Source organism: Medicago sativa, chromosome 3, assembly GCF_051527215.1.
Source record: "Medicago sativa cultivar Bolivia chromosome 3, Bolivia_mono, whole genome shotgun sequence".
NCBI classification, from domain to species: Eukaryota; Viridiplantae; Streptophyta; class Magnoliopsida; order Fabales; family Fabaceae; genus Medicago; species Medicago sativa.
This window is the reverse complement of record NC_140751.1, coordinates 24,680,793-24,824,971: the sequence shown is the minus strand read 5'-3', so window position 1 is coordinate 24,824,971 and position 144,179 is coordinate 24,680,793. Positions and strand designations below refer to the sequence as shown.

General features: G+C 33.3%; 8 protein-coding genes, 1 non-coding gene and 3 pseudogenes across 12 annotated transcripts; 6 read left to right on the top strand and 6 right to left on the bottom strand.

Moving 5' to 3' along the window:
• Positions 1 to 250: 250 nt before the first annotated feature.
• LOC146936600 (small nucleolar RNA R71) lies at positions 251 to 357 on the bottom strand. Its single transcript, XR_015033617.1, has one exon. It is a non-coding gene; the product is annotated as a small nucleolar RNA R71 (small nucleolar RNA).
• Positions 358 to 9,745: 9,388 nt separating this feature from the next.
• LOC146936599 (uncharacterized) lies at positions 9,746 to 11,036 on the bottom strand. Its single transcript, XM_085749249.1, has 2 exons — positions 10,721 to 11,036; positions 9,746 to 10,614 (listed from the first exon to the last, which is right to left on the bottom strand). Exons 1-2 carry the CDS (start codon positions 11,034 to 11,036, stop codon positions 9,746 to 9,748), a joined length of 1,185 nt encoding a protein of 394 aa, XP_085605375.1.
• Positions 11,037 to 22,746: 11,710 nt separating this feature from the next.
• LOC146936598 (uncharacterized) lies at positions 22,747 to 24,625 on the top strand (annotated as a pseudogene).
• A 7,828-nt stretch (positions 24,626 to 32,453) lies between these two features.
• On the bottom strand, positions 32,454 to 34,097 carry LOC146936597 (F-box protein At2g17036-like). Its single transcript, XM_085749248.1, has 2 exons — positions 34,071 to 34,097; positions 32,454 to 33,404 (listed from the first exon to the last, which is right to left on the bottom strand). Exons 1-2 carry the CDS (start codon positions 34,095 to 34,097, stop codon positions 32,454 to 32,456), a joined length of 978 nt encoding a protein of 325 aa, XP_085605374.1.
• A 1,987-nt stretch (positions 34,098 to 36,084) lies between these two features.
• LOC146936596 (F-box protein SKIP23-like) lies at positions 36,085 to 38,643 on the top strand. 3 transcript variants are annotated; one of them, XM_085751339.1, is made up of 3 exons: positions 36,085 to 36,157; positions 36,680 to 37,905; positions 38,280 to 38,643. In XM_085751339.1, exon 2 carries the CDS (start codon positions 36,694 to 36,696, stop codon positions 37,891 to 37,893), a length of 1,200 nt encoding a protein of 399 aa, XP_085607465.1. In that variant the 5' UTR covers positions 36,085 to 36,157; positions 36,680 to 36,693; the 3' UTR covers positions 37,894 to 37,905; positions 38,280 to 38,643. The 3 variants fall into 3 exon arrangements, with proteins under 3 accessions (XP_085607465.1, XP_085607467.1, XP_085607466.1); XM_085751341.1 differs by having other exon boundaries at positions 36,087 to 36,157; positions 38,064 to 38,352; XM_085751340.1 differs by having other exon boundaries at positions 36,138 to 36,157; positions 36,689 to 37,905.
• A 3,330-nt stretch (positions 38,644 to 41,973) lies between these two features.
• Positions 41,974 to 47,693, top strand: LOC146936595 (F-box protein SKIP23-like; annotated as a pseudogene).
• A 7,776-nt stretch (positions 47,694 to 55,469) lies between these two features.
• Positions 55,470 to 108,194, top strand: LOC146936593 (F-box protein SKIP23-like). Its single transcript, XM_085751338.1, has 6 exons — positions 55,470 to 55,701; positions 55,735 to 56,299; positions 88,653 to 88,663; positions 90,810 to 90,827; positions 104,010 to 104,358; positions 108,013 to 108,194. Exons 1-5 carry the CDS (start codon positions 55,511 to 55,513, stop codon positions 104,311 to 104,313), a joined length of 1,089 nt encoding a protein of 362 aa, XP_085607464.1. The 5' UTR covers positions 55,470 to 55,510; the 3' UTR covers positions 104,314 to 104,358; positions 108,013 to 108,194.
• Positions 96,520 to 97,611, bottom strand: LOC146936594 (F-box protein SKIP23-like). Its single transcript, XM_085751337.1, has one exon. It carries the CDS (start codon positions 97,609 to 97,611, stop codon positions 96,520 to 96,522), a length of 1,092 nt encoding a protein of 363 aa, XP_085607463.1.
• A 1,590-nt stretch (positions 108,195 to 109,784) lies between the features above and the next one.
• LOC146936592 (F-box protein SKIP23-like) lies at positions 109,785 to 111,065 on the bottom strand (annotated as a pseudogene).
• A 926-nt stretch (positions 111,066 to 111,991) lies between these two features.
• Positions 111,992 to 114,754, top strand: LOC146936591 (F-box protein SKIP23-like). The gene is made up of 3 exons (XM_085751336.1): positions 111,992 to 112,158; positions 112,803 to 114,037; positions 114,354 to 114,754. The coding sequence occupies exon 2, from the start codon at positions 112,817 to 112,819 to the stop codon at positions 114,023 to 114,025; it is 1,209 nt and encodes a 402-aa protein (XP_085607462.1). The 5' UTR covers positions 111,992 to 112,158; positions 112,803 to 112,816; the 3' UTR covers positions 114,026 to 114,037; positions 114,354 to 114,754.
• A 2,522-nt stretch (positions 114,755 to 117,276) lies between these two features.
• On the top strand, positions 117,277 to 121,054 carry LOC146936590 (F-box protein SKIP23-like). The gene is made up of 2 exons (XM_085751335.1): positions 117,277 to 119,575; positions 120,839 to 121,054. The coding sequence occupies exon 1, from the start codon at positions 118,461 to 118,463 to the stop codon at positions 119,559 to 119,561; it is 1,101 nt and encodes a 366-aa protein (XP_085607461.1). The 5' UTR covers positions 117,277 to 118,460; the 3' UTR covers positions 119,562 to 119,575; positions 120,839 to 121,054.
• A 2,892-nt stretch (positions 121,055 to 123,946) lies between these two features.
• On the bottom strand, positions 123,947 to 126,945 carry LOC146936589 (F-box protein SKIP23-like). 2 transcript variants are annotated; one of them, XM_085751333.1, is made up of 2 exons: positions 125,691 to 126,945; positions 123,947 to 124,176 (listed from the first exon to the last, which is right to left on the bottom strand). In XM_085751333.1, exon 1 carries the CDS (start codon positions 126,398 to 126,400, stop codon positions 125,705 to 125,707), a length of 696 nt encoding a protein of 231 aa, XP_085607459.1. In that variant the 5' UTR covers positions 126,401 to 126,945; the 3' UTR covers positions 123,947 to 124,176; positions 125,691 to 125,704. The 2 variants fall into 2 exon arrangements, with proteins under 2 accessions (XP_085607459.1, XP_085607460.1); XM_085751334.1 differs by having other exon boundaries at positions 125,709 to 126,945.
• Positions 126,946 to 144,179: the final 17,234 nt, after the last annotated feature.

Below are 144,179 nucleotides of genomic sequence, written 5' to 3'. Positions count from 1 at the left end.
TAACTTGGTGCAGCAAAACCAATTCTCGGGATCCCCCACTGAGGATCCCAATCTTCACATCTCTGTTTTCCTACGAATTAGTGGAACCATGAAGGAGAACCAAGAAGCCGTAAGACTTCATCTCTTTCCCTTTTCCTTAAGGGATAGAGCTAGCGCTTGGTTCCATTCCCTCGAAGTCGGTTCCATTACTTCATGGGATCAGATGAGGCAAGCATTCCTTGCCCGTTTCTTTCCACCATCTAAAACCGCTAAACTTAGAGACCAAATCACGCGGTTTAACCAAAAAGATGGGGAATCTCTCTATGATGCGTGGGAGCGTTTCAAAGAAATGCTAAGACTTTGTCCCCACCATGGCCTAGAGAAGTGGCTTATAGTCCACACTTTTTACAATGGCTTGTCTTATACCACTAAGATGTCTGTTGATGCAGCTGCAGGTGGAGCACTTATGAACAAGAACTACACGGAGGCGTATGCCCTAATTGAAGACATGGCTCAGAATCATTACAAATGGACCGACGAGAGAGCCATCTCTAGTTCTTCACCCTCCAAAAAGGAGGCAGGTATACACGAAGTCTCTAACTATGATCACCTTGCTTCTAAAATTGATACACTAACTGAAAAACTTGAAAAATTCAATGTTAGTGCTATCAACTCTGCATCTACTTCTTCTTGTGAAATATGTGGTATAGCTGGTCATGCTGGTGTTGATTGCCAACTAGGTAGTGCTATTAATGGTGTTGAGCAAATGAATTATGCTCAATACAACCAAGGGATGCGACAAAATCAAAATTTTTATAAAAACCAAAATCCCTATGGACAAGTAGCACCACCCGGTTATGCAAACAACCAAAGATTCACTCAAAAATCCAATTTGGAAATTTTGTTGGAAAACTCTATTGCCAACCAAAACAAACAACTTCAAGAACTCAAAAACCAAACTGGATTTCTGAATGATTCTCTTTCCAAGCTCAATACCAAGGTTGATTCTATTGCTACTCACTCTAAAATGCTTGAAACTCAAATCGCTCAAATAGCCCAACAAGTGGCTACATCTTCCCAAACACCGGGAGTCTTTCCTGGTCAAACCGAAGCCAACCCCAAAGCCCAAGTTAATGTCATATCTTTTAGGGGTAGTAAGTTAGGCGAAACTTTTGCCAAGGTTAAAAACATTGGGAAAGAAAATGTCAAGCCCTTAGGTGATAAAGTTGTGATAGAAGAAGCTAAACCACTTGAAGAAAACAAAACTCCATCCCCCTTAAATCCCGAAAAGCTTAAATTAGAGGGTAAATTTGAAAAATTTGTTAACATACTTAGGAAGATTTGCATTAAACTTCCCTTTGCTGAAGCTTTGTCTAGGATGCCTCTTTATGCCAAGTTTTTAAAGGAAATTTTTTCAAAGAAAAGGGCTATAGAGCATAATGAGACAATAGCCTTGGCTAAGGAAACTAGTGCAAACATCCAAGAAGCACCCCCTAAGCTTAGAGATCCAGGTAGCTTTGCCATACCATGTGAAATTGGGAAAGAAACCATAAACAAAGCCTTATGTGACTTAGGAGCTAGTGTTAGTTTGCTGCCTTTGTCTCTTCTTAAAAGGATAGGGATAGGAGAATTGAAACCTACCGAAATGGAACTGAAGATAGCTGATCGTTCTACCATGAAACTTGTAGGATTTGTCGAGGACATACCTGTTAAGATAGAGGGGATATACATCCCCACTGATTTTGTAGTCGTTGACATTGAAGAGGACGATGACGTCCCTATAATCCTAGGTAGACCCTTCCTTGCAACTGCGGGAGCTCTCATTGATGTGAAACTTGGTAGGATAGTCTTTCAAGTGAGTGATAAAATGGTAGGATACGAGTTGGAAAACGTTATGAAAGGTCCCGCTCTTTACTCTTGTTGCATGCTTAACGATCATGTTGTGAAAGAACGTTTTATAGCGTCATCTACACAATATGATATCTTTGATCCATTCTAAGGACTCTTTCTAACCGTCAAGCTAATGACATTAAAAGAGCGCTTCGTGGGAGGCAACCCACGCATTTAATTGCTTTTGTTTTGTTTGTTTTTCTTTGTTCTAGGATGTTTTGTAGGTAATTGTCCGAGTAAGATTCAAGAAAATGAAAATTTTTGAAGCCCCCTGGACCAGAAGGTTGGCACGGCCCGTGCTAAGACTGGCACGGCCGTGCCAGATTTTTTAAGCAAAACTGAAGGTTCAAAGTCAGAATGATGGCACGGCCCGTGCCAATAGGTGGCACGGCCGTGCCCGACTTCTAGCACCCTATAACATCAAATTTTTCTTCCTTCTTCCTCATTCACAAACCACAACCCTCTTTCATCTTTCAAACTTCTCTCTAAACCTCCATAACCTTCAAACCTTCAAACCACCATATCTCCCTCAATTCTTAACCAAATCACTCCATTCTTTCACCAATCAACCACAAACTTCACCCAAAACAAAAACCACCAATCAAAAACATCTTTCATCCATCCAAACCCACAATTCACAAAAACCCTAATCCTTCAAAACCTAACCCAAACACCACAAAACCTTAACCAATCTCCATATCCAAACCAACAAAACTTCCTTAAACATCAACCCCAACCCTAAACCAATCCTTTCCACCAAAAATTTTCCCAAACCCTAAACCTTCAAAACCAATTCTACCAAAGGTCAATGGCTTCAAGAAGAAGTGGTAAAGAACCAGCAAGCTCTCAAGGAGGACCTCCCCCAAAGAAGCAAGCCCAAGTGAAGAATCATGGGATCCAGTTCAAAAACAACAAGCAAAGGGACAGGTATAAAAATCTTATCTCTAAACATCTGCACCCTTCTCGTTATCCTGATTCCCATACTTTAGATATGCTAGAGCTGCTTGATGATGTTTCTAGGTTGATAGGAAAGTTAGGTTGGACTGAATTGCTGAAACCTATGAGGGGTTATGAAAATTTCACTTATGAATTCTTGAGCTCAATAGATTTTACTAAAGATAAGATGAATTTTGATAACCCTAACCATAGAGTTGTTTTCCGGTTAATGAATATTGATTATGACATGTGACTTCAGCACTTTTGTGATGCCTTAGGCTTTGCAAATGAGGGATATATTCATGATCATTGGGATCCCAGCCTTAAACCGGATAACTATGACCCAGCTGCCTTTTGGAAACAAATCACCGGTCTTAACAAATACGTCCCTAGGGCGAACAAAGCAAGCAATATTCACAACCCCGTACTTAGGTACCTTCAGAGGGTAATGGCTTGCACTATTTGGGGTAGAACCGAGCTAGGAAACACTAGAACCGATGAGTTGTTCATGCTATGGGCAATGCTCCACAACCACCCCGTCAATACCTGTTTTTATTTGATTGATCACCTAGACTTTGTCGGTACTAGACCGGCCGGTAGAGGAGACATAGTGGTGGGTGGCATCATTACATATATAGCTAGGTGTTTTGGAGTGGGTGAAGATGAGGGGATCAAACCAATTGAGGGAAATAATAGGCTTAACATAGAAACCCTTATTGCTATGAATTTCATCAAACATCGTCCACCCCTCCATTACCAACTTAAGCTAAATGTGCCAATCATGTTTTTATTGCCTAACCCATCTCGGACTACCACCGAGGTGGAAGAAAATTGGTTGTATGTTAATGATGTGCAGGTTCTTGGTGATGATGAGGGAGAAGGTGCTAACTTGCACCGTGATGAAGGAGAAGGTGCTAACTTGCACCATGAAGAGGGGCACCATGGCCATGAAACCGGTGAGCTTCATGAAAATCAACAATGGACATGGATTCACAATGAAATCGAGAGGATGAGCACCGAGCAACAAAGGCAAGGTGTTGAGATCTCCGGCCTTCGCAATGAAGTTCAAAGGGGCAACCGTGTCAATGATGAAAATAATGAAATGCTCCGTCGGATGATGCAACACCTCCAACTTCAAGGTCCTCCTTACGGACCTCAATAAACAAATGTGAGCTTTCCTCTTCCTCTCTTCCCTTCTTCTTCTCCCTATCTCTCTCATTCTTCTACTCATCTCCTTCTTTCATCTTCTTCTTCCTCTTCTTCTTCTTCTTTTAATTTCTTTTTCTTTTGAATCATTGAGGACAATGCTTCCCCTAAGTGTGGGGGGGGCCTAATAAAGTGTCTAGAGTCGTAGTGTTCCCAAACTCCCTTGAACTTTATTCTTTTGTTTTGTTTTTATAGCAAGAGGCATGACTAGTAGCTTGTTTTTAATGTAAATATGGCATGAAAATTTTTGTTTTGTCTCTTCTTTAGGTTGCTTCTTGTACATGAAAATAGTTTCTTGTGTTTCTTATGTTCTTGCTATACCCATATCATGTTTTATTGTGAAAATTCTCCAATGAGAAAAGCACCCGGTTGCAATCCTTGAGTAAATGTATGAATAGGTATTTTAAGGAACACGTTCTATCTTTAGTGTTAACTTAGACCCTTTAAAGTCTTAAGAGTAAAAGTAGTATAAGTTTGTGTGGGAAAATTAATCAAATTGTTCTTAATTGTTATATTCTTATTAATTTGTTAATGTTAAATGGGGCGGGAGAATGGCACCAACATGTGGGGGAAAGGACAATCCCTAACTTCCTAATTGTGGTGGTGACTCCTTAATTTGAACCTAAAGTAAAACAAATTCATCAATGCTAGGGGGAAAGGACAATTACATCCAAAAAGACTTCCTACGCGGAGATGAAACAAACAATAATTTTGCAGCACTACTTAGGGTGATTTTGAATCTAGGGGGAAAGGACAATTACATCCGAGAAGACTCCCTACGAGGATAGATAGCCCCTAAGCACCTGCAGCCCCTTGTGCTTAATTGATTATATCTAATTTAATGTTTAACTCAAAATTCCCATCACTCTTTTATGAAATGAAGAAAAGACTTTTCTCGGTTACTTTAGCACTAAGGATAGAACCTATTCCTCATAATATCTGTCTTATACAGGAGCAAGAAAAGGGTTGGACTGCACACACACACTCACTTGAGACTTGATGTTGGGTAGAATAGATTCATGAGAAGTATTTGAAATTGTAACTAGTGTACTTGAGGCAAGGCCTTTCTCTAGAGACTTATGTTCTTAATATTGCCATAAATCAATCCTTGTTGCTGCTATGTTTGCTGCCTTTTGCTTGAGGACAAGCAAAGATTCAAGTGTGGGGGAGTTTGATGAGTCATAGATAGTATAATTTATTGCCTTATTTAGTTTAGTTTTATTTTAGATTTGATTTAGTTTTATTGCATTTTATTTTATATTAGAATATTTTACTTCAAATTATGTTTTATTTTATTTTAGGAATAAATATATGGTGGAAGGTGTCTTGGAGCAAAAGAAAGAGGACTGGAGCAAATACAGCGCAAGAATACGAAGATACGGGACAAAAATATGTTCCCACCAAGTCAGAAGCTTGGCACGGCCAGTGCCAACATGTGGCACGGCCGTGCCACCTCCCAGAGCCTCTTTTGCTGCTTTTTCTTCGGCCCCAAGTTACCCTGTTGCAGCTTTACTGTTTTACCCTTTTAGTTGCTTAGTTTCTAAGTCGATTGTAAAGCTATAAATAGAGTAGCTCTCCACCATAAACAAGGACGTTTTTACTTTGTTTATTTCAATTGCTATTTCAATAAAGTCTTTATTTCCTTTTACTTCCTTTGCAATTTACTTTTATCGCATTCTCTCTTCTTCCCCCATGTCTACGATGAACATGAGTGAGTAGACTTCTTTGTCTTGGGATCGTTGGATAAGTCTAATGACGTAATCCGGATCAAGCCAAGTCTTAAACCTTAATTAATTGTTACCCTAATTCCTAATCTAAATTCACCGTTTTAACATGAATTAATTATTATCAAACTGTGGAAGCGAACGCGGAGGGTTTGATAATGGTTAATTCATCATCACAGATATCAATTCATAAAGCGAACGCGGAGCTTTGATATCCGATCAAGTGAATTTAGACAAGGTTTGCGAAACATGAGAATAGTCTAGCAAACCTTGGGACACATAAAGTTTCGATCTTCAAGGGTCCCAAAGGCAATCACCCATGAGAATAGGTGTGGTTGTTGGAGGGATACACTCACTGACTTCGAGAGGAGCTGTGATATGCTAAAGAGAAACTTGTCCTTAGTAATTAGGATTAACGTTTAATTATAAGTTTAAGGCTTGCTTGTGAAAAGATTCGTTATTATGATGAACCAATGATCCCGAGGCTTTTTATTATCATTGTTATTTACTTTCAAAAACTGCACTCTCCAACTTCTTAATTCTTTCTCCTCTAATCAATATCTAAAAGTTAATTAGATTGACCAACTCCCTAGCGGAACGATACTCTTACTTACTACTATTACTTCGATAGGCCGTGCACTTGCGGTTTGGCCCTATCAAATTTCACCCCATCACCCAAAGTCTCTGGCGGGTCGGTATCCACCGCAGCCTCCTCCATTCCACCATCATTTTTGGCATTCACATCCTTCCTCTTCAACTTCCTTTGAATAACACCCCCCTGATCAGTAGTTGTACTCCCAACGACCTCCTTTTTGGCCTTAAGATCGGCCAAGTATGTTGGAACAAAATGTGTTTAACAATGAACCTTTGAGAGTTTTGATGATAACAAGGTATTAAAAGTTGTCTATTGGACTAGCTAATATTTGTTCAAGTGTACATGACCATATACAAAAACTTACATCTTAAATAGGTTCTGGATGAACAAAAGAGAGCTAAGAAATCAACAAAAAAGAAAGCTTAAAGCGTCTGAAGAGAAGTGCTCCTGAAGTAAAAAGTGCTCCTGAAGACAAAACGCTCCTGAAGTGATGACATCATCAAAAGCAAGTTCATCAAAAGCAACCTCATCAGAAGCTGAAGATCACCAGAAGCTGCAGTTCATCAGGAGATGCAAGACTTAAAGCTTCAAAGGTTGTTCAATGGATTTAAACTCGTATAAGCATTGCAGAAGACGGGAAATGTAAAGCAACGGTCATTTTGAGTGGATTTGAAGGCATTGGATGTTTATCTTCAAAAAGCGTTGACAAAGTACAATTGTACGAAGTGTACAACCACTACCTCCACTACTCTGCTTTGTCTCTGCTACAAGACAAGAAAACAGCTCTGAAATACAACTCTGCCTGCAACGATGTTCCTACACAATGGGAATGGATTTGAAATTGATCCTTCATAGGACAACAACCATATCAGGCAAAAGATCATTGGTGATTGATCAAAGCTTCAAACGACTCTTTTTGATGCGCTGGCAATTTCACAACGTCTCTTTCACACCTCTATATAAAGGAGCGAAGACTCAGAGATTGGTAATGCTGAACATAAGACTTAACTACAATTTATAGTGCCAAAACTCTGCTGAAATTGTTCTGCATTCAAAGTTCACTTAGAATTTCTGTTTCAAAGTTCATATCTTAGAAATTCTAGAGTCTTAAGAGTCTGTATCTGATTTGTATTGTGAACACCACTGATTGTATATCAAGTGTTCAACCTCAAACATTTTTCTTTGTAATTCTATTTGATTAGAAGTCTCTTGCAGTTGTGGTTGAGCAATAGAAGTCTCTTGATTAACGACGTTTATCGTTGAACCGTGCATATCAAGTTAGTGACAAGGGCACCTGTCAGCGTAGTGTTCTCGGCCGTTTCTGTAGGTTGTAGGGGACCTTGCAGAGGCCTATCTTCGAGAGGGATATCCTTATGAGGGAGTAATTGTATGGCATCCTCTCGAGGTGTACCCACAGGAGAAGTTGAAGATGTCATTCCGTCCTGTTGATGGACACGAACTTCACTTCATATCCATGAGCTGGCACCGTTGGCAGTCATGCTAGTTTTTTTAGAAAGCTTTGGTTTTTAGTAGTTTTAATAACGGGGAGAGCTTATGTTCCCACAGACGGCGCCACTGGTCGTACCTGATTAGAAGGTGACTTCCGGTGCTTTGAATGCGGTGGTTTGAATGGTGGTCGAATGCGTCAAGAATGCTTCTTGGAACGGTGGGGGGGGGGGGGGGGGGGACCTCCAGGCACTTCGACGCTCAAGTCAGCAGAGATCAGAGAATGAGGGTTTAAAGGGAGAGTAGATTCTACCTTTAGGACTGCTAGGAGTCCCTTATATATAGAGGTGGGCGGCTACAGAACCGTTGTAATGGCATATGTGTGTCTGGCGGTTACGAAATCGTGGGAGGTGTACCGTCGGAGAGAGATTCACTGGAACGTGCGAAGAGATGTTGCAGTTCGTTTGAACTGGTCTCAATTGCTCCGTGCACACACCTCGCGAGGAAGGGGTGTGTTGCGAGTAATGTTGCCAAATGTGGTATTTGGGCTTGGATTGTATTGGGCCTAAGTAAATGGGCCTTGGGTGTTTTCGACCGGTCCAGAACATAAACCATTTGCAATTTCTTAACATAAAAATCCTAGCAGCGCGGCGATGGTAATATATTAGGTATCAGATAATTTCTTCATTTATATTCCAAAGCAGTGTTTTAAATCGCCGATTGCATTTTTCTATGGGTTTATGAACTTGATGTTGTTGGTGATTTATCAAGCTTGAAAGCAAAGAAATATTCCTAGAGGAGGAAAATTAACCTTTGGAATCTGAGATGTCGTTGTATCACACAACTACAACATTTGAAATTTCTTAACACCAAAACCATATGAGATTGGCGACGATAAGAAATTAGGTATGAAATCATTTCTTCATCTATATTTCAAGTATGTTTTAAATTGCCAATTTTAGTTTTTTTATTAGTTTATGAAATTGAATTTGTTGTTGAGTTCTATACTGTTAAAGCAAAGAAATTTTCCAAAAGGAGGAAAACCAACCATTCGGGTCTAAGATCTCGATGCATCACACAATTACACCATTTTCAATTTTTTTAACACCACAACTTTAGGAGTATGACAATAGTAAGAAATTAGGTATGAGACACTTTATTCATATATATTTCAAATCAGTGTTTTAAATTTCTAATTACACGTTTTTCTATTGGTTTATGCAACTGAGTTTATTATCGAGTGCTAGAGCGTGAAATCAAAGAAATATTTCTAGAGTAGAAAAAATTTCTTCTTGAAAATTGTAACGCAAAGAGATTTTTATTGCAATTAATATATTAATTTTTTTCTCTTAACCATATGCTAATTAAGATGTCATAATGAATACATTATAATATCCAAATCTTGTTTGAAGATAACACATGTAATGAATTTTCAAATAATATCATATTTACATTAGTTTACTAAAACTTTATATATATATATATATATATATATATATATATATATATATATATGAGTCAGGATCCATTGACATTAGGTGTGTAAGTCAAAAGACTTACACCAAATCTTAGCCATTAAATCTAAGTAATCCAATGGCTTACAACATTCCATAGGTTTAAACTAGAAAAGAAAATAGAAGAGAAGCACATGATCTCCTCCCTTTTCATTCTGATGAAATAAATCCTCGGAACTCCTAACACACCATCAACATACAACCTAGCAATTTGGTAAATTAACAGTTCTGATAAAAATACAAAATACCATTTGTTAATCAGAGAAATCATGAATATTTGGTTTTCTATTTTACTTTTCTCACTTGGTTGTTCATTTGGTTGTACCCAAGTAACAAAAAAAAACCCAATTTAGGATCCCATGCCCTAGGATAAAGTTTTAGTTGAAATTCAATTACGACATTGTTATCTCTAAATATACTAACCAAATTGTTTTTTTTTTTTTAGAGAAAATTGCTTATAGCATTTCATTAGTAATCAAAGTTTCAATACAATTGGGTATATGAAAATAAATAGTGGGACTAGTGAGAAATGTGGCTTCCCATGCGAGAGTGTGAGCCACCACATTAGCTTGTCGCCGAACAAACTCCACCCGAGAGTTGGTAAACTTGGACGAGAGAAAAGTCCGGGAAGCCGTGACGATGTTGCCAAATTCAGTTATGTCTTCCCGACCCGAGTAAAGAGCGTCTTTTGTGGTTTTGGAGTCGACTTCAAAATCAATATTATCTAAGTGCATATCACTTGCCCATTGAAGCGCATGGTAAAGGCCTAAAGCTTCACCTATGTCAACTGGATATACACTAATAAAGGTGACTGATCTAGCCAAAACAAAGACTCCATCTTCGTCACGAATGCAAATGCCTATGCCTGTTTTGTTACGTTGACAGGAGAACGCCGAATCAACGTTGCATTTCATACGGCCATGCTCGGGAGGCTGCCACCGTGGCTGGACAGCAGCTGGAACAGCACTAGCAGAAGCGGTAACAGCTGCTGGTTGGAAAACAGCAGGAACAACAGCTGTTACGGCAGAGATATCAGTGCTACCAGTTGTTGGTTGTGTGCCTACAGTAGCAACAGACAAGCTTGCAGCAGTAAGGCTATTTGCTAGATGCCAGTCGTCAATCAAGGACCGCGCTCTTTCCACCACTATTGCACAAGTTTCCCTGACGTCTTCCCACACCTTTAAGTTCCTATGCTTCCAAAGACTCCAAAATATTGCAGCCAGCCATTGAGAAAGTGTGGCAGATAAAGAATGTAACAATGCAAAAATTGCCTCAATGGCCGAGGGTGACGATGCCAACGCACCTTGAATCTCATGCCACAAACCTGCCATAGACCATACTTGAACTACAAAAGAGCACTCAAAAAAATACATGAGATAAATCCTCATGATTAGAGTCACAACTTACGCACTGAGTGGGACATTGAACACCTTTATCCAATAACCGAACTGGTAAACAGCCCCGACACATACGCCAAATCAGATTTTTAACTTTCGGGGGAGTTTTAAGCTTCCAAATGCCAGTCCAATATCCCGGTTTGTGAAGGTGGGACAAATCTACTAAATCATTGACACACAGTTGGTAAGCACTACGCACCGAATAATGCCCGTTCTTCTCAGCCTTCCAAAGTAATGTGTCATGATGAACCTGCTCAAAGAGAGGGGTGTTAAGAATTTTAGCAGCCAAGTCCTCACTAAAGACTTGTCGGACAACAGGTTTGTTCCACCGTTTAAAGTAAGGATCCATAAGGCTATTCACGGATGCATGACTCACATAATTAGCTCCTGATATGTTACTTGGAATGGTTTCCCCATTAAGCAGCCACGGCTCATTTAAAATGGGAATATGATTTCTGTGACCAATGCTCCAACACGCTCCTCCACGAACTATGAAGCGAGCCCGGAGAATGCTATGCCGCACATAGCTCGGATTATGGCCAATAGTAGCTGTGAGGTAGGAATTATTAGGGAAATATCGCGCCTTGAATATTGAGACACAAGGGAATCTGGTTCCGTCTGAAACTTCCAACCTTGCTTGCCCAACATAACTAAATTAAAAGCCGACAAGTCCTTAAAACCCATGCCTCCTTGAGTTTTATGCGTCGACAACTTCTCCCAACTTAGCCAATTGATGCCACGATGTGAAGTACGACCGTGACCCCACCAAAAAGAGTTCATCATTTTTTCAATGGAATTAATTAAATTAGAGGGCAGCTGGAATATACTCATAACGTAAGACGGAATAGCTTGCAAAACGGACTTTATCATAACTTCGCGTCCTGCCTTCGACAAACATTTGCTACTCCACGAATTAATTCTTTGCCACACCATGTCTTTAATGTATGCAAAAGTTGCATTGCGATCCCTACCAATCATAGAAGGCAAGCCTAAATATTTACCGGTCCCAAGAACCGCACGGACACCTAAAATATGCGTAATAGCATTCTTTCGAATTTCCGCAACATTCCGACTATAAAAAATTTTATATTTTGGAAAACTGATAGATTGACCCGACGCCGCTCCATACTTTAGCAAGATGTCCTTCATTCTCGGAGCTTGCTCCTCTTCCGCTCTAAAAAATAGAAAACAATCATCGGCAAAAAGGAGATTGGAGACCGGTGGGGCACCTCTACAAACACTAGTACCAAGAATGTGGTTCTGAACCTCATCATCACTGATAAGGGAAGACAAACCTTCCGTACAAATAATAAACAGATAAAGGGATAGTGGATCCCCTTGTCGGAAACCATGACCCGGTATAATGGGACCGATTGTTTCACCATTAACAAGAACAGAATAGTCCACAGATTCAACACATAAATTCATCCATTGTATCCATTTGGGATCAAACCCCATTTTAACCATAACTTGATGGAGATAGTCCCAATCCATGCGATCGTACGCCTTACTAATATCTAGCTTAAGCGCTACATAACCATCATTTCCTCGAGTCTTGGTTTTCATAAAATGAAGTACTTCAATAGCAACCATGGCATTGTCAAGAATGGGGCGACCTGGAACAAAAGCCGACTGGGAGTCGGAAATACAATGAGGTAGCACAACTTTCAATCTATTAGCAAGGACTTTCGAAATGAGTTTGTAAAGAACATTATAGAGAGCAGTGGGACGCCGATCTTTCATGCAATTCTGAACAGTACCTTTGGGGATTAGAGCAATGTTTGTCATGTTGAGATCAGCTGGAAAATGCCCTGTGTCAAGCCAAGCACAACAATTGTTATAGATATCGTCGCTGCAAAGGTTCCAAAAGTGTTGATAAAAACCGGGGCTGTAGCCGTCAGGGCCCGGACATTTATCCGGGTGCATAGAAAACATAGCGACCCGGAATTCCTCCTTAGTGAAAGGAGCCGTGAGCCTATCATTGTCATGGACAGAAATGGCATGCCGAATCACCTCAAGTACAAGAGCAGAATCACTAGTGTGTTGCTGAAACAAATCAAGAAAATAGGTTTTGGCTATATCTCTCATGCCTTGATCATTTGTAACCTTATTACATGCGCCATCCTCAAGAGAAGAAATTTTATTCACCTTCTTACGTGTAGATGCAGCTGCATGAAAAAATTTAGTGTTGCGGTCTCCGTCGCGGTACCAATGAGCCTTTGCTCGTTAACGCCAATATGCATCATCTTGAGCCAATAATCTATTCATTCTTTTCCTCACCTCAAGTAATTGATTCTGACTATCACCAGCACCATTTAACCGAATATTGTGCATCTCTCTACGACACTCTTCAATGTCAATTTTCAGCTTGCGGCAGTGATTCTTACCCCACGATTTGAAGTCAGCTGAACATGATGCTAGTCTTAGCATGATGCTCTCATGTGCATACATATGCCATGAATCTGTTACAACCTCTTTAAATCTAGGTTCTATATGCCACGCGTTCTCATAACGAAAATTACGACAACAGATATTAGACCTTGGTATAGGACAGCAATTCAAAAGAATAGGATAATGGTCGGATGCGGGTGCCACAAGATTTTCAAGCGTATCATTCGGAAATAAATTGAACCATGCATTATTAGCAAGTGCCCTGTCAAGCCTTTCTTCAACAGCTCTAGGCGTACCAAGACTTTTGAACTAGGTGAAGGGATAACCTTCAACTGGCACGTCGGATAAACCTGCATCCAAAACAGCCTTTCGAAAACCATTAATTAGCCATTGAGGCCTAGAGGTGCGCCCCCTCTTCTCACAAGGGTCCATAATGTCTTTAAAATCACCAAAAATGCACCAAGGGCCTATTGGGTTACCCGTAGTAATCGGTGAGCCTCCAAAGACCAATAACAGAGTCAAAAAATTCAACAGTGATGTGATTATTAGAATAATTTACAAGATGACAAATTAGAGGATTACGCAAAAATACTAACCAAATTGTTTAAAATCATTATTTCGGTTACCTGATATAATGTTTCAAGACTGATTTTATTTTTCTCGTCGACATAACGATGATCTTGTGTGATCAGATGCAAATTGTATTTTTTTTTAGAGAATTGATTCTCTCCATTGTCAAATCTTAGATCTTTTGCTCCCATATTTTGGACCATACCATTTATTAATTTTAATGGATAATATTTGGTGTAAGTCTTTCAACTTACACCTGGTGTCAACGGATCCTACCTCTATATATATCAAATATGTTTGCATATTTTGATAACAGAATCACTTATTAATGATAAGATATTGTTGGGTTACGAGTGGATCTCGGGGGATCACTCTGATTGGGTTCAGAGAAACCACATAAGTTAATTGGACACCACACTTCAACTCAAAACCTTAAGGAATTGAGTTTATGGGTCCTCTCACTTAAAAAGTCATAAATCTCTAACTTTCTAAGGAATATGGAACATCTAACTCATACATTCCATACAACAATCTCCCAGATCAAGTGTGAGTCCACCAGTTCATCATGCCCATCCCTCAACAAAAAGCAATTTTATCCAAAAACAATTACACTTGTACCGTCTTTGATACTGGTACCATTTGTCGAACCTCAACTTTGATGCCATTGTTCGGTCATGAGGGGAGTCCGGTGGATCACCCATATTAGGAATATAGCAACCACACAAGTGAGTTGGACACCACACTTTAACCCTAAACCTTAAAGTATTTTGTTTAATGGTTCTCTCACTTATAAAGTGCTCAACCTTCACTTTTATAAGTAATGTGGGACTTCTAACTCACACTTGCTACACAACAAATATAAGTATGTAAGAATGAATTATTTGAAATATGAATATTAAATAAAGTACTGGAAATTCCGTATGGATGTAATATGAAAAGTGTTTGATTAATATATCTTTTTAAGTACTCTTGTATTTTGAATGATTTTTAATGCTTTAGAAGATTCTGAAAAAGTTTAATATGGTGAAATAATTGAATTGATTAAGGTACATAATGATATGTTCAGTCTATATGGAAATAACATACATGGTTCATTGAAACAAGCATTGGGCTATGCTCAATATTCACAAACAATATGATTGTCCATTATGATGCATCAAATCTATAATGTTGGGCAAGGTACTATATATTGCTAATTGGGTGGCACATCAAGAACTTTGATAAAGATGAAAAATGTATGATTTCCATCTGAACAATGCTAAACTATTTTATTATATTGTTACTTACTTGATAATACTAGTCATATTCTTTCTAGCATAAGTTCAAACATGTTTTATTAATAATCAATAACACAACAAATATCATAAGTTTATCTTTTGAACAAAAGTTTGTTATCATCAAACCATAGATTAGACTCAAATATAATATAGAGCAATTAATATTTTAGTTCCTCTATTATATTCTCAACAAGACCAACTGTCTAGAAACCAAATAATATTATGTTAATATATTGTATTCCTCTTATGTATTCTCAACAAATATCAAATTTAATTCTGTAAAAAAAAAACACAAATATCAAATTTAAGTTGAAGTTTTGAAGCGGTTTTCTGGTAATTCTATGGTTATTAATCATCCCACATCATTAAGTCATATGACACATTATTTAAAATATGTTACATCACCATTTTTTAGTCAACAAATATGAGAAAGGGACCAATTCCGTGAATTAGTGAAAATATGGGACCAAAAGTGTAATGAAGTCTTTAATTTTGTTTTATATATAAAACGTTAGTGTAAAAAATGATACACCGTTAGCAAATCGCAGTCAACCATATATGTAACTTTAGAAGTAATTATAATAAAGTAAAACATTTATAATGTTCCAAAAATTATAATTGATCGTACTCCTTCCGTTCCTAAATACATGTCGAAGTCAACCACTTTTCACATGCCAATGAACAACTTAGACCATTTTTTTATAAGGCAAGGGCACACTGACATAGAAAGGGAATGGAAGACACTCCAACGAAGTTGGGATGTCTTACAGATTCCAGTCCTTGCCAGGTGCTCATATATATTATTAACAACTTAGACCATTAATATCTTTAATTATCTATCATAAAAATTTATATTTTTTTATATTTTAAAAATATTCATTGAGACAAATCAAACAATATCTTATATATTAACATTTGTCTGTATATATTAGTAAATAAAGTATGGTCAAAATATATCATGTGAACAATGCACATGATCAAACAACAACGTGTATTTAAGAATAGAGGGAGTATTAGTTTTCTATTCCCCAATTTTCATATCTCTTTTATCTTTATAGAATACACTTTTTCCTATTTTTAATTTGATATTTGAATTGTTTGTTAAGTGATGAATTATTTTTATTTCTTTCATAAATTCATGTATAGTTTTTTGTTAAATTTTCAGATCATGTTACTTTAAAATAATGACAAATTTTTATGGTAGTAAATTTTATAAGTATTTGAAAATATGTTTTAATGGATGTTAGTGTAAAACTAATTTAAACCATTTTAATAAAAAAATGTGAGCAAGTATACATAGTCAAAACAAGTAGTATAATAAAATCGTTAACACGATAATTGTCGATGTCACCTTCAATATTACTAAAATATCTACTACCATAACAATTAATTTATTTTAAAGAAAGAAATCCGAATTTTAAAAAATATTCATACTTGAATTTCATATTAAAAGAAGATTTTTTATGATTTAACCAACTTTTGAAAATCACATTAAAAATGGGATGATTTGTTTTCTAGAAGGATCAGACAGATTTGTGAATTGTTGAAAAAGAGAACTAATACAATGAACAATGACTATTTGCTTACTCAGCAAAAATTGTTTTCCATTTGCATACCCTTTCCATAGAGGTTAATTTAGAGTTTATCTTTTTGGGTTAGAATTAGTATAAAAAGGACCCCTAACTCCCCTAATTAGATGCACAATTTCAAAGTTAGAACAAACTACTTTTGAAATTGTTTGGTTTTCTGCTGTTGTATATGTTTCTGCATTCAGGTATAATTTCAATGTTTTTTGTTTTTGCTTAATTTTTTTATTTATTATTTATATGAATTGTTTTTTCTATTTTGAGTTTGAATAATTTCAATTTAGATTGCTTTTGTTTGTTTTGTTTGATTGAACGTGTAATTGATGAGTTAGTTTAAGTGGATTTAAGTTTTTTTTTTGACAAAGTTTTTTTATTCTTTATGTTTGATTTGAGCTTTTGTTTTTCATCACTTTTTTAAGGATTATTTTGTTGTTTGAAGTGATATCGAAACTCACAGATGGTTTTGAATATTTTTTTTTTCTTCTTCGGGTGTTAAAGATGATTGTTGGATTACTTGGGTGCCAACATAGTTGGGATATCACTAATTTTTAATGATGCATTTATACTTTAAATTTTTTCTTAAAAAAAATTCGAAGAGGGGTGTGAATATATTTAATTATTTATTTAAATTTGAGAAAAATATTGATACAATCACTTTAGTTGGAATTGGGGAATGGTGCATGCAAGACCTTGTTGGTTTTCAATTTTGATTAAGTCAAGTACTATTTTTATTTTTATTTTTAAAAAGTTATGATCTTTTATATTGTTAAATTCTTTTGCCATAAGCATATCTGCCTACAAGGAGAGCATGTGCAATATCTCCTGTGTTGAGCATGCATCATTTTTTGTTACTATTGTCAATTTAGCATAATTTGTTTATTGTGTTTAATATTTTTTCCCTATTTTCATCATGTTTTAGTTATGTTTTTTATTATTTAGCTTCACAATTTAGTAAATATCAATTTGGTTTTTATGCCTAATCCTTTCATGGATGCCAGATGGTGAAAATGATGGTGGATTTCAGGAGAATCCATACTAGTTTTTCGCAGAGGTTGCTTTAGGTTATACTCATATATGGGCAAGTTTGAAACTTTTTTTGCACAACTCTTTTTGTGAGTGAGTGAGAAATGGATCAAGCTTTATCAGTTTTAAGAAAATTTATGAAGTGCTTATTTTGAAGGCTTTTTAAGGACCTAAGGAAGATTTGTAGAAATATATTTGTTTTGTTGGAATCTTGATTCCATCAAAGGCCACTACAATATACTTTATGACTATGAGTTTACTTGTATTGTCTTATGTAGAACTATATTACATAAATATGTCTACATTTGGCATACATGTGAATTTCTAGTACATTCAACATTATGATGCTAAAGCAACCTTTAAACTCTGCTTTAATGTTATATTCCATTATGTTATGTTTGTACTGTTGAAATAATTTACCTTTACATTTTTTTTGCAAATTACTTGTTTTGTCCTCGAGGGAATGCTCTTATTGACTAACTCTATATCTTTATTATTGTATCAACATTATATTAATATGATGAGCACATGGTCATTTCTACTATGTCAATATTCTTAAATGTTTGAAATATACAGGGACTGCCAAATATTCTTGTTGCTCAAGGTCTAGAGTTTTAGTTGATTCTTGCACCGGAGCTTGTATATTTGAGCGTGAGTATATAGATAGTCATCTAATAGATAAAAATGGAAGAAAAACCCTCAAAATCATTGGATGGAGTTGCATTCAATAAAAAGCGAAAGAGAGCCACTCAATGTGTTCAACATCTAACTGGAGTTTCGGCACCAACAAGTGTAGTTGTTAAACAAATGAGGTTGGCTGGAGATGTACACAAACCAAATGCCTCTGATCCTGGTATTTCCAAGTCATTGATAAAGTATTATTTGAACTATAAGAAAAGTGGGATGCTCAAACGTTTACTGTTCTACAAGAACAATGAATGGTTGGATTATCTGGAGGATGTTGTTGACTTGGTTAAGAAGGATTTCAAAATTAAGAAGGCAGTTGTAGAGGTAGAGTTAGATGGTCAAAAAGTTTTGCTAGATTTTTTGCATATGTATCATGTGTATTTAAAAACAGGTTTACAACAACCCATTGCCTGGATTGATGAGGAAGAGAACTACTTTTTCCCTAAAGTTTGTGGTGCTGCTTGTGCAATGGTTCATTCATGGTTACTCAGTCTGCATAGTTCTCTTTTTCAAGGCATTCAACTACCTAAGTTTGTGAAGTATGGATCTTTACAACCTATGAATTTTATATTTTTTTCATTTAATTTGATTAATAAGATGATTAAATTGTTAATCACAATTTCATTTTATTTGTTATGCAGCATTTTAACTGGTTGGGGCAAACACAGTAAAGTGCTGGGAGATGGAACTTTGAAAAAGGCTATTGAAGCACTCCTAAATGGCATGGGGTCACCCTTCAGAATTTATGAGAAAAATTTGGGAAGATTGGTGTCTCCTGAAGAAGTACTGACTGCTTGGCTGAGACAACATGGAGTTTTCACCTTGCTTGTTCTGTATGATGTCCCAAATCATTCTCAACCAGCTGCTCCATTACATGATTATCCTGCTCTTCAAAATTAGATAGATACAAGCTGCGTAGCACTGATACTTCAGATTGAATGTGTCTGGTGTCTGACATGTGTCGGTGTCCGACACGGGGCACCGACACATGTGATTACTTTCATTATTTTTATTTTTTAATTCATTATTAGTGTCGGAGCGTAAGGTTTGTTGTCTGTGCTGATGTCTCATAGGACCCCAATCTTGTATTTATTTCTTGGTTCAAATCCAATTCTTTAATTCAATGTCTTGTATTTCTTTATTTTCCAGTGTCTTGTATTGCTCCGTTGTAGGTGCAATAAAAAAAGAATGAATAATACTAGTTTGCTCCATGGATCCTTGTTCTTCTTTCCTCAATCTCATTATTTTATTGCAATACTTGATTTATAAGATAAAGTCCCCTAATTATAATGACAAAAAAATTAAATCATTATTTTATTTTGTGATGCAATTAGTCATGATTCAATCGAACCATGACTAACCATACACCAAAAAAAATTAAAAAAATTAAATAATAAGAACGAGATGAAGCATGCGACTACGGTTCCATCTGGTTCAATAATACTAACGAGCTGACCGGTTCTTGGATGTAAATTTCAATATGTTAGTTGCAGGATGTTCTCTCATTTCAAATGGTGAAATTCTGCTATCTCATTGATCAATGATTGCTCAGACAAGAGGATAACATAGTAAATGAATTTGGCTATCACGCACTAGAACAACTTCTTTTTTTTTACCTTTGAATATATCTTCTACTATACAAAATATATTAAAAAATACAAAAGAAGAAGATTGGCCTAACAGTAGCTTTGGACCTATAATTGGAAGAAAAAATGCCACAAATTTGTAGTTTAAATTTGGTTTTCTACAATGATGATTCATCTTAAAAAGATGTTTTATTCTTAGTAACATAGAATATGTCCTTGTGAATGTTATATTCAATCAATGATTTGGGTGTTAATATATTGTCTTGTATATACATTCTATTGTATTTTATGTTATATTGATCATTTTAATTTAACTCACTTGTTTAAGTTTCATGATATCCATTTCATCTCAACTTTTTGAAGTTTCAGTTTTAATATTGATGTTAAAGTGTTTTTAAATTTGAAATTGAAATAGAATCGTGTTGTCATAGTTTGTATATAAAAATGTTCAGCTAAAAGTAATGCTTGCTTTTGGAGAGAACCAGCGTGTAATTTAACTTTAATTTTTTATTTTATTTTTGGAATTTTAATTTGAAAATAATTTCTTAAGGAAATTATTTATATCACCATTATCACAATGACTGTTGAGAAAGACAATTATATATAGTATATATTCACTAAGTTATTTCCCAATTAGGATTATGATTGCTGAATTGGGAGCGATAACTGTGGATCAATACGTATTCATATATAGTATATGCTTTAAAAATATTAATGAAAATTTTGGTAACTATATCTGTATCCTACTCAGCTTTGAAATTATTCATTTCATGTCGAGAAAGACAAGTGCAATAAACTAATTACTATATTATTCGATAATTAGAAATACGATAAGTGAATCAATAGTATATATATAAAGTAAGGTTTTTTTATGCCACATGTCACTTCCATATTCATTCTCAATATTCTTATTATTTTTTCTATTTTTAAATACCAATATTTCATTTAACATAAATATATCAACAAACTTTTGATCTTATGCACTCAGTATTTTTTTTAATTTTTATTGAATTTCTAATATTTTATGTAGTAGAAATATCTCAACTAACTACACAGCAATCAATAGTATATATATCAAGTAAGGTTTTTTATGTCACATGTCACTTCCACATTCCTTCTCAATATTTTTATTATTTTTTCTATTTTTAAAAACCAATATTTTATTTAACATAAATATCTCAACAAACTTTTGATCTTATGCACTCAGTATTTTTTTTATACGTGTTAATATTTTTACTAAATCCCGTTAATTTTATGTGTATGTGCATCTATAAATTTACGAGTATTTAGAACATGGTTTATTTTATTATATTCGTGTGTATTTATTAAGATATTTGTCACATACCAATCTGGGATAAATTTTATTTGCAGATATCATACATAGAATTTTTTTTTTCTTCTTGAATATGTCTAACCCGGGCAACGCCGGGTAAATACACTAGTTGAATGTATAAATTAGCGAATAAAATAATCGCAAATGTTAAGGAAAATATATTTGAAAACATATAAAAGTTAGTGGTCATGACCTGATATTATATAACTGAACTTCCTTCGATATTTTTTTCCTATGCCTTAGAGGCCAATTCTATAAAAGGATCTTCGTAGTATTTCTATTTTAATTTAATTTTTTATATACTTACAGTATTAAAATAATTTTTATCATAACTTATTATTTTCCTGTCATCAAAAATTTTTTAATTAGTTTTTTTCATTGTAATCCTAAAATAAAGGACTATTTATTTCATGTTGATAAAGACAATAATATCAAAATATTTACCACACCTTTTTACTAATTAGGATTATAAATGGTTATTTGATGCGTTAATTGGGGCTTTATTTATTTAGTTTGCTCTGATTTATTCACAACTTTTATTCCAAATTTCTTTTAAATAATTATGTATATTTATTAATAAAATGATTGTCCTTTTTTTTCATTTTTAAAAATGAAAAAAGAAACATTTCATTAGTTACCATAAAAGTTATTTTATAAACTCATAGAAAGACAGACATGGGTCGTCAATAAGTTTTTTTTTGTCAAATAGTCTAGCGGTTAGAGAAATTTACCTTTAAGGTGAATACGTGGGGTGTTTAGGGTTCGAACATCCGCGCCCTGCATATATTTATTCGTTTTGGAACTTGAAATATAGACACTCTTATAAGAAAATCTATAGAAATAGTGGACACTACGACTAGGAGAAAGGTTAATTTATGTTCCTGCAATAAACCAAGTGGGTGGGTGTCTGGGTGAGAAGACAAAAGAATTAGATAGTTCATGTTTTAAGTTTTGGTACGCTGAAAAAATTAGATCGAAAAATGGGGTAGACATTATTATGGATAAAGAGTGGAAGAAAGATATTATGGATGTAAAATAATGGATAGAAGATCAAATCATAGCCCTAAAAGGGGGATTTAGATCCATTATTTTAGAAGGCTTAATTCAGGGTATACCATTAGGAGAAATATCTTTCTAGAAGGGGGGTCTAAATGGGCATGTAGGGAGTAGTTCAAGTAATTTTAAGGGATTGCATGGGGGTATGGCTTTGGACAGATAAATGTGGAGGGTAAATCCAACCTAGATTTTATGTATGCTTTTGATCTTACTATTGCAAATAGGTGCTTTAGGAAAAGAGATGAGCATTTTAACACATACAAGTGTGGTGCGACATGTTCTTGGATAGATTTCTTTCTTATTAAGAAATCAGACTGAAAGATTTGTTTGAACTATAAAGTTATACCTGGAGAGAGCTTGACTATCCAACATAAAGTATTAGTTATGGAAGTAAAAGTTTATGGGAGAGGGAAGAGAATAGGCCACAGTGTGGCTCCATGGATCAAGTGGTGGCATTTAAAATCGAAAAAACAAATATCTTTCCAAGACAAGATCTTTTATAAGGAGTTTTTGGCACCTATAAGGAAGTGCAGATGATATGTGGGACAATATGGAACATGGGATTGGACTTCGGGAGAATCAAGAGGTTTTAGACCTAGGGGTAAATAATCTTAGTGGTGGAACGGAAGTGTTCAAAGTAATGTGAGAATCAAAAGAGAATGTTTTAAAGATACTGAAACTTGATAGAATTTTAAGAGAACTAAGAAAGAGACCAAGAAGACGGTGAGCAATGCAAGAACATAAGCTTTTGGCGGGTTATACTAGTAATTAGGTACCAAATACGGAGAAAAATATGTATATGGGATTGCTAAGAGACGAAAAAGAAAGGAAAATGATTTGGATCAAGTGAATTGTATTAAAGATGATATGAATCTTACAATCATTTTTGCCTCCGGTAACTTATGTGCGGATAAACATTCTAACAACGGACTCTCTATTCAGGCTACAAGTTTGGAGGGATTCTCTTTCCATGTTTATTTAGGGAAGCCTTTTTTCAGAACCCTTTAACATTACCTAATTATTGCTTCCCTTAGTCTTTGTTTATTTTTTTTTTCTTCCATTTTTTGGAATTATTTAGGTTTGGTTTTATGCCCAATCTTGTGTGTGTGTGTGTGTGTGTGTGTGTGTGTGTGTGTGTGTGTGTGTGTGTGTGTGTGTGTGTGTGTGTGTGTGAGTGGTAAAGGATATATTTTGGATGGAGCCTGGTGCCTCCCCGATTTTTTGATTTCTAGAGATGTCGAGTTAGCCACAAAGATCCTCAAAATCACTCTGCCTGTGTCTGATGTCCCCGATAGCCTAAATTGGAACGCAACAACTGATGGGATTTTGACAAGCAAACTTGCTTATTCTTTTCTTGCTGGAAATGGTCCGAAAGTTCCTTGGCACAAGCTTGTCTAGAATGTGTACACCCCTCCCACCAGGGCTTTCATTTCTTGGAGATTCTTACACAACAAGCTCCCCACTGATGATAACTTGAGAAAAAGAGGTTGCTATGTAGTGTCTATTTGTTGCTTCTGCAGAATCCAGGCCGAATCTTCCCATCATATTTTTTTAGATTGCCCAATTACTTCCCAACTTTGGGTTTGGCTTAGGAGAGGCACTGGTCAACAGATTGACTGCTCCAGCATATGCTTACTTTGCTTTTGGGTAATGTTGGTACAGGTAGCAAAATGGTTCAGCAGGTCTTGAATTCTGCTGTGCTCCACACAATCTGGAGCATATGGATAGAACGGAATCAAAGGTGTTTCTCTGATGTGCAGAGGTCTATGACTTCTTTGTTCAACATCATTCTGGTTGAGGTGCACCTTAGTTTTACTCTAGCTATTTCTAAAGGAGATTCCGATATGGTTGACTATAAGGTGTCTAGACTCTTTAATCTTCCTCTAAAGACTAAAAGGGTTAGTATTGCTAAGATTGTGACGTGGTCTCCTCCCTCTGGTGGGTTGGTTAAGATAAATTGTGATGGCTCCTTCTTTGGACAAAATCCCTGTGGTGCTATTGGTTTTGTGATAAGGGATTCCTCTAACTTTTTGGGTGATATGGCTTGTAATGTTGGTCAGGCTTCTTCCCTTGAAGCTGAGTTTTGTCCCTTCATGTCAGCCATTGAAAAGGCCAAAGAGCTTCAACTGACTAGTCTTTGGATGGAAACTGACTTTGTGGCAGTGGTCACAGCTTTCCATAAAGACTCTAGTATTCCCTGGAAAATGTGTAATAGATGGTATAACTGCATGATGTTCTGTAAGCAGATTGGATGTACTTGCACTCATATTCTTAGAGAAGGTAACATGGCCGCTAATGTGCTTGCTAAGAATGGTCAGGGACTGTCTATGTTCTCTTATCAGTGGTGGACATCCCCTCCCCTTTTTATCTCTTCTTTTCTATTACGAGATAGTCTATGTTTACCTTACTCTCGCATTAATATGGACTGATTGTATGTGGTTCAGGCATCTCCTGGCTTTTTATTTCATTTACCTTTATCAAAAAAAAAAGGATATGATTTTCTTGAGGGTGCCGACCTAGTCGGGATGTCTAAGTTTCTCTTTGATGTTTTCCTCACTTTTGCCTTGTCTACGAAAAAAAGAATAATTAGGAAAAAATAATATATATTTTTAATAAAATTTATTGCAAAAAATATTTTTTATATCTGAGAATTTTGAAAGTGACTCTTATATATAAATATTCTTTTGATCTGAAATAAAATAAAAGTATATGGCTAGATATAATTGTCTTAAAAAAATTAAATACCTATTTTTCAAAAGTAATTACTTATGACAAATCATACAATCTAGAAAAAAATATGACTAGATACATGTTTAAAAATATTATAAATAAAATCTGAACTAATTTATTTATATTAATTACTCTAACTACGCCTATCTAAGAAACCAAAGATAAGACTGAAATTCTTCATTTCTTCATTATAAGGTCATACAATGTTTATATAGGTAAATGCACACCCACAATAAGACAAATGCATCCTAGCATACTCAATAGTACTCCCTATATTAGATCCTTCTAGATCAAGGTGAGTCATCTTTGCTTCTAGAACTAGGTGAGTCAAAGAGTGAGTGAGTGCTCATTATTTTAATTATCCTATCAATTTATGATTAAGAAATTGTTCAGATGTTCTCTCCTTTACCAATATAAACCATTGAAGAATATATATTTTATGAACAACATGGACACCACAAGGAACTCAATTCTTAATTTGGTGTTATTGTTGGCTTTCCTCATCTTTACATCAGGTCTAAAACAAATGAGTGAAATTTCTATAAATCTATACATGATTTTTTACTTCAATCATTTTATCATTTGTATTTTATTTTTGTACATTGCATAAATATTTGTTCTTATATTCACCTATTGTTTGTGTATGCAGATGTATGCTTGAAATCAGTAGACGGAGTGATGGATTGTAGTTGTTGTTCACAAAGCAATTACAAAATTTGTCCCAAAAAAAGTGGGTGTTGTAGGCATCCTAGTGAATGTTATCAATTTTGTGAAGGTGAACCCACCTGTTATCAGAATCAATGCACTTGTTTGTAAAATAAAAAATAAATAAAATAAAGGTTATTATGTATTCCAAAATTATCTTATAAGTTATATAAAACTATTTCAAGATCTACATATGCTTAGTGGTGGGGTTTTCCCCTTATACATTCAATTTACATACATAGATTAAAAATAAGTATCTGTTTTATGTATGGATGCTTTTATAATATCTTTTTCTTCAGTGATTTGTTGAAATCAATATTTTTTTGTAACTAAAGGTATCCTCCGTACACAACTGTGTAAAATATTTTCGTAGAAACTTACCTCCAGTCAAAGAATATCTATGACTTATGTCACACTATATTGGTTGTCATATCATTCAAGACATTTACCTATAAAAATAATCTTTCAAAACATTTAATGATAATTATGAGTATATTTTATAATAATCCCATCTAATAATTTAAAATTATATATATTTGACTTTAGTCTCTGTTTATGAGAATTTTTTCATTTTTTTCTCTGGTCTAACTTTTTTCTAATTCTCTTCTCCCTAAAGAAGTTTTTGTTTTATTTGTCTAACTTCAAAAATTGCTCTTTAGCACCCAGAAACTACCAAAATATCCACTTCCAATGATAATTAAGTGATGTTAGCTAAATGAACCAATGACGGCTAACTGGTGTTGTGTTCTAGTTTGCACCTGAATAGCAACAACACCTCTCATCATAGTTCTCCAAAACACAATTCCAACCTTTTTCCAATTATAGTACAAAACACAATTAAGTAAGCCTAACACGCCATTCTCCCTAAGTATGTTGTATTATTATGATGTGGAATTTTATTTAATTCATGGAAATTTATGAAAATGTTGGAATTTAAGTGTCTTACATAGTATAAGGATTTAGTAGTCGCTTTGAGAAAACTCAAGAATGGAGACAACATATTTTCTATTCTACCTAATGAGATATAGAGGTTATCATATCAAATTCCTTAATATGAGAGTGGTGAAGAAAAGGAATGTGTTCTAAGATGTTGTTTTGAGCTTGATCATACTCCTCTGTAAATTGAAACATGTCAGTTGACAAGGCAGTAGGATGAAGTTAAAAAAATATATTAAAACACATTCCTTTCGTCACTATTCATCTTATATGAAGACATTTGATATGAGAATCTATATAGGTCATTAGGTAGAATACAAAATATGTTGTCTCCACTCTTTTGAGTTTTTCTCAAATAGACTAGTAAATCCTTACACTAAGTAAGATACTTCAATGCCAACATTTTCATAAACTTCAATAAATTAAACTTAAATCCAACAACATAATAATACAACATTATAACACAAGATCCTCTAAAAAAACATAATCATACAACATAATAAAACACAACATAATAGATCATAGTTCAGACAACCTGACATCTTCATCTGGCTCCTCCATGCAAGCCCTGGTTTCTTAGTAGGTTCTGGGACGAATCAAATTTTTATGAATATCTTCAAAATATCTGACCAAGAAGATAAAGGACTATACTAAGAAGATAAAGGAGATTAAGGAATGAAGAATGCAAGTTACTTTCTTCTGTGGAACATTCTTGGTTTTAGAATTACTGTTTATTTTTCTGTTACATTCTGTTACTAAGGGAGCTTTTGCTTCTGTAGCATTGGAAAGGAACACTCACTATTGTGCAGGAAAGTCGAATTGCGTTCAGCAACACAAGGAAAGTCGAATTGCTTCCGAAGGCATGCAAGTTATTTTACTAATTAAACATTGAAATGCTCTTTTAGTATCTACCTAGTTTTCTTTTTTCTTTTGCCCTGTCTCTTACTTTTGTATTTTCTATATTAGAGTTTCTTTCATCATTTAGTAGAGGTTTGAACCTGGTAATAATCTCCTCACAGCTTATTTTCCACCACATATTACCTCTTATTTATATCTGTCAAAATCTAAAAATATTTTACAAGAGTGGCAAAGTTTAAGGATGTTTTCAACTATTGTTGCTTGTAAAGCTGGACTGATATGAGAGTGCAGGTTCTTTTACTGTTCATGGTTTCATCTTGTTGGTCTTATCTCCTCAGCTACAGATTTTATTATTTCATGGTGGTTATATGGATATAGTTTGAGATCGAGTAACTGTTTGATGAGGAAATGCAAATTTTGAAATGATTCATTCACGAAAAAATAAACAAATTTTGAAAGGGTTTAATACCCAATCTCCCATTATCTCTTGATTATGAAAGGGTTTAATGCAAATTTCTGCAATTAATTTGAAATGGAGGACATCATCCTAACTTGTTAAGAGCATATCCTCATTGGTAGGGTCTTTACCATTCAAGACCCGGTACCTAATAGGTACCCCAATGCGGAATAAAAAATTGGGGGTCTCTTATCTTAAGTCGACCCCACACCACTTTTTAATAAAATAATCATTATTTGAATTGCTTTTGTTGCTTTTCATTAATAAATAGTTATTGGTGGGACCCATTTAGACATTTTGAGAGAGGATTTCCATTGGAGTGGTTGAGTACCTATTAGATTACTAGGAAAATGCTAGATATCAAGAATGGATTTTCTTGATGAATTCAAGAATGACATGGCAGAATAATCACCCTTAGATTTTAATCTTATTTATTAAAGTTTCATAAAAAAAAATACATAACACTCACCACCCCATGATTTCCGGCCAGGCTGAGATTTTATTGGCTAACATTAATTTCGGGACAATTTCTTGATAAATAGCATTGCTCTAGGTACTGTTATTAAAAAATAATAAAAAAGTGATGTGTCCATGTGGGACCCGTTTAAGACCTCAGATGTGAGGGTATCTATTGTGGATGCTCTAAGGAAATAAATTTTTGTATTGAAAATATAAATTATTAAACGTTTATAACATTGAATACACAAGTTCCAGGATAATATTTCTTTTGACATTTTGATCTCGAGGACAATCATTTTCAAAGGGAAAAATACAACATAGAGTCACTTACAAAATCCTTAGTAACTATATTCTACTTTCTCCTATAAATAAATAATAGAAATTGTTCCACTCTGGACTAACACAAAGTGTTGCAGTTTATTAGCTAGCTAATAAGATTTGTTCACCCTTGGATGAAACCTGGAATAAGGTTAAAATACAAATGAAAACTCATAGCAATAAAAAGTAACATGGCATTATTTAAAGGATTTGAGGATGAACATAACACTTTTATAGAACTCACATTGCATATTTGTCAACCTTTGCACTGCAGATGAAACCAAACAACATAAACAAATGTGTAATTTTAAACTCCCTTCTCCTCACTTACTGCGAAAGAAATAAGTATTATCGGTTAGAAATGAAATCAAATGTGGAAGGCAAAAGTGAATGAAAAAAGAAAAACATAGCTTGATTCAACCTCATGTTCGAGACTGTTATCAACTGAAAAAGGAAAAAAAATTAGTAAAGTCCAGCTTAAAAGTATTCCTTTGAAAACAGACAGAAATCAATGCTAAGAAAACTTTCAGATGTTGAAGCAAAGAAATCCGTGGAACACCCATATATATTTTTTTTGCCTCAAAATATCCATCCTTATTCTTGTCTCACCCATGTCAAAATAACAAATAGAGACGAAAGAGGTGAAAGATAGACCCCTCACGAAACAACATATTATTTATTATAAATTAGTAGTAGTAATAGCACGAATGGTAGAGAACTGCAAACCGCTTGCAAATGGCAATGGGGAAAAACTGAGAAAATGATCAGAAGAGAGAATGTTCTATCAGTTTTGGCATTGTCTAGGAGTTTTAATATCAGATGTAGTTTTGATTTACAATTTTTCTCCCTGTTATTTCTCCAAGAAGTTGTCCACTCAATGAAATCTTCTAGACGGGAGGTAAGAGCGGCTGTATCGATATCAAACAATTGGTCTTGTCAAACCATACGACAAAATAGAACGAGCTTTGCAAAGTGTCTTGATCTAGGTAAAAGTAAACTTATCGTAGTTATTGCATCAAGTATCTATGGAGACGATTTTTTTGTGACGATTTTAGTGACGAATTTAGTGACGAAGTTGAACTCGTCAAACAATCATTTGGTTTTACCTACGTAACTTTGATTGTAGATATAGAGCTTAGTTAGAATTTTCAACTTTTTTTAACCTACAACTATTTTATGTGACTATAAGATATGGATTTCAAGGGTTTTCGTGCGCGTGGTAGTCATTCCCTTCACCCGCGGCGGAAAGTGGGACGACAAAAAGCTCAGACTTGAGTCCAACAAATTCGTGCACACGATGATCTAATTTGTGTACGTGCAAAAAGTGAATGTTCAATACCTGATTAACTACCTTCTTGTGTACTCGGAACTCGATGACTCGATTCTAGTTTTATACAAGTGCACGAACTATCTGTGTATAAATTCATGCCAAACTTTATGTTTTAGGTAGATGAACATTGAAACCGGGGGAGATATGCAGAAGTTAGGAATGATGGCAAACACTGAAACCATAAAGTGACAAAGAACTTCCCATGGAATAGCAGTTAAAAGAAAAGATTCACAAAACACGAAAGGCTAGGAGATAAAGGGGAAATTCTAATATGCTGAAAAATGACTATTATTTAATACATTAAAATAAAATATAATCTAAATATTATAAACAGAATTTGAAACATTATTAAAAATTGCATAAAATGTGTAAGTTCCAAAAGGTCTATAAGGACTTAACTAATAGCACTGACATCATTCATGTGTATAACAGGACCATCCAAATCTTCACGATTGACCGAGTTATAATGTTCCAACTTATGTCTAAAAACCATACAAGAAACCAAAAACAGAAAAGTTCTTTAATGTCTATGGGCAACATCGTCTGCAGTATTTTTACGCAATATTAAGAAATAATAAAGACACAGATTTTTCAAACTATAAGAAAGGTAGAAACATGCAGTCCCACTATACATAACCTATGCTGTCATTAGTAATTCAAACTATACTGAAATTGCAAAGAGTTCACCATAAATTGAAATCTTCACTTATCAATATTAACTAGTGTAGTTCTACTAAATTCAAATGAATGAACTGTGTCCAAAAACCTCATTCTTCTTAATTTACAACCTTACTGTTTATCTTAATTGCAAATGTAAACCTATATATTTGCATGATCTTAGATTTCTAATGAAAGGGTTAAAAATTAAGTTGATATGCAGAAGAAATACGAACAGTTTCACGACATCAATTCTTATTTTCTTGAAAATTTAAAACCATGGACAGCAAAAGTAAGAGTTGCACTCTCAGATGAGATAAGCTTACAAGCAGCAATGGTTGAAAAATCCTAAAACTCTGCCACCTTTCTTGTAAAATATTTTTAGACTCGACTAGGCATATCAGCAAACAGGAAATGAAAAAGATAAAGCCAATGCAAACACCAACAACAACACCAAACTGTGCATAAAAAACTGCAGCACAGATGCACCTGACAGACTGCAAAGCAGATCTGAAACCTAAGAAAAAACCAATTGAAACATGCCGAAAGATCCCCTCAAACAGGAGAACACACGCACAACAGCGGAGACGGACTGCGGATGCTCTAACCAGCCCCTGAAACAACTCCCAACAAGCTGAAATCACAGCATTCTCAGTTTGCAAAGCTGTCTATACTCTATACAGCTTAGCTAGCTTACTCTTGTTAGACCAAAAGACACATATAGCAGATTATAACTGATAAGGATATCTCTAATGGATCATAAGTTCATAACAAATCTACGCATGTCTATAAGCTTTAATACTTCTAAAATAATGCACTTCTAACTCGATCATCAAATTTTGAATAACAACGTACACAAAGATACTAGCAGAGTACATAAAGATCTGTTTTCAATCTTTTTTATATAAATCAAACATTGCTTCTAATTAAGCATCTTCTGAGTTGTGAACACCCCTTAGCTAGTCAAAAGTCAATCACTCTTAGCCTGTTGTAAACCAACCCCTTGCAGGAAATATGCTTCATTCAAATCTGCAAGCACCCTGCACCAAAAACAAGACCTCTATATCATTTAAAGAAATGTGTTTTCATTTTTTTCATTTTAAAAACAAAAGTACAAAACAAATCAGCTTGAAATTTACAAATACAATTAAACAAGAATTTTGATAACAGACAACACCTATCAATCAAGAAGACATGAGTCTAGCTCAATAATGATGCATAAAGTCTGCAAAGTCAAAGAACCATAACTCATATTTCTCTTTTCAGGTCTTAGAAAGTTTGCTCCCTCAACAATTAAATGCTAAATCAAGATCATAATATGAGATACAAGTGTAACTGATCAAGATCAACCTTAAGTATACTAAATTGAGATACAAGTGTAACTGATCAACTAAGTTTTGACTTTATAGACCATAATATGATAATAATGTATTTGGTCAAAACATCAAATCAAAATAGCATAACTAACCTTGAATAAACACAACTTGCTTAAAGATAAGAATTGAAAAATCCACCAGAAGTCCAGAACGCTCATCTTCTCATTCAATACGTAATTAGGGGTTAGCTGCTAAACATATAGTCTGCAAATGTTACAAAAAAATAAAATGATCAAGCTCATCAACAAAACGCATGAAACATATTTAGATTTCTGAAAAGTTAAAAGCGCAGATACTTATTTACAAAGAACATATTTGCTACAAAAGCGATATTTGATCCAACAACAATTCAATATTTCTCTTTCTAACAATATATACTAAGCACACAACAAAGCAATATGACGATTGTCAATGCAAGATAACATACTCGGTTAATGACTGTGGCTTTTGACGATCCACTCCGGAGGCGGCCAGAACAAGTTGTAATATTCAGGATAATCAGACAAAGGCCAAAGCTGACCATGTTGACCCATGAAAAAAATAGTCATTATATGCTCCATATCCGTATGATCGTAGAAGAAGACATCATCGATAAAGATTATACAATTCCCCTCGGAAACACACAAATCCGAGGCTGAAGCAGAAAAGGAATATTCTAACCCTATGAACAAAACCCTATCTCCTAAATTCTTGATCTTCACCCACTTCCTCTCCTTCTCATCAAGTCTGAAAACATCAACTGTTAAACCATGATCACTAATGTCCACTAACAGCAGATCGCCCTCGCTCTCCACTGAGAATCTCATGTTCCCATGATCAACCAAAGGCTCAGCTACTAACTCAACATTTTGGTTCTCTTCAGGTCCAATTGTAATTGTCTTGCCAGTTCCATCAACAGCCGCGTAAATCTTCTGTTTAAACACGCAGATGTAATCAACATAATTTGAGAAGTCTTCTGGGAACAAGAAAAGTTTTTCATCTATGCAACGGACAAGTAACATAAAGGGAGGAGAATATTTCTTCTTGGTGAGAGCGAGAGGTTTCTTCCCATTGCAAGTGAGAACAACGACAGCTTCAGGAAGTATGAAATCAGATGAAGAGGGTTTCGAATCTTCTTCGACAAGGAACTGACATCCCAAATGGAAGACGGAGAGTTTGTTGAAATCGAGCACGTGGAATGGGAAATCAAAAGAGAGAAGTTCAAATTGGGAGAGTTTGGGTACTCCATTAGAGGTTTGGGTAGTTTTGATCAACCAAGGACGAAGATTAATTCGGGTTTGTCGTTCTTGTTCTTGTGTTGGTTTGATGAGGAAGAAACTACTTTTGGAGAGGTGACAGAAGGAAATAGGAATGCCTTCATTCTTGTTGTTGTATTCTAGAGTCTGTTGTATTCATTTTCTTCATCACACTACCTTAACTATATCAGTTATATTTCAAAAAGATATATAGTAAAAAAAAATATATATATTAAAAGAAATAAAATGGAAAAATCACTAAAAGAAAATATAGGATATGCTACCAAAATTGCACTACGGATTGTGTTCCTAGTAAAACTCAATTAAATCTTTTTTTTTTTTTTGTGGTGGTCGGGGTTCGAACCCCGGACCTCTGTCAGACATGTATTTTTTTTTTAATTTAAAATTTGGTTTATAATCAATCATACATGTAGGAAAACTATATATCGGCCGGCCTCCGGCGACGGAGCCACCGTGCCGAGCTTCAAGACTCAAATTTTTTTAAAATTTTTGACAGAAAAGATTCCCCTCCTTCTCCTGCTTCTTTTTTTAAAACGTTTTTTAAGAGAAAGCAGATGTAACATACTATATCTAAGAGAGGAGATTATAACGAAAAAGGTTCCCACCTTTGATGTTTCTTTCGATTCTGTTTATGTAAAGAAAGTTGTTGTTGACACATTGCATAAGGCTGTGCCACACGAGTAATTTACCTAAATACCCCCTCGGCAGTTAACTGCCGAATTTTGAAGAAACTGGCTGCAGTTAACTGCCGAGGTTTTCCTCGGTAGTTAACTGCCGAGGATCTTCTGCTACAAGTCTGGCAGAAGCCCTCTCATCCATTATTCATCTCATCTTCCAATTTTTTTTCTCAAATCTCTCTCACAAATCTCTCTAAAAAACCCAACCAAATTTATTCAACAAAATCACAAGTAAGTAATTATAATGCTATTAACTTAAATTTTAGTTGTTATAAATGTTTTTATTTTTTAGTTTTTGAGTAGATTTATTTTATTTTAATTTTTGAGTAGATTTACATAGTATAATTCATTTTTAGAGTAAATGTTAGTTGATTAATTTAGTTAAAATGTTTGTATGATGTTTATGTTATAGTTTAAAATTTATTGGTTATATTTTAATTTGGTGTTTTAAATTAATTTTTTTATTTTAGTTTTTAATTAGATTTACATGTTATAAATCATTTTTAGATTAGATGTTAGTTGATTAATTTAGTTAAAATGTTTGCATGATGATTATGTTATAGTTTAAAATTTTAGGGTTATTTTTTAATTTGGTGTTTTATATTTATTTTTTTTATTTTAGTAAGACTATATGATTTATTTTAAGAGTAAATATAAGTTGAATAATTTTGTTATATTTTACATTTTTTTTTAGACAATTACATTTTATGGTTATTTTTATGATTTTTAGAGTCTATGTATAATTTTGCACATCAAGTGTTTGATGAAATGTTTGAATGAGTTTTTCATTGATTATTTTAAATTTCTATGTGTGTAGATTTGAAGCAATGGTCGGGTGGATTTACGTTCATGCAGAATTCAACGGAGGAGAACCTCAGAGGTTGAAGGTTCGGTGCCTTGATGTAACGTTAAGAGGTCTCAAGGATCAACTGAATGAATTCAACCAAGGAGTCAACCCCAGAGACACAAGGAGGGTGCAAAACGTCCGGTATAAACGTCCGACACTCGACGAGGGGAGGGTATCATTCACTTGGGTGGAGTTAAAGAACGACGAAAACGTGACGAGCATGTTTTGGGAGCACAGCATGTTCCAGTGGATCTCATTAACCATTTTTAAGTTCTCTAGAACAAATTTATTTTTAAGTTCTCTAGAACAATTTATTAGAATAAGTCAAGGTTCCTATTGAATCTCAATTAATTGAAAAAGGGTTAATACATCATTTGGTCCCTTGACTTATTTTTTGTTTTCAATTTGGTCCCTTGACTATAAAGTGCCTCAATTTTGATGATAGAAATTTATAAAGTATTTTGTTAAAGTTAAATTTAGAGAATTTCAAATGATACCTAAAAGTTAAGAATTTCAAATTTCTTCATTGTTATAATTTTTCAAATTTTACATTTTGATCCTCAAATTTTCCAAAAATTTCAAATTGACCTCTCAATTTTTTCAAAAATTATAATTTGACCCCTCAATTTTTTTGAAATTTACAAATTAACCCCTAATTTTAATTTTCAAATTTGGCGCTAAAAAATTTAAATTTATAGAAGTGGCCTAAAAATGATGACAATGATATTTTTTATTACTTCATCCAAACAAAAGTATTGAGAAATAAAAGTAATTTAATTGAAGCATTTAAATTGCTTAGAATTTTAAATTTTTTTAAAAAATTTCAATTGCTTCATCTAAACACACTCTTAGTTTTTAACATTGATTTGACATTATCAAGGAACAAATTGATCGATAAGATAAATAATGTATGGATCGATTTGATAGTGAGTGACATAATTCATGGACCAACTTCATTTTTAATGAATAATCTAGGGATCGATTTGACAGTGAAACAATTTGTATTGGTTTTTTTTTTAAAAGTAAAAAAAAGGATATTCAAAAAAAAATTCCGATCAAATTCGTTAATGTACACGTGAAAGCTGACTTGGAACTCCACGTCAACGCCTAACAAGACACATCAACATTGTTAACGCAATACTTGACGGATGGACTAAATTGATTGACATTTATAAAATTCAGGAACGCATAGACTATTTCAAAGAATTGAGGGGTAAAATTGACCGATGAGTACAAATTAGAGGACCAAAATGTCTATTCCCTCCGTCTCTATTCTTCTTTGTCTAGCGTTTCACCTTCTTCTCTACTCTTCTGACAAGAAACAAAGCCGAGTCTCTCTTGTCTTCCACTCTCAGGTAAGTCCATTGATTCTCTACTTTCTTAATTCTCATTCAATCTACAATTGATTGTTTTAGGGTTTTAGAATTGAGAATTGGGATTTTTTTTTTTAGGGTTTCAGAATAGGGGATTGACTATTGAGAATTGTTAATTGTAAAATATGAATGCATTATGCTTATGCATCGAAATAATTTGTAGCCTTTGTTTGTTTTGTTTCATTAATAATATAAGTTGTTAAAAATTGCTTGTTTATGATAATTGATTATTGTTAAAAATTGCTCTACGATTCAGTTGTTTGAAGTTCTGTTTAATAGACCCTTCTGTTATTTTTGGAAATGTTTTTTGTTTGTTGCAATTGCATCATGAAGATGATGATATATGCACCTCATTGTTAAGCTTCTGCAGTTTTTGCAATTTTCACTTTTGTCCCTGTATTATTCATTTTTTATTTCAATTTTTATGTTTTTTTGTTTGCATTATTTCATATAAACCAACATGCACTTCTTAATTTGTGCTAATCATTGTTATATTATTATTAGGAGCGTCAGTTTCCATGGTGGAGGAGGCAGACTGGTCTCAACTTCCAAAGGATCTACTCACTCTCATATCGCAACGAATCGACACTGAAATTGATCTCATTCGCTTTCGATCAATTTGTTCCAACTGGCGTTCTTCCTCCATCCCAAATCACAATGACATTTTACCCTTCAAATTCCCACTCCTCAAAAATGAAGATGATTCCATCAAATACAGCGACAACGAGATCATTGATTCCATCAACAACACCAACTCTCCATTCTGCCACCTTTCCAAACGCAGTATCTTCCTCGTCAAACCACCACCATCGCAACTAGAGGAGGATCAAACCCTAATTCCTTGTCGTCCTTGGTTGATTAGATTTACCCAAAACTCACATGGCAAAACCAAACTCTTTCACCCACTCATCAAATATCCCCGACGACATCAAAAACAAACCCTTCGTGTGCTTGACTTCAACAAACTTTCTGTTATTCATTTAGGAACCGATTTCATCGTTGACGAAGACGACTTCACATACCAAAAGCAACGCGGTACCTACATGCATCCTGAAACGGTCCTTGCTGTCACGTGCCATGGGAAAAACCCTCTCGTACTCGGCACATTGAGTTATTGTTCCCATCAGCCGCTGCTTTTCCGTGACCGCGATGAGCATTGGGAACTGATTTCCAACATGTCATCTGTCTATGGAGACACCTGCGTCTTTAAAGGGCAGCTGTACGTGGTCCACCAGTCCGGCCAGACTGTTACAATTGGACCGGACTCGAGCGTCGAGTTAGCAGCTCAACGGTTGGGTTTTGATTGTCCTGGGTGGAATAAAATGCTAGTGGAGAGTGAGGGTAGGTTATTGTTATTGGCTATTGATGAGTCATCTAATTTTCTTAGTATTGATTTTTTTGAACTTGATGAGAAGGAGAAGAAGTGGGTGAGGTTGATGGATTTTGATGAGAAGGAGAAGAAGTGGGTGAAGTTGAGGAATTTCGGGGATAGGGTTTTTTTCTTGGGGCGTGGATGTTCGTTTTCTGCTTCTGCTTCAGATCTATGTATTCCAAAAGGAAATTGTGCAATCTTCATTGATGAATCCGTTCTCTGTATTGACAATATGATACGTGGCAACTGTGTTTTTCACTTGGAACAAGACCGGCTTTCGCGTGTGTCTAAATATCCTGAATATCTCAACTTGTTCTTGCCACCGGAGTGGATCCTCAAAATCTGAACTCTTGACAGAGTATGTTATCTTCTATTGAAAAGTTTCTAATTTGATAGTGATTCATAGTGCATTATTGTGTTTAGTTTATGTTTAGATTGGATAAACCTTCTGACTATTGCTTAGAAAAATTTGAGATGTGACATTGACTATAAGTATCTACACTTCTGATTTTTCAGGAACTCAAATCATTTTTTATAATTGCAGCTAGCTTTTTCAGAAATCCGAATGTATTTGATGAATTTTATTTTTAGGGGTAGCTTATGTGATAAAATGTATAGATATATGAATATGTAGTATATCACCATGACAAGTTGTTGTTGTTATGAAGTTTCTAAACTAGATGTAACAATGTTGTTGGGTTTGATTATCTTCTTTCACTGTTACATTTGCAGACTATATGTTTACCAACAAACTCCTAATTACATATTCATATCAAAAGAGTCTGGAAAATGAGGCTTATTTGGATTGCTGGATAGGGTTATAGATTTTTCAACTCTCTTATGTAAGAAAGTTGTTGGTTATTCAGGGTTTGTTATGCTATGTTAATTTGAGTTGATGTTGACCTCTTGCATTATTACGATGTTGTAAAGTTGAAACTTAATCGATTAGTTGAACATATATCTCAACTTAGTTTACCTAAGGTTGATCTTTGTTATGTTATTTTGTTGTTGACCACCTGCATTGTTATGGTGCTGTGAAGTTCAAACTCAATTCATCAGTTACACTTAAGTATCAATTAAGTTTACTTAATGTTGATCTTGGCTTGTGATTTTACAAGTTCTTCAATTCTATCAAATGACTTAAAACTGTGCGACTTGTTCTACGAATATGGGATAAAATCCATTTCCTTGGTCAGTGATTTTCAGTTGCAACTATACATGTTTTATATATTGAAGAGCTATAATTTCTAATTGATTATTGTTACTCATCATTTTCTTGACTTTTCTCAGCACATTTAATAGTTTCTTCTGTACTTGCTGACATAAAACAAAGCTGAATTTCTTTGTCTTGTCCATTATTCTTGCTTTGTTAGTATATGGTTTCTGGATTTTATTCATTGTTATGTACTTATGTTGTTACTGCTGATGCTTATCTTATAATTTTCATTAATTTCTTGGAGTAAACTCTATGGTTCGTTCTGTGATGGAACTCAGATTCAGGCACAGAGAAAAAGGATATGAAAAGGGAAATGTAATTGTATTAACAAAAGCAGGGGACAATTACAAGGAGATATGGTAAAATGTAAATTAACAGAGATAACAAACTGATAGCAAGCTACCAATTCCCTAAGCACAAAGGCTTCCACAATTATAGTGAATGCAGAGACTAACAGAAAGATTAGCTAGCTGAACTTTCTCTCCTCTAACCACCTATATATTCCCTCCGTCCCTATATGTAAGCACCCACCCTTTTATTAGAGGAAAAGGGTGCTTACATATAGGGACGGAGGGAGTATAATGCTAAGTCTTGTGCCTTCCATACATCCCATATGCATCATTCCATCCACGTCACTCCTCTTAAACCCTTTCCCACGTTTTATTTCATAAACCCTCCATGTCTTGGGCTTGGGGCCATATTCAAGGCCCGCTTGCTCTTTACCATTTCTATCATTCTGTTATATGAACCATACTTGAAGAAGAGGTTCTTGGAGTATTGTAATGCTTATAGATGAAAACATAAATTGTTTTTGCTTATGTTTGATCTCGACGTAGCACATTTTTTCTCGCATCCCACTACAAACAAAACGTGAAAATTAGAAAACCAAATGCGCTCCACCGTAAATGCAAACCGACACATATATTTTGGTGTATGTTTCTAGCTAAGATACATTTTAATATGTTGGTGCAAAGAAGTGTTCCTGGTTATCCTTGTTTTTAGCTATCAATTCTTAATTTTACTATACCTATCTGATTGCAGTAATTTTTAATGGCTGGAAGCTAGATCTCATGTATTTTGTAATCTATTCTAATAATAGGACGAGCAAAGAGCCTTAACATGTGCTATTGCTGTCACTGCATGAATTAATAAGAATAATATGCTTCTCAATCTGTATTCAGAAGTAAAGTTATAATCAAAAGCTTTACATGCACGGAACTGAGTGTTTTAAGTTGAAGTAGTCTCCTTTGTATCTGTCTTAGTTTCCTTAATTGACCATTTTCAATAGTGTGTTTAGTTCATAGTCAAATGGTGATGCAGAAATCATTGTACAGAAAAAAAGTACTTTAAGATACAAAGTAGGCTAGCTCTGCGTAATAACTTTACCAAATAGCCTACTTGCCAAAATTGAGTATACAAATCTTCAAAGTCTAGTATTCATCTTCCTTTGATGTGTTTGGATAAAACAAGCACTTGCTAGAAACAATTCTTCCATGTCTATGTGATCTGAGAATCTCTATTTTATTACTTAATTTGCTCGCTATGCAATCCCTTGTCTCCATATGAATGATTCAATTATTGCAAAGTTCTTGTATTTGTTAGAACTAGTTTACATTAAAATTTGCAGTTTTTTTTAATTACTGTCAAGCTGGTTGGCTTTAAATTTGTTTGTTATGAATGAAATGAGTTGGATTGTTTAATCTTTTATGGCTGTTATGGGTCTTGGAGCTTGACAACATGGTGACAACATGGATTGTTTAACCATTTGTGGTGTGCCAAAGGTTTTGCTCACACGTTGGCTAGCTACTATCAATAATATCCATGCTCAATGATAGTTGGCATTCCATACAACACATGTTGAAAAATCAAATAAACAGTTCATGAGCATGCTTTTCAAATAATTAGGTTCTTTTATTATATTCTAATCTTGTTGGTGCATGATTGATAAAACCATCCATTCACGAAAAAATTAACAATTTTTTTTGAAAGGGTTTACACACCCAACTCCTCATTATATGAACTCTTGATACTCTACTCATTATGAGAGCTCAACTAATAATTCTGCAATACCCGATAATTTGAAATGGAGGGAATATATCATTTTTATGTGTGTCTAAATATTTTAATATGGGGTTATGCACTAAATATTTCGAGTTGAAATCATCTCTATATATATAAATAAATGATAATTTTTATAAATGGAGATTGTCATTATGAAAGAGATAGACACAAAATAGGTATGGGCACAAGCACGAGTGATTTGGAATGCATGTCATGTATTGAGCCTAGAGATGGCAAAAAGGGCCAACCAGTCCCATCCCGCCCCGCCCCGTCAATAACCCGTCTAAAAATAGGGTTGGAAATCTCACCCCCGCCCCGTTTTATGGCGGACCGGCGGGTTGACCTGTCAATGGTTTTTTTTTAAATATTAATTAAAATCTTCACATAAACAATGTAAAAATATATAAATTTAAAGCCAATTTTAAAAATTCTAATTATATATCTAATGGCTCCACTAAAAATATGAAAATAATTATTCAAACATATAAATTACATCTTCTAAAGTTCTATAATAAATCAGTAAGACATCGAAAATAAAATCTCCAGGAGTTATCAATTATCTAATTGTTCCAAATACAAGGCTATAATCATAAAACAAAAGAGATAAAATTAATTGAATTTTTTCCCCCACTATATGGAGGTGAAAACTTGAAAATTGATTGTGACTTGTAAATGTGTAAATAAAAAGAAGTAAAAAAAAAGTTTCTTTTTGACATATCAACCCAACGGGTCAACCCGCCCCGCCCCGTCACCACCCCACTTTTTAGCGGGTTAGGCGGAGTGGCACCCTACTTGCGGCGGGTTCAAAATCTCAACCCACTCCGCTAAAAATGGCGGGTTAAACGGGCCAACCCGTCGGGTCCAACCGATTTTGTTATCTCACCCTATCAATAGGAAGAATAAAAAGAGATAAAAGAAGTTACTTTTTATAAGTTACAGACCAATTGCTTTGTATATCTTCCGGTCATTATTATAAGTAAAAATATATACATCTTTTATTGAATGAACTTAAATTATAATAATTGTGAAGAAAGATTAATCAATTGCTAATCCTTGTTGCTTTGAGCCGTGTGTAGATGGAGTTAGGAAAACTTTCTTTAATTGTGGTTATATTTTCAAAGCAAATATTGATTTCAACATTGGTTTTTTCATCAGAAATAGATCATTTACGATTTACAGTATGTGTTTGTCCCAAAAAACAAAAATGTATCTCCTAAGTTGATAAACTAACTGCAAAGCTGTGCACCCCCAAACAAACCCTAGCATCCATGGCTGTAGATTGGTCTGACCTTCCTTCAGAACTTGTTCAACTAATATCACAAAAACTCGACACTGAACTTTGCCTCCTTCACTTTCGTTCTGTATGTTCCACATGGCGTTCTTCTTCAATCCCTAACCACAGACACAAAAACCCTTTACCCTTAAACCTTCCATCGTTCCCACAACCCAACCCACTCTTCAATATTTTAAACAGCAGATATACTACCAGCCACCTCATCAAACACACTTTCTTTCTAATCAAACCACAACACCAACCATCTCTCAACGCTTGGTTAATCAGAATCGGTCCTGATTTCAACGGTAAACCTCAACTCTGGCATCCTTTATCATCTAACCAACTTTTATCATCAGATTTCAATAATGTGCTTGACTTTAAGAAACTTTCGCTTCAAGTTCTCGGTTGCATGTTCTACATCCATCACCTGACTGGAGGATGTGGAAATTTCTTTAGCTTTGTTGCTGCCGTGTGTCACGGGGAACAACCTTCGGTTATTGTCACAGTTGAATCTGACTTCAATCTGGAGCCGATGATGTTTTGTTGTGGGGACGACAGTTGGACCATGATACCCAACATGCCAACCTCCCAAGGAGCAAATGCTTGTGTTTTTAAAGGGCGGCCTTGTGTGGTAGACAAAACTGGTCGGACTGTCATGATTGGACCGGAGTTGACCACTCATTTGATCGCTGAGCCGGTGTTTGGTGGGCAAAATAAATTCTTGGTCGAGAGTAGTGAGTTTGAGTTGTTGCTAGTGGATAGATATGAGAATTGTTGCGTTCCTGTATGGATTAATGTGTTTAGGCTTGATGAGAAGGAGAAAAAGTGGGTCAAGTTGGTGAATTTAGGAGATAGGGTTTTGTTTCTGGGGAATGGATGTTCGTTTTCTGCTTCTGCTTCGGAGTTGGGTTTTGCCAATGGGAATTGTGTCATCTATAGTACATCTTATAGCTTCCACGGTCTTAATGTCAGGAAATGTAAATTGAGTGTTTTTCACTTGGATCAAGGTAAGGTTTCACCTTTGTCGGATTATCCCGAATATTTCAAGTTGTTCTGGCCACCGCCAGAGTGGGTTACCGAGTTGCGTTTTTAAGGTATTAAGAGAAGGTATGATTTACAATTGATTGGCCTTGTAATATTTCTTGAAAGTGGTGTTATGCTAAGAGTTTTAGTTTAATGACATTATTCTAACAGTGATGGATTGAAAATAGACCTTAATTAAGAGAATGTAGAGTAGTTAACTCTTTTTTGAAACTTTTGTTTCATGGCTTAGACTAAGTGACGCAGATAGGTTAACAGATAAATCAAAAATCGAAGTTGTGTACTCCGTGTTGTAGTCCATAATGCTACCCTTCTATGAATCAAGCAGACATTTTATTCAACTTTCAGTTAAGAGCATGATTTTATCTCTATAAAGGAGGACCATGTAATTTTAAAACTATTTGCACTTGCAGTTTCAAAGGTGCAAAGAGAGCATTTTACAGTGGCAGATTAAATTTTATTGTTTGATTATATGTATTGAAGTTGATCTTTAGTGTTTCTCCTATTTTTTTGGCATGTTAAATGAATTCATTTCCTCCCATATTTCAACTGGTTTTTGCAGTTAGAGCAAATCACATTAGTTTAAGAAACTGATCCAATCTTGTCAGTGTCACCTAAAAATGTTCCGTGCTATCTTTTGAATTGAGATTCATGGGAGCAATAATGATCTTGAGATTCTAGTTGGATAATGTATGTATGGATATATCATATATGCAGTACATCACCATCGCAAGTTATTATAATGACGTTTCTAAACTAGATGTAACATATGAAAGTATGCTGGAAAAAGAGGTTGAATTTGGTTTGTTATGTTATGATATTTTGGTATGATGTTGACCACTTGCATTATGAATAGTTATGGTGCTGTAAATTTGAAACTTAGTTGATTAGATACACTTATATGTCTAACAATAACTCTTTTTGGGGTTTAGAGGCAGCAAACCTTCGTAGACCCAAAAAGAGTAATAAGAGCTATGGTTCTAATAGTATCAGTGTTTTTGGAATGCTAATTTCTCCATAGTTTGTTTTGAGGGCATGATATATGTAACTATGGTTGCAAACTCTTGTTTCTTGCTTTCCTTATTAGAAAGGACATTGTGAAAAGTGTAGTTCTGAGTAACTTATCTATGACTTATCTGTCCTCTTTGTTTCTCGTTTACTTTGATTAGGTTGTGATAGTTCATCATATACTAATTACTCGGTGTGTAATTCTCACTATTAGATATATAGAAAATGAATTTATCATTTTATTTTTATAAATTTTCTCTGATTTGATTTATTAAGATTTTGATCTTCTCATATAGTTCTTAACAGAAACTTTTGTCACTTTATACAGGGGCGAGGGAAAGAAAGAGGACATGAGACACAACATTGGCTTCACGCACAAAACTAGTTTAAGAACAATTCAATATCTCACCTTCACTCGTCCTGATATCTCCTATGCAGTACAACAGATATGTCTCTTTATGCATAATCCGATGGAAGACCACATGAATGCTCTTCGACGTATCTTGCGCTACATTCAGGGCACAAGCCAATATGGCTTGCATCTTTATCATTCATCCACTGCTTCCTTAATTTCATATACAGATGCTGATTGGGGTGGGTGCCCCGACACCAGACGTTCTACTTCTGGCTACTGTGTCTTTCTTGGAGATAATCTGATATCTTGGTCATCTAAACGACAACCCACCTTATCCCGATCTAGTGCCGAAGCCGAATACCGTGGAGTTGCCAATGTGGTCTCAGAATCATGTTGGCTACGCAATCTTCTCCTTGAGTTATATTGTCCCATTCACAAAGCAACCATGGTTTATTGTGACAATGTCAGTGCGATTTATCTCTCTGGTAACCCGGTCCAACATCAAAGAACAAAACATATTGAGCTGGATATTCATTTTGTTCGTGAAAAGGTGGCTCGTGGCCAAGTCCGAGTTCTGCACGTACCATCACGATATCAAATTGCAGATGTTTTCACAAAAGGTCTTCCCTTGATATTATTCCAAGATTTCCGTGACAGCCTCAGCATTCGTCCACCTCCCGCTTCGACTGCGGGGGAGTATTAGAATCAATTATGTTTATTGTATATTCATTAGGCATTTATTAGAATAAATTATGTTTATTGTATATTCATTAGGCATTACTATTATATTGATTAGACATTATTGTATATTCATTAGGCATTATTAGTTTCTCTATCAGAATCAGAAACAATTGTATATGTATCACAATTCTCATCAATAATAATCAGGGGATTACATTTCTATAAAAACATGGCAATATGCAAATTTAATCTCTTATTATTATTATATCCTGACGGTGAAATTGGCAAAAATGTTATATTTCCAAGAAGACCTGTTATTTTGTTTCAATTCTCAGTACTACTCATGTTTGATATATTTAAAAGAGTTTTAATTTCTAATTGGTTATTGTCATTGACTCTGTCTTTATTTCTAATATTTTGTTTTTCTTCACTACTTGGTAATGAAAAACAAAGATGGATTTTCTTTCTTTTCATTGTATCATCATTTGAAGGGATCCAATGCATAAGTTTTTCAAATTGTTCTTACTATATTAGTTAGAATATATCTCTGTTGTCAAAGCGGCGCGGCCACCCCAAAAATCGACGCGGCGCGGTATGCGGGCGCGTAGCGGGAGCTATTTCATGACGCGGACTCTAATATATTATTTAACAGTAAAATACCATACTATACAAAAAATATACTAAAATACCTTATTTTCTTATTGCTGCTGTTATATATGGTTTCTAGCTTTCGTTATTGATGCTGTTATTTTCTTATTATTACTCTCATTACTTTTCTTTTGTTATTTTTCAAATTGAATAATCAATCCTCATGGCACATGCTAGAGTTCCTTGAACTCCCGCGATCATGGCTTACTGTCTAGACAAGTTCCTCTCTTCGGCCTGTTGATGACGTTTTGTTACAGCAATTAGTACAACTGTTAGTTAGAATATTCCAATAAAGATAGTGAGCATGAGATTTGGCAAGTTCATGCAATCACCATTCTGTTAGAACCCTTGTGGTAGGCAGTAGAGAGAATAGTTCTCTCTCAATTGAGGAGCTTAGGCTCTGTTAGTTTGTATTTGGTTTCCATACACCAATTTCTACTTGAATCAATAAAATCTTCATCCATTTCAATTATTTTCTTAATTGAAACTCTGGTTTATCAAAGAGATATATTAAAGAAAAACAGGCAAAGAGATCCATAAAGCTAGGCCATATTTAAGAGATCTTTAGATAGGATCCAATCTTGTTGTCTGTTCTGCCTATTTTTCTTTTCCTCTTCTTATTTTTTTTGAGGAGAAAATGCCTGTGTTTTTAAAGGGCGGCCTTGTGTGGTAGACAAAACTGGTCGAACTGTCATGATTGGACCGGATTTTACCACTTATTTGATCGCTGAGCCGGTGTTTGGTGGGCAAAATAAATTCTTGGTTGAGAGTAGTGAGTTTGAGTTGTTGCTAGTGGATAGATATGAAAATTATTGTGTTCCTGTATGGATTGATGTGTTTTGGGTTGATGAGAAGGAGAAAAGGTGGGTCAAGTTGACGGATTTAGGAGATAGGGTTTTGTTCTTGGGGAATGGATGTTTATTTTCTGCTTCTGCTTCGGAGTTGGGTTTTGCCAATGGGAATTGTGTCATCTATAGTACGTCTTATAGCTTCCACGGTCTTAATATCATGAAATGTAAAATGAGTGTTTTTCACTTGGATCAAGGTCAGGTTTCACCTTTGTCGGATTATCCCGAATATTTCAAGCTGTTCTGGCCACCTTTGTCGGTTACTGAGTTGCATTTGTAAGGTATTATTAAGAGAAGGTATGGTTTACTATTGCAGCAAATAGTTTTAGTTTAATGGCATTATGCTAACAGTGATGGATTGAAATTGACCTTAATTGAGAGAATGTAGAGTAGTTAACTCTTTTTAAAACTTTTATTTCTACTTGTCATGTTTCATAGCTTATAACTAAGTGATGCAGATAGGTTAATGGATAAATCAAAAATCAAAGTTGTGTACTCCTAGTTGTTGTAGTCCATGATGCTAACCTTCTATGAATCAAGCAGACATTTTATCCAACTTTCAGTTAAGAGCATGATTTTATCTCTATAAATATAACCAAAAAAGGCATAAGCAGGACCATGTAATTTTAAAACTATTTGCAATTGCACTGTGTTTTGCACCTGCAATTTATGTGCTAGATTTTAGCAACTTATATACAGATCTTTTGTTATATATATCTATGCCCCCTGGCGTATTAGAAAGGTAATTGTGAAAAATTCAGTTCCTTATTGGTGTGTAATTCTCACTAATAGATATATAGAAAATCAATTTATCATTTTACTTTTATATATTTTTTCTCTGATATGATTTGTTAAGATTTGGATCTTTTCATTTAGTTCTTAACATAAACTTTTGTCACTTTATATAGGGGCGAGGGGAAGAAAGAGGAGATGAGACACAACATTGGCTTCACGCACAAAACATGGCAATATGCAAATTTAATCTCTTTATTATTATATCCTGACGGCTTGACCGTGAAATTGGCAAAAGTATGATATTTCCAAGAAGACTTGTTAATCTCAGTCTTTATTTCTAATATTTTGATTTTCTTCTCTACTTGGTAATGAAAAACAAAGCTGGATTTCCTTTCTTTTCATTCTATCATCATTTGAAGGGGATCCAATGCATAAGTTTTTCAAATTGTTCTTACTATATTAGTATATATGGTTTCTGGCTTTTGTTATTGCTGCTGTTATTTTCTGATTATTACTATATTAGTATATATGGTTTCTGATTATTATTTTCAAATTGAATATACAATCCTCACGGCACATTCTAGAGTTCCTTGAACTCTTGCGATCATGACTAACTGTCTAGATTACATTTTGTTACAGCAATTAGTACAACTGTTACACTTGATTATTTCCCTTCTATCAATCTTATATCAGTTGGGTTAAGAGAGTTTCAGCTATTTCTCTGATTATGGATAAGGCGGTTATCGTGTTTTATTGCGGTGTCATATTAGCTTTGAGTTGGGATATATGTATATATATATAATCCTGGATTTCTGTCTCCTGGAGGCTTTACTAGGATTTCCATAAAGCTAGGCCATATTTAAGAGATCTTTAGGTAGGATCCAATCTTGATGTTAGAGTTACTTTCATCATTTAGTAGAGGTTTGAACCTGGAAATAATCTCTCACAGCTTATTTTGCACCATCTATTGCCTCTTATTTACATACTTTGTTAAAATCTAATAGTATTTGACCAAAAATATGGCAGAGTTTTAGGATGGTTTCAACTATTTTTAGGTTTATGTATTTTTAGTTTTAGGATACTTTTGTTTCAACTATTTGAGTGCGGGTTCTTACATTCACTCTTCATGGTTTTGATAGACATGTATTTATAGCTCTTTTGGTGATGATGTATATATCTTTGATTGTTTTATGATTTATTTTCTTATCATAAATTATGGAATGAATTTGGAGTGAACTATGTTTATCTTGTTTATATTATCCCTTCTGCTACAGATTTTATATGATTGTATTGATGTATATTATGAAATAAGTTCATATAACTCTAAAAGAGTATTATTACATGTTGGCTAAATAGATATAGTTGAAGATTAAGTAATTGTTGGATGCAGAGGAATGCTATATATTACAAACAACTTGTTTTTCAAGAAAACAAGAAATGATGTTGATGGTGTTTGTTTGACAGAAAATGTGTCCGATGGCCAATATCTTAGTAAGCAATTTTCTTGTTGGATTGATGGAAATAGAAATTTGATCTTGAGGACAAAATCATTTTCAATGGGAAAAACAATATCTTAGTAACTATATTCTACTTTCTCTTCCTATAGAGTGTTTTACCACATATTGAGAATGATCACAATTATAAATAAATTTCTGCAACTATCTTATATATCATTAATTGTTTCACTCTGGAATCCTAACACAAAGTGTTGCAGTTTATTAGTTAGCTAATATGATTTGTTCATCTACTATCACTAGCTTATCTGCTAGCTACTTTTTACTAAACAAAGCCTTAGATTAATTTGATGGACCAAAATGATGCTTAATTCATTCAGTTACCCTATTTTATATATCACACTCATCAAAATAGTCTCATCATTTGAAAATGTTCACAACAACTGAGTTAAGTTTACTCATCTTTATCTAAATACTATGTATAAAGAAAACAAACCCTTTCATCATTTTGGGTTGGATTTTTTCATTTTAAAAATAGCCTCAATTTTTAATACAAATAACATATGTAACAAATAGATGAGAATAAATTTAAATATTAAAATAAAAGTGTAACAAACTAGATGAGTGTATCAAACTAGATGAGTGTATCTATACTTACTTTTTCATTATCTCAATTATACCCTTAAACAACAATTTTTCTATAATAAATATTATTGTTGGTGTCATTAAAAAAGAAAGAATTTAGATTATATTCTTTTGTTAAATTGTTGATTTCATTGAAATAGATAATCATGATTAGTTTGATTTATTCAAAAAACATTTATATTTTTACTTTTTTCCTCAAAAAAACTGTATTTTTACTTTTAATCAAAATTAAAAGTTCATAAAAAAACACCGTTCATAATTTTCAAACGTTAACGCAATAAAAAGAGCAGAAAGACGTGTGTGCCCGTCTTTTCGCTAGTCTCTATAATAAATATTTGTCTTCCTTGAAATCAATAGTACATATGGCATATTCACACTACACATCTCATTTAATGTTTATACATTTATTTTATAATTGAAAATTAAAATGAATAAATGAAATATTTTATAATAATTCAAATTTTTACCAATTTTGAAAATCTACTAATAATGACCTTAACTTTTCATGGATTGGATTCACTTTATAGGGATGTATAGGACTCGTTTCATACGCACAAAAGAAAGAAGAATGACAGTTAGGAACATTCCAATCATATATTTTTTGTCGTCCAAAATTGTTTTTTTTTTTTATTCTTTCATTTCTTGCATAAACACCTATTACTTTGTAATACTTCTTAAGTTTTATTTTATTTTTCGTTGATATGCAATCATTGTTGATCGTTGTGGATAAAACTTCATTATTTTTTGTTACAAATTGGTTTTCTCTTTTAAGGCTTTGATCGAAAAGTAATTTTTTTTAAGTAGTGGTTTTGATATTTTTTAGCCATCTAACTTCTATTGTTTGTCTTTTTCTTTTGTTCTTTTTTCTTCTTATAGCCTTAATGTAATATTACCAACAAATTCACCTTTTTTTTTCTTTTGAGTTCAAGTAGAATGATTATGAAAGAATGTTTTGTTTTTTCTTTTTGTATTTTTGTTGTTGTTATACTATATCTAAATATCCTACCTTGCTCATATCTCTAGAGGTTGTAAATTTAGACAAGAAGTTTGATGATTCAAGATAATATTGTTGGTGATTTCCAAAATAATGGAATCACTTTAGAACCAAAAGTTGTAACTCTTCATGTGTAAATCTTTCATATACATTTGAACCTTTGGCAAAGGGGTGCTTAATGAACCTTAGCATTGATTCAAGTGCATATGATTATAACCTTTGACAAATGGGTGCTTAATGAACCTTAGCATTGATTCAAGTGTATATGATTATAACCTTTGACAAAAGGGTGCTTAATGAACCATAACATTAATTCAAGTCAAATAGGCGCTTTCTCTCATGTGAAGGGTCATATAATGCATTATAAATGCTTGGCATTTGGGCATTAATTTGACACACAACAGAAACAAGAATTTTATTGCATTAACAACATAATTCTTCCTCATTTTGTGGCAACCCCATGCGCTTTGAGTTTCACATGCATAACCATTAAACTTTTCAGGTTTCGAGTGCAGCAGTCTCTTCCCAACAATCAAGTTATATAACAAATATGAAGAAAAGAAATATGTTTAATGATGAAGCATATGTACATTCTTATGTCCAAGAGTCGTGTTCTTATAAAAGATAATCTAAATAGAGAATGAATAATTTTCATACAGCTCTTTTCAATAAAAGAAATATGTTGAATTTTCTCAATTTTCAGACAAGTTACATTGATCTTATGGCAACTAAAATTCGATCATGCAATACAATGACATGTTTGACATTACTCTGACATTGTATTGGACGGTTTCAATAAAAAAAAATACCCCATTTACCAACAAACTTTAATGGATCACATATAAAAGAAGTGTGACGAAATTACTCCAACTTTTAAATTAGGCTAAAAAAAATTGTTATGTGGGTATTTTGTATAGTTAACTAATAAAAATTAGTCATTTAGAATATGATATTATCATGTGTTTGCCAAGTTCATGTATCTTTAATAAAAATAGAATCATTAAAATTTGTGGTGAACAATATATCTGAGAAAATCATTAATAAAAATATAATTATTGAAGTTTATGGTAAAGAAAGAAGGTTTCTGAGAAAACCATGTATTTTACGAGTTTGAATTTTAGATCGAAAATTCCATTTCACTTTTCTTGGGAACCTATTGAAATTAAAATGGATTTTCATTCTTCTCATTCTCTAGTTTGTTTCTTATATTTATTTTGGTGCAATCTTATCCTATTCCATCATCAATAAAAGCCTATTTCACTATCATTATGTTAAAGTATTTCTTCTATGTATTTCTTCCTTTGTTTTCTGAGAAGATTTTATTTTAGTTTGTTCACCCATTTTATAATAGTTTCATTCTAATTTCATTTTTTTTCATTTTTTTTTTGTGTGTTTATACAGAATTATTGTTGTTGTGGTGAAAATACACGCATAAGATTTTAGACAAACTTACAAGATTTGGTGTGTTTGTGCTTTGGTCTTTTTTTACAATCACAAACAATTGCTTTTAATAGTATAAATCTATACTTTTACTAAAAAAAAAAATAGTATAAATCTATACTTCTTACAAAGCATTTGATTGGGTGTATTTTTAGTTGTTAATGTGTTAGATTATGTTTGTTTTTGATCAAATTATGCGGGGGGAACAGACGGGTAGTTTGAATTTGTCCAAAATCTCTATTAAAAAATGAAATGCGGCTCTATCTTGATTATGTAGTCAGAGAAGTTTGAAATTTGGTAGATTTTGTGCTAGTGCTATCAGAAAACCATGAATAAGTTGCCATTGTGTCAACAACTCTATCTTTATCCGAATTGCCATTGTTTTTCTCTGGTTGAAATGGCTATAAATAAGTGCCTGGCTACTTCGGTGAACTTCAATATCTTCACAACACGGCAAACAAATTAAGATGAGAATTAACCAATGAAATCATTTCGTCCATTTGTGAAATCTGCTCAAGAGAAGCAAAATAGGATTTTCCCCCACTGATTACATAATTTTTCCTTCACAAACAAGTTTTCCATATGTTTCTTCTTGCTTAAACTCTTTGAATATAAGATTCAAACTTTCTAGAGATTACTGATCAAAGTGTAATTAGTTTTCAGTATAAAATTTGTTTTAAAATTGGCTTATATATGTAATAAACATAATAACAGCGAAACAAGTATTTAAACATGGAGAAAGAGCAAGATTGATCAGAGAAGAAGAGTCAAAATTGTCAAAGACGATGAGAACGTGGGATCTGTGGAGACAAGAGAGAATGCGAGTGACAACAATGATGAGGTTGGAATCGTTGGATGGTACTATCCGGATATCATTGTGGTGACATATTTATTTACGAACTTCTTGGTACATACTTTTCATATTAATCATACACATTTTAGATATTTATACAAAAGTAACTCGCACTAGGATATCATTTATCATCTTTTAAAGTGGTCACTTCCCCATGTTGTCTGATGTTCGAGAACCACAATTTAACATATTATTGTTGATATGAATAAATTGATATTTTCTTCTTTTAGAAATTGTTAGCTTATTGTATATGATTTGTAAATATATGATTTTGTGATCGTGGGAACAGAAATTACAACTATTTTTGGTTCGTAGTTGAAGATCAACTATTTATTTTACATTGAAGTTTAATAAAAATAATAAATCTTGTAGTAATTTCTTATGGTCATAAAATGGATTTATGTGGCGATTTGATATTTTTATGAATACGTCTACACAACTTATTTACACCGAAAATGCACTATCATTAAACTCTATTATAGGTTTGTGGCGAAATATATAGTATTTTGATTTGTCGCAGCGAAGAGTTATTCAGGTTGATGATACTGTGTGTGTTTATGGATGCGGTGAATCTAAATCAGCTAATCCTCAACACGGTGTGGTTACATGTGTGTCATTGGATAGGTATACCGATGGTGTTTCCTTGTCAGGTGAGGGATCATCATACTCAATTCACTTTATTGGCGGGTATGCCTCGATTCTTCAAAGCTCTCAGTGTGTCTTCAAAGTAATTTGGTTTGCTTGTGTCTGGGTGATTTGGAAGGACCGTAAAATATGGGCTCACATTCTTCCGTCCTCATAGAGAAAATCAAATTGCATTCTTATTTGTGGTTGAAAGCTAAATGACTGTCATTTTAGTTATGTTATCATGATTGGTGGCAACACCCGCTTCATTGTATGGGTGTTTGCTTGTAATTATTTTGTTTTCGTGGTGCCTCAGCTTTCTTTGCACCCTCTTGTTGTAGACTTTTAAGCGTTGTTTTTCCTTAGCACACCTTGTGCGGTGAATTGCAACGTCGTTGTTTATATATATATATATATATATATATATATATAGAGAGAGAGAGAGAGAGAGAGAGAGAGAGAGAGAGAGAGATAGAGAGAGAGAGAACATATACTACGAGAATGACATTCTTATATGAGAATAGTGAGAATGAATAAGAGCCATGAGATTAAAAAGCATTGGTTGAGATTAAAACATTTCTAAATGAGTCATTTGTCATTGATATCGTTGTGTCATTAGTATTCCTTTTTTGAACATTCCTAAAATATAATTCTTAATCCTCATTACTCAAACTTCATAGAACATTTGCTTAAAAAAACGCTTCTTAGAACATATCTTTTTTATAAAAAAAAAAACTTAGAAGAGTGAAATGAGTATCAAGCTTCTTCCTCATAAATCAAACTGGATCACGACAAAATAGAATAAAAAAATGGTTACAAAAGACAACAATTTAGAAGCGAAAGAAAATTGAAATCAAAGAAATGGATGAATGTGTATTTCTATGGTATGATAAGAACCGAATTCTAATGGAAACCAATGAAGTATTGATATCTTGAAATGGAAATTAAGAATTTTTCAATGGAGGAGATGAAGACCATAGAGAGAGATTATGACCGAAATAAATGAATAATAATGACACCCTTTTGAAAAAAAGAATATTATTGATACAATAAAAATCACAATTATATCATGATGTTAATGACAAATGACTCATTTAATAATGTTTTAATCTCAACCAATGTTTTTTAATCGCATGGCTCTTATTCATTCTCACTCACTGTTCTCATATAAGAATGTCATTCTCATAGTATATGTTCTATATATATATATATATAAGTCTCAAGACTTACAACACTACCTTCTTTAAATTTAATCAAATTATTTAAAAGTTGTTGATAGTTTTGTGTAAAAAAGTTTGATTGCGGCAAAATTATTGTTTAGTTTTCCTGGGCTCTCATGTTTCAAAACTTGATTGCTGATTTCTTTTCCTCATCGGCGGCAGCGATGTCCCTCTGATCTGATCGGTGGATTAAGAAATTAAGAAATAAATCCCCTACACTCTCTCTCCCACATACAAAGTTTAGGTTTTTGTCTACCTTATTTTAAACCACACGATCTATTAATTTTAATGGTTGAGATCTGGTGTATGTTTTAAGACTTACATGTCAACGGATCCTGCCTCATATATATATATATATATATATATATATATATATATATATATATATATATATATATATATATATATATATATATATATATATATATATATATCATTTTTATTTGTTCAAAAAAAAAATTAGATTTTAGTTATATGTAAGTGTAAAATTGATTTACACTTACAATGTATCCTTTCAAGTTATATTAAAACAACGTCATCCAGAAGTCCTAACTCAACTAACAATGTTATGACCGGGGTTCGAACCCCGGTACCTTCACTTATGAGTTTAGAATGACTTTCTTATTTCGTCTATGGAGCAAACAACTATCAAAAAATGTTCTTTGCACGATATAGCTTCAGATTTAATATACTTTTGATCAATAACAATGCTATATTCGGCAAGCCAAAATATTTGTGGAATTGTAAAAGCATGTGTGTTAGGATGTGATTTTTTTTTTTTTTTGGATAAGTAAATCATTTACAATTTACGGTCTCTAACAAACCCTAGCAAAGCTGTGCACCCCCAAACAAACCCTAGCATCCATGGCAGCAGATTGGTCTGACCTTCCTTCAGAACTTCTTCAACTAATATCACAACAACTCGACACTGAACTTTGCCTCCTTCGCTTTCGTTCTGTATGTTCAACATGGCGTTTTTCTTCAATCCCTAACCACAAACACAAAAACCCTTTACCCTTAACCCTTCCACTATTTCCAGATACCAACTCTGACCTGTTCAAAATTCTAAACAGCAAATATTGTACTAGCAACCTCATCAAACACACCATCTTTCTAATCAAACCACCACAACACCAACCATCTCTCAACCCTTGGTTGATCAAAATCGGTCCTGATTTCAACGGTAAACTTCAACTCTGGCATCCTTTCTCATTTAACCAAAATTTATCTTCAAATTTCAATAATGTGCTTGACTTTAACAAACTCTCATTTCGAGTTCTCGGCTGCATGTCCTACTTCTACATACACCACCTAGTCGGAGAACATCAGACTTTCTCTAGCTTTTGTGTTGCTGCCGTTTGTCGGGGGGAACAACGTCCTGTTATCGTCACTCGTGGTGACTTCACTCATTGTGACATCACTCAAAGGGTGATGATGTTTCGTTGTGGGGACAATAGTTGGACTACCATCCCCAACATGTCAACCTCCCATGGAGGAAATGTTTGTGTTTTTAAAGGGAGGTCATGTGTGGTAGACAAAACTGGTCGGACTTTCATGATTCGACCGGATTTCACCACTCATTTGATCGCTCAGCCGGTGTTTGGTGGGCAAAGTAAATTCTTGGTCGAGAGTAGTGAGTTTGAGCTGTTGCTAGTGGATAGATATGAGAATTGTTGTGTTCCTGTATGGATTGATGTGTTTAGGATTGATGTGTTTAGGCTTGATGAGAAGGAGAAAAGGTGGGTCAAGTTGGCAAATATAGGAGATAAGGTTTTGTTCTTGGGGAATGGATGTTCGTTTTCTGCTTCTGCTTCCGAGTTGGGTTTTGCCAATGGGAATTGTGTCATCTATAGTAATTCTCATAGCTTCCACGATCTTAATATCAGGAAATGTAAAATGAGCGTTTTTCGCTTGGATCAAGGTCAGGCTTTACCTTTGTCGGATTATCCTGAATATTTCAAGTTGTTCTGGCCACCTCCAAAGTGGGTTACTGAGTATTAAGAGAAGGTACGGTTTACTATTGAACCTAATAGTTTTAGTTTAATGCGAATAACAGTGATGGATTGAAAATAGACCTTAATTAAGAGAATGTATAGTTATCTCTTGTTTCATGGCTTAGACTAAGTGATGCAGATAGGTTAACGGATAAATCAAAAATCGAAGTTGTGTACTCCTAGTTGTTGTATTCCATATCATAATGCTACCCTTCTATGAATCAAGCACACATTTTATTCAACTTTCAGTTAAGAGCATGATTTTATTTCTATAAATATAACCAAAAAAGGCATAAGCAGGACCATGTAATTTTAAAACTATTTGCACTTGCACTGTGTTTTGCACCTGCAATTTATATGCTAGATTTTAGCAACTTATTTACAGATCTTTTTTTATATATATCTATGCCCCCTGGCTTCTTTCTCTCTGACATTTAACCACTGTACCTGTTTTTGAATCACTTTTAAATTGTCATCATAGGTCATTATATCTTTTTGAATCACTTGTAAATATGAAACGTATTTGTGGTATACTACATTCATCTATAAAGAGACATAGAAAGAAATTGGATGAAGGAATATTGCATAGTTTAGTATAAAAAAAACTAGTCATCTAGTTTGTTTTATAGGTTTCATCTAATTTGAGGTTTGTTGTAGTTTCAAAGGTGTTTATACTTTATAGTGGCAGCTTAAATTTTTTTGTTCCATCAATACTTTTTCAGACTATATGTTTAACAACAAACACCCAAATCCTGATTACATATTGATATGAAAATATGCAGGAAAATGAGGCGGAATTTGGGTTGCCGAATTAGCGTTCCAACAGGTTCTTCAACTCTCCTATGAAATATTATGGACTCAAGGCCATCTTCCAAAGCCTGACATACTTTTAATTTTTAAAAGGGTCATTGTTTGCCAAACCTTATGATGTCATTTAAGAGATGACTTTTGGAACATAATCAACCCATCTTGTCTAATAATATAAGTGTTTGGAGTGCTATTTTCTCCATAGTTTTTCTTCGAGGGCATGATATATGTAACGATGATAGAAAAATATTATTTCTTGTTACCTTATTAGAAAGAACATTGTGAAAAATGCAGTTCTGAGTAACTTATTTATGACTTTAATTTAACTGTCCTCTTTGTTTCTCGTTTATTTTGATTAGGTTTTGATAGTTCATCCTTTATTTATATCTATTTTGAAGTTTTCTTCATTGTGCATAAATCATGTACTTATTACTTAATAGAAACTTTTATCACTTTTTGCAGGGGTGAGGGAAAGAAAGAGGACATGAGACACATCATCGGGTCCATGCACAAAACATGGCAATATGCAAATTTAATCTCTTGTTATTGAATTGGCAAAAGTGTTCTATTTTATAGAAGACTTGGTATTTTATTTCAACTCTGAGTACTGCTCATGTTTAATGTATTAAAAAGAGTTCTAAATGGTTACTGGTTTCAGTCTTTATTTCCAATATTTTGATCTTCTTCTCTACTTGGTAATGAAAAACAAAGCTTCCTTTTCTTTTTTTTTCATTATATCATCCTTTAAAGGAGATCCAATGCAATGGTTTTTTAAACTGTTCTTACAATATTAGTAGATATGGTTTCTGGCTTTTGTTTTCTTACTATGATATATGTCAGACCATTATGACATTGTTTGATCCATGTGGTCGACCCTACTTAGTGGAAATTGATCCATACATTTTTGTTTTTGATTTTTTAAAATTTTACTGAACGAAGGAAGAGCCAATGTGCTGCAAATCATTTTATACCAAATAATGTCTTTATGATACAGGTATGTCTATCTTGTTAATTTTATCCCTTCTGCTACTGATTTTATAAATTTTGACTGGTATGTATGATTGTATTTATGCATATTATGGAATGAGTTTATTAAGAAATAAGTTCATACTCTACAAGAACATTATTACATGGTGGCTAATAGATATGGTTTGAGATTAAGTTATTGTTGGACGAGGAAAGCTATATATTAGCAACAACTTTTTCACACATTCCTTTTTGAAGAAAACAAGAAGTGATATTGACGGAAAACATGTGGTGAATGACCAATAAGATGATTTTGCATTTCTGTTGTGGGGAAATTGTTATGCAAGTTTCTTGTTGGATTGATGGAAATAGAAATTTGATGTCGAGGACAAGATCATTTTTAAAGGGACCATGTGGTTAACATAGACAAACACGAATAATTTTATGGTGGCACGTGGACGTTTTAGATAGAGTTAATTCAATTTGACGGCAAGAACAAACTTTTGGATAGAGTTACATAAGAAACCAACTTAAAACTTAAAAATGTCAAAAACTAACTTTTTCTTTTTAATCAGCAAAATTTATTCACGTCGAGATTGTACAAGACGCACAACAACTCGTGGATTGAACCAAGGAACAATACAAGGTGCAAAAACAGAACTGCCAAAACCAAAAAAACACTCATCCACACCGCACAGGGAGGGAAAAAAGAAAACAGCACCCCCCAAAATACATAGCAGGTTGCGCAAAACAAAATTACAGCAAGACCAGACAAAAAAAAAAAAAAAACACACCTGCAAGGCAACAATGAGGCTGTCATATACCCCCCCCCCCCCCCCCCCCCCCCCCCCCCAATCCCACAGGAACCTCATAGCATACCGCAGCATCACCACCCTCTCTACAAACCTGCACAACCTGATCTGTCAGCAGGAGGGCCGCCAAACCAGAAAGCCAACATCAAAACACCTTTACCGCTGCAGAAAAGCCTGCGGATTCCACGTCCATTCGTAAAATAAACAAACCGGCAAATTCAAGCGACTCAATACCCACCTCCAAGCTAACACCTTGATTGCCTCCACCACTTCATCAACACCACAGACAGAGTTATTAAAGATAAAATCATTTCTAATTTTCCAAATAGTCCAAACCGCCGCATGCCAAATGATCCGATAACCCTTCCTAACCTTCTTATTCCTAGCCAAGTCATTCCACCACTGCCAATGGTGGAAAAGATCCGGTGGTGGATGGTAGTCAAAACCAAGCCATCTCAAAAGATTAGACCAAACTGTTGTTGCCGTCACACAATGGAGGAATAAGTGATCCGACTCTTCCGACACACCAACGCAGAGAATGCAGTTTAAGAGGGAATCTTGTGGTAAGGCATGCCTTCTAGAGAGATTACCCCTAGTCGGTATCCTATCGCGTAAGAGCTTCCAAGAGAAAGAAATCACCTTTGCCGGTGCCGGAGTCTTCCAAATATCTGTAAACACCTTCAGCTGCCCCTCCGTACGAGGATGCACAACCGGCCTCATCTCATCCAACTTCCTATACATGGAGCTCACCGAGAAAGTACACTTATCCTCCAACTTCCACCACCACCTATCCGTAACGCTCGACCTCCTAAAACCCCCCAAGTCCTCCATCAAATCACCTAACAATGTAGCTTCCCAAATAAAAAATGGCCTTCTCCAAGAGAAACCCCACACAGCCTCCGCATCCATGGAACCACAAATATCTCCCACGTTAGCCTCTTTTTGATTAGACAACGCAAAGAGTCTAGGATACTTGACTCGAAACGGGATTTCCCCTGTCCAAGGCACCTCCCAAAAACTAGTAGTATTCCCATTCCCCACCTTTCTAGTCAATTCCGAGTTGAACCAATTTGCAATCTCCCCCACCTCCAAACCCCTCAACTCCTTCCACCAACGGGACGCAAACCTAGGGCACTCACGGTTATGTCCGTCCATCAAATCTCCCACATTCCCACCATACTTCTCCACCAACACCTCCCTCCAAAGGTCACCACCCTCTTGGAGTAACCGCCATCTCCACTTAGCCAATAAGCTCAAATTGACCCTCCTCACATCCCTCACACCTAAACCTCCTTTGTGTTTTGGAAGGCACACATCATTCCAACTCACCCAATTGATCGACCTACCTCCTTCCACACGTCCCCAATGAAACTCTCTTTGGATTCTAAAAATCTTCGTCCACACCTTCTTAGGCATCTTCATGAATGACAAGTAGAAAATTGGGATGGCATTTAACACCGAGTTTAGAAGCACGATCCGACCTCCAAGACTAATATACTTATTCCCCCAATTATTCAATCTCTGGAATAAATGATTCAAAAGAGGTTCACACATTAACGCCCTTCTGAAATTAGCTCCAACCGGTAACCCCAATTAAGTAAAAGGAAGAGAACCTTCGCTACAATTCAATAAGTTGCAAGCTAAGTCCATGAAATCTCTAGGCACATTCACCCCAATCAAACAACTCTTGAAGAAATTAACCTTCAAACCCGATGCCAATTCAAAAGCCCTCAACAAGGCCTTTAAGGTCCAAAGATTATCCACCATCGCTTTCCCAATACAAAGAGTGTCGTCGGCATATTGGCGGTGAGAGATAACCTTTCCTTCCGTGGAGAACGAAAGCCCTCAAACAAATTAAGATTCACCACATTCCTCATCAACCCGCTAAAACCTTCGGCCACCAAAAGAAACAGAAATGGTGCTAACGGGTCACCTTGTTTAAGCCCCCTTTGAATATTAATTTCCTCTGTCGGACTTCCATTCACAAGGATAGACATACTACCCCCAAAAACACAACCCTTCATCCATCGCACCCTGATGACTGTGCATCAACACTAGTTTTTAGTTATGTTTATGTCATTTTTATGGCATTTAGAGAGTCAACTGCTTGTGATTCATGGTGAAATCAGACCAAAACAGGAACAAGAGCCCAAAGAGAAGAAACTGATAAAAAGATGAAAATTTCCTAAGAGTGAAGAATCGTGCCACGTTGAAGGAAGTTCGTGGCACGATATGGGAACGTGGGATAATAGGATTCAGCACTGGAAAATTCGTGGCACGAAGCTATATGTAACATGCCACGATGCTAGGTTTTGTCTGCTGCCACGTAGGATTAATGAAACCATCGTGCCACGATTGGATCGTAACGTGGCACGATGATGGGCTTTCTGAAACCCTAAAATTCTTTCTATATAAAGCTATCTGCAGCCAAGGATTAGGGTACTGATTATTACTGCAATTTTGAGCATAGAAGATACCAGGAGACCGAAGAACAAGCCCTGAATCTCATACCAACTCTCCGTTGGTCGGATTTATGAATGTTTTCTCTTATTTATGCTTATGATTGTTTAGTTATGAGTAGCTAAACTCTTAGTTTGATTAAGCCATGATGAACCTATTGTAATATATGAATCGGTAGTTAAACTCTCTTTATTATCAATGTTATTCAGTCTTTATTCAAAATTATTTATGTTCATTGCTTTTCATATGATTGTTTGTATGACTATTAACCCTAGCTTCTTGCAATCAAATAAATTGATCTTAGGAATTGAATGACTACTAGCCCTAGCATTTAATCCTGAAATAATAATTCTGTTTAACTCAACACTAGGAACCTAGAGATAGGAAATTGAGAGTTATGACATATAAATTAACGTTTTGACTTTGCTTCCACGGTTATTCAATCAGGTTAAGAGATTAATAGGGTTATAACTTAGGAAAGGGTTTTGAGTCGAGAGATTGATCAAAACCACTTAGTTAATTTGTCATAAAGAATGAATAGTAATTAAGAGTAAATAGAGGTAAACTAGTCATATAAAGCAATAACGGATTCACCGGCTTAATCATTCATCTCAAAGTAATTTTCTCCACACTTTATTTACCAAGTATTGAACCAAAAACCTTCTGCCTAGGGCAACCATTATAATCTTTACACATCCTAACGAATAACGCACTTGCTAGAATTGAAATTAACACAATCCTTGTGGATCGATATTTATTACTACTTCGATAGTTTTGGTACACTTGCCAAGAATCTATCAAGTTTTTGGCGCCGTTGCCGGGGACTGTTGATTTATTTCAACAAGGCAATTACGTTATAATTTAGGATTTCTGCAAATTTAATTTTCTGTTTTAAAAATTTCTTTGTTTCAGTATTCATTAATTACTTTGTTTCGTGCAGTGCTACTAAGGTATTTTGCTGTTTATGCGAGGTAAAATAAGCTCTGACGACTTAGAGTATGATCCGAAAATAGAAAGGACTGCTAGAGCACTTCGAAAAGCTGTCCGGTTGCTAAGGTTGTCTCAATCAGTTCCACCGAGTGCACGAGTACCGATACCAGAGCCGACACCTACTAAATATGAAACAATCTCTTCTCCTAAATCCATCTTTATGGGAGAACCTGTACCACCAAGACTGAAGTTGGGAGACTATGGTTTAGCTACTCACCGTGATCGCCTAACTCATACTTTTCAACCTGCTAATCCTGTGGCTTTTGATATCAAGACATCTGTTCAGAACAGGTTGAAGGAGAAACAGTTTGACGGGACCGACATTATGAGTCCTCATGAACACCTGAGTCACTTTGCTGAAACATGCGAGTTTGTGTACCTCCATTCACCTTAACCGGAAGAGCCAAGGATTGGTTGCTATCTTTGCCAACTGGAACAATTCAAACATGGGATGAACTGGAGCTAAAATTCCTAGAGAAATACTTTCCTATGGCAAAATATCTTGACAAGAAACAAGAGATCTCAAACTTTAGGCAAGGGGAGAGTGAGTCACTATATGATGCTTGGGAGCGATTCAACTTGCTTCTTAAGAGATGTCCTAACCATGAATTCACCGACAAGCAATACCTCCAAATCTTTACTGAGGGTTTAACACATAACAATAGGATGTTCCTTGATGCCTCTGCTGGTGGAAGTCTGAAATCCAAAACTGATCATGAAGTCCAAGCTCTAATTGAAAGCATGGCCGAAAATGAATATCGTGCTGATGTTGACAAGAAGAAAGGGGAATTTTTGGGGTGAGTGATCAAACTGCAATATTAGCTAACCAAGCAGCCATGAACAAGCAATTGGAGACTCTAACTAAGGAGTTTCACGGTTTAACTATGGCTAACAAGCAACATCAAGTGGCTGCAGTCAAATGTGATTTGTGTGGAGAAGGACATGCTAACGGAGAATGTGTACCCGAAGGATCAAGTGAGGAAGCCAACTACATGGGGAGCTATCAAAGGCAGAATCAATACTATAATCCAGGCTTCAACAAGCATCCCAACTTAAGCTAATCAAATAACAACACCTTGAACCCTCCAATGCCAAATCCTCAACAACAGCAACAAAGAAAGCCTTCAACTCTTGAGGAAACTATGATTAACTTCATGAAGATGACTCAAGAAAACTTTGAAGAGATGAAGAAGAGTTAACAGGCTGAAAGAAAGAACAATGAAGACTCGAGAAAGATGCTTGAAACTCAACTGGGACAATTAGCTAAGCAGTTGGCTAAACAAAACAACGGGGGATTCTCAGGAAACAATAAAGAGAACCCTAAAAATGAGTCTTGCAATACTATTGAATTAAGAAGCAAAAAGGTTTTGACACCTTTAGTTCCAAAAGTTCCAAAGAAAGTTGATGAAGTAGTAGTGGAGGTAGAAAAAGATGGTGAAGGCGAAAAGAATGTTGAGGATGTAGTTGAAAAAGAAATTGAACATGGTGTAGTTGAAAATGAGAATGATCAGGGAGTAGTTGAAAATGAAGGGAAGAAAAAAATAGATGGAGAAAAAAGTGAGAAATTAATAGATGAAGACTCAATCTTGAGGAAGTCTAGGAGCTAGATATTGAATGATGGAGATAAACCACAAGATGTTCCATCATATGTGAAGCTTCCCTACCCTCATTTAGCCAAGAAGAAAAAGAAGGAGGAAGGCCAATTCAAGAAGTTCATGCAACTTTTCTCACAACTTCAGGTGAATATTCCTTTCGGTGAAGCTCTTGATCAAAGGCCTATTTATGCTAAGTTCATGAAAGACTTATTAACGGGTAGAAGAAAGCCAAAAGATGATGAGAACATTGCTCTTTCCGAGAATTGTATTGCTATTCTCCATGAGAAACTCCCACCAAAGCTAAAAGATCCTGGTGCTTTTACTATCCCTTGCTCCATTGGACTGGTAGACATTGGTAGAGCTTTATGTGATTTATTGGAAAATATCAACTTGATGCCTCTTTCAATGATGAAGAAGCCTGGATGTGGTGAGCCAAAGCCAACAAAAATGACCCTCACTCTAGTTGATCGGTCAATATCTTACCCTTTTGGTGTGCTTGAAGATGTGCTCGTTAAAGTTAATGAGCTAGTATTTCCTGCTGATTTTTGTGATCTTAGATATGGCTGAAGATGAAGACATGCCACTCATTCTAGGAAGACCCTTCCTTGCAACAGGCCATTCTTTCATTGATGTTGAAATGGGCCAGCTTATGTTGAGATTCCACAATGAGCAAGTGGTGTTTAATATCTTCGAAGCCATAAAGCATCAAGATGAAAATCCTAAGTGTTACCGGATTGATGTTATTGAGGAAATAGTTGAAGATAAGTCCCGTGAGCCTCAACCATCACAATCTATGGAGAAGATAAGTGTTAATTCTATAGAGAGTGGTGAAAACGTTGAAAATGTTGAGGTAAAGGAATGTATTAAGCAACTTGAGTCAAACGAGCAGCAGATACAACCTCCAAAAATTGAAGACATCCTTGGTGAAAAGTATGGGGGGTCACAAACTTTGAGTAGTGAAAAAGAGAAAAATCCATAATTAAAAGAACTCCCTTCTCACTTGAAGTATGTCTTTCTAAGCAAGGATTTTTCAAAACCAGCAATCATCAGTAGTACATTGACACCTTTAGAAGAAGAGAAACTAATGAGGGTGTTAAGAAGCAACCAAGGAGCTTTGAGATGGAACATATCTGATTTGAAGGGTATTAGTCCAGCTTATTGTATTCATAAAATACACATGGAGGCTGAATACAAACCTGTGGTTCAACCTCAAAGAAGACTAAACCCGACAATGAAGGAAGTGGTGAAGAAAGAAGTTTTAAAGTTGCTGGATGCAGGTATGATTTACCCTATCTCTGATAGCTCTTGGGTAAGTCCTGTTCATTTGGTGCCTAAAAAGGGAGGCGATGATGCCATCCTTTGCATGGTATTTCAACATCAGATGAGAGGTTGAACATGCGGCGCCCAGCTAGGCAAGCCCAGTTCTCCCTATAATGCAACTATAGAGAGATGGGCAGTCGATCACCAAGAATAGGGTCTTTATTGTCTTTTTGGCCACTTTTTCGCTGAAGGTGACCAACGGCTCTACGTAGCCCCAAGGTTGAGTGGAGGAGCCGTTGAAACCATAGAGTTCGTTTCCAACATATGGAGAAAGGTTTTTCTCCGTTAGTTAGAGAATCTTGAACAGCCTGGTGAACATGATGTTGCACGAGGACCCCGTGTCTATCAGGACTCGGTGGACGTCGGTGTTGGCCATTGATTCTTGAACGAGCAATGTAATGGCTGAATTTGAGGGCCCACCAGGAAGTTCGGAATCTTAGAACACCAACGGTGGTCTTCCTCTTACGTTGGAATTGGAGGGGATCCGCAGGTTGTCGCTCATGAGCTCTTCGAACTTTCTCTTCATGTTTCCCATGGAGATGTTCATCGTTCCTCCCGTGATGACGTTGGAGGTGGGGAACTGCTCCCATGTGCATGAGTAAGGGACGACTTCCACGTTGTCAGTAAAATTGCCCAGATGTTCCACATACATGGCGACTACCTTGTCCGCTTCGCTACCATCGGTGATGAGCTCAATGGTATTTTTCTCCAACTCTGGGTTCTTGACGAACTGCTTGAGCCTCCCCCGTTGGATGAGGAGTTCAATAGCATCCTTCAGATGGATACAGTCATCAGGAACGTGCCCGTGGCACTTGTGGAATTGACAGTATTTGGTTTTGTCGACCCCCTTCTTTTCCTGTGAAGGAGCCTTTGGTGGCTTAACGCCAGCTTCCTTCAGATCGGCTACAGCGATCTCGACAAAAGATCTTCTCCCTGGACATGGCCAAGGGCGAGTACTCGGTGGAGCAACCAATAGGTCCATTGCTTTCAAGAGTTTCTTTGCCTTCCTTCTTTTTCTCGTGGAAGGGTTTTTTGGAGGATTCAGCAGCTGGTTCCTCCTTCCTGGATTTGTTGTGGTTGTCCGCGTACAACACCTCTTCGTACCTTATGTAGATCTTTAAGATCGCTAGTAACTCGTTGAGAGCCCTTGAGCGATCCAGGCGGACATCTTTCTTGACGTCCGTGCCTTCGCGCAGACCTTTGGCAATGAGGTACCGTTTCATTGTTTCATCGGCACCCCGTACTTGCACGACCTATTTATTGAACCTTTCGATGTAATCTCGAAGACGTTCGCTCTTTCCTTGGACAATAGCTTCAAGGGACACCTCCGTCTTTGGTTGTGTCCTTGAAGCAGTAAAGTGGGTTGTGAACTCGTCACAGAGGTCGCTCCATGAGTCAATGGATTTTCTCCGTAAGTTCTTGAACCACGTGATGGCTCCTCGTCTCAGCATAGTGAGGAAGAGTTTGCATTTAACGGCGCCCTGCACCGATCGATAGGTTAGAACAACCTCGATGTTCTCAATGTGCTCATCTGGATCCATTGTTCCGTCGTATGAATAAATCTAAGGAGGCTTCTCTAGTCCGCGGGGGATGGGAGCTTCTCGGATGCGCCGTGTGAATGGATTGTATGCATTACGGTCATTCTGAGCATCACGGTTGTCCTCGGAACTAGAGGGGGACCAAGAGCGTCTGCTGCGTCTTGGTGGGGATCTCCTTGGAGGAGATCATCTGTGAGATCTTCTTTTTGTTGACCTCCTAGTGTGGCTTGGAGATCTGACGCTAACTGAGTGCCAAAGGGGTCTGGAGCATGAGCGGCGAGGGCTCCTTCCTCTTCTGCTACGTGTTGGGGAAGGAGTCTGTTTGGTTTAGACTAGCTAGCGTGCTTGCTCCAGATCCATCAAGCATCGGTTCTGACAAGGGCATCTGTCAGCGTAGTGTTCTCGGTCTTTTCTGTAGGTCGTAGGGGACCTTGCAGAGGCCTATCTTCGAGAGGGATATCCTGATGAGGGAGTATTTGGCATCCTCTGGAGGTGTACCCACAGGATAAGTTGAAGATGTCATTCCGTCCTGTTGAAGGACACGAACTTCACTTCGTACCCGTGAGTTGGCACCGTTGGCAGTCATGGTAGTTTTTTTTTGCAAAGCTTTGGTTTTTAGTAGTTTTAAAAACGGGGAGAGCTTATGTTCCCACAGACGGCGCCACTGGTCGTACCTGATCAGATGTGACTTCCGGCGCTTTGAATGCGGTGGTTTGAATGGTGGCCGAATACGTCAAGAATGCTTCTTGGAACGGCGGGGGGTGTACCTCCAGGCACTCTGACACTCAAGTCAGTAGAGATCAGAGAATGAGGGTTTAAAGGGAGAGTAGATTCTACCTTGGGGACTGCTAGGAGTCCCTTATATATAGAGATGGGTGGCTGCAGTGCCGTTGTAATGGCATATGTGTGTCCGGCGGTTACGAAATCGTGGGAAGTGTAACCACCGGAGAGAGATTCACGGGAACATGCAAAGAGACGTTGCAGTTCGTTTGAACTGGTCTCAATTGCTTCGTGCACGCACCTCGCGGGGAAGGGTTGTATTGCGAGTAATGTTGCCAAATGCGGTATTTGGGCTTGGATTGTATTGGGCCTAAGTAAATGGGCCTTGGGTGTTTTCGACCGGTCCAGAACATAAACCATTTGCAATTTCTTAACATAAAAATCCTAGTAGCGCGGCGATGGTATTATATTAGGTATCAGATAATTTCTTCATTTATATTCCAAATCAGTGTTTTAAATCGCCGATTGCATGTTTTTCAATTGGTTTATGAAATTGATGTTGTTGGTGATTTATCAAGCTTGAAAGCAAAGAAATATTCCTAGAGGAGGAAAATTAACCTTTGAAATCTGAGATGTCGTTGTATCACACAACTACAACATTTGCAATTTCATAACACCAAAACCATATGAGATTGGCGACGATAAGAAATTAGGTATGAAATCATTTCTTCATCTATATTTCAAGTATGTTTTAAATTGCCAATTTTAGTTTTTTTATTAGTTTATGAAATTGAATTTGTTGTTGAGTTCTATAGTGTTAAAGCAAAGAAATATTTCAAAAGTAGGAAAACCAGCCATTCGGGTCTAAGATCTCGATGCATCACACAATTACACCATTTTCAATTTTTTTAACACCACAACTCTAGGAGTATGACAACAGTAAGAAATTAGGTATGAGACACTTTATTCATATATATTTTAAATCAGTGTTTTAAATTTCTAATTACACGTTTTTCTATTGGTTTATGCAACTTAGTTTATTATCGAGTGCTAGAGCGTGAAACCAAAGAAATATTTCTAGAGTAGAAAAAATTTCTTCTTGAAAATTGTAACGCAAAGAGATTTTTATTGCAATTAATATACTAATTTTTTTTTTCTCTTGCACGTATATTGATGCACCCCAATGATCATGAAATTGTACATGCTTACTTAAGATGTGTTGATACATAAGTTATCAATATATTAATCTCACTACGACGACTACTTTCAAAATAATTTTTGTTTTTGGAACATTAAGATGTTACAATTTATGTTTTTCTTTAAGAATAATTTGTGAATCAAGTTATATTTTATGATGATGTAATGTTTGATATTTTGTTGCGTGTGGACAAAAATGATTCTTCTTTAAATTGAGAAAGATTGACATATTATAAGTTGATTCAAAAGCTTAACCATATGCTAATTAAGATGTCATAATGAATACATTATAATATCTAAATCTTGTTTGAAGATAAGACATGTAATGAGTTTTCAAATAATATCATATTTACATTAGTTTACTAAAACTTTATATATATATATATATATATATATATATATATGAGTCAGGATCCATTGACACTAGGTGTAAGTCAAAAGACTTACACCAAATCTTAGCCATTAAATCTAAGTAATCCAATGGCTTACAACATTCCATAGGTTTAAACTAGAAAAGAAAATAGAAGAGAAGCACATGATCTCCTCCCTTTTCATTCTGATGAAATAAATCCTTGGAACTCCTAACACACCATCAACATACAACCTAGCAATTTGGTAAATTAACAGTGCCGATAAAAATAAAAAATAACATTCGTCAATCAGAGAAATCATGAATGTTTGGTTTTCTATTTTACTTTTCTCGCTTGGTTGTTCATTTGGTTGTACCCAGGTAACAAAAAAAAAAACCCAATTTAGGATCCCATGCCCTAAGATAAAGTTTTAGTTGAAATTCAATTACGACATTGTTATCTCTAAATATACTAACCAAATTGTTTAAAATCAATATTTCGGTTACCTGATCTAATGTTTCAAGACTGATTTGATTTTTCTCGTTGACATAACGGTGATCTTGTGTGATCATATGCAAATTGTATTTTTTTTTTTTAGAGAATTGATTCTCTCCATTGTCAAATCTTAGATCTTTTGCTCCCATATTTTGGACCACACCATTTATTAATTTTAACGGATAAGATTTGGTGTAAGTCTTTCAACTTACACCTGGTGTCAACGGATCCTACCTATATATATATATATATATATATATATATATATATATATATATATATATATATATATCAAATATGTTTGCATATTTTGATAACATAATCACTTATTAATGATAAGATATTGTTGGGTCACGAGTGGATCTCGGGGGATCACTCTGATTGGGTTCAGAGAAACCACATAAGTTAATTGGACACCACACTTCAACTCAAAACCTTAAGGAATTGAGTTTATGGGTCCTCTCACTTAAAAAGTCATAAATCTCTAACTTTCTAAGGAATATGGAACATCTAACTCATACATTCCATACAACAATCTCCCAGGTCAAGTGTGAGTCCACCAGTTCATCATGCCCATCCCTCAACAAAAAGCAATTTTATCCAAAAACAATTACACTTGTACCGTCTTTGATACTGGTACCCATTGTCAAACCTCAACTTTGATGCCATTGTTCGGTCATGAGGGGAGTTCGGTGGATCACCCATATTAGGAATATAGCAACCACACAAGTGAGTTGGACACCACACTTTAACCCTAAACCTTAAAGTATTTTGTTTAAAGATTCTCTCACGTATAAAGTGCTCAACCTTCACTTTTATAAGAAATGTGGGACTTCTAACTCACACTTGCTACACAACAAATATAAGTATGTAAGAATGAATTATTTGAAATACGAATATTAAATAAAGTACTGGAAATTCCGTATGGATGTAATATGAAAAGTGTTTGATTAATATATCTTTTTAGGTACTCTTGTATTTTGAATGATTTTTAATGCTTTAGAAGATTCTGAAAAAGTTTAATATGGTGAAATAATTGAATTGATTAAGTTACATAATGATATGTTCAGTCTATATGGATGTAACATACATGGTTCATTGAAACAAGCATTGGGCTATGCTCAATATTCACAAACAATATGATTGTCCATTATGATGCATCAAATGTATAATGTTGGGCTTGCTATATATTGCTAATTGGGTGGCACATCAAGAACTTTGATAAAGATGAAAAATGTATGATTTCCATCTAAACAATGCTAAACTATTTTATTATATTGTTACTTACTTGATAATACTAGTCATATTCTTTCTAGCATAAGTTCAAACATGTTTTATTAATAATCAATAACACAACAAATATCATAAGTTTATATTTTGAACAAAAGTTTGTTATCATCAAACCATAGATTAGACTCAAATATAATAGAGCAATTAATATTTTAGTTCCTCTATTATATTCTCAACATGATCAATTGTCTAGAAACCAAATAATATTATGTTAAAATATTGTATTCCTCTTATGTACTCTCAATAAATATCAAATTTAATTCTGTAAAAAAAAAACAAATATCAAATTTAAGTTGAAGTTTTGAAGCGGTTTTATGGTAATTCTACGGTTATTAATCATCCCACATCATTAAGTCATATGACACATTATTTAAAATATGTTACATCACCATTTTTTAGTCAACAAGTATGAGAAAGGGACAAAAACTGCGTGGTTTTAAAATATGTGGTGTGTGTGTGTGTGTGTGTGTGTGAGAGAGAGAGAGAGAGAGAGAGAGAGAGAGAGAGAGAGTCTATTCAAAAAGATTAACTATTAGTGAAAATATGGGACCAAAAGTGTAATGAAGTCTTTAATTTTGTTTTATATATAAAACGTTAGTGTAAAAAATGATACACCATTAGCAAATCGCAGTCAACCGTATATGTAACTTTAGAAGTAATTATAATAAAGTAAAACATTTATAATGTTCTAAAAATTATAATTGATTGTACTCCTTCCGTTCCTAAATACGTGTCGGAGTCAACCACTTTTCACATGCCAATGAACAACTTAGACCATTTTGTTTTATAAGGCAAGGGCACACTGACAATAGAAAAGGAATGGAAGACACTCCAACGAAGTTGGGATGTCTTACAGATTCCAGACCTTGCCAGGTGCTCATATATATTATTAACAACTTAGACCATTAATATCTTTAATTATCTATCATAAAAATTTATATTTTTTTATATTTTAAAAATATAACTGTTTTATTTACCTATAGAAAATCATAGTAAACCGAAAAATATGCTCAAAAAATGATTCTTTTATTCTTTCTCAATTGAGATCGTCTAATCGATCAATACAAAGACATGATACACAATAAACACACGATAGTTCCCTTGAATATTTTCTTATTTTCTCTGCAAATATCGAGCAACCAACAATATCGCACGAAAATGATTCTTTTACTCTTAATAAATCACATCCATCCAAATAAGTGGCTTAAAACTTGAGACAAATCAAACAATATCTTATATATTAACATTTGTCTGTATATATTAGTAAATAAAGTATGGTCAAAATATATCATGTGAACAATGCACATGATCAAACAACAACGTGTATTTAAGAATAGAGGGAGTATTAGTTTTCTATTCCCCAATTTTCATATCTCTTTTATCTTTATAGAATACACTTTTTCCTATTTTTAATTTGATATTTGAATTGTTTGTTAAGTGATGAATTATTTTTATTTCTTTCATAAATTCATGTATGGTTTTTTGTTAAATTTTCAGATGCATGTTACTTTAAAATAATGACAAATTTTTATGGTAGTAAATTTTATAAGTATTTGAAAATATGTTTTAATGGATGTTAGTGTAAAACTAATTTAAACCATTTTAATAAAAAAATGTGAGCAAGTATACATAGTCAAAACAAGTAGTATAATAAAATCGTTAGCACGATAATTGTCGATGTCACCTTCAATATTACTAAATATCTACTACCATAACAATTAATTTATTTTAAAGAAAGAATTCCGAATTTTTAAAAAAATATTCATACTTGAATTTCATATTAAAAGAACATTTTTTATGATTTAACAAACTTTTGAAAATCACATTATAAATAGGTTGATTTGTTTTCTAGAAGGATCAGACAGATTTGTGAATTGTTGAAAAAGAGAACTAATACAATGAACAATGACTATTTGCTTACTCAGCAAAAACTGTTTTCCATTTGCATATCCTTTCCATAGAAGGAAAAATTGCATCTTTAATGTTTAAATTTTCGGGAGTGTTTATGACATTCTCAATTCGCCTAAGGGGTTAATTTTGAGTTTATCTTTTTGGGTTAGAATTAGTATAAAAAGGACCCCTAACTCCCCCTAATTAGATGCACAATTTCAAAGTTAGAACAAACTACTTTTGAAATTGTTTGGTTTTCTACTGTTGTATATGTCTGCATTCAGGTATAATTTCAATGCTTTTTGTTTTTGCTTAATTTTTTTTATTTATTATTTATATGAATTGTTTTTCTATTTTGAGTTTGAATAATTTCAATTTAGATTGCTTTTGTTTGTTTTGTTTGATTGAACGTGTAATTGATGAGTTAGTTTAAGTGGATTTAAGTTTTTTTATTCTTTATGTTTGATTTGAGTTTTTGTTTTTCATCACTTTTTTAAGGATGATTTTGTTGTTGAAGTGATATCGAAACTCACAGATAGTTTTGAATATTTTTTTTCTTCTTCGGGTGTTATAGATGATTGTTGGATTACTTGGGTGCCAACATAGTTGGGATATCACTAATTTTTAATGATGCATTCATACTTTAAAGTTTTTCTTAAAAAAAATTCGAAGAGGGGTGTGAATATATTTAATTATTTATTTAAATTTGAGAAAAATATTGATACAATCACTTTAGTTGGAATTGGGGAATGGTGCATGCAAGACCTTGTTGGTTTTGAATTTTGATTAAGTCAAGTACTATTTTTATTTTTATTTTTAAAAAGTTATGATCTTTTATATTGTTAAATTTGTTTACCATAAGCATATCTGCCTACAAGGAGAGCATGTGCAATTTCTCCTGTGTTGAGCATGCATCATTTTTTTGTTACTATTGTCAATTTAGCATAATTTGTTTAATATGTTTAATATTTTTTTTTCTATTTTCATCATGTTTTAGTTATGGTTTTTATTATTTAGCTTCACCATTTAGTAAATATCAATTTGGTTTTTATGCCTAATCCTTTCATGGATGCCAGATGGTGAAAATGATGATGGATTTCAGGAGAATCCATACTAGTTTTACGCAGAGGTTGCTTTAGGTTATACTCATATATGGGCAAGTTTGAAACTTTTTTTGCACAACTCTTTTTATGAGTGAGTGAGAAATGGATCAAGCTTTATCAGTTTTAAGAAAATTTATGAAGTGCTTATTTTGAAGGCTTTTTAGGGACCTAAGGAAGATTTGTAGAAATATATTTGTTTTGTTGGAATCTCGATGCCATCAAAGGCCGCTACAATATACTTTATGACTATGAGTTTACTTGGATTGTCTTATGTAGAACTATATTACATAAATATGTCCACATTTGGCATACATGTGAATTTCTAGTACATTCAACATTATGATGCTATAGCAACCTTCAAACTATGCTTTAATGTTATACTTTTTTTTGCAAATTACTTGGTTTGCCCTCAAGGGAATGCTCTTATTGACTAACTTTATATCTTTATTATTGTATCAACATTATATTAATATGATGAGCACATGGTCATTTCTACTATTTCAATATTCTTAAATGTTTGAAATATACAGGGACTGCCAAATATTCTTGTTGCTCAAGGTCTAGAGTTTTAGTTGATTGTTGCACCGGAGCTTGTATATTTGAGCGTGAGTATATAGATAGTCATCTAATAGATAAAAATGGAAGAAAAACCCTCAAAATCATTGGATGGAGTTGCATTCAATAAAAAACAAAAGAGAGCCACTCAATGTGTTCAACATCTAACTGGAGTTTCGGCACCAACAAGTGAAGTTGTTAAACAAATGAGGTCGGCTGGAGATGTACATAAACCAAATTCCTCTGATCCTGGTATTTCCAAGTCATTGATAAAGTATTATTTGAACTATAAGAAAAGTGGGATGCTCAAACGTTTACTGTTCTACAAGAACGGTGAATGGTTGGATTTTCTGGAGGATGTTGTTGACTTGGTTAAGAAGGATTTCAAAATTAAGAAGGCAGTTGTAGAGGTAGAGTTAGATGGTCAAAAAGTTTTGCTAGATTTTTTGCATATGTATCATGTGTATTTAAAAACAGGTTTACAACAACCCATTGCCTGGATTGATGAGGAAGAGAACTACTTTTTCCCTAAAGTTTGTGGTGCTGCTTGTGCAATGGTTCATTCATGGTTGCTCAGTCTGCATAGTTCTCTTTTTCAAGGCATTCAACTACCTAAGTTTGTGAAGTATGGATCTTTACAACCTATGAATTTTATATTTTTTCATTTAATTTGATTAATAAGATGATTAAATTGTTAATCACAATTTCATTTTATTTGTTATGCAGCATTTTAACTGGTTGGGGCAAACACAGTAAAGTGCTGGGAGATGGAACTTTGAAAAAGGCTGTTGAAGCACTCCTAAATGGCATGGGGTCACCCTTCAGAATTTATGAGAATAATTTGGGAAGATTGGTGTCTCTGGAGAAGTACTGACTGCTTGGCTGAGACAACATGGAGTTTTCAACTTGCTTGTTCTGTATGATGTCCTAAATCATTCTCAACCAGCTGCTCCATCACATGATTATCCTGCTCTTCAAAATTAGATAGATATAAGCTGCGTAGCACTGACACTTCCGATTGAATGTGTCTGGTGTCTGACATGTGTCGGTGTCCGACACCGGGCACCGACACATGTGATTACTTTCATTATTTTTATTTTTTAATTCATTATTAGTGTCGGAGCGTAAGGTTTGTTGTTTGTGCTGATGTCTCATAGGACCCCAATCTTGTATTTATTTCTTGGTTTAAATCCAATTCAATAATTCAATGTCTTGTATTTCTTTATTTTCCAGTGTCTTGTATTGCCCTGTTATACGTGCAAAAAAAATAAAAAAATGAATGAATAATACAAGTTTGCTCCATTGATCCTTGTTCTTCTTTCCTCAATCTCATTATTTTATTGCAGTACTTGATTTATAAGATAAAATCTCCTAATTATAATGACAAAAACAATTAAATCATTATTTTATTTTGTGATGCAATTAGTCATGATTCAATCGAACCATGACTAACCATACACCAAAAAAAATTAAAAAAATTAAATAATAAGAACGAGATGAAGCATGCGACTACGGTTCCATCTGGTTCAATAATACTAAGGTAGAATCAAAACCAAACCAACTAACGAGCTGACCGGTTCTTGGATGTAAATTTCAATAAGTTTAGTTGCAGGATGTTCTCTCATTTCAAATGGTGAAATTCTGCTATCTCATTGATCAATGATTGCTCAGACAAGAGGATAACATAGTAAATGAATTTGGCTATCACGCACTAGAACTACTTCTTTTTTTTACCTTTGAATATATCTTCTACTATACAAGATATATTCAAAAATACAAAAGAAGAAGATTGGCCTAACAGTAGCTTTGGACCTATAATTGGAAGAAAAAATGTCTCAAATTTGTAGTTTAAATTTGGTTTTCTACAATGATGATTCATCTTAAAAAGATGTTTTATTCTTAGTAACATAAAATATGTCCTTGTGAATGTTATATTCAATCAATGATTTGGGTCTTAATATATTGTCTTGTATATACATTCTATTGTATTTTATGTTGAGAAAGACAATTATATATAGTATATATTCACTAAGTTATTTCCCAATTAGGATTATGATTACGCATGGCAACAAAATCCATGCCCGCGGTTACCCACCCGAACCAAACTCAATTTGACGGGATTTCCCCGTTTTGACTGGGTTTGGTTATGGGTATGGGTTTTCCCCGATTTCAAAACACGGGTATGGGACGGGTAACGGGTATATAGGTACCCACCCCGAACCCATACCCAAACCCGTCCCAAATGTAAAAAAAAAATTACTTTATGATGATATGTCATGTTATTTTGTTTGATAATTGTCATTTAATAAAAAAAACTACCATTGATATTTAAAGGATCAACTAAATCAATCCGCCTAACAAATGTTAAAGTGAGCGTATTGTTGGATAATGTATTACAACGTTGTTCTTGGGGATGATAAAAACTTCTATTTTTGGTTAAAAAAAATTATTCAATGCGGGGACGGGGATGGGGCGGGGATACCCGAACCCGTCGGGGACGGGGATGAGATTCAATTTATCATCCCCGTTGGGTATGGGTAGGGTAACGGGTAAGTATATTCAAATCGGGTATGGGGACGGGGAAGGTAAAACCCGTCCCCACCCCGCCCCATTGCCATGCCTAATTATGATTGCTGAATTGGGAGCGATAACTGTGGATCAGTACGTATTCATATATAGTATATGCTTTAAAAATATTAATGAAAATTTTGGTAAGAATATCTGTATCCTACTCAGCTTTGAAATTATTCATTTCGTGTCGAGAAAGACAAGTGCAATAAACTAATTACTATATTATTCGATAATTAGAAATATGATAAGTGAATTGAATGTATAAATTAGCGAATAAAATAATCGCAAATGTTAAGGAAAATATATTTGAAAACATATAAAAGTTAGTGGTCATGACCTGATATTATATAACTGAACTTCCTTCGATAATTTTTTTCTATGCCTTAGAGGCCAATTCTATAAAAGGATCTTCGTAGTATTTCTATTTTAATTTAATTTTTTATATACTTACAGTATTAAAATAATTTTTATGATAACTTATTATTTTCCTGTCATCAAAAATTTTTTAATTAATTTTTTTCATTGTAATCCAAAAATACAGGACTGTTCATTTCATGTTGATAAAGACAATAATATCAAAATATTTACTACACCTTTTTACTAATTAGGATTATAAATGGTTATTTGATGCGTTAATTGGGGCCTTATTTATTTAGTTTGCTCTGATTTATTCACAACTTTTTTTCCAAATTTCTTTTAAATAATTATGTATATTTATTAATAAAATGATTGTCCTTTTTTTTCATTTTTAAAAATGAAAAAAGAAACAATTCATTAGTTACCATAAAAGTTATTTTATAAACTCATAGAAAGACAGACATGGGTCGTCAATAAGTTTTTTTCCGTCAAATAGTCTAGTGGTAATAGAAATTTACCTTTAAGGTGAATACGTGGGGTGTTTAGGGTTCGAACATCCGCTCCCTGCATATATTTATTCGTTTTGGAACTTGAAATATAGACACTCTTATAAGAAAATCTATAGAAATAGTGGACACTGCGACTAGGTGATGAGTCATAGATAGTATTATTTATTGCCTTATTTAGTTTAGTTTTATTTTAGATTTGATTTTATTTTATTGCATTTTATTTTAGTTTAGAATATTTTACTTCAAATTGTCTTTTATTTTATTTTAGGAATAAATATATGGTGGAAGGTGCCTTGGAGCAAAAGAAAGAGGACTGGAGCAAAATACAGCGCAAGAATACGAAGATACGGGGCAAAAATACATTTCCCCTTACCAGAAGCTTGGCACGGCCCGTGCCAACATGTGGCACGGCCGTGCGCGATCCCAGGACCTGTTTTGCTGCTTTTCTTCAAGCCCAAGTTACCCTGTTGCAGCTTTACCGTTTTATCCTTTTAGTTGCTTAGTTTCTAAGTCGAATGTAAAGCTATAAATAGAGTAGCTCTCCACCATAAACAATCATGCTTTACTTTGTTTATTTCAATTGCTATTTTTAATAAAAGTCTTTATTTTCCCTTTTACTTTCTTTGCAATTTATTTTACCGTATTTCTCTCTTCTTCCTCCATGTCTACGATGAACATGAGTGAGTAGACTTCTTAGTCTTAGGATTATTGGGGAGTCTAATGACTCAATCCTAAACAAAACATGTCTAAACCCTAATTTCTATGTAACCCTAATTTCTAATCTAGATTCACCGTCTTAACGTGGATTAACAATTATCAAACTGTGGAAGCGAAAGCGGAGGGTTTGATAATCGTTAATCCATCATCCCAAACATCAATTCATAAAGCGAGAGCGGAGTCTTGATGTTGGAACAAGTGAATCTAGACAATAATTGCAAAACAGTGAAATAGTCTTTGCAATTATTGAGACAAAGAGTAGTTTCAATCCTCTATGCATCTTCTAGTAATCATGTCAGCGAAATAGGCTTGGTTGCTAGAAGTAAACTCTCACCGGACTTTCATCGGAAAGGTGAGGGGCTAAGGGAAACCGGTCTTTAGAAATTAGTGTGTAAATCATGAAATTAGATGTTTAGGTTTTGTCTAAGTGAAGGATTAGTTATTAAGATGAACCAATGATCCTAAGGCCTTTATTATTATTGTTTTTACCTTCAGCAATCAAACTCTTTCTTATCAACTTTCTCTCCTCTAATCATTCATTAAAAGTTAATTAAGTTGAACAACTCCCTAGCGGAACGATACTCTACTTACTACTATTACTTCGATAGGCCGTGCACTTGCGGTTTGGCTCTATCACTAGGAGAAAGATTAATTTATGTGCCTGCAAGAAACCAAGTGGGTGGGTGTCTAGGTGAGAAGACAAAAGAATTAGATAGTTCATGTTTTAAGTTTTGGTACGCTGAAAATGTTAGATCGAAAAATGGGGTAAACATTATTATGGATAAAGAGTGGAAGAAAGATATTATGGATGTAAAATGGATAGAAGATCAAATCATAGCCCTAAAATTTGTAGTGGAACAAGACATTATAATGTTATTAGGGCCTATAAACCTCAGGTAAGGTTTGAATAACATATTAAAGTAAAGTTTTGGGAGGATTTAGAAGGCTTAATTCAGGATATACCATTAGGAGAAATATCTTTCTAGAGAGGGGGGGGGGGGGGGGGTCTAAATGGGCATGTAGGGAGTAGTTCAAGTAATTTTGAGGGATTGCATGGGGGTATGGCTTTGGAGAGATAAATGTGGAGGGTAAATCCAACCTAGAATTTATGTATGCTTTTGATCTTACTATTGCAAATAGGTGCTTTAGGAAAAGAGATGAGCATTTTAACACATACAAGTGTGGTGCGACATGTTCTTGGATAGATTTCTTTCTTATTAAGAAATCAGACAGAAAGATTTGCTTGAACTGTAAAGTTATACATGGAGAGAGCTTGACTATCCAACATAAAGTATTGGTTATGGAAGTAAAAGTTTATTGGAGAGGGAAGAGAATAAGCCACAGTGTGGCTCCATGGATCAAGTGGTGGCATTTAAAGTCGGAAAAACAAATATCTTTCCAAGACAAGATCTTTTATAAGGAGTTTTTGGCACCTATAAGGAAGTGCAGATGATATATGGGACAATATGGAACATGGGATTGGACTTCGGGAGAATCAAGAGGTTTTAGACCTAGGGGTAAATAATCTTAGTGGTGGAACGAAAGTGTTCAAAGTAATGTGAGAATCAAAAGAGAATGTTTTAAAGATGCTGAAACTTGATAGAATTTTAAGAGAACTAAGAAAGAGACCAAGAAGACGGTGATCAAAGCAAGAACATAAGCTTTTGGCGGGTTATGCTAGTAATTAGGTACCAAAGACGGAGAAAAATATGTATATGGGCTTGCTAAGAGACGAAAAAGAAAGGAAAATGATTTGGATCAAGTGAATTGTATTAAAGATGATATGAATCTTACAATCATTTTGCCTCCGGTAACTTATGTGCGGATAAACATTCTAACAAAGGACTCTCTATTCAGGCTACATGTTTGGAGGGATTCTCTTTCCATATTTATTTAGGGAAGACTTTTTTCAGAACCCTTTAACTTTACCTAATTATTGCTTCCCTTAGTCTTTGTTTATTTCTTTTTCCATTTTTTGGAATTATTTAGGTTTGGTTTTACGCCCAATCTTGTGTGTGTGTGTGTGTGTGTGTGTGTGTGTGTGGTAAAGGATATGATTTTCTTGAGGGTGCCGACCTAGTCGGGATGTCTAAGTTTCTCTTTGATGTTTTCCTCACTTTTGCCTTGTCTAGGAAAAAAAGAATAATTAGGAAAAAATAATATATATTTTTAATAAAATTTATTGCAAAAAATATTTTTTATATCTGAGAATTTTGAAAATGACTCTTATATATAAATATTCTTTTGATCTGAAATAAAATAAAAGTAGTATATGGCTAGATATAATTGTCTTAAAAAAATTAAATACCTATTTTCAAAAGTAATTACTTATGACAAATCATACAATCTAGAAAAAAATATGACTGGATACATGTTTAAAAATATTATAAATAAAATCTGAACTAATTTATTTATATTAATTTACTCTAACTACGCCTATCTAAGAAACCAAAGATAAGACTGAAATTCTTCATTTCTTCATTATAAGGTCATACAATGCTTATATAGGTAAATGCACACCCACAATAAGACAAGTGCATCCTAGCATACTCAATATTACTCCCTATATTAGATCATTCTAGATCAAGGTGAGTCATCTTTGCTTCTAGAACTAGGTGAGTCAACACGTGAGTGAGTGCTTATTATTTTAATTATCCTATCAATTTATGATTAAAAAATTGTTCAGATGCTCTCAGCTTTGCCTATATAAACCATTGAAGAATATATATTTTATGAACAAAATGGACACCACAAGGAACTCAACTCTTCATTTGGTGTTATTGTTGGCTTTCCTCATCTTTACATCAGGTCTAAAACAAATGAGTGAAATTTCTATAAATCTATACATGATTTTTTACTTCAATCATTTTATCATTCATATTTTATTTTTGTACATTGCATAAATCTTTGTTCTTATATTCATCTATTGTTTGTGTATGCAGATGTATGCTTGAAATCAGTAGAGGGAGTGATGGATTGTAGGTGTTGTTCACAAAGCAATTAAAAAATTTGTCAAAAAAATGTGGGTGTTGTAGGTATCCTAGTGAATGTTATCAATTTTGTGAAGGTGAACCCACCTGTTATCAGAATCAATGCACTTGTTTGTAAAATAAAAAATAAATAAAATAAAGGTTATTATGTATTCCAAAATTATCTTATAAGTTCAATAAAACTATTTCAAGATCTACGTATGTTTAGTGGTGGGGTTTTCCCCTTATACATTCAATTTACATACATAGATTAAAAATAAGTAAAAAATAAGTATCTTTTTATGTATGGATGCTTTTATAATATCTTTTTGTTTAGTGATCTGTTGAAATCAATATTCTTTTGTAACAAAAGATATCCTCCGTGCACAACTATAATATCCCGCTTAATAACACTGTCATTTCTATATGTCAGTTATTCTTCCAAATTATCAATGAGATAATTTTTATCCATAAACCTTTAGAACCAAGGCCAATATAGACATTTTGGTGGCCAAGTCTATTTTTATAGAGTTCTGATACGTCGACCACCTTACGTGGACAAACACCCCATACCACTCTTAGTTGGCATATTTAACAATAAATTTTTTTTTTTGCCTAATCCATATCATACCAAAAAAAAAATGTGCTTCTTTCCTCTTGTTCATTCAGTCCAGTGTCTCTCTCTCTCTCCCCTGTTCCAGTTTTTCGCCGGCGAGAAGAATTTCGCCTTCAATCACTTTACCTTCTTCAATCAATTCAGTAGGGTGAGAAAAGGGGTTATTGATGCTCGTGACTCTCTATCTCTCTTTGTCTCAAGTCTCGTTCGCTCTCGCTCTCGACGGCCTTCAAACTCTTTGTTCTTCTCCAATTCTCCGTTTTCGATTCTTGTAAGTTATGTCACCTTCTTCAGCGCTAACTCCTGATTCATATTCCATACATAAGGTTATTAGGGTTTATATTTGTGTTTCTGCCTGTGTTTTTCAATTCCATGTGATTGCATGTGTTCAATGTTCAATGTTAATTCAAATTGAGCTTGTTCAATATTTGTTTCTGATTGTAAGTGATTACGTTTATTCTTGTGGTTTTGTCAATTTCAAATTTGTGAAAGAACAAAATTGATCTAAGGAAATGTTGGAAATGCTAAGGTCAATGTTGGCATCCCTAATGCTAAGGTTATATGTTTTAATTATTTGTATATTACAAATTATGCTATGAAAACTATATCATTTTAAGCCAACCTATCATGTAAAAATTAGATAACCAAAACAATGAACAATGCGATTACGCCTGAATAAATGTGGTTACGCCTTTGTAAAATTATGGTTATATGCTTCAGTTAATTGGTTACCTAGAATTATCATTTTAGGACTATATAATTTTAAGCAAATCTATCACTAAAATACCAATTGTGATCAACTTTTAAGTTTCATGCAATGCACTGTAATTGCTTTAATTAGATGTTTGCAGATTAGTAAACTTATATAATTCATTTAGATAGTCACTCAAACTTGAAGATGACACGCCTTTATATATTTTATTTTCTTTTTACAGTAAAAATTCACTTAATTGACAATAACAATTGCATCTGTTGTAGTTTTCTCAACCACTAATAGCAATTGCATTTGTTCTCGTGGTAATTCTAGCATTGTCTAGCCGACAAAATGGTATGTGTATGTGATGAATGTCAATTAGTTTGTTTGATTTCATTAGTGTTTTGTGTTTTTGTTAATGCCTTTCCTTATATGTCGCCTTTGGAATTTTTGTTTATTACAGTTACGTCTCAGGCATGAATGTAAGTCGAAATATATTACTAAAGTCAACGAGAAGCTTACCGAACTTCAAAGGTCTCAAATTCAGAAAACACCATTTAAATGGTTATTGAGTTTGCCTAAGAAATTAAAAATATTCAAAAATTTGCTTGAAGAATTGGTAGAAAGATGTGATGATAGGAGGGGAGGGGGGGGGGGGGGGGGGGGGGTTGTTATACGGTAGTGCACAATCAAGTTATGTGGATGAAGGTGTCTTCAACGATGAAGGTGTCGAGGAGGACGTCTCCATGGATGAGATTGAGAGAGTTATTGAAAGGGAGGTGGCAAATGTATCATATGATGAAGCACATCATGCATCAAATCTGTTGACTAGGATTAAGTACAAGCCAAGAAACCGTGTAAAAAGTGGGGTTCTACTTTCACTGTGGGTGAAGGATGGACGCATAAAGAAGAAGATTTAAATTAGTGTAGTGTTTTGATATGATTGTAATGTAGAATTTTTTTGATGCTATTTTTTATTTAGTAGGACCATGTCGCACCTATAATATTAATGAAAACACCATATGTTGTTAGTTACTAACATTGTTGAACTATCCTACAGTTTAATGAGTCACTGTGCCTGTTATGTAATATATTTTTTTGGGAGGTTTTTTGTTATGTTTTGTTCTTTTAGTATAAAAAATGTTTGTGTCTTTATTGACAGGTGAAATCTTAGCATGTATATCTTTAGCATGAGTCAAAGTGCAACTAATACCCATCTTTGACAGGATTTGGTGAAATGTTACCAAACCTGAGTTTGAAAAGGCTTTTAGTGCAGTGATCAAGTTCTATTATGTGTTCGATTCGCCTAAAACGGGATTATTTACACCTGGGAAAGATAAACTAGCCAAATATATGGTATGTATGACCACATTTTTACAAATGTGTGACCATTATTTTTTCATAAATTAGAACTTGTCCGTCTTTAGGCGTGATAAACTCGCAGATTGTGTAGGATGTTATTTATGGTGGGAAAGGCTTTTAGTGCAGTGATCAAATGAGATTTTGTGTTCGATTCGCCTAAAATGGGATTATGTATACCCGAGAAAGAAAAACTAGCCAAATATATGGTCTGTATGACCATATTTTTACAAATGTGTGACCACTATTTTTACAAATGCGTGACCACTATTTTTTCATAAATTAGAACTTGTCCGTCTTTAGGCGTGATAAACTCGCAGATTGTGTAGGATGTTATTTATGGCGGGGAAGGCTTTTAGTGCAGTGATCAAATGAGATTTTGTGTTCAATTCGCCTAAAATGGGATTATTTATATCTATGAAAGAAAAACTAGCCAAATATATGGTCTGTATGACCACGTTTTTACAAATGCGTGGATAGTTAAACAATTATATAGATGGATAGTTGAAATGGTATAAATGGATGGATGAGGAAATATAAAAACCAAGGTAGAACAATTATATAGTCTTTACAATAGATGGAGATAGTCATAACAATGTTCTAACATGACTATCCCTATCAATCGATTCAGGTAACGATTCTCCTACAATACGTAAACCTAGAGCCAAACAAAGGTCTAGATGTTTAAAGGCTACAGTCCTAACGCCTACTCTAAATCCTAAGCTACTTGCATCCCACCTATGCAGTAATTCCTTCAATAAGGTACCATTCATTCCTATTTATGTGTTCAATTTGCCTAAAACAAGATTATTTATACCTGGGAAAGATAAACTAGCCAAATATATGGTTTGTATGACCACAATTTTTAAGGTGCATGACCACTATTTTTTCAGAAATTAGAACTTGTCCGTCTTTAGGCGTGATAAACTCGCAAATTGTAAAAGAAGTTATTTATGGTTGGAAAGACTTTTATGTGTTCGATTCGCCTAAAACAAGATTATTTATACATGGAAAGGATAAACTAGCCAAATATATGGTCTGTGTGACCACATTTTTTAAGGTGCGTGACCACTATTTTTTCAAAAATTAGAACTTGCCCGTCTTTAGGCGTGATAAACTCACAGATTGTAAAAGAAGTTATTTATGGTTGGAAAGGCTTTTAGTTCAGTGACCAAATTAGATTATGTGTTCGATTCTCCTAAAAGAAGATTATTTATACCTGGGAAAGATAAACTAGCCAAATATATGGTTTGTGTGACCATATTTTTTAACGTGCGTGACCACTATTTTTTCAGAAATTAGAACTTGTCCGTCTTTAGGCATGATAAACTCGCAGATTGTAAAAGAAGTTATTTATGCTAATACACCATATAGAAGTAACCTCTAGTACACATGTAATGCTAATATACCACAAGACAAGTACTTAAACTAACATCATTGTTTGCAAAGCTACTTCAACCTCTACCTTGCATAAACCAATTCTATAGAAACACCTAACAACATTTCAAATTAATTGTAGCAATGCATATTATCTACAAGAAATTAAATCTTCATGCTCAGGGAAAACATAGGTGTTATTCCATTTGTGATCCATGCTTTGCAAATTTATTTGGCCTTGTAGACAGCTAGATCATCATTAATCACCGAAAAACTCCATCAATCCAACATAGATAACTAGTTACTAAGTATCCCTGCAATGCATATGATCCATGCTTCCCATGCAGTCTCCTTAATTCATGACTCAATTTCTCCCCATGAATAGCTGATTGGAAAGCTGGATAGTAATACACTTGACTAACAGTGTACTTTGCCAGAGTTCCTACACAGACAGGAAAAAAAATATAATTTACTTCAAGTATAAGATCATCAGCACGCAAGACTATATTCTTAGAAGACCACAAATGCTAACAGAATTACATCGGGACACGGGGATACATTGATTGTTTACAGATATAACTACAACAATCAACACGTAACTTGTGAATTCTTTTTGAGCATACAGACCAGTTCATAGTCAAATAGATCCATGAGTTAGAGTATTAGTTTATAATCAAATCATAGTTGAAGCCCATAAACTCATGTCATCAAGTCATCATAAAACATTGCCACAACTGAAGAATCATCAAATATATCAATCAGAAATCTTCCAGATTCTAATCAAGAGTAACAGGTTTAAAAATAGAATGGCATAACGAAATACATAGAAATTGAAGGAAAATAAAATACATAGAAATTGAAGGAAAATAAAACACCTAAGGAGGCTATGTCAGTGTACTTATCACTGAATGCATAGACATTCACTGAGATTTGGTACTTGGAAAACTCAGCAGCCATCTGCTCATAAAATGGATCTTCAGGCAGTCTCAGTCCATGTTCTTTATCTGTCCCAAATCAATACACTAATACACTATAAGTTTTACACACAAAAAGATGGACTTTCACTCTTCCAACCAATTCCACCACTCAATGCCTCTATCCATTACATAAATATCAGAACATCACGCAAGATGAGTTTCTATTATTGTGTAATAAAATTGATATGCAATGGCAAGGCTTGTGCTCTGTCTTGGGTTTGTTCCACACTAATACAACAAAAATATCCAATGAACAAATGGCCAGTTTTTATCAAACATACAAGTATTTCAATCAGCAATTTTTAAAGTCAAACATTTATGCAACAAGCCAAAGCATCTTATTAAAGTCAAGCAGATGATAAATTCTAGATTACTAACATCACACATTTCAATTGCTGGCGGAAATTTCCATAGAAACTCAAAGCATGTACTTTCGGTAGAGACTTGCATGATAGCCATTGATTTCAATATAAAGTTGAATAGATGGATTTTAGTTATCCTGTAATAAACAACAAGCACAAACTACAAAAGCCTAGATAATACACTTATATGAGTCATTTTTATGATTCATTTTTTCACCATGGATTTCTAATTACTTTAAACAATTATTTTGAAAAGCAATTTCAAAATGGGCAAACTAATTTCAAAGAAAATGTCAGTCTTTACCAGGTTTTACAACTAATTTCAAAACAAATTTAAATTTTAGAAACAAAAATTCAACGCAGAACCCTAAACCAAAAATACAAAGCCTTATCACAAATTGTAATGAATAATTTGATATAAACATCACCTTCAACAGGGAGATTCAATTTTCGATTGGATTGTGACGGAGATTTCCAACGATTTCAGTGAGGGAGCAAGGTTGCGATTGAGACTTTAACGCGACGATGAGTGTGTGCCGACGGTTACAGTGACTTGACGGTAGATGAAAGGAGACAGAGCAGTGGGAGGAGATCACGGAAGGAGACATGGCGGTGAGTGGAGATCGTGTGTTGGTTGAGGGAGAGAGAGAGAGAGAGAGAGAGAGAGAGAGAGAGAGAGAGAGAGAGCTGCCCGGTTGAGGGAGAGAGATGGAAGAGTGGGATTGAGATGGAGAGAGAACTGTGAACAGAGAAGAGGAAGAGATTGTGAAAACTACCAAACTATCCCTAGCGTGTGAAATTACCAAACTACCCCTGCCACATCAGCAGTGGTACAAAGGGGTGTATAGAAAAGAGTGGTCTATGAATCTTTTTCCATTTTTATATTAGAAAGCCACACAAAAATCTTCACACAAACACAACACTTCTCTCTCTACAAAATTTTCACAAAATTTTCTCCTCCCTCTCACTAAACCAAACCGACCTTCTCTTCTCCTCACCCTAATCATCCAAAATTCATTCAATCTTCCAATAATCATTAGCAAAGCCATGCCTAAGGGTTCCTAGAGGTGTGTATTGCATCAAACAAGCTTCAAAACTCATTCCTCCCTGTCTTTGTAGCTAGCAGCCCCCTTTCCTTTTATTTTCAATCCTCCAAGTTTGTCTCCAAATCCATTGGAAATCACTTGTAAGCTTGATTATAGGAGATACCCATGAATGAATGAACATAAGGTAAGCATCAAGTCCACTCCCTTCTACATTCCTTGTGGTGTTCTAACCACCTATCACTACCTTCTATGTCACTTTTGTTTAAATTGTTTAATTTTATGCTATAGGGATGCTAATTATGTTGAGGGTGATCATGGGCATGGCTAGTGACTTGGTTGATACATAAGGGGCTAAGGAAGCACACTTAAGGTGAGTTGTTAGTAAGTTTGAAATTTTGGAGAATGGATTGGAATCATAGTTTGGAAATTAACAAAATGATTATGGAAAAGTGATTTAGTAACTTTGATGAATTGTTGTTGAAGAATTTAGAAAGGTAATTGCTGATATAAGTGATTACACTTGAATTCATGATTTTGAGACGAAATTCGTATGGTTTTCGCTGGCTTGTACATACTGTTGTGTAACCCATAATCGATTCATAATTGGATTTTTGGATTCCTCATTCAATTCCCTACAGTTTGGACACAAATTTCGTATGATTCGGAATAGAAACAAATTTGGAAAATGCAATTGAAGTTGGTAAAATCCTGCTGGAATTTTGTTACGGGTTTTGGGACAGAGCTCCACTAAAATGGTAATAACATTCTCTCTGTAACTCCGAATCAGGTGGTTCTTGTTGCTATGGTTAGCTAACGAAATTTCCGTCGTTTTGGCACCAGTTTCATGAATTTTGGTCAAGTATTGAGGTCTAAAGACAACTTTGAAGTAAGGGACCAGATGCAGATTTTGTGCAGAATTTGGGTTCTTTTGCGATAGCTCGCCGAAGCGAGCATGAAGCCTCGCCTAGTGTACAGGTTCCGAAGTGGATATTGAAGTGGACTTCGTGTAAGCCCAAGCTCAGCATAATGTTCGATTTAGAGGTGAGTTCCTTTAGTTAGTAAACCCACCTTTGGGTAGTAAATTATTTCATTAGAAGGCTAATATGTGATTATGAATTATTAGAATATGTTGGCATAATCGTATCAATGCTAGATTCCCATTATTTTGTTCTAAAATTTCTTATGTTATTGTGCAATACTACTTTAGTCCTAAAGTTGGAGGATAGAATTTGAATGGAAGTTTGATATACATATAATTTGGAAAATTGAATTGTCACATGTTTGGTTACTAGTTTACTCTAAATTCTTTTTTATGTTATGAATATGTTTATGATAGTGTTGATGTTGGAGGAAATTGTTTAAACAAGGCCAATGATGAATTTACTTGTGTAAATGATTGAGAAAAATATTGGAATTTAACACTTGCCTTGGTTATTAGAAATGGTTACATTTTCTTAAATAATTTTACAAGAAAGTTTATCACGCATAAATATAGTCATTGTTCGGTTAGAATTTCAAACACTCATTTTCATTCAATTATGTAACCAGAAATGTTTTAAGATACTCCAACATGAATAGTAACATAAATATGTTCAAATTGACATTAATGCATATTTTCTTAGACCAAGTGCAATGGTTGTTTATTCTTTGTTGAAAGACAAATTAAACAAACAAAAGCACTCCAATGGTTGTTTAGGTTGCTTGCGTGGACCAAAACTTGATGAAAGGAATAAACAAGTTTAATCTGACAGCAGAATGCCACGTGGCGCTGCCGGATTCGCCGAAACTGGCGCGTGCAGCACACGCGGGAACAGAAGCGCGTGCGGCTGCAGGAGGAAGAGAGAGAAACAGATTTTCTGGATAGATAGGGACACGTGTCTCTGTTTTATTGGCTGTCCGGATTCTTATCATTTCAATACTTTCACCTCAATTATTTCGTCCAAAATTAATTCAAAAAAAAAATATAAAAATACCAAAATTCATGATTTTTTTTTCTCTATAAATAGAGACTAGGTTCATTTGATTTGGACACAGAAAAAAAAAACCAAGTTTTTCACTATATTAGTCTTATTTGAATAGGAAAGTGGATCTAGTACACCGCAACCACCACCATACTCGACCGAGGTGTTACCAGCTTTTGCAAATCATGTGCGTGCTAGATCCGAGTTGCGTGATTCAAATGTTCATCATCAATTGCAAGCAGATCTAGTAAAGCACATATGGGCAAAGTTTGGAATGTTTAGGAATTGAAGATAATTTGTATCGTACTAATTACGTTATTTGTGTGTTGTGTGCTTAGTTTATTGTTTAGCATTTTAAGTTATTTGTGTGCCGCGTGCTTAGTTTCTTGTATTGCATTTCAAATTAAGAAAATAAAAAAATATTTAAATAAATTTTGTTTAATTATAATCGTTAAGTGTATATTATTTTAATTTAATTATAATTGATATTTTTATTTTTATGTAATTAAAAATATAAAAATATAAAATTGAATAATAAAATTAAATAAGAATATGAATTAAAAAAGTGGTGGGGTAGAGTGTTGGTGGGGTAGATTGTTTAATGTTGTTTAACCATTGGAGAGGGTTATTTGTGAATGTTTGTTTAATGTTTAGGTGGAAGAGAGAGAAAATGATGTGGAGTGTTGGGAAGTGAAAAAGTGGATGTTTAAACAAAAAATGTTGTTTAACCATTGTAGATGGTCTTACTATGTGACAAAGAATATTTAGCAATCCTCCAACTTAGGTGTCATTACATAATTATTGCACATTGACATAAGAGATGTATTTAGAACGAGCATGTCATGTAAGCAATTCATGGGTAGATTTCCAATCAATGGAAGTAAAGAATCCTAGTTATGGAAGTTCGACTTAATTAGTCGAATTTAGTTTATCAGGATATGAGAAAATCTTATTATCTTTTAGGAATGGCATATGACAACGATATGCCTAGAACCTGAATAGGTTAGTATCATAATTAATTTTAGAATAAAGATGGAATTACAACGGCTTTATTATCAGTTTCAGAATGTTGTTATTATAAGAAATTAATTAAGTTAAGTTATTCCTCTCTAACCCCCCGTTAGTAGTGGAGTTGAAGGTTATTTCAGTTATCAGAAAATATGTTTAGACCGTGGCTTTTGCTATCCTCGCCAGTTAGGATACAAAAGGTTCCCGCCAGTTGGAACGGGCACTATCCATGAGGATGACCCCACGATAATCAGAGGAGTCCGGTATCCCCGTCAGTTGGAATTATTACCGATTAGCAGTGGAATAAATTCCGGGGTTACTCCACCTGGGTTTATTCCGTAAAATCAATTCAGATAATATTGTTTGTTCAACGCTAACATTCTAGCATAATATGACATACATTATGAATATGATTATGATTAAGATTATGATTTTAGTATTAGTATCAGTATTTCAAACAGCGATCCTAGTTATCCCCCCGATCGCTCAAACCCAAAATGGGTTGAGTTTAGAGACAGATGGCGATCCTAGGTTCCCTGAGATTGCCTACAGCCTAGGATAGGTGGAACTCACTGAGACATCCCGTCTCACCCCAATCCCTTTAAATTTTATTTCAGATCAGCAGGTTGTACGTGGCAAGGAGACAATACAGGAGGCTGAAAGATATATTTTCACATGCTCGTGTCGTACTAGTTCAGATTATTTATTACGGTTCCAGACATGTATTCAGATAGCAAATGTACAATCCTGCAGTGATGTATATATTTATTCAGTTGAAAATTTTTATTATTGTAATTTTAATGTATCCAGTACTAAATTTAACGCACATTCTAAATATTTTAGATAAGTTTAGTATGGGCGTTACAACAATCGTGTTAAATATTTTCGTAGAAACTGACCTCCAGTCAAAGAATATCTACGACTTATGTTACACTATATTGGTTGTCTATACCAATTTGACTTCATATCATTCAAGACATTTACCAATAAAAATGATCTTTCAAAACATTTAATGATAATTATGAGCATATTTTTTTTGAACAAACAATTATGAGCATATTTTATAATAATCCCATCTAATAATTTAAAATTATATGTATTTGAGTTTAGTCTCTGTTTATGAGAATTTTTTCATTTTTTTCTTTTGTCTAACTTTTTTCTACTTCTCTTCTCCCTTTTTCTTTTGTCTAACTTTTTTCTACTTCTCTTCTCCCTAAAGAAGTTTTTGTTTTATTTGTCTAACTTCAAAAATTGCTCTTTACCACCCAGAAACTACCAAAATATCCACTTCCAATGATAATTAAGTGTTGTTAGTCAAATGAACCAATGACGGTTAACTGGTGTTGTGTTCTAGTTTGCACCTGAATATCGACAACACCTCTCATCATAGTTCTCCAAAACACAAACCAACCTCTTTCCATTTCATTAACATGTCATTTGCTTGCGACAATAGAAAACAATATATACATGTAAAACGATAGAAGGTAATTTCTAGTTTTATTTAACACAATTAAGTAAGCCTAACACACCATTCTCCCTAAGTATGTTGTATTATTATGATGTAGAATTTTATTTAATTCTTGGTAGTTTTTGAAAATGTTGACATTTAAGTGTCTTATATAGCGTAAGGATTTAGTAGTCGCATTGACAAAACTCAAAAGAATGGAGACAACATATTGTTTTTTTATTTTTTTTAAGGGCACACGTGGCATCTTGCCTATTTTTTTAAAAATAAAAAATGAAAAAAGTAATATAAATGAAGTTATATCAATTTAAAAATAAAAATAATTTAAAAATTCTGAAAATTAATTTTTGAAAGTAAAAAAATAGTAAAAAAACAATATATTTTCGAAAAAAACCGAATTTTCTAAAAAAAATTAAAATTCTGGAATTTTTTTTTAAAATAAAAAAATTAGAAAAACAAATTTGAAATTAAAAAAAAGTTCAAGAAAATAAAAAAATTGTAAAAGTAAGAAAAAAAATCAGGAATCTTTTTTACCACAAAATGTATTTTCTAAAATTTTTATTTTTTGTATAAAAATGAAAATCAAACTTTTTAATTTCGAAAGAAAATTTGAACTTTTTTGAATTATATTTTCTAATTATTTTCGAAAATTTCGTAATACATTAAGTTCCAAAATAATTTTTTTCTAATATTTTAATTTCGAAAAAGATTTTATTAAAATTCTGGAATTAAATTTTCAAAAAAAATATGATTTTTTTTGAAAAAAGACTCTGAATTTGTTTCTGATTTTTTAAATTTTTTTAAAAAAATTAGATTTTTTTTTCTGATTTTTTCAATTTTGAAAATAATAATCTGAATTTTTTTATATTTTTAAAATTAATTTTTAGTTTTTTTATTTTTGAATTAATATAAATAAAAAAAATTAAAACAAAATTAATTATACAATCAGCGCGCCACATCATCCAAAAATGATGACTCAGCGTGTCACATCATCATGTTTGCACAGTCAGATGGCCTCAGGGTCTAAAACGAAAGAATCTTTAAATTACAAGGTTGGAATCTAAACTTCTTTTTTTACAGAGGGTAAACCGGAACTCGCCTAAATTACAGGGGGTAAAGACATATTAACCCTACTATATTTGTCCAAGAAGTTTTCCACTCAATGAAATTTTCTAGACCGGATCAGATAAGAGCGGCTATATCGTTATTGTCAAAGCATACGACAAAAAGGAATGATTTTCGTAAAGGTTTTTTATCTAGGTAAAAGTAAATTTGTTGTAGTTATTGCATCAAGTATCTATACATACAATTTTTTTGTCGTCCATACTTGTATACATCTACGGATTTAGTGACGAAGTTGAATTCGTCAAACAAATCATTTGGTTTTACCTACGTAACTTTGATTTTAGATAGAGCGAAGTTAGAATTTTCAACTTTTTTTAACCTACAACTATTTTACGTGACTATAAAATTTATGCCAAACTTTATTTTTTTAGGTAGTTGAACACTGAAACCGGGGGAGATAAGCAGAAGTTGGAAATGATGGCAAACACTGAAACCATGAAGTGACAAAGAACTTCCCATGGAATAGCAGTTAAAAGAAAAGATTCACAAAACATGAAAGGCTAGGAGATAAAGGGGAAATTCTAATATGCTGAAAAATGACTATTATTTAATACATTAAAATAAAATATAATCTAAATATGATAAACAGAATTTGAAACATTATTAAAAATTGTATAAAATGTGTAAGTTCCAAAAGGTCTATACGGACTTAACTAATAGCGCTGACATCATTCATGTGTATAACAGGACCATCCAAATCTTCCCGATTGACCATACAAGAAAACAAAAACAGAAAAGTTCTTTAATGTCTATGGGCACAATCGTCTGCATTATTTTTACAAGAAATGCAATATTAAGAAATAATAAAGACAGAGATTTTTCAAACTATAAGAAAGGTAGAAACATGCACTCCCACTATACATAACCTATGCTGTCATTAGTAATTCAAACTATACTGAAATTGAAGTCTTCACTTATCAATATTAACTAGTGTAGTTCTACTAAATTCAAATGAATGAACTGTGTCCAAAAACCTATATTCCCTTTTTCTATTAGGATTTAGGAGTGTCATTCTTCTTAATTTAGAACCTTACTGTTTATCTTAATTGCAAATGTAAAGCTATATATTTGCATGATCTTAGATTTCTAATGAAAGGGTTAAAAATTAAGTTGATATGCAGAAGAAATACGAACAGTTTCAAGACATCAATTCTTATTTTCTTGAAAATTTAAAACAATGGACAGTAAAAGTAAGAGTTGCACTCTCAGATGAGATAAGCTTACAAGCAGCAATGGTTGAAAAATCCTAAAACTCTGCCACCTTTCTTGTAAAATATTTTTAGACTCGACTAGGCATATCAGCAAACAGGAAATGAAAAAGATAAAGCCAATGCAAACACCAACAACAACACCAAACTGTGCATAAAAAACTGCAGCACAGATGCACCTGACAGACTGCAAAGCAGATCTGAAACCTAAGAAAAAACCAATTGAAACATGCCGAAAGATCCCCTCAAACAGGAGAACACACGCACAACAGCGGAGACGGACTGCTGATGCTCTAACCAGCCCCTGAAACAACTCCCAACAAGCTGAAATCACAGCATTCTCAGTTTGCAAAGCTGTCTATACTCTATACAGCTTAGCTAGCTTACTCTTGTTAGACCAAAAGACACATATAGCAGATTATAACTGATAAGGATATCTCTAATGGATCATAAGTTCATAACAAATCTATGTCTATAAGCTTTAATACTTCTAAAATAATGCACTTCTAACTCGATCATCAAATTTTGAATAACAACGTACACAAAGATACTAGCAGAGTACATAAAGATCTGTTTTCAATCTTTTTTATATAAATCAAACATTGCTTCTAATTAAGCATCTTCTGAGTTGTGAACACCCCTTAGCTAGTCAAAAGTCAATCACTCTTAGCCTGTTGTAAACCAACCCCTTGCAGGAAATATGCTTCATTCAAATCTGCAAGCACCCTGCACCAAAAACAAGACCTCTATATCATTTAAAGAAATGTGTTTTCATTTTTTTCATTTTAAAAACAAAAGTACAAAACAAATCAGCTTGAAATTTACAAATACAATTAAACAAGAATTTTGGTGTTTTAAATATTAAACAGACAACACCTATCAATCAAGAAGACATGAGTCTAGCTCAATAATGATGCATAAAGTCTGCAAAGTCAAAGAACCATAACTCATATTTCTCTTTTCAGGTCTTAGAAAGTTTGCTCCCTCAACAATTAAATGCTAAATCAAGATCATAATATGAGATACAAGTGTAACTGATCAACTAAGTTTTGACTTTATAGACCATAATATGATAATAATGCATTTGGTCAAAACATCAAATCAAAATAGCATAACTAACCTTGAATAAACACAACTTGCTTAAAGATAAGAATTGAAAAATCCACCAGAAGTCCAGAACGCTCATCTTCTCATTCAATACGTAATTAGGGGTTAGCTGCTAAACACAGTCTGCAAATGTTACAAAAAAGTAAAATGATCAAGATCATCAACAAAATGCATGAAACATATTTAGATTTCTGAAAAGTTAAAAGTGCAGATACTTATTTACAAAGAACATATTTGCTACAAAAGCGATATTTGATGCAACCACATTTCAATATTTCTCTTTCTAACAATATATACTAAGCACACAACAAAGCAATATGACGATCACATTAGAAAGTTGTCAATGCAAGATAACATACTCAGTTAATGGCTGTGGCTTTTGACGATCCACTCCGGAGGCGGCCAGAACAAGTTGTAATATTCAGGATAATCAGACAAAGGCCAAAGCTGACCATGTTGACCCATGAAAAAAATAGTCATTATATGCTCCATATCTGTATGATCGTAGAAGAAGACATCATCAATAAAGATTATACAATTCCTTTCGGAAGCACACAAATCCGAGGCTGAAGCAGAAAAGGAATATTCTAACCCTATGAACAAAACCCTATCTCCTAAATTCTTGATCTTCACCCACTTCCTCTCCTTCTCATCAAGTCTGAAAACATCAACTGTTAAACCATGATCACTAATGTCCACTAACAGCAGATCGTCCTCGCTCTCCACTAAGAATCTCATGTTCCCATGATCAACCAAAGGTTCAGCTACTAACTCAACATTTTGGTTCTCTTCAGGTCCAATTGTAATTGTCTTGCCAGTTCCATCAACAGCCGCGTAAATCTTCTGTTTAAACACGCAGATGTAATCAACATAATCTGAGAAGTCTTCTGGGAACAAGAAAAGTTTTTCATCGATGCAACGGAGAAGTAACATAAAGGGAGGAGAATATTTCTTCTTGGTAAGAGCGAGAGGTTTCTTCCCATTGCAAGTGAGAACAACGACAGCTTCAGGTAGTATGAAATCAGATGAAGAGGGTTTCGAATCTTCTTCGACAAGGAACTGACATCCCAAATGGAAGACGGAGAGTTTGTTGAAATCGAGCACGTGGAATGGGAAATCAAAAGAGAGAAGTTCAAATTGGGATAGTTTGGGTACTCCATTTGAGGTTTGTGCTGGTTTGATGAGGAAGAAACTACGTTTGGAGAGGTGCCAGAAGGAAATAGGAATGCCTTCATTGTTGTTGTTGTTGGATTCAATGTCGAGTGGGAATTTGAGGATTGGGACTTCAAATGGCAAAATGTCAAGATGATGGTTTGGGATGGATGAAGAACGCCAATTGGAACAAACTGATCGAAAGCGAATGAGATCAATTTCAGTGTCGATTCGTTGCGATATCAAATGGATAAGTTCCCTTGGGAGTTCTTTCCAGTCTGCTTTCATATTCAATGCCGCCATATGGATGCTGATTCTGATTTTCTTCTTCTTGTTCTTGGTTTCTTTTTTTAGTAACGATAAAATAAAAATAGAACCCTATGAAATGAGAGCTGAAGAAGACGATGGATGGAGCAGGAATGGATAACTTGTATTCATAAGAAAGGTTGCAATAAGTTCAAGTTAGGATATGATTAATCTTTGGTTGTTTTGTATTTTTTATCTTTTGACCAAGTTCTTTGAAATTACACAATGTGACCTAACCGCTTATTTTTACGTTCCTACTAGTATCGACACCCGTGCCAAGCACGGGTCAGAATTTCGTCATACTTAATATATTGGGAGAAAATGTAATATCATTCTCATTTGTGTAGTTGTTGTATGCTCAATAGGTTTATCAATGCCAGTGTTAACTTCCTCATAAAGTTCAATGATGGTATCATAGTCTGGTTTAATCTCGGATGCATAAAGTAGGCTTGGCAATGGGGTGAGATTGAGACAGGTTTTACCTTCCCCCGTCCCCATCCACGACTCCCATATACTTACATGTTACCCTACTCATACCCAACAGGAATGAGAAATTGAATCGCATCTCGTTCCCCAACGGGTTCGGGTATCCACGCCCCATCCCCATCCTCGTAACGAATCATTTTTTATAAAAAAAAGAAGTTTTTTATATCCCCGAAGGCAATGTTGTAATGCATTTTCAACAACATGCTCACTTTAACATTTCCTTGACTGAATAATTTGTTTGCTCCCTTAAATTTCAATGGAAATTATTATAAGATGACAAATCTAAATGAGTAATAAAGTAGTTTTCTATATTCAAGATGGGTTTGGGTATGCATTTGGGGTGGGTACATATATCCCTGTTATCCATCCCGTACTCGTGTTGTGAAATTTGAGAAAACCCAAACCTTGTCAAAGTAGTGAAAACCTGTTGAATTGGGGTTGGTTCGGGAGGGTAATAGCGGGTACGCGTTTTGCTGTCATGCGTAATAGAAACATAGAAATGATATGACCCATATACGTAAAGTTTTAAGGTTTAGGGTGAACATGTGGTGTCAGAATCAATTGTGTTGGTTCTCTTAGTCTGATGTGATAATCAAATTCAATGTAGGATCCCCCGAAAGTCACAATATTATGACGAACTTATTTTTTATTTTTTGGATGTCATTAATTTAATTTTTCATCTTTAAATTTAGTTTTTGGATGTCATTCTCTTTCGTATGAATTTGTTCATTCAACCTCTATTATTTTAAATTCATTCTTTTTTTTTGTGGCAAGTGATAATGGAAATTTGCAGATGTGTTATGCTAAGTTGACAAAATATATGTTTATTACGCATTTTAAATTATGTGTTTTTTAATTGAGTCTATTTTTTGGTAAAATAATTACACAAAAATCTCAAACTTTTTCAACAAACTCATAAAATTACCAGCAACTCATATTATTATTTCCTATACTCACAAACACACAAACAAACAAACAAACAAACAAACAATACTTATTTTTTCCCCTTATCTTCTTTCATGTTCAAATTCCTTTTTATATATGTTTTTTCTTCTAATATTGTTTCTTTCTTCTTATGAAAGAAACGAACAAAAATCTCCCTCCGTTAAACACCCCCAACCAACCTTTCTGAACATGGTGTGCCTCCGTTTCGACTATATCACGTAATTACGGACGTGGAAAGTTACACAGTTGATTAACAAATGTTAATGTATCAAGTGTAAATTAAAGTTATATATTAGATGTAAGAGTAAAATTTGAACAACATATATGCGGGATGACCCATACAACTAATGTCTTATGGTTTAGAGTGAAGACGTGATATCAATCTCAGTTATGTTGTTTCTCATAATCTAATACGGTGATCAACGTCAATGTATGATCCCTAGAAAGTTCCAAAATTATGATGGACTATTTTATTAGTTTTTAGATGTAATTTATTTCATTCTTTATCTTAAATTTTAGTTATTAGATGTCATTCGCTTTCATGCTATTATTTCAAGTTCCTTAACTTTGGTCGTTAGTGGAACCTGACGATGGAAAAATATAGATGTGTTAAGTTGAGTTGAAAATATATATGATGTGATGTTTTTTTAATTAAGTATAATTTTTGGTAAAATAATTAGCTCAAAATCCTCAAATCCTTCAACAAAAAAAAAACCCGTAAAATTATTATCATCTCGTTTTATTCTATATACACTCATGGTTAACATTCCTTATTTTACCTAATCCCCTTGGAAGTCCAAATATAATGGTGATCTGTTTTTTATTTTCTGTTTTTGGATATCATTTTCCTAATTGTTTTATTTTTAATTTTAGTTTTTATATGTCATTCACTTTGATACTATTGTTTTATTTAGCCTCCATTTTTTTAAATTCCTTCAATTTTGATCCTTGGTGGGATCTAATTGTGACAAAATATAGATGGTTATGCCGATCTAACAAACTATTTGCTTATTAGACATGTTAAGTGAATATGTGATATCAATCTCATTTGAATTGATACTCTTAGCCTAATATAATGACCCAACCCAATGTATCATTCACCCCTCTCTCGAATTCATAATGTTATGATGATAATTAGTGGTTGGGTCCCATTTTTTAATCATGTAATATAGTTTTTGGATGTCATTCTTTTTCATGCTATTTTTTTTTACACGATGCTATTTTCTTTATTAAACGTATTTTATTTCAAATTCCAACACATTTGGTCTTTGGTTGAATGTGACAGTGAGAAAATTCATGTGTTATGATTAGTTGACAAAATACATGGTTATTAGACATTTTAAAATGAAGTGGCATTTTTCATTTAGTTTAATTTTTTTTTTTGTAAAATAATAAAAAAAATCGCCAAGTTCTTATGCTCTCTCTCGGGCTTTTAGGGAGGAGAGAGCTTTGGGGAGTTTAGTTTTCTTCATAATACAAAATTCCATAATTTTGGGAAACTAAATCGTGTTGGAGGAGGAGTTTCGAGGGTTTAAGCAAATTTTTGAAATCTAGTCCCATCAAAGTCCTCCTCTCATTTCTTTTCCAATCTCCCAAACAGAGCTTTAAACAAACATAAAAATTTCAGCAGCTCACTTTATTCTCTATACTCTCACGGACAAACCACACACTTTTTTTTCTTATCATTTATATCATGTTAAAATTTAATTTTCATATTTCCCTCATTGTCTCTATGTCATACTTTATCTGACTATGTCTCTGTATCACTTACGCATAGAGTCTAACACTTAAGGGATATATGACAATGTGTTACGTGTGAGTTAAAGTTTTAAAATTAGTGCAAAAGTAGGTGTTGAACAACATATAAGTGAGAGCAATTTTCTAGTTATTGAAATAAAAATTAATTATTATGAATTATTTCGTAGTTATTATAAATTATTTCCTAGTTATTATATGTTTGACCGAGCAATCCCAATAAGCAAAAACAATTAAACCAATAGCTTTTTTCAATAAAAATATCAAGATGAGAAATTATTCGGGTATAAAGAATAGGTCATTTATCATGATTAATTTGAAATAAAAATTCATTTTCTAGTTCATCGCAATTTCTCAACTCTAAGGGGTCTAGTAGTAAAAAGATAGACTTTGGATTTAGAGATTATGGGTTTTGATCTCTCTTTTATCTCTAAGGTCTTTCCTACCTTGTACAAAATCAAAATTCTCTCAACTTTAGAGATTATAGGTATAGGTAAATGTTTTTGTGATCTCACTTTTATCTCTAAGGTCTTTCCTACCTTGTACAAAATCAAAATTCTCTCAACTTAAATTTTTTTTTACTAAAGAAATTCATTGAGATTTTTATTTTTTTAATAAACGCATTAAATGTTATACTTCAAGAATCATTATAGTTCAATGATCATTAATGAGTTATCCCATATACATTTTTATTCATAAAATTAATCACAGAATGTATTAAATAGTTTTTTTGTATTAAAAAACATTTATTGTAAAAAAAAGCATTTATGTGAATTATGCTGTTAAAAGATATGACATACTTTTTTTTTTCAAGACAACCTATGTAGATATTTATTAAAATTGGAATTCGAAAAATCATTGGGTTATTGCTCAAATTTGATTTTGAGAATCATTCAACCCTACTTAAAAAATGTTGTTGTTATTACTATTTATATAATTATATAATTTTTCCCATGTTCTTGAATAAACTTTTTTTTTAATTTTAAAAATGCCAAAATTGAGACTTTCATTTTGAATAAAAACTTGAGGCTTTTCAATGACTACTTTCAGAATTTACATTTCAAATAAACCCATTTTTTATGATAAAATTTTTTATGTGAGTTAGGTTCCGGAAACTCATCAAAGGCATGACAGACCTCATGTGTCAATGAGTGCTTACCGAGTTATATAGATCATACACCAAAGAGGTTCCCACGGGAATTGAATCCCAACCTTGTGGTCAATTCATTACCATTTTATTCAACCTTCATAAGCAATGTTATTATTAATAGCAAAAAGAGTGAATCAAAGACATGTTACCACACTTATGAATTGAAAAGGCTAGCACATACTAATACTATTACTATCATTCAATGCTCCGTTGTCGTTATTACTATTTCTATAAATATTTGATTTTCTCATGTTCTTGAATAATTTATAAAAATGTTTGTGATTTATTTAAACAATTTTACTAAAAAAAATTACACTATGAGAGAACGTCTTTCATTCGTTCAGTTAATGATATTCAGATCTCTCTCAGTTCATTATAGTTTGGTGATTGGGTTAATTGTTGTTCATGCATATTTCTAAAACATGTGACATTTATTTAGCATTTATATGATTTATACACAAAATTATTTTAATAGAACTCTCCATTTCTTGTAAGAAATAGAATGGTGGGGATTTTAACCCACAAAGAATATGCTAAGGACTAATTTTTGTTAAAAAAATAAATAAAAATATGCTAAGGACTAATTTAATTGTAATTTGTAAGTGATTATACAGCGAACCATATTGACAGTATAGCAAGTTGATATACAGAACAAAATTGTTAAAATATAGAGACTTAGTTGATAGTAAATTATCAAACACAGAGACCAATTTGATAGTTTAACATAGAGAGAAACTTTTTGAAAGACTCATAATTTCAATGACCTTTTTGAATTTTAATTTTTATAGTGAGGAGATATCATTGATAAGTCATATTTTTTTGTTCATGTAGTTCTTTTATTTTTTTTATAGGAATTGAGATTGTTCATGGAAATTTTTTGCAAGTCATTTCTTTATTATAAAGATTAGTGATTATGTTAGTTTTTCGAAATTGAACCTAAGACCTCCTTCACGTCGCTTAGTGGTTATGTTATGTTACCATATAACATAGTTATTTTGGGACCCGTAAGTGTAGAAAAAATTACGTCATGTAGAAGAATAACATGAGAATTACATATGCATAGACAGAAACGTTTAACAATATAATTTGCATTTCATATATATATATATATATATATATATATATATATATATATATATATATATATATATATATATATATATATATATATATGATTTTGAAAATCTAATACTACAACAAACGTAAAATATATCAAAATCAAATATCCAACATGAGAATATTAATTCTGAACACCAATGAACGAAGGACATAAACACGTGATTTGATGTTTTTTCCTTTCTCAACAAAGCTATAGTGAAATCATATAGGTTATGAAAGAGGAAATATATACAAACTCTAAATAAGTAAGTTTCATCTAGTCTAGTAATATACGCACTTAGAAAAACAAATACATGATAAATGAGTTTCTTCGGAACCATGTCTAGTACCGAGAAGGGGTGCCAGTCATGTTTTGTAAGATCGCACAACTATACTTCATGACTCTTTGGTTGATCTCAGACATGTTATTCAATTTTTGTGCCATGCCAATTTTTCAAAGTTAGATTATATGAAAGGAATCAGTACGATGAAAGTTATGTAAGACAGATCAACTATATATATGAAAAAATGCTATCAAATTACGTTTGAACCCCTAATCATAATACATAATGATATGATGACGAAAATGCAACACATGTCCGAATCTAGTTGGCTTACAAAATCAATTATGATACATGTTAAAATATGATTGGCTTATAATACCAGTGATGATGCAATTAAAGTGTATTTAAGAAAGTAAAACACAGTTTTCATTAACAAAAAAATGAAAGGAAGAAACTACAATTTTTTTTTTTTGAAAATGAAAGAAAATACAATATTAAAAACGTACGATCCTCCATTTATCATGCATGATACTATGCATTTATTTTTTTTAAGGAGATACTATGCATTTATGTATTTCCATATAACACTATTTGCCACCTAAAAAAATGTATTTCCATATAACACTATCCCAATATGAAAATAATTATTGTGTTCCTGTATGGTTTGATGTGTTTAGGATTGATGTGTTTAGGCTTGATGAGAAGAAGAAAAAGTGGGTCAAGTTGGCGAATTTAGGAGATAAGGTTTTGTTTTTGGGGAATGGATGTTCGTTTTCTGCTTCTGCTTCCGAATTGGGTTTTGCCAATGGGAATTGTGTGATCTATAGTACATCTGATAGCTTCCACGATCTTAATATCAGGAAATGTAAAATGAGTGTTTTTCACTTGGATCAAGGTCAGGCTTCACCTTTGTCGGATTATCCTGAATATTTCAAGTTGTTCTGGCCACCTCCAGAGTGGATTGCCGAGTTGCGTTCGTAACAGAGATGGAGTCAGAGGTGGTTGTTCCAAAGGTATTAAGAGAAGGTAGTTAACTCTTTTTAAAACTTGTTTCAACTTTCACTTGTCTTGGTTTTATCTATGTCATCTGAATTCTTTTTCTCTGATATTTAACCACTGTACCTGTTTTTGAATCACTTAAAAAAATTGTTTAATTATATGTGTTGAAGTTGGTCTTTAGTGACAGCTTAAACCAAATATTATCAGTGTCACCTAAAATTGTTCCTTACTATATATCTTTTGAATTGAGAGCAATAATGATCTTGAGAGTCTAGTTACGTAATGTATGTATGGATATATGCAGTACATCACCATGGCAAGTTATTATTATGATGTTTCTAAACTAGATGTAACATTGATGATGAGTTTGATTATCTTCTTTTATTCTTACTTTTCGAGACAACATGTTATGCAATGAACTCCTCTTTCTATCGAGGATCTTTAAACTGTGTTATTATGGACTAAAGGCCATCTCCTGAAGTCTTCTCTATTTTTAGAAGGGATATTATGAACTACTCCATTATTTACCAAACCTCTGTTGTAAAATTAGGAATGAAATTTCTCCATAAATAATAATCATCATATAAATAAAAAAACATCAATTAAATATTAAAGAGAATAAACAAGAGAGATTTAAGAAAACTTATCTTTCTTGAAATTGCGGTGATTTGCAGTCGACATAATCGAAGTAAACAAACACAAAACCATGGAAGGAGATAACCTGCCAAACAGTAATCCATTATATAACATGAGGCGTGACATGGTCACTGTCCTTAAGGATTTATCCGCCTCATAAGCGCATATCCTCCCAGGATACAACATGTTCTTCTCTGACATGAATGTCAGAGGTGACAGAACAGCTTGAATTTGATAAACACAGGAAATGTAACCCAGAAACTCAATGGTATTAGACTCATAGAAAAGAGGATTTTTGTAAGTTGTGCATGAGTTTTCATATAAAAGAAAATTGGTGTTATTGGTATTGAAAGTAAAAAGAACGTGACCTCATTATAGGAAAATTGGCAGTTAGAGATAGTCAATTAAAGTAGAGATCAAAGCAACTAAATATATATTCTCTCTACTTCACACAGATGCCCACCCACGTATATATTATGTCTAAACATGTGAAAAACTAGTTCCTATGAATGTGGTCACTAGTAACCGAAAATAATGAAAGTAATAGAGAGTAAAAGCTATTTAGTAAGCATGGAACGGATAGAACCATTAAAATAGGAATGAAAAACGTCTATGACTTATTCAAAAGAATAATTAATATATATATATAGTAAAAATAATAATTAACTTTAAAATAAATTAATTAAACAAAATTCCAACAATCCCCCACAATTTATTTTAAAGTTAAACTAAAAGGTTAAAAAGAGTTTTCCTGGGTAAACATCATAGATGTAATGCATCGGAACGGTGTAGCAAGCTATTGAACCCGTCCTAGACTAATGAGACTTAACACACAGTGAATTGGTTTAGCAAGCTATGGAACCCAAGACACTTGTTGTATGCAAGAGGTCTCACAATCACATTACACCCCCACAATTCTTGTTGTTACGCGGTTGTGCGCTAATAGGCCGTGCGCGTGCCTGGTATTCATGAGTGCTCTAGAGACCCGCCACGGTCTCATGCAAGCGGCCCCACTTGACACTCATATAGGTGATTCCATCTAGTGTATGCTGCAACCATACACCACCCATAAGGGCTTATGGTAATCATTAAAAGCTTTTAAAGCTTACCCATCAATTTTATATTATTTAGCACATCTCATCCATTATCATACACTATAGGAAAGAGACAACGTTATTTTAGTGCTAACAGAACTAACAAGTAACTTGTTTTTACCCATTGAACCTTCTTCATGGGATCTCCAATCACAAAGGTTGGGTTCCCATTACTTGTCGTATTCGAGTGGCAAAGTCTCATTTCCCTAAATTTCTTCCCAAGGGGTTTTATATACGGATCCGCTAAATTCACAAATATTGACTAAGACGTCTCTAAGTCAATTAACCTCATATTTCATCAAGTTTATAAAAATAAACTCGAATTACACAATAAACTAATACAAGTCGTTGGCTACTAAACGACAACATGTTCATCAATAAGATAAATTTACTTATAGATTTATTCTCAATGAATTTCAATTCCAATTAACATCATTGCATTATTTTGATGCAATGGTTCATCAACTCTAAATATTTCATAAGTGTCAAACTGACTTCCTTGATATACTTCATCAGGTCTACTTAGATAAATTCCAAGCGACAAACCCCCACATTGAAAAATATAACTATATGATTGAATTTTGTTTTATCATTGAATTATGAATTATAAGGTCTTGAGATATCATATATGAATTTTTTATTTTTGTAGTGTCTTGCTTTTAAAATGAGGATTCCATTTGATATAGTTAATTTATGACTAGCATCATGTGATAAGTTTTATAATTTAAAATCTCATAGTTTGAATGTGCATGTTTTGGTTGGACATATTCTTGAGAATTAATGTCTTATTTGATTTGGAATATAGTCTTATTTTGATGAAAGAATAATTTCGAAAATTGATGCTAGGAAGAGAAAATAAAGATTGGTTGTTATTATCATTTTTATGCTTAGCTAGATTGATAATAAGCATGCGCTTGCAGATTGTAGAATTGGCAGGTTTAATTTGGTGGCCAATGTTGAACTAATGATTGAAAAGTAGGCTATCTTGGCTTAGTGTCATCAAGGGAATACATTTGTTTTGGGCATAAAATATTCATATTGTGAGAATCTGTTTTGTTGTGTGTATATATTACTTCATGGTTTGAGTGTTTTTATTTTATTGTGAAATATTATTTAATTATATTATTGACAGCAAAATTTGAGAAATTTATGATGATACATATATGATATACATGAATGAAACGATTGCAATAGAGGTGGTATGTTGTCGCTTAAAATTAATTTAAGCAGACCTGAATATATTTTGTGGCACTCGTTAAACTCATGAGATATAAATATATTGAGATTCACCTTAAAATATTGGTGACATATTATGGATTATCCATTGTATTAAAATAATACAATGATGTTTGATTTACCTATGTGTGATTTATTTTCCTCAATGTGGAGGCGTTGTCACTTGAAAATCATTCAAGTAGACTTAAATAGAAATTCACCTATCTTTCTCAATTAAAAATATGGAACACAAAATATTTGAAACTTTTGAAATATAGTCAAAATTTACAACAACCTCATGATGTCATTTGAGAGAGAGAATTTTTCTGATTCAAAAAAAGAGAGAGAATTTTTTGAACATAATTAACCCATCTATTGTCTAATAACATTAGTGTTTGGAATGCTAGTTTCTCCATAGTTTGTATTCGAGGGCATGATATATGTAACTATGGTTGCAAACTCTTGTTTCTTGCTTCCCTTTTTAAATAGCACATTGTGAAAAATGTAGTTCTGAGTAACTTATCAATGACTTTATCTGTCCTCTTTGTTTCTCGTTTACTTTGATTAGGTTATGATAGTTCATCCTTTATTATATAAATTTTGAAGTTTTCTTCGTTGTGCATAAATCATGTACTTATTACTTGGTGTGCAATTCTCACTATTAGATATATATGATTTATTAAGATTTGGATCTTCTCATTTAGTTCTTAACAGAAACTTTTGCCACTTTATACAGGGGTGTGGGAAAGAAAGAGGACACAAGACACACCATTGGGTTAACGCACGAAACATGGCAAAAGTTTTATTTTTCCAAGAAGACTTGTTATTTTGTTTCAATTCCGAATACTACTCATGTTTGATATATTGAAAATAGTTCTAATTTCTAATTTCTAATTGGCTATTGATTCTCAGTCTTTATTTCTAATATTTTGATTTTCTTCACTACTTGGTAATGAAAAACAAAGATGGATTTTCTTTCTTTTCTTACTATATTAGTATATATGGTTTCTGGCTTTTGTTATTGCTGCTGTTATTTTCTTATTATTACTGTCATCACTCTTAGGTTGTTTTATGATTTACTTTCTCATCATAAATTATGGAATGAAGTTGGAGTGAACTTGTTGATATTATCTCTGATGCTACACATTCTATAAATTTGAACTGGTGTGATTGCATTCATGTATATTATGGAATGAGTTTATGCAGAAGAGTATTATTACATGTTGGCTAAATAGATAAGTAATTGTTGGATGCAGAGGAATGCTATGCTATATATTACAAACAATTTGTACATACATTTGTTTTTTTAAGAAAACAAGAAATGATGTTGTTGATGTTTGACACAAAATAAGTGCCGAATGGCCAATAAGATGATTTTCTTGACAGTTTCACGACATCAATTCTTATTTTCTTGAAAATTTAAAACCATGGACAGTAAAAGTAAGAGTTGCACTCTCAGATGAGATAAGCTTACAAGCAGCAATGGTTGAAAAATCCTAAAACTTTGCCACCTTTCTTGTAAAATATTTTTAGACTCGACTAGGCATATCAGCAAACAGGAAATGAAAAAGATAAAGCCAATGCAAAGTTCATAACAAAAGTTGCCTATACTCCCAACAAGCTGAAATCACAGCATTCTCAGTTTGCAAAGCTGTCTATACTCTATACACCTTAGCTAGCTTACTCTTGTTAGACCAAAAGACACATATAGCAGATTATAACTGATAAGGATATCTCTAATGGATCATAAGTTCATAACAAATCTACGCATGTCTATAAGCTTTAATACTTCTAAAATAATGCACTTCTAACTCGATCATCAAATTTTGAATAACAACGTACACATAAAGATTCTAGCAGAGTACATAAAGATATGTTTTCAATCTTTTTTATATAAATCAAACATTGCATCTTCTGAGTTCTGAACACCCTTTTGCTAGTCAAAAGTCAATCACCAACCCCTTGCAGGAAATATGCTTCATTCAAATCTGTAAGCACCCTGCACCAAAAACAAGACCTCAGAATTTTTAAAGTCACCAATCAAGATCAACCTAAAGTATACTAAATTGAGATACAAGTGTAACTGATCAACTAAGTTTTGACTTTATAGACCATAATATGATAATAATGCATTTGGTCAAAACATCAAATCAAAATAGCATAACTAACCTTGAATAAACACAACTTGCTTAAAGATAAGAATTGAAAAATCCACCAGAAGTCCAGAACGCTCATCTTCTCATTCAATACGTAATTAGGGGTTATCTGCTAAACACATAGTCTGCAAATGTTGCAAAAAAGTAAAATGATCAAGCTCATCAACAAAATGCATGAAACATATTTAGATTTCTGAAAAGTTAAAAGTGCAGATACTTATTTACAAAGAACATATTTGCTACAAAAGCGATATTTGATGCAACAACATTTCAATATTTCTCTTTCTAACAATATATACTAAGCACACAACAAAGCAATATGACGATTGTCAATGCAAGATAACATACTTGGTTAATGACTGTGGCTTTTGACGATCCACTTCGGAGGCGGCCAGAACAAGTTGTAATATTCAGGATAATCAGACAAAGGCCATAGCTGACCATGTTGACCCATGAAAAAAATAGTCATTATATGCTCCATATCCGTATCATCGTAGAAGAAGACATCATCGATAAAGATGATACAATTCCCCTCGGAAACACGCAAATCCGAGGCTGAAGCAGAAAAGGAATATTCTAACCCTATGAACAAAACCCTATCTCCTAAATTCTTGATCTTCACCCACTTCCTCTCCTTCTCATCAAGTCTGAAAACATCAACTGTTAAATCATGATCACTAATGTCCACTAACAGCAGATCGCCCTCGCTCTCCACTAAGAATCTCATGTTCCCATGATCAACCAAAGGTTCAGCTACTAACTCAACATTTTGGTTCTCTTCAGGTCCAATTGTAATTGTCTTGCCTGTTCCATCAACAGCCGCGTAAATCTTCTGTTAAAACACGCAGATGTAATCAACATAATTTGAGAAGTCTTCTGGGAACAAGAAAAGTTTTTCATCGATGCAACGGAGAAGTAACATAAAGGGAGGAGAATATTTTTTCTTGGTAAGAGCGAGAGGTTTCTTCCCATTGCAAGTGAGAACAACGACAGCTTCAGGTAGTATGAAATCAGATGAAGAGGGTTTCGAATCTTCTTCGACAAGGAAATGACATCCCAAATGGAAGACGGAGAGTTTGTTGAAATCGAGCACGTGAAATGGGAAATCAAAAGAGAGAAGTTCAAATTGGGAGAGTTTGGGTACTCCATTAGAGGTTTGGGTAGTTTTGATCAACCAAGGACGAAGATTAATTCGGGTTTGTCGTTCTTGTTCTTGTGTTGGTTTGATGAGGAAGAAACTACTTTTGGAGAGGTGACAGAAGGAAATAGGAAGAAACTACTTTTGGAGAAGTACAAAATCAAAGATATGGCAGGGGGTAAACCGAAATTTGCTCAAATGAACAGGGGGGGGTAAACCAATTTTTTTTCAAATTACAAGAGGGGTAAACCTAAATTTGCTCAAATTACAGGGGGTGAAATATTCAATGAAGGTCTAAAACCAAAATATTTTCAAATTTCAAGGATGAAATTCAAAAAAAATATTTTACAGGGGGGAAAACCGGAAATGACCTATATTACAGGGGGGTAAACACATATTAACCCTAAATTTTAAATGATATATTATATTCAACACTCTATTCTGTTTTAAATGATTCACCTTCCATATTTGTCCTTCTTCAAGTATAAAACACATGGTTATCTTTCTATATACAACAATTAAGGTCTAGAACAATTTATTTGAATAAGTCAAGGTTCCTATTGAATCTCAATTAATTGAAAAAGGCTTAATACATCATTTGGTCCCTTGACTTATTTTTGGTTTTCAATTTGATCCCTTAACTATAAAGTGTCTCAATTTCGATGATAGAAATTTATAAAGTATTTTGTTAAAGTTAAATTTAGAGAATTTCAAATGATACCTAAAAGTTAAGAATTTCAAATTTCTTCATTGTTATAATTTTTCAAATTTTACATTTTGATCCTCAAATTTCCCAAAAATTTCAAATTGACCTCTCAATTTTTTCAAAAATTATAATTTGACCCCTCAATTTTTTTGAAATTTACAAATTGACCCCTAATTTTAATTTTCAAATTTGGCGCTAAAAAATTTAAATTTATAGGAGTGGCCTAAAAATGATGACAATGATATTTGAGAAATGAAAGTAATTTAATTGAAGCATTTAAATTGCTTAGAATTTTAAATTTTTTAAAAAAATTCAATTACCTCATCTAAACACACTCTTAGTTTTTAACATTGATTTGACAGTATCAAGGAACAAATTGATCGATAAGATAAATAATGTGTGGATCTATTTGATAGTGAGTGACATAATTCATGGACCAACTTCATTTTTAATGAATAATCTAGGGATCAATTTGACAGTGAAACAATTTGTATTGGTTTTTTTTTTTTAAAGTAAAAAAAAGGATATTCAAAAAAAAATTTCGATCAAATTCGTTAATGTACACGTGAAAGCTGACTTGGAACTCCTCGTCAACGCCTAACAAGACACATCAACATTGTTAACGCAATACTTGACGGATGGACTAAATTGATTGACATTTATAAAATTCATGAACGCATAGACTATTTCAAAGAATTGAGGGATAAAATTGACCGATGAGTACAAATTAGAGGACCAAAATGTCTACTCCCTCCGTCTGTATTCTTCTTTGTCTAGCGTTTCACCTTCTTCTCTACTCTTCTGACAAGAAACAAAGCCAGTCAATGCAATGATTCTCTCTTCTCTTCCACTCTCACTCTCAGGCAGCATCATCAAACCTAGGTAAGTCCATTCATTCTCTACTTTCTCAATTTTCTTTCATTCTACAATTGCTTGAGAATTGGGATTTTTTTTTAGGGTTTCAGAATAGGGGATGGACTATTGAGAATTGTTAATTGTAAAATGCATTATGCTTATGCATCGAAATAATTTGTAGGCTTTGTTTGTTTTGTTTTGCTACTGCCATGGCCTTGTTTGTTTTGTTTTATTAACAATATAAGTTGTTAAAAATTGCTTATTTATTTTGTCAAAAAAAAAATTGCTTATTTATGATAATTGATTATTGGACAATGGTGCTTTCGTTTTTTCAACCAAGCGACAGCACCGACATTCATTCCTTGCTAGCTTTACCATTTCGTTGATTAAGTTGTCAAACTCCAAATGATGCTCTACGATTCAGTTGTTTGGAGTTCTGTTTAATAGACCATTCTGTTATTTTTGGAAATGTTTTTGTTTGTTGCAATTGCATCATGAAGATGATTATATATGCACCTCATCGTTAAGCTTCTGCAATTTTTGCGATTTTCACTTTTTTCTCTGCATTATTCATTTTTTATTTCAATTTTTATGTTTTTTTGTTTGCATTATTTCATATAAACCAACATGCACTTCTTAATTTGTGCTAATCATTGTTATATTATTATTAGGAGCATCAGTTTCCATGGCGGAGGAGGCAGACTGGTCTCAACTTCCAAAGGATCTACTCACTCTGATATCGCAACGAATCGACACCGAAATCGATCTCATTCGTTTTCGATCCATTTGTTCCAACTGGCGTTCTTCCTCCATCCCAAATCACCATAACATTCTACCTTTCCAATTCCCACTCCTCAAATATGAAGATAATTCCATCAACTACAATGACAACGAGATCATTGATTCCATCAACAACACCAACTCTCCATTCTGCCACCTTTCCAAACGCAGTATCTTCCTCGTCAAACCACCACCATCACAACTAGAGGAGGATCAAACCCTAATTCCTTGTCGTCCTTGGTTGATTAGATTTACCCAAAACTCACATGGCAAAACCAAACTCTTTCACCCACTCATCAAATATCACCAACCACAACAAGAACAAACCCTTGTTCATCCTCGTGTGCTTGACTTCAACAAACTTTCTGTTCTTAATTTAGGAACCGATTTCATCGTCGACAAAGACGACTTCACATACCAAAATCAACATGGTATCTACATGCATCCTGAAACGGTCCTTGCTGTCACGTGCCATGGGAAAAACCCTCTCGTACTCGGCACATTGAGTTATTGTTCCCATCGGCCGCTGCTTTTCCGTGACCGCAATGAGCATTGGGAACTGATTTCCAACATGTCATCTCTCTACGGAGACACCTGCGTCTTTAAAGGTCAGTTGTACGTGGTCCACCTGTCCGGCCAGACTGTTACAATTGGACCAGACTCGAGCGTCGAGTTAGCAGCTCAACGGTTGGGTCCTGGTAGTCCTGGGTGGAATAAAATGCTAGCGGAGAGTGAGGGTAGGTTGTTGTTATTGGCTATTGATGAGTCATCTAATTGTCTTAGTATTGATTTTTTTGAACTTGATGAGAAGGAGAAGAAGTGGGTGAGGTTGATGGATTTTGATGAGAAGGAGAAGAAGTGGGTGAAGTTGAGGAATTTCGGGGATAGGATTTTTTTCTTGGGGCGTGGATGTTCGTTTTCTGCTTCTGCTTCAGATCTATGTATTCCAAAAGGGAATTGTGCAATCTTCATCGATGAATCTGTCCTCTGTATTGACAATATGATACGTGGCAACCGTGTTTTTCACTTGGAACAAGACCGGCTTTCGCGTGTGTCTAAATATCCTGAATATCTCAACTTGTTCTTGCCACCGGAGTGGATCCTCAAAATCTGAACTCTTGACAAAGTATGTTATCTTCTATTGAAAAGTTACTAATTTGATAGTGATTGATAGTGCATTATTGTGTTTAGTTTATGTTGTTAGATTGGATAAACCTTTTGACTATTGCTTAGAAAAATGTGAGATGTTACATTGACTATAAGTATCTACACTTTGATTTTTCAGGAACTCAAATCATTTTTTATAATTGCAGCTAGCTTTTTCAGAAATCCGAATGTATTTGATGAATTTTGTTTTTAGGGGTAGCTTATGTGATAAAATGTATAGATATATGAATATGTAGTACATCACCATGACAAGTTGTTGTTGTTGGTTGTTGCAGACTATATGTTTACCAACAAACTCCTAATTACATATTCATATCAAAAGATGCTGGAAAATGAGGCTGCATTTGGATTGCTGGATAAGCATTATAGATTTTTCAACTCTCTTATGTAAGAAAGTTGTTGGTTATTCAGGGTTTGTTATGCTATGTTAATTTGAGTTGATGTTGACCTCTTGCATTAATACGATGTTGTAAAGTTGATACTTAATTGCTTAGTTACACATATATCTGAACTTAGTCTACTTAACATTGATCTTGGTTATGTTATTTTGTTGTTGACCACCTGCATTGCTATGGTGCTGTGAAGTTCAAACTCAATTCATCAGTTACACTTATGTATCAATTAAGTTTACTTAAGGTTGATCTTGGCTTGTGATTTTACAAGTTCTTTATTTCAATCAAATGACTTAAAACTGTGTGACTTGCTCTATGAATATGGGATAAAATCCATCTCCTTAATCATTGATTTTCAGTTGCCACTATACATGTTTTATATATTGAAGAGCTATAATTTCTAATTGATTATTGTTACTCATCATTTTCTTGACTTTTCTCAGCACATCTAATAGTTTCTTCTGTACTTGCTGACATAAAACTCTATGGTTTCTGGATTTCTTTGTCTTGTCCATTATTCTTGCTTTGTTAGTATATGGTTTCTGGATTTTATTCAATGTTATGTACTTATGTTGTTACTGCTGATGCTTATCTTATAATTTTCATTAATTTTTTGGAGTAAACTCTATGGTTCGTTCTGTTATATGAACCATACTTGAAGAGGTTCTTGGAGTATTGTAATGCTTATAGATGAAAACATAAATTGTTTTTGCTTATGTTTGATCTCGACGTAGCACATTTTTTCTCGCATCCCACTACAAACAAAACGTGAAAATTAGAAAACCAAATGCGCTCCACCGTAAATGCAAACCGACACATATATTTTGGTGTATGTTTCTAGCTAAGATACATTTTAATATGTTGGTGCAAAGAAGGGTTCCTGGTTATCCTTGTTTTTAGCTATCAATTCTTAATTTTACTATACCTATCTGATTGCAGTAATTTTTAATGGCTGGAAGCTAGATCTCATGTATTTTGTAATCTATTCTAATAATAGGACGAGCAAAGAGCCTTCACATGTGCTATTGCTGTCACTGCATGAATTAAAAAGAATAATATGCTTCTCAATCTGTAATCAGAAGTTAAGTTATAATCAAAAGCTTTACATGCACGGAACTGAGTGTTTTAAGTTGAAGTAGTCTCCTTTGTATCTGTCTTAGTTTCCTTAATTGACCATTTTCAATAGTGTGTTTAGTTCATAGTCAAATGGTGATGCAGAAATCATTGTACAGAAAAAAGTACTTTAATATACAAAGTAGGCTAGCTTTGCGTAATAACTTTACCAAATAGCCTACTTGCCAAAATTGAGTATACAAATCTTCAAAGTCTAGTATTCATCTTCCTTTGATGTGTTTGGATAAAACAAGCACTTGCTAGAAACAATTCTTCCATGTCTATGTGATCTGAGAATCTCTATTTTATTACTTAATTTGCTCGCTATGCAATCCCTTGTCTCCATATGAATGATTCAATTATTGCAAAGTTCTTGTATTTGTTAGAACTAGTTTACATTAAAATTTGCAGTTTTTTTTAATTACTGTCAAGCTGGTTGGCTTTAAATTTGTTTGTTATGAATGAAATGAGTTGGATTGTTTAATCTTTTATGGCTGTTATGGGTCTTGGAGCTTGACAACATGGTGACAACATGGATTGTTTAACCATTTGTGGTGTGCCAAAGGTTTTGCTCACACGTTGGCTAGCTACTATCAATAATATCCATGCTCAATGATAGTTGGCATTTCATACAACACATGTTGAAAAATCAAATAAACAGTTCATGAGCATGCTTTTCAAATAATTAGGTTCTTTCATTATATTCTAATCTTGTTGGTGCATGATTGATAAAACCATCCATTCACGAAAAAATAAACAATTTTTTTTGAAAGGGTTTACACACCCAACTCCTCATTATATGAACTCTTGATACTCTACTCATTATGAGAGCTCAACTAATAATTCTGCAATACCCGATAATTTGAAATGGAGGGAATATATCATTTTTATGTGTGTCTAAATATTTTAATATGGGGTTATGCACTAAATATTTCGAGTTGAAATCATCTCTATATATATAAATAAATGATAATTTTTATAAATGGAGATTGTCATTATGAAAGAGATAGACACAAAATAGGTATGGGCACAAGCACGAGTGATTTGGAATGCATGTCATGTATTGAGCCTAGAGATGGCAAAAAGGGCCAACCAGTCCCATCCCGCCCCACCCCGTCAATAACCCGTCTAAAAATAGGGTTGGAAATCTCACCCCCGCCCCGTTTTATGGCGGACCGATGGGTTGACCTGTCAATGGTTTTTTTTTAAATATTAATTAAAATCTTCACATAAACAATGTAAAAATATATAAATTTAAAGCCAATTTTAAAAATTCTAATTATATATCTAATGGCTCCACTAAAAATATGAAAATAATTATTCAAACATATAAATTACATCTTCTAAAGTTCTATAATAAATCAGTAAGACATCGAAAATAAAATCTCCAGGAGTTATCAATTATCTAATTGTTCCAAATACAAGGCTATAATCATAAAACAAAAGAGATAAAATTAATTGAATTTTTTCCCCCACTATATGGAGGTGAAAACTTGAAAATTGATTGTGACTTGTAAATGTGTAAATAAAAAGAAGTAAAAAAAAGTTTCTTTTTGACATATCAACCCAACGGGTCAACCCGCCCCGCCCCGTCACCACCCCACTTTTTAGAGTGCAACTTCACTCCATTTAGCTATCCTCCATTTACCCCTTTTCATTATATAGATGTGCTACATGTGTCAAAAATAAAACTAAGGGTTAGGATTAAAAGGTTACAAAAAGTATTTGTTTAATGAAAAATAAAACAGAGTTTCCTCTTTTCTCTGATAGCTCACGACCCTTCTTCTCTCATTATAATCATTCATCATCATCACCGCCAACCCCTCTCCCTCCATCCACCGGCATCGTTCTACACTTTTGTTCCACACAAATCATCAGACTCGCTGTCTCAACATTCACTGTCCACCGCCGCTTCGTCCTTCAAAATCGTTATCGCTGCTGTTTGTGTCAATGTATTATTGCCAGTGAAAATTCAATGGAAATCTTCAAATCATTAAGAAATAGAAATCTTAAAATCAAAATCAATCAGTTCGGCCAACGGTGAGAATTCAATCAGTAAGTGCAGTCATGTAACGGAAAATTAACCACCGAAGCAGAATCAAACTGACCCAGTACATCAATATCCGAAATTGATGTGGAGCATAATGAAGAGAGTGCCACCGATATATGGACGGGAAGGGGCGGCGGTGGCAGAGGAGATTGTGGACAGAGAAGAAGAAGGGATGATGGTGAGAGGAAGATGAAGAGTACGTACTGTTGTTGTTGTTGTTGTGCATCTAGGAGAAAAATGTTTTTTCTAAATCTTTTAATCTTAACCCTTAATTTTATTTTTGCCACATGTAACACATCAATGATTTGAAATGGGGTAGACTCCACTTTTTAGCGGGTTAGGCGGAGTGGCACCCTACTTGCGGCGGGTTCAAAATCTCAACCCACTCCGCTAAAAATGGCGGGTTAAACGGGCCAACCCGTCGGGTCCAACCGATTTTGTTATCTCACCCTATCAATAGGAAGAATAAAAAGAGATAAAAAAAGTTACTTTTTATAAGTTACAGACCAATTGCTTTGTATATCTTCCGGTCATTATTATAAGTAAAAATATATACATCTTTTATTGAATGAACTTAAATTATAATAATTGTGAAGAAAGATTAATCAATTGCTAATCCTTGTTGCTTTGAGCCGTGTGTAGACTGTAGATGGAGTTAGGAAAACTTTCTTTAATTGTGGTTATATTTTCAAAGCAATATTGATTTCAACATTGGTTTTTTCATCAGAAATAGATCATTTACAATTTACCCTTAAAAACAAAAATGTATCTCCTAAGTTGATAAACTAACTGCAAAGCTGTGCACCCCCAAACAAACCCTAGCATCCATGGCTGTAGATTGGTCTGACCTTCCTTCAGAACTTGTTCAACTAATATCACAAAAACTCGACACTGAACTTTGCCTCCTTCGCTTTCGTTCAGTATGTTCCACATGGCGTTCTTCTTCAATCCCTAACCTCAAGCACAAAAACCCTTTACCCTTAAACCTTCCATCGTTCCCACAACCCAACCCACTCTTCAATATTCTAAACAGCAGATATAATACCAGCCACCTCATCAAACACACTTTCTTTCTAATCAAACCACAACACCAACCATCTCTCAACCCTTGGTTAATCAGAATCGGTCCTGATTTCAACGGTAAACCTCAACTCTGGCATCCTTTATCATCTAACCAACTTTTATCATCAGATTTCAATAATGTGCTTGACTTTAACAAACTTTCGCTTCAAGTTCTCGGTTGCATGTTCTACATCCATCACCTGACTGGAGGATGTGGAAATTTCTTTAGCTTTGTTGCTGCCGTGTGTCACGGGGAACAACCTTCGGTTATTGTCACAGTTGAATCTGACTTCAATCTGGAGCCGATGATGTTTTGTTGTGGGGACGACAGTTGGACCATGATACCCAACATGCCAACCTCCCAAGGAGCAAATGCTTGTGTTTTTAAAGGGCGGCCTTGTGTGGTAGACAAAACTGGTCGGACTGTCATGATTGGACCGGAGTTGACCACTCATTTGATCGCTGAGCCGGTGTTTGGTGGGCAAAATAAATTCTTGGTCGAGAGTAGTGAGTTTGAGTTGTTGCTAGTGGATAGATATGAGAATTGTTGCGTTCCTGTATGGATTAATGTGTTTAGGCTTGATGAGAAGGAGAAAAAGTGGGTCAAGTTGGTGAATTTAGGAGATAGGGTTTTGTTTCTGGGGAATGGATGTTCGTTTTCTGCTTCTGCTTCGGAGTTGGGTTTTGCCAATGGGAATTGTGTCATCTTTAGTACATCTTATAGCTTCCACAGTCTTAATGTCAGGAAATGTAAAATGAGTGTTTTTCACTTGGATCAAGGCAAGGTTTCACCTTTGTCGGATTATCCCGAATATTTCAAGTTGTTCTGGCCACCGCCAGAGTGGGTTACCGAGTTGCGTTTGTAAGGTATTAAGAGAAGGTATGGTTTACAATTGATTGGCCATGTAATATTTCTTTAAAGTGGTGTTATGCTAAGAGTTTTAGTTTAATGACATTATTCTAACAGTGATGGATTGAAAATAGACCTTAATTAAGAGAATGTAGAGTAGTTAACTCTTTTTTGAAACTTTTGTTTCATGGCTTAGACTAAGTGACGCAGATAGGTTAACAGATAAATCAAAAATCGAAGTTGTGTACTCCGTTTTGTAGTCCATAATGCTACCCTTCTATGAATCAAGCAGACATTTTATTCAACTTTCAGTTAAGAGCATGATTTTATCTCTATAAAGGAGGACCATGTAATTTTAAAACTATTTGCACTTGCAGTTTCAAAGGTGCAAAGAGAGCATTTTACAGTGGCAGATTAAATTTTATTGTTTGATTATATGTATTGAAGTTGATCTTTAGTGTTTCTCCTATTTTTTTGGCATGTTAAATGAATTCATTCCCTCCCATATTTCAACTGGTTTTTGCAGTTAGAGCAAATCACATTAGTTTAAGAAACTGATCCAATCTTGTCAGTGTCACCTAAAAATGTTCCGTGCTATCTTTTGAATTGAGATTCATGGGAGCAATAATGATCTTGAGATTCTAGTTGGATAATGTATGTATGGATATATGCAGTACATCACCATCGCAAGTTATTATAATGACGTTTCTAAACTAGATGTAACATATGAAAGTATGCTGGAAAAAGAGGTTGAATTTGGTTTGTTATGTTATGTTATTTTGGTATGATGTTGACCACTTGCATTATGAATAGTTATGGTGCTGTAAATTTGAAACTTAGTTGATTAGATACACTTATATGTCTAACAATAACTCTTTTTGGGGTTTAGAGGCAGCAAACCTTCGTAGACCCAAAAAGAGTAATAAGAGCTATGGTTCTAATAGTATCAGTGTTTTTGGAATGCTAATTTCTCCATAGTTTGTTTTGAGGGCATGATATATGTAACTATGGTTGCAAACTCTTGTTTCTTGCTTTCCTTATTAGAAAGGACATTGTGAAAAGTGTAGTTCTGAGTAACTTATCTATGACTTATCTGTCCTCTTTGTTTCTCGTTTACTTTGATTAGGTTGTGATAGTTCATCATATACTAATTACTCGGTGTGTAATTCTCACTATTAGATATATAGAAAATGAATTTATCATTTTATTTTTATAAATTTTCTCTGATTTGATTTATTAAGATTTTGATCTTCTCATATAGTTCTTAACAGAAACTTTTGTCACTTTATACAGGGGCGAGGGAAAGAAAGAGGACATGAGACACAACATTGGCTTCACGCGCAAAACATGGCAATATGCAAATTTAATCTCTTATTATTATTATATCCTGACGGTGAAATTGGCAAAAATGTTATATTTCCAAGAAGACCTGTTATTTTGTTTCAATTCTCAGTACTACTCATGTTTGATATATTTAAAAGAGTTTTAATTTCTAATTGGTTATTGTCATTGACTCTGTCTTTTGTTTTTCTTCACTACTTGGTAATGAAAAACAAAGATGGATTTTCTTTCTTTTCATTGTATCATCATTTGAAGGGATCCAATGCATAAGTTTTTCAAATTGTTCTTACTATATTAGTTAGAATATATCTCTGTTGTCAAAGCGGCGCGGCCACCCCAAAAATCGACGCGGCACGGTATGCGGGCGCGTAGCGGGAGCTATTTCATGACGCGGACTCTAATATATTATTTAATAGTAAAATACCATACTATACAAAAAATATACTAAAATACCTTATTTTCTTATTGCTGCTGTTATATATGGTTTCTAGCTTTCGTTATTGATGCTGTTATCTTCTTATTATTACTCTCATTACTTTTCTTTTGTTATTTTTCAAATTGAATAATCAATCCTCATGGCACATGCTAGAGTTCCTTGAACTCCCGCGATCATGGCTTACTGTCTAGACAAGTTCCTCTCTTCGGCCTGTTGATGACGTTTTGTTACAGCAATTAGTACAACTGTTAGTTAGAATATTCCAATAAAGATAGTGAGCATGAGATTTGGCAAGTTCATGCAATCACCATTCTGTTAGAACCCTTGTGGTAGGCAGTAGAGAGAATAGTTCTCTCTCAATTGAGGAGCTTAGGCTCTGTTAGTTTGTATTTGGTTTCCATACACCAATTTCTACTTGAATCAATAAAATCTTCATCCATTTCAATTATTTTCTTAATTGAAACTCTGGTTTATCAAAGAGATATATTAAAGAAAAACAGGCAAAGAGTTCCATAAAGCTAGGCCATATTTAAGAGATCTTTAGATAGGATCCAATCTTGTTGTCTGTTCTGCCTATTTTTCTTTTCCTCTTCTTATTTTTTTTGAGGAGAAAATGTAGGAAAACAGGAACGATAAGAGTTGAACCCAAGACGCGCATAATGATTGAAACAACACCTACCGATAGACTAATTTTATGCAGCAGGAAGGAGAAGGACTCGTTTTCCTCTTCTTATTGTTGTCACTTTAATTTTTGTATTTATATTTGAGTTTCTTTCATCATTTAGTAGAGATTTGAACCTGGTAATAACATCTTCACAGCTTATTTTGCACCATATATTGCCTCTTATTTACATACTTTTTTAAAATCCAAAATTATTTGACAATAAAGGTGGCAGAGTTTTAGAATGGTTTTAACTATTGATAGTTTTAAGCTTGACTCTTGAGAGTGCAGGTTCTTACATTCACTCTTCATGGTTTTGAACTTTTGATAGACTCTTTTGGTGATAATGTATATCGTGGTTGCTTTATGATTAACTTTCCCATCATAAATTATAGAGGGAGAGTTTGGAGTGCTAGGTAATTCATAATTCTGCTATAGATTTTATAACTTTTGACTGGTATGATTGTATCATGTATATTAAGCATATTAAGCAATGAGTCTATCATGAAATAAGTTCATATAAATCTACAAGAGTAGTATTACATGTTGGCTAAATAGATATAGTTGGAGATTACGAACAACTTGTACATACATTTAATATTATGTCTTTTCATATTAGCCTGCCAATGTATTTTCTTGAAGAAAGAAACAAAAGCTTTGCGAGTAGACATGAGAATCTTTAAAAATCTAAGGAACATATGTTCCAACTCTTAAATGGAGTCAAGTTTAACATACAAACCCTAGCCAAACGTTATGCAAACTCACTCTCTTTTACTGATATACCCTTCCGAGTTTTTTTGTAAAAATTATCATTGTGCAGCGCTGCCCTAATCAGCTGCTTACATATTAAACTGTGATTAAACTCTTTCCTAATTGTTTATTTGCATGCTTAAGTACAACCACTTCATTAACTAAACACATATCTCAATGAAAGCATGGATATTAAGCTACCTATTTGATTGGATATACAAGATAGCATTGAGAAAGCAGCTATTAGGATAGGTCTGACCAGCTTTTTAAGCCAAATTTCGCTCATGATGGTATTCTGTTATAAGCATGCTTTGCAACTGAACACTATATGCAAGTTCTGAGATTTGGATTAACAATGATCATTGCATGTAAGAGAGTCTGATGCGCAGACCTACCCTAACTATGAGCATGCTTGGTATACCGTTCTTTATAGAAACCTATGCCGTATTATTTACATACTTGAGCAGAAAAACTTGATCAACTAATTGCATTAATAATTGAAATCGTGGATATTAATCTAAGATTTGATTAATTAAAGAAATAGCATTGAGAACATAGTTATTAGCTGCTGCTCAGAACCATCCTTTTAATGATGATGGTTCCCTCTCTATTTGAAGATAACACATTATCCCTATTATTATATTATTAATTATTAAGATTAATTACTAAGATTCGGTTAAACATACATTTGGTTGCTTAACCAATGCCCTCAGGGTACTGTTTAGCATTCTCCAATATAAAATAGGCAGAACAGCTATCAAGATTGGATCATCTAACCATCTCTTAAATATGGCCTAGCTTTATGAAACTCTTAGCCTCTTTTTCTTTAATATCTCTCTGATAAACCAGAGTTTCAATTGGTGTAGGGAAACCAAATACAAACTACCAAGAGTCTAAGCTCCTCTTTTGAGAGAACTATTCTCTCTGCTGCCTACAACAAGGGTTCTAACAGAAATGGTGATTGCATGAACTTGCCAAATCTCATGCTCACTAATAGTGACTAGTGAGCACTATCTTTATTGAAATATTCTAACTAACTTGCCCCCTCATTTTTACTAAGAAAGCCTCCAGGAGACAGAAACCCAGGCCGAAGATAGGAAGTTGTCTAGACAGTAAGTCATGATCGCAAGAGCTCAAGGAACTCTAGAATGTGCCATGAGGATAGCAAGAACAAAAGAAAAGTGATGACAGTAATAATAAGAAAATCAAAATATTAGAAATCAAAACTGAGAATCAATAACTAATTAGAAATCAGAACTCTTTTCAATATATCAAACATGAGTAGTACTGAGAATTTAAACAAAATACAAGTCTTCTTGGAAATATAACAATTTTGCCAATTTCACCGTCAAGATATAATAACAAGAGATTAAATTTGCATATTGCCATGTTTTGTGCGTGAAGCCAATGTTGTGTCTCATGTCCTCTTTCTTCCCCTCGCCCCTGTATAAGTGACAAAAGTTTCTGTTGAGAACTAAATGAGAAGATCAAAATCTTATATAATAAAGGATGAACTATCAAAACCTAATCAAAGTAAACAAAAAACAAAGAGGACAGATAAAGTCATAGATAAGTTACTCAGAACTACATTTTTCACAATGTGCTTTTTAACAAGGGAAGCAAGAAACAAGAGTTTGCAACCATAGTTACATATATCATGCCCTCAAAACAAACTATGGAGAAATTAACATTCCAAACTAAACACTGATATTATTAGACAATGGATGGGTTAATTATGTTCCAAAAATTATCTCTCTCAAATGACATCATAAGGGTTATTGTTAGACATATAAGTGTATCTGATCAACTAAGTTTCAAATTTACAGCACCATAATTATTCATAATACATAACATAACAAACCAAAATCGACCACTTTTTCCGACATCTTTTCATATATGTAATTCAGAAGATAATCAAACTCATCAACAATGTTTTTAAAAACTAGACATGGTGATGTACTGCATATATCCATACATTATCTAACTAGACTCTCAAGATCATTATTGCTCATATGAATCTCAATTCAAAAGATAGCACGGAACATTCGTAGGTGACGCTGACAAGATTTGGTCAGTTTCTTAAACTAATGTGATTTGCTCTAACTGCAAAAACCAGTTGAAATATGGGAGGGAATGAATTCAATTAAATTTCAAAAAAATAAATAAATAGGAGAAACACTAAAGATCAACTTCAATACATATAATCAAAAATTAAAATTTAAGCTGCCACTGTAAAATGCTCTCTTTGCACCTTTGAAACTGCAACAAACCTCAAATCAGATGAAAAATATAACAAATTAGATGACTAGTTTTTTTATACTAAACCATGCAATATTTCATCATCCAATTTCTTTCTATGTCTTTTTATAGATGGACGTAGTATCCCACAAATTAAAGCTTTATATTAGTTCTTCTATTGCACAACCAAGATATAAATGACCTATGATGACAATTTACAAGTGATTCAAAAACAGGTACGGTGGTTAAATATCAGAGAGAAAGAAGTCAGATGACATAAATAAAACCAAGACATGCGAGGTAAATGAATTCAAAATACCTATAAATACTTTGCTGAGATCTAGCACATACATTGCAGGTGCAAAACACACTGCAAGTGCTAATAGTTTTAAAATTACATGGTTATATTTATAGAGATAAAATCATGCTCTTAACTGAAAGTTGAATATAATGTCTGCTTGATTCATAGAAGGGTAGCATTATGGACTACAACAACTAGGAGTACACAACTTCGATTTTTGATTTATCCGTTAAACTATCTGCATCACTTGGTCTAATCCATGAAACAAAAGTTTCAAAAAAGAGATAACTACTCTACATTCTCTTAATTAAGGTCTATTTTCAATCCATCACTGTTAGAATAATGTCATTAAACTAAAACTCTTAGCATAACACCACTTTAAAGAAATATTACAAGGCCAATCAATTGTAAACCATACCTTCTCTTAATAGCTTACAAATGCAAGTCAGTAATCCACCCTGGAGGAGGCCAGAACAGCTTGAAATATTCGGGATAATCCGACAAAGGTGAAACCTTACCTTGATCCAAGTGAAAAACACTCATTTTACATTTCCTGATATTAAGACCGTGGAAGCTACGAGAAGATGTACTAAAGATGACACAATTCCCATTGGCTAAACCCAACTCGGAAGCAGAAGCAGAAAACGAACATCCATTCCCCAAGAACAAAACCCTATCTCCTAAATCCGTCAACTTGACCCACTTTTTCTCCTTCTCATCAAGCCTAAACACATCAATCCATATAGGAACACAATAATTTTCATAGCCATCCACTAGCAACAACTCACATTCACTCTCCACCAAGAATTTACTTTCCCCACCAAACACTGGCTCAGCAATCAAACAAACGCTCATGTCCGGTCCAATCATAACAGTCTGACCAGTTTTGTCTACCACACAAGTCCGCCCTTTAAAAACACAAACATTTCCTCCGCGGGAGTTTGACATGTTGGCTATTGTTGTCCAACCGTCATCCCCACAACGAAACATCATCTCCTCCTGAGTGAAGTCACGAGTGACGATAACAGGAGGTTGTTCCCCCCGACACACGGAAGCAACAGAAAAGCTAAAGAAATTCTGATGTCCTCCGACCGGGTGGTGCATGTACAGATGGTGCATGTAGAACATGCAACCGAGAACTCGAAACGAGAGTTTGTTAAAGTCAAGCACATTATTGAAATGAAATCTGAAGATAAATCTTGGTTAAATGAGAAAGGATGCCAGAGTTGAGGTTTACCGTTGAAATCTGGACCGATTCTGATCAACCAAGGGTTGAGAGATGGTTGGTGTTGTGGTGGTTTGATGAGAAAGATGGTGTGTTTGATGAGGTGGCTGGTACAATATTTGCTGTTGAGAATTTTGAACGGGTCAGAGTTGGTATCTGGAAATAGTGGAAGGGTTAAGGGTAATGGGTTTTTGTGTTTGTGGTTAGGGATTGAAGAAAAACGCCATGTGGAACATACAGAACGAAAGCGAAGGAGGCAAAGTTCAGTCTCAAGTTTTTGTGATATTAGTTGAACAAGTTCTGAAGGAAGCTGAGACCAATATGCTTCCATGGATGCTATGGTTTGTTTGGGGGTGCACATGTTTGTAGTTTATCAACTTATAGCAGATACATTTTTATTTTCTAGGACAAAGATATTGTAAATTGTAAATGATCTGCTTCTGGTGCAAAAAGCCAACGTTGTAATTAATATTACTTTGCTTTGAAAATATAACAACAATTAAAGAAAGTTTTCATTGTATCTACACCCTCCGGTCACTAATAAAAGCAAAAATCTACATTTTAGATTCATTTATTTAAGGCTTAATTGCATGTTTGGTCCCTTATGTTTAAAATATAACAACAATTAAAGAAAGTTTTCATTGTATCTACACCCTCCGGTCACTAATAAAAGCAAAAATCTACATTTTAGATTCATTTATTTAAGGCTTAATTGCATGTTTGGTCCCTTATGTTTATTTTAGTTTTCAAGTTGGTCTCTTACGTTTTGAAAGTTTCAAGTTGGTCCCTTACGTTTTAAAAGTTTCAAGTTGGTCCTAAACGTTGCTTATGTTGGAATAAGTTAGTCCCTTATGTTTATTTTAGTTTTCAAGTTGGTCCCTTATGTTTATTTTAGTTTTCAAGTTGGTCCCTTATGTTTTGGACCGACTTGAAAACTAAAATAAACATAAGGGACTAACTTGAAACTTTCAAAACGTATGGGACCAACTTGAAAACTTTTAAAACGTAAGGGACCAACTTGAAACTTTCAAAACGTAAGGGACCAACTTGAAAACTAAAATAAACATAAGGGACCAAACATGAAATTAAGCCTTTATTTAATGATGCGCATGGTCTTTATTATAGACCACATACATCATTAAATGAATGAACCTAAAATGTAAATTTTTGCTTATAAAAAACTTAACACGGATATTTGCTTATAAAAAAAAAATCTATCTAAAATGTGAGCATATATTTAAACGTAACACGAACATATATTTATGCTTTACTAGATCGCTAAACTATACTATCGCACGGATCGATGATGAGCACACAGTATATTAGCAATGTAAGAGTCCAACATCACAGGAAAGACAATAAATCAAATCAGATTGAAGAGATATAATATAACTGAACTTCATTCAAATATAACTGTAGTAATAACAGTAATTAAAGAACATTCTAGAACACTTCTTTGTAAACTACATTAAATATAACATATGTATCTTCGTCTTCCTAATTACACCCTCCGGTCCTTATAAGAAAATTTTCAAAAAAGTTTTGGTCCTATTTATAAGCAAATGTCACAACTTTTAAAGATAGTTATTGCTTAAAAGACTTTTTTATCCCTCATTTAATGTTTGTCTTTTTAATATTAGTTGATGTATTTAATGTTTCACAACATTCTATAAGGATATATTTGTAAAAATGTTTAAAAAGTTACAACAATTAATGCTGACATTGGTTTTGATGTTTTTTGTTTTTTTCTTCTTATATTAAGGACCGAAGGTAGTAGTTAACAAAATATTTAACCATTTTCTTGAAGTAACTCCAGACATGGCAAGTTATATCTGACCATGAGAGACGATTGATTGTGGAAAATATATCCCAAACATGTTTAAGCAATTGCTCTTAACTTTTATTGATTGTCATATATAGCAAATGAAACATCCAGCAGAAATTTTGTCGTGGAAAACTAAAAGGAATCTTCTTATCTGATGGAGTCAATGACAGTCTTGGGATAAACACCTTATGACCAACATTGCTCCGCGATATCACCTTTGCTTCTAGAACATATGTTTCCGTTTTTAGTAATTATCAATCGGGTTCCAATATATAATGGAGAGAATAAAACTTCTTAGAATGAATGTAGAAATATAGATAGTGGTATTTATAGGAAAGCTTAGCTTCATAATTTCTTATCTATTAAGTCTAAATACTTCAAAATAGAAACGTATTCGTATCGAGTATCGATACTCTGCGGATACGTACCTACGGAGTATCGGAATTAATTATTTAAATTTAAAATATATATTTTATCTTTTAAGATACACACAGATACTTATAAGATACTCCACAAAGATGTATTCTGTAAAAAAAATGAAAGGTAAAAAAGTAAGGCTATGTTGTAAAAAATTCAATGGAAATGTATATGATTCAATTTAAGATATGAAACACTAAAAAAAAAATTCGATTAATCAATTAAAAAATATGTTTTTGGTGGATGAAAGTAGCAGGAGAGATAAGATTCAATTAATCAACATTAAACAAATTTTATTTTGAGTTCTTTTATTGATGCATTTGTTGATATTATAACATATGTATATAAATAAAATATGATTTATACGAAAACTTTAAATTTTTTGTTTTGATCACATGTATTATTTTTTTGTAAATTATGACTTTTGTGATTATATTATATAGTAGTATTAAAGAGTAATCAATACTTTTTTTAGTATAAATATTGTATTAACGTATCTTAACCACTAAATTTTAAAAAATTCGTGTATTCAATTACTGGTATCATATCCGCATCTGCACTACATATCCTGGTTTCACAGCTTCAAATAAAACTATGAAGCTAGTGATAGCAAATCACGTGCATCAGCTTCTAATAAAGCGTGCAGCAAATCACAATGGATTCTATAAAGCTTTTAATAAAGTATTATCACGTGTATATCATTTAAAGGGTAGGTCTGCGTACACACTATCTTACATGAAATCATCATTATTACTTCAGTAGCTTGCTTAACTTGTTCTCAACCATATCTTGTATACCCAATCAAAATTTGCACATAGGTCATGCTTTCATTGATATATGTACTTCATTAATGAAGTGGTTGTACTTAAGCATGCAAAAACACTGCTCAATGAATTAAAAAACACAGTTTATCATGTAAGCAAATGGTTATGGTAGGTCTGCATGCAATGTATAAACTCTCTTTCAATAACCTCCTTATCTTGTTCAGTTGCACAGCATGCTTATACCTTACAACCATCATTATGGAAATGTACATCATTAAAAGGTTGGTATGGCTAACACTAATGTATACCCAATGAAATACTAGCTTACTATTTGCTGCATTTATTGATCTATATGCAATAGTTAATGAAGTACTAGTTGAACTCAGAACTCAAAAAACACGGTTAACAAAGTTTAATAACACGGACTACCAATCAATCACATGGTCAGGGTAAGTATGATGCTAAAATTAAGTTTCATGGATTGGATTTGGCAAGCATAATGAAAATATCGAAACATGCAGATCGTATAAAAAAAAAAAACACCTAAATTATATTTTCAACTTTTTTTTCCTTAATTATTGACTTTCATGCTATTATAGTAGCAAGGAACTAATTTGATTTAGTTGCATTATTTTGGGTGTTTTCTTTAGTGCCATTGTTTTTGAAAGGATTGATTTTGTTTTGTTAAATATAGCAGTTGGAACGATAAAAATATATGGGTCATGTTAACTTGTGCCCTAAGGGCACATGTTAAGGAACCTAAAATGAGAAATTTTGCATTGGAAAACATGATAATTTAACTTTTAAGAAGTTGACTGCACGACTTTTAATACATATATTTCTATAATAAGTTCCTTAACATGTGCCCTTGAGGGCACAAGTTAACATTTGCCAAAATATATTATCATCTAAGATAGTCTTGAATGCCCGTTACTGAATGTTTGATCACTTGGTTGAAAGGCAAATACAATAAACAAAATAGAACAGCATTGAATTAAATTCAAATAATTCTGATCATGGTTTCTTTCCTTTATCAAGTTTGAAGTAGGTCTATTATGTCTGCATAAGAGCACACCATTGATTATACCAAGGTTTGATAAGCGTGCAAGTTAAGTAACAATTCACTAAGTTGCAGCCAAGTATCTGGACAATGTAGAAGTAGTCCATATTCCTATTTTTTGGATTACATTGGAAGTGTAAAATATCTGAACAAGTATTTTGCTTATCACTTGGTATAAGCAATGCATAAATTGAGTTCTTCAAGTAATATCATCATTTTAGCAACCTAATAAACCTAGAGCTATTGACATTATGACATATGACCAACCTTATATTCAACCTTGAAGCTCTTACACTTTGGTTCATTATGTTTAGAAAAAAATAGATTTTTGAAAAGTTACTTGAAATAGCTTTCCATTTTGAGGTTAAAAATGATTTTTTTACCAAAATGGATTTTTCAAAAATCTAAAACAACCGTTTGTTATAGCTTTTTTTAGGAAAAAATCACTTTTTTTAAGAAAATAATCACTTTTAAAAATATTGCATCCGTTTGTTACAGATTTTTAAAAAAATCAGAATCTAAAAAAAATCTAAAAACAGCTTCAAATGAGAAGCTGTTGAGAGCAGCTTCTCAAAAAATAGATTTTTTTTTAGAGGAGAGAGAAAATATGGATCTAAAGATTGAACTAATTTTGTAACAAAAAATCGCTTTTATATAGCTGCATCAAAACAAAGTAAATTATTTTAAAAAAAAAAAGTGATTTTTATTACGGTAAACAAACGCAAAATAGATTCTGATTTTTCATAAAATCTCTAAAAAATAATCTCTAAATTATTTTATGTCAAAATCACTTTTATTTTAATCCGTAACAAACGGGCTCAAACACTACTAAAATAAAAAAAGTGATTTTTTAGATAAAAATAGATTTTTTTTTAAAAAAAATTCAAAACAAACGGGCCCTAAATGAGTTGATCTTGTTTATGGATAAATGACCTCTTTAGCTGCTCTCTCCAATGTATAAACTTTGTTACCAATATTCCAACTCATATCCAAAGCAGGTACACACTCATACTACACGCCAATCAATTTTCTTAGGAAAATTCATATTTTTTTTTTCTGAGGAAAGGAAAATTCATATTCATAATTCAGCTTTTAAACGAAATTACATTAGCACCATCATGCCTACTAAAACTTTCTTAGCAATGGAGGGAATAAAACTTCTTATAACAAATGAAAAATTTCAGATTATGGTATTTAATTTATAGGTACTAGCAAAAAGACGGACATGTCTTTCCGCTCTTTTTACCGCGTTAAAATTTGAAAATTATGAACAATGCTTATTTTTTATAAAATTTTGATTTCGATTAAAACTAAAAATATAAAGGTTTATTGTTAGAAGGTGGATTCTCCCTATCTCTTATTCATTTGTGTGTCAAGGCTACTCAATGGTGCAATTTAACAAGTTTTAGATTTTTCACGATGGCTCAATATAATGATTTAAATTTAATGGTAAACCTTTAATTCTAGGACAGTCATGGCAAAACCAAAGGGAAGAACAAACAATTAAATTCACAGTACTTAGAAATGATAAAAACCCATATCATATCTTAGTTTAATCTTCAACTAAAACATAGGAATATTCTCAACTTGATACTCCCTCCGTCTCACAATATTAGTCGTTTAAGGTTTGTGAACGATTATTAAGAAAATGATTAATTGTGTTAATTTCAATGGTAAAATTAGTGACATTTACTAAAACACCATTATTAATTGTAGTTAGTGGAGTAGTTAAGTTGGATGAAATCTTTATTATATACATTTGCCTTAATTTTTTTTGAAGAGTACATGTGGCATCTTCACATTCTTCATCTCATTTAATGCTTTGTTATCATCCAATCAAATTGAATTATGACTCATTCATTTTTTTATTAACCAATCAAGATGAACCATGACTAATTTAGTTTTCATCAACCAATCAAAATTGATAATGCCTTGATTTTTTCCCTATATATTGACAATTTGTTTTTCATTATTTTCATGTGTCTCTTCCCCCATAATTCTTATTTTGTAATAACAAGTATTTTATGTGTTTTAAAAGCATAGAAGTTTAACCATTTGGTTGTAGATTATAGGGTTGATTTTCTTTTTTATTTGTATCTAATTGTTAATTGTTGATGCTACTTTCTCAGGGTCCCATTGGAGAGCATGTGTCTACATTCTACGACTTCAAGACGTTCAACATCAACAATATAATTTTTAGTCAAGACAATGTTTTGTATTTGATATAGAATCAAGATGTTAGGGTTTAGATACCTTAGGTTGATTGAATATTTTTAATGAATTGATATGTCGAAAAACTAATCTCAATAAATTGATTTAGTCTTTATCTATATTTATTTTATGAACTTTTGTCTTACACAAATGATATATTACACATGAACTCTTATTTGATGAATCATAATTGATGCTTTTAAACACATCTCCAGACATGTCCAGATATGTTAAACATCATCCTAAAGGTTGCATACAATTGGTTCACATCATCTAATTTGGACAAATCTTTTCTTATAAGAAGACATCTAAACGTCATCATGTTTTACTATGACGGATTTTTACTTAACATAGTTTCTTCAATAGAATGTATCAAAAGCTTCAATCAACCATTGATCAATAATCATGGTTTATTTTTTATTTTTTTGACAATATAGGACATGATCCTTTAATTGTCATTTCATCTCATTTATTTGACAATCAATATATGACTTTTTTTCTCCTTTGATTTGTCAATTAGATAGTTACTATTAAATAATTTTTTTCAGGGACTATTAAAAATATTGTAAATTTTGCTATCTACACTGTATTATAAATAACCTCCATTTGCACGGATTTTCACTTAACATAGTTTCTTCAATAGAATGTATCAAAAGCTTCAATCAACCATTGATCAATAATCATGGTTTATTTTTTATTTTTTTGACAATATAGGACATGATCCTTTAAGTGTCATTTCATCTCATTTATTTGACAATCAATAGATGAATTTTTTTCTCCTTTGATTTGTCAATTAGATAGTTACTATTGAATAATTTTTTTCAGGGACTATTAAAAATATTGTTAATTTTGCTATCTACACTGTATTATAAATAACCTCCATTTGCAAGCAATTCCACGCACAATTTCAATAAAAAAATTGTATTCTTTTCAATCTTTTGTCTCAATGTCGTGTCTTTTTTCTTTTTGTTTTCTTTTTTTTCTTTCTAAGTTTCACGTATTTGGTATTATTAACAAGTCAAAATGAATTATATTAACACGAAAGTTTCATATATTTGTATACTTAATAATTTTATATAGTTCACAAATATTCTTTTTTTCCTTTTATTAAGGATAATAATGATAAAACAATTTAAGAGTAATTAATACGTCATTTAATTTAAATTAGAATGATTTCTTAAAGGTTAAAATGTCCCATTTAATTATTAAGAATGAAAATACCTCATTTGATAGATGAGAAGGAAAAAGAAAACAAATTAAATAATAGCGTTAATTATAACCCTTAATTAAAGGAAATAACTAAACCAAAAAAAGATGGAAACAAACAAATATTGAAGTATATTATATCAAATAAATGAAAGATATTTAAAATTCAAAAAGTTCAATTTTTCTATCCGTATAAAAAAACTGAATTATTTGAATCTTTTAACTTTTTTTTATTAATGTTTTACATTCATTTCTTTTGAGGTACTATTTAATTTACAAACAAAAAAATTTGTCATTAGTTTTGAAATATTATATTTTCATAATTTATAATTATTATATTTTATGCGTCATTTTAATTGGGTTGATCCTATAAATATTCGTTTAATAGGCCAGACATTTTTTTTAAAGAGGTCAACCAAAAAATTAAAATGTTCTTTAAATAATATCCTTAATTGTAGCCATTAATTAAACAAAATAAAAAATTTAAATTATATTGCAAAGAAAGAATGATGTGCTATCGAAATTCAAATAATTGAGATTACTTAGAAAAAAACTATTGAATATTTTAAGTTTTTTTAAATAAACAAAAAACAAAAATATTTTTTGTTTTTTGGGAATATTTCATGTATTTGAAAAAATTATCATTAAATTTTCCAAAAAACAAATCTCTAAATTTCAAATACTTTAATTTGAATAATTTGACATATTTAATATTTTCTTTTTTTGTGATTTTTTTCATTTTATTAAGTATAATCATGATAAAATAAATTAAAAGTCATTAATGTGGTCATTTAAATTAAAATGATTCTATTAAATGTCTCATTTATTGGATCAGATAAAAAAAAATGTTATTTAAATGATATCATTATATGGTAACATCTTTTGATTCACTATTTTTTCTATTAGTACTAATAATAGCATTCCTAAGCAAGGTTGACTCAACTAATAATGAGTTGACTCAATCTTATGGGCGTGGATTCAATCCCCGCTACTAGCGTAATAATCTCTTTGACAGGGGATCTCTAGGTAACTTTGTAAGTGTTCATTGAGTCATGAGACATGTCCCGACCTTGATGTGTTCTCCAGAGTCTAACTCACCTAAATATTTTATAATAAAAAAAAACACAATTTTGTTTAAATTGTAAATTGTAGATTCCGATAGCAGTTGTTGAAAAGCCTCAATCTTTTTATGAAAAATTAAAGTTTGTTCGGCGTATTCTAAATGAACTTTTTTTTTAAAGAAATAACAATAACAAACACAATATAAAAGGAGAATTGAATGATATTAAAAATTAAATTTTAGCTATAATTCAGTGATTTTTCAAATTCAATTTTACGAATTTTCGACAATGTTTATCTTAATTTTTTTTAAATTATGTCATGTCTTTTAATAACAAATGCACGTAAATGTGTTTTAATACAAAAAAAAACTATTTAATACATTTATGGCTAATTTTAAAAAAGAAAAATGTAACGAGATATCACTAATGATCATTGCACCATAATGATTCTTGGGGTACAACATTTATGGTGAGAGAGTGTTCATTTTGTCCAATGTAGGAAAGACCTTAGACCATCCACATGGAGCACCTATTTTAGGTGCTTAAGTGGGTCATATATATAAACATCATCAATTTTACAATTTTTAAATATTAAAACTGAATAAGCACTCAATCTCGCCAACCGAGCACCTCACAAAAAAATGACCAGATTAGTCACACCAATAACTCTAAATTGTTAAATTTCAACAATTTTTTTATACAATTTATTTAGGTAGGGCCTCAAAAAAGTGAAGAGAGAGAGAGGGTGCTTCCATAGCCACCCTTCTCTACAAGCATCATATTTATTTGCTCCATAATTTGGTGCTTATTTGGTATGGTGCTAAATAGATGAAGTACCCACCATTGTGGATAGTCTTAGAGATAAAAGAGCACTCGAAAATATGTTTACCTATCTCCAAGGATACTAACAGAGCTCGAAACTCTGAATCTTGAAATTCAAAGTTTGTCCTTCTACTGCTAGGTTAAACCCTTAAGTTGGAAAATTGCCGTGAACTTGAAAATGAATTTTTGTTTCAAATTAATCATGAAAAATGAAATATCCCTTATACTTAAACCATCTCTAATCTTGATTTTTTTTTTACTGAATGAATGTGTTGGTTTAATCATTCATGCTAATTGGGATTTCTTGGTCAAACATATTGTCCGAAAGTTGTTGGTAATTTTATGGTTTTTTTTAAGGAGTTAAAAAAATGACACCACATAATGAACGAAAATCTAAGCGTGTTTGTTTCAAGGTAAGAAATTACATTCCTTGAAATGATATTCCTAGGAATGATATTTCTAGGAATAGCATTCCAACTCATGTGTTTGTTAAAAATTTAGATTTCATATAAGTGTTTTAGAAATTATTTAGTTAAAAAGATAAAAATGAAAATAAATGTGAGTGGTAGTGGGAAGTTATGGCAAGCTGAGTTCTATTATTATGAGAATGTTATGTGCAAATAACATTCCAGGGAACAAATTTTCAAAACTTGAAACAAACATGCGAATGTTGCATTTCCAATGTCACATTTCCGGGAATCATATTACAAACCTTGAAACAAACACACCCTAAGTCATCAGGTATATTGGTCATCTCGCATATATGTTGTTTAACATCTACTTTTGCATCCAATGTGGAACTTTAACTCACATTTGATATATTAACATATCTCCCTTAACTGTGAGACTCTTTGCGACCCTGATATAGAGAAATAATAATATAATGTTAGACGGATGCACGACATGCTAATAAAGGTAGGTTGGTGCGGTTTCATGCAAATGGTTTTTTTTCCCTTTCTTTCATGAGAAACAAAGGATTAAGCAAATGAAATCCAAAAACGAAGAAAACAGTTCATCATAATGTAACGACTTTCGCGGGAGCGTAAACTGAGTTGCATAATCACATTAGACTAAGAGAAACTACTCAAGCGAGATTAACATCACATCTTCATTCAAATCCTAAAGGCATTGGATTTATGGATCATCTCACTTATATGTTTGTCACTATATTCTCTTGCATCCAATCTGAAAGTTTAACTCATATAAGACATATTAACATCTTTCCCTCTAAGTGTGAGACTCTTCCCTTCTGTGATTTGGTAACAAAGCCAAATAAAATTAGATGAAGGCATATCCTGGTAAAGAAGGTGGGTTGGTGGTGATTTAATGGAGGTCGTTTATGTTCCTTTCTTTCATGAGAAGTTATGAAATAAATTAGAAAAGGACAGAAGATAAAAAAATAATTTGAACATGAGAGAAATGATAAGGAAAATAAGGAGTGTGTGCTTTTCTATGAGCGTGTAAGGAATAGAGTGAATTTCCTATAATTTTACTGGTTTGATTAAGGAGTTGGAGATTTTTGAGTAAATATTTAACCAAAAAATTAGACTAACTAAAAAAACACAACATTATTCTAAAATTTCTAATAAGCATTTATTTTGTCAATTCAACAACACGCATATGCTTATTTCCTTTGTCAAATTCACCAAAGAATAAAAGTGAAGGAATTTGAAGTAGTTGAGGTTGAATAAAAAAATATAGCATGAAAGAAAATAACATCCAATAACTAAATTTTAAGATAATAAAAAATAAACAATTGACAACCAAAAACTAACAAAATAAATTATCATAATGTTGGGATTTCAAGGTGATTTTTTACCGGGTTGGATGATCGTATTTGGTCAATAGCAACCATACAAATGATATTGACACCACAACTTCACATGAAACCTTAAGACATTAGTCATTTTGGTAATCTGACTTATATGTTGCTGAAAATCTACTCTTCCATCCAATGTATAATGTTAACTTACATTTGACACATTAACATATCCTAATCAATTGTGCATCTATCTACGTCCGTAATTATGTTACGTAGTCAAATAAGGTCAAAATTAGACACAACATGTTCAAACAAGTTGAATGATGGTGATTTCATGAAGGAAGGTTTATATTCCTTTCATCTACTAGAATAGAGAAAGGAAACTAGAAAGAAAAATAAAACAAATATCAAAGAAAAAAAATTAACATGAGAGAAAAATTAAGGTGAAAAATATGTATTGTGTGTTTTATCCGTGAGAGTACATAAAATATATTGAATTATCGGTAATTATGTGGTTTTGTTGAAGGAGTTGAAAATTTTTGGGTAATTATTACCAGAAAATTAGACTTAATTAAAAAAACGTTGTATCATTTTAAAATTTCTAATAAACGTGTATTTTGTAAACTCATCATAGCACATGTGCATTTTCCATTGTCACACCCCATCATAGACCATATGTGAAGGAGTTTGAAAAAATAGAGGTTGAATAGAAGAATAGAATGAAAGCGATTGACATCCACAAATGAAATTTTACCGGAAAAAACGGTTAATTAAGTAAATGTTTCCTATAAATATAAAGATTTTTTTTAGTTTCTTGAAAAAAAAATTGCATTTTTTTTAATCGTTGTAACATTTTTATTTGGCATTTTTAGGGACCAAAAACACGGACTGAAAATTTTACAGGGACTAAGAATGCTGATAAAAAAACTTAACAAAGACTAAAACTGCTGACGAATTTTTTTACAATAACTAAAAAGTGCGATTTATTTTTGTATGGACTAAAAATGAAATTCTGGATATTTATAGGGACCATTTACTTAATTAACTCTACAAAAAAAATAACAAATGAAATTAAAACACCAGTAAATTAGTTCGTCATAATGTTGGGACTACGGAGGAAACCTACATTGGGTCGGAACATCATATTATGGTAAGAGCAATCACACAAGTGAGATTGACACCACATCTTCACCTGAAATGTCTAATAAGCATGTATTTTGCCAACTCAGCATAACACATCTACATTTTTCCATTTTCAGATCACACCAAAGACCAAAAGTGAAGTAATTTAAAATAATAAAGGTTGACTAAAAAAATTGCGTCAAACCAAATGACATTCGAAAACTAAAATTTTAACATGATAAAAAATTAAACAAATGACATCTAAAACTAACAAAAAAGTTCATCGTAATGTTGTGACTTCCAGGGGGAGCCTAAACTGAGTTGGATAATCACATTTGGGTAAAAGCACCCATAAAAGTGAAACTAACACCACATCCTCATCCAAAATTTTAAGGCATTAGTTATTTGTGTCATCTCACTTATATTTTTTTTGACCACCTACTCTTGCATCCAATATGAAACATACGACAAATTAACTTCTCTCTCCTAAATGTGAGACTTTCTACATCTGTAATCTGGTGACATAACCAAATAAAGTAATATTGAGACACAACATGGTAGAAAAGGTTGGTTGATGGGGGTTTCAAGAAGAGATGGTTATATTCATTTATTTCATGAGTATAGAGAAAATGAACCAGAAAAAGAAATAAATAAAAAAGGAATTTTAACATGAGGGAAATGATAAGGAAAAAATGAATGCGTGCTTTTACCGTGAGAGTATATGGAATAATGTGAGTTGCTGGTAATTTTGCGGGATTGTTGAAGAATTAGGAGTTTTGTGATAATTATTTTATTACAAATTAGCCTCAATTAAAGAATCGCAACATCAATTTAATTTTTTTAATAAGTATGTTTTTGTCATCTCAGTGGAACACATATGCATTTTTCCATTGTTAGATTCTACAAAAGACCAAAAGTGAAGGAATTTGAAATAAGGGAGGTTGAATAAAAAAAATAGCATGGAAGCGAATGGCGTTCAATAATCAAAATTTAGGATAATTTTTTTTTTATAAAAATGAGATATAAAAGCTAACAAAACAATTCATCATAACTTTGAGACTTCCAAGGGATCTTACACTGAGTTTTACCACCATATTAGACTAAGAGATACCATACAAGTGAGATTGATATCACATATTCACACAAAACCTTAAGCCAGTAGTATGTATATGAGTCATCTCACTTATATGTTATTCAAAATCTACTCTTCTATCCACTATAGAATTCTAACTCACACTTGACACATTAACATCTCTTATTTAAGTTTGCAACTCTCTGTGTCCATAATTACGTGACATAGTCAAATAATATCAAATGAAGACGCCATATGTTTAAAAAGGTTGGTTAGTGATGGTTTCATTGAGGGAGGTTTATGTTCCTTTCTCACATGAGAAGAGAGAAAGGAAATTAGAAGTAAAAAAAAAAAAAAGATACGAAAAAAGGATTTGAACATGAGAGAAGATAACGGAAAAAAACTAATCATTGTGTGTTTTGTTTGTGAAGGTATAGAAAACAATGTGAGTTGTATGATAAATCTATGATTTTACTCAAGGAGTTGGAGATTTTTTGGACAACTATTTTACCAAAAAATTAGATTCAATTAAAAAAACACCACATATTTTTAAATATCTAATAAGCATATAATTATCAACCCAACATAACACATTGGCAATTTTTCATTATCATTTGCCACAAAAGGCCAAAAGTAAATAAATTTGAAATAATTGAGGTTGAATGAAAAATTCACAAGAAAGAGAATGACATTCAAAAACTAAATTTTAAGATTGAAAAGTTAAAGACTTAATTGCAGATTTTGTCCCATATTTTCAGCAACTCATGAATTGGTCCGTTCATTTTAAAATCACTCAGCTTCACTGCTAGGAAAAGAAAAATTAGGGAGGAAAATTAGTGATAGAAAAAATAAAATCCCTCATAAATTCCTTGGTCGCAAAATTTAGTAACATAATTAGAGAGGGATTTCATGTTATCCCTCACTAATTTTTGTTTTTTTAGTGGTATTTGGTTCCCTTTCTGCTATTTTTAGACTAAAAAACAATGATGTGACATATTTTAGATGACCTTGCATTTAGTCTGATGATGTAGCATGATCAATACCCATGTAATTACATGAAAACTCCTTTAAAATTTTAATTTAAATATGACATATCACCATTTTTTAGTTCAAAAATCTGAAAGAAGCACCAAGACTGTGTAATTTTGAAATGGAAGGACAATTTCCGTGAGTGAGTGAAAATAGAAGAACCAAAATTGTAATTAAGCCAAAATTAAACAAATGACATCCAAAAGAAACCAAACAAGTGAGATTAAAAGAAACCAAACAAGTGAAAGTACTTGAAATGTAGAGGTTGGATAAAAAAAATTGCATGAAAGGGAACAACATCCAAAAATTATATTTAATATAAAAAATTAAGCAATTAAAAACTAAAAAAAGTTCATTATAATGTTCAAAGTTCTGAGGGAGCCTATAATGGGTTTGAGCATCATATTTGACTACGAAAAAAAAATCCTACAAGTTAGATTGACATCATATCTTTACCCTAAAAGCTTAAGACATTAGATGTATTAGTCTTCCCACTTATATGTTGTTCAATATATACTATTTCATTCAATTTATAATTTTAACTCACAAATGGTACATTAACATCTCTCCCTTAAATGTAAGACTCTCTGTATATCTGATCTGGTGTGATAGTCAAATGAGGTCAGAGGCATAACATGGTAAAAATGTGGGTTGGTGGCGGTTACATATATAAATTTTTTTGTTTGTTTTTTTCATGAAAAGATATAAAGTAAATTAGAAAAAGAAATAAGATGAAAAAGGAATTTGAACACGAGAGAAAATATAAGTGAAAAAACTAAGGAGTGCGTGTTTTATCCGTGATGGTATAGAAAATAGAGTGAGTTGCATGTAATTATATAGATTTGTAAAAGGTGTTAGAGATTACTGAGTAATTATGTTACCAAAGTATTAGTCTCATTAAAAAACATCAATTTAAAATGTCTAATAAACATGTATTTTGTAAACTCAGCATAACACATCTATATTTTTCCATTGTCATATCTCACCAAAAACCTAAAGTGAAGGAATTAGAAATAACAGAGGTTGAATAAAAAAAACTGGCATGAAAGTGAATGACGACTAAAATTCAAGCCAAAAGAATTCAATGCCACTCAGAAACTAACAAAATAAATCATCATATTATTAGGACTTATGCAGGAGTCTACAATTGATTGTATCATCACATTGGGCTAAGACTAACTACACAACTGAAATTGACACCACATCTTCTCCTGAAGTCTTAAAACATTAGATATATGGGTTACCTCACTTATATGTTTCTTAACATAAACTATTTCATACAAAGTGAAATTTTTACTAACACTTGACACAATATTTGTGTTCCACCACCAAGAACTTCTCCCCCGCAATGTTAAACATAAATAACATACCATCGTTGGACTTTCTGGAGGAGCCAGCACCGGTCGATCGACACATTTGAGTAGGAACAACCACACAAGTGAGAATGATACTGCATCTTCATCCAAAAATTTCATGCTTAAATATTAGTTTTTTTTCCTCTTATTAGTTAATAAACCTCCGTTGTTTTATCCCATGTTTGAATTTAACTGACACTAGATACATCATAATATTGTCTCCCTCAACTATGACGAAATTCTAGCCCGTGCTTGGCACGGGTGTCCATACTAGTCTCTATATAATACAAAAGGATACATCTATGAGCCATAGTACACTTGGCATCATATTTTTCATCTAGCATTTAATGTTATTCATCTAGCATTTTTCATCTCTCTCATCAAAGAATATTCCTTCTTATTTTTATGTGATTAAAATGTAAATGTTGACTAAAAAATGGATGATTTAATGGCGTGTAAATGCTATTAACTTTCATTACATTTTTTTAATTTGTTTCATAGTCAAACCTGAAAAAATGAACATATTTTTTTATCCTTCTTCTTTTCCATACGTTTCTTCCAAGCTTTAACACCATTTTTTTTCCTCTTCCGGTTGTTAAGGTAGCATATTTTAAATCACGATCATATTTTCAATCACGAAGATATGATATAGTAAAAATCAATTAGATGAAAATCATAGTCTCAAATGTAACAAGGTAAGTGGATTCAAATATTTTATTTTCTTAGATTATTGACGATGTCGACATGTTAGTGCTGGTTTGATGCCTGTATTTGTCTAATGTTCATAGATGTGTGCTAATCGTTCTTCCATTAGTATTTGTGTACAAAAAGTTCAAACATACTTTTAACCACTATTTAATAGATATTTGTTTATAATTTCAACATTACTTCTCGGATCTCACCATGCTTTGAATTTTTCCTTATAAATATTACTTCAACCATCACCATTCCTCACATCATTTTAACATTCAGTTATAGAATTTAAAATTATTTCAAAATCATGTTTGTTCATTTATAGTTTGTATCCATTTTTTATTAAAAAAATAGTGTTTCATCCTTATTCTCTAAATATTACATATTTGTTTTTGGTTCTTGACTACTTTGGGTTTGCAATTTATTTAAATCTATTATTTTATATTTTAATCCTCTTTCTATCTCTCTATATTTTTATAGTTTTTTTACCTAATTTTTTGTTCAACTTTTCTTCTTTAGCTCTTCGACCAATTGTTCTTTGGTTTTAACGAGATTTTATTGATTTGTTCTATTTTTCCAGTTATGTGGATACAATTAAAGATGAAGCGCAAGGATGCAATACTTGAAGTTTGACTACATGGATTTGTAGAGTTCCTCTCAACAAAAGAAAGAATTTGGAGAGAGTAGAATATTTTAATCAAGCTTTATATTTTAAGAGTTGTATATATTACAAATTTGATTAAAGTGTCTGATGTTAAATGAATTTTAAGTAGTTTTATTTGCATTGAGATTGTAAAAATGCTAGCAGTAATATTGATATTGTTGCAAGTGTCTAACTAATCACACTAATGACGAGTTATGAGTGTTCGAATATAAACCGATTCAAAAGAAAATCATAAATTGGTACAAAAACTGAAAATCACAAAATCTAATATCGTTGCATATGTTTGAATGTCCTTTGTGAAAACCTTTTGCATTAGATCATACTTTGATTTGATTATTCGATTTTTTTTACCTCAAATTGATCGAAACCGCACGGCAAACCCTAGAATGACGAGCCACTATTTTTTTTTCTTTTTCTTTTCTTATATGATATGATCCTTTGGTTTTCGTCTTCCTCTTATAATAGTAAATGAAGGGAGTATATTTTATGATGTTGAATAACCCAATGATTTGTGTTATGTTAGTTCTCTCATTATTTGTAACATTGTTCCATGTTTCTTCAATGACTTTCTGCATCTGTGTCAAAATAAAGTTATGGATATTTAGTGCAACAAAGGTTT

Bases quoted from the DNA above. Each gene is read 5' to 3' on its own strand.
- LOC146936599 (XM_085749249.1), bottom strand. From the start codon at position 11,036: ATGGATCCTTACTTTAAACGGTGGAACAAACCTGTTGTCCGACAAGTC. The intron at 10,615-10,720 runs GTGTTCAATGTC...GGTCTATGGCAG, and splicing joins AGTTCGGTTATTGGATAAAG to GTTTGTGGCATGAGATTCAA.
- LOC146936597 (XM_085749248.1), bottom strand. From the start codon at position 34,097: ATGGATGAGAGGGCTTCTGCCAGACTT. The intron at 33,405-34,070 runs GTAGCAGAAGAT...TGAATACAACAG, and splicing joins AGAGGGCTTCTGCCAGACTT to ACTCTAGAATACAACAACAA.
- LOC146936596 (XM_085751339.1), top strand. From the start codon at position 36,694: ATGGTGGAGGAGGCAGACTGGTCTCAACTTCCAAAGGATCTACTCACT.
- LOC146936593 (XM_085751338.1), top strand. From the start codon at position 55,511: ATGGCAGCAGATTGGTCTGACCTTCCTTCAGAACTTCTTCAACTAATA. The intron at 55,702-55,734 runs GTTCAAAATTCT...ATATTGTACTAG, and splicing joins CCAGATACCAACTCTGACCT to CAACCTCATCAAACACACCA.
- LOC146936594 (XM_085751337.1), bottom strand. From the start codon at position 97,611: ATGGCGGCATTGAATATGAAAGCAGACTGGAAAGAACTCCCAAGGGAA.
- LOC146936591 (XM_085751336.1), top strand. From the start codon at position 112,817: ATGGCGGAGGAGGCAGACTGGTCTCAACTTCCAAAGGATCTACTCACT.
- LOC146936590 (XM_085751335.1), top strand. From the start codon at position 118,461: ATGGCTGTAGATTGGTCTGACCTTCCTTCAGAACTTGTTCAACTAATA.
- LOC146936589 (XM_085751334.1), bottom strand. From the start codon at position 126,400: ATGTTCTACATGCACCATCTGTACATGCACCACCCGGTCGGAGGACAT. The intron at 124,177-125,708 runs GTAAGCTATTAA...TCACTTATACAG, and splicing joins TGGATTACTGACTTGCATTT to GGGCGAGGGGAAGAAAGAGG.